This window comes from Schistocerca nitens, chromosome 3 (genome assembly GCF_023898315.1).
Source record: "Schistocerca nitens isolate TAMUIC-IGC-003100 chromosome 3, iqSchNite1.1, whole genome shotgun sequence".
NCBI classification, from domain to species: domain Eukaryota; kingdom Metazoa; phylum Arthropoda; class Insecta; order Orthoptera; family Acrididae; genus Schistocerca; species Schistocerca nitens.
Genome location: NC_064616.1, coordinates 141,820,499 through 141,964,677, shown reverse-complemented (window position 1 = coordinate 141,964,677; position 144,179 = coordinate 141,820,499). Strand labels below are relative to the sequence as shown.

The 144,179-nt window shown below is 42.5% G+C and overlaps 1 protein-coding gene across 1 annotated transcript; it reads right to left on the bottom strand.

Moving 5' to 3' along the window:
• Nucleotides 1-25,583: 25,583 nt before the first annotated feature.
• On the bottom strand, nucleotides 25,584-105,737 carry LOC126248085 (uncharacterized). Its single transcript, XM_049948744.1, has 3 exons — nucleotides 105,525-105,737; nucleotides 40,515-40,647; nucleotides 25,584-26,143 (listed from the first exon to the last, which is right to left on the bottom strand). The coding sequence occupies exons 1-3, from the start codon at nucleotides 105,703-105,705 to the stop codon at nucleotides 25,969-25,971; spliced, it is 489 nt and encodes a 162-aa protein (XP_049804701.1). The 5' UTR covers nucleotides 105,706-105,737; the 3' UTR covers nucleotides 25,584-25,968.
• Nucleotides 105,738-144,179: the final 38,442 nt, after the last annotated feature.

Sequence of the window (144,179 nt, the reverse complement as noted above, 5' to 3'; positions counted from 1 at the left end):
TTGCCATTGCTGAGATTTCACATGCTGTCAATAATTTAGCGTTCGGCTAACCACACGAACTGATCACGTTTCCGTGGCGCTTGCGACTGATTGTGAATTCAAGACACACCACGAGAATTTCAGGAAAAACAGTTTCAGATAATTCTTCCACTCATTTATTTATTTTTAATTTATTCACCACACATACAGTTAGTAGGAGAATAAGGACAATGTTATTTCAATATACATTGGAAATCATTCGTGTCTTAATCTTTTACGGACATGGGTAGATAAAGGCAAAATAAAATGAAAACAATATCGGGTTGCACACACGAGGCACAAAATGGTGCAACGGCGACGCTAGCCACTGTGTCCCACTTCCGTTAGACTCTCAAAAAGACATGTACCGTACCTCGAAAACGTTGACACTCGTTTTCTCAGAAATAGTCGAGTACCTACGGATAAGCCGAGACACGTGTTAGCTTATTTTGGCTCCTCTTCCACTGATTGAAGTTTCTGCGAAATCTGGTTCTGGCATTTGTGATCCACTCTTAAGCGTCAGATATGCTGATCGTAGCCTGCTGAATGTGTCTTCCAAGCGTTCCACACGCTCTTGCTTATCTTTCGAGAATTCGATGATATTGTCCAAATATATCCTGCAAGTTTTCTGCTTTAAACCAAAGACTACACCAAATGACTTGTGGAATGTGACTGGCGTGTTTTCCTTTTATACTGGTAAAGTTCCCATGGGTCCACGATTGGGTTCTTTGGTCTGTCTAATGAAACTACATCTAGCAGGAGATATCCGCTTCTTAAATCCATTGTCTTAAAGTCGTGACACTGTCCAAGACGTTTCCGTAAGTTTAGGGATTGGATATGCATCAGTCACGGTTTTCGCGTCCAGGTAGCGGTAATTTCAACAGGATCTGTACTTATAGTACCGCCGGATGACTTTTTCGGCATGTCGACAACATTTTTACGCCATGGGCTTTAACTGTATTATCCCTTCCAGAAACTGCTGATCTGTAAATACACTCCTGGAAATGGAAAAAAGAACACATTGACACCGGTGTGTCAGACCCACCATACTTGCTCCGGACACTGCGAGAGGGCTGTACAAGCAATGATCGCACGCACGGCACAGCGGACACACCAGGAACCGCGGTGTTGGCCGTCGAATGGCGCTAGCTGCGCAGCATTTGTGCACCGCCGCCGTCAGTGTCAGCCAGTTTGCCGTGGCATACGGAGCTCCATCGCAGTCTTTAACACTGGTAGCATGCCGCGACAGCGTGGACGTGAACCGTATGTGCAGTTGACGGACTTTGAGCGAGGGCGTATAGTAGGCATGCGGGAGGCCGGGTGGACGTACCGCCGAATTGCTCAACACGTGGGGCGTGAGGTCTCCACAGTGCATCGATGTTATCGCCAGTGGTCGGCGGAAGGTGCACGTGCCCGTCGACCTGGGACCGGACCGCAGCGACGCACGGATGCACGCCAAGACCGTAGGATCCTACGCAGTGCCGTAGGGGACCGCACCGCCACTTCCCAGCAAATTAGGGACACTGTTGCTCCTGGGGTATCGGCGAGGACCATTCGCAACCGTCTCCATGAAGCTGGGCTACGGTCCCGCACACCGTTAGGCCGTCTTCCGCTCACGCCCCAACATCGTGCAGCCCGCCTCCAGTGGTGTCGCGACAGGCGTGAATGGAGGGACGAATGGAGACGTGTCGTCTTCAGCGATGAGAGTCGCTTCTGCCTTGGTGCCAATGATGGTCGTATGCGTGTTTGGCGCCGTGCAGGTGAGCTCCACAATCAGGACTGCATACGACCGAGGCACACAGGGCCAACACCCAGCATCATGGTGTGGGGAGCGATCTCCTACACTGGCCGTACACCACTGGTGATCGTCGAGGGGACACTGAATAGTGCACGGTACATCCAAACCGTCATCGAACCCATCGTTCTACCATTCCTAGACCGGCAAGGGAACTTGCTGTTCCAACAGGACAATGCACGTCCGCATGTATCCCGTGCCACCCAACGTGCTCTAGAAGGTGTAAGTCAACTACCCTGGCCAGCAAGATCTCCGGATCTGTCCCCCATTGAGCATGTTTGGGACTGGATGAAGCGTCGTCTCACGCGGTCTGCACGTCCAGCACGAACGCTGGTCCAACTGAGGCGCCAGGTGGAAATGGCATGGCAAGCCGTTCCACATGACTACATCCAGCATCTCTACGATCGTCTCCATGGGAGAATAGCAGCCTGCATTGCTGCGAAAGGTGGATATACACTGTACTAGTGCCGACATTGTGCATGCTCTGTTGCCTGTGTCTATGTGCCTGTGGTTCTGTCAGTGTGATCATGTGATGTATCTGACCCCAGGAATGCGTCAATAAAGTTTCCCCTTCCTGGGACAATGAATTCACGGTGTTCTTATTTCAATTTCCGGGAGTGTACCTCCATTATGACTTGGAGATTCTTCTCTATGTGGTATCAGTTCTGTAAATCAACACATTATTACCTGCGTGTATACAGTGCTGCCTAACAAGTGGTAAATAAATACATAAACCGTAGCAGCAACACTTGAACTGCTTGAAAATCACTGCCTCTTAAGCGACCCAGTATTTCACGTAACACTGTTGCAGTGATAGTTTGCTTTCGGCTCTTATCAGCAAAAGACATATCAATATATTCTTTATATAATTCCTCTAATGTACCATACAAAGCCCTTCGAAAGACTAATTCCATGTTGATGTTGTCCAACCTTATTTCAACCACAATTGATATCACTTCCACATGCTTCTGTGCGCTAAACAGTACACTTTGTCTAATTCTTCATATTGCATTTGTGGCTCTACGACGTACGATGCTCCACGTGGTGTATCGGCATCAACGTAGCCGCTGGTATTTTATCATGGGAACCAATCATTAGTGTATGTGTTCACATTTTAGTCGACAACACCTTCATGAGGGGTGGGTGTTGTGACAATGTTTCACTTGCCGTTATATCCCCCAATGGACATACAGTCCCACTGAGTTCTACCGTACACTGCCAAAGATCGATTTTTGCATGATGTTTGTAGAGAAAATCTAGCCCAGGAATTGCTGAAGATCTTTCACCCATCTACTGTAATACTTCCATATGTTCATTATAATTTGTGGTTCCGATCCTAAAAACGAGCAACGACTCTATATTATCACCACCCACTCCACGCTATTTGTGACGTGGGACCCCAGTCTCCTGCCTAAGAGGTCCAGACTGACAACTGACAAGTGCAAAACTGTGACTAGCAGATATTTATGTTCCTGGCCTCTCACAAAGCTTGACAAGCAATAGTCCCTCTGTGCATTTATTTGTGTGGTGTTGCGTCCTATTGGAAATGCTTGACGACGCTTGAAGCACTCCCGTTTGCGTTTAACGGATGCTTCTGCTGACGTTTTCCCTGCCTTCGCTTCCCTCAATCCTGTGCTCCTGTCCATCTTCGCCACACTTACTGCATTCAGATTACTGACACAGTTTCCATACCTGTCCTTTACGCCCACATCTATCACACTTTTGCACAAAAAAACCATGTCTGTACGTAATCTGGTAGGAATGTCGATTTCCTCTAATTGCACAGCCGAGCCCCAGAATATTCCACCCTTAACCTACGTGACATCTTGGCAGGGATACCATGCAGAGAAACATTCAGATCCCTGTTGTCACCTTCCCGCAGAAAGACTTTTCTCTTCTGCGTTTTGCATCAGCTGGCATGTCTGGGCGTTAATCCTCTGGATATATGAAGATGGTATCTGTTCTTTCGGACACGTCCGAAAGCACAGATACCATGGGTGACCATGCAGCTCTCTTAGAATGAAATGATAATTAAATCTAGACCCTAAGCTGTCGGCAGGCGTTGATATACATAGCTGAAAATGTGTGCCCCGACTGGGACTTGAACCGGGGATCTCCTGCTTACGTGGCAGACGCTCTATCCTTCTGAGCCACCGAGGGCACGCTCCCTTGCACGCTCCCCATGAGACCCACATTTCCAATTTAAAGTCAACACACTACATTCGTAGTGTCCCTGCCCATTACACTCATTACTCGTGGCAGACAATCTCACCGAGTCCCGTAAGAGTTCGGGCAATGCGTGTGAATCCAGCACAGAAGAAGGTCAATGGCGAGTTAGCCTTAACTATATGATGATGGTATCTCTTCATTCGGACATGTCCGAACTCTTAGGGTCTTGATTTAATTATATTTTAATCCTCTCGATCCTATCTGAAGAGGTTTCCACTGATTCCTTATGGTTGTTCGTTTAGGTACTCAATTTTTCCCGGAAGAACAGTTTGTTGTTTTGCTTCTTATAACGTTGTAGTAAACCGTCATTTCACTACTGTAATGTTTCTGCCTTACTGAGAACTTCTTGGTACAAAACGTATGTCATTCTTTCGCCTATCAATAGTAAATTAGCCACGTCTAGAATAATCTCGTCTGACCAACCACTCATCGCAGCGACAGCGTCAACACCATCAATGGACGAAATTACGTTCTCCGTTGATTTGGCAAAAAAAGGCGTTAATAAGGAAGCTGCCGCTGTATCGAGATGAAGATGGGAGGGTACACACACTACTACGTTGGCTTAATCTGACTGTGACTGCAATTGCTCGACCTGCCTACATAGTTCCCCGTTTCCTGATGCTGCTGGGAATTCAGCTCTGCCAGTACCTGTACCTGCTCCGTCCATCTACATCTACGTTTATACTCCGCAAGCCACCCAAAGGTGTGTGGCGGAGGGCACTTTACATGCCACTGTCGTTACCTCCCTTTCCTGTTCCAGTTGCGTATGGTTCGCGGGAAGAACGACTGCCAGAAAGCCTCCGTGCGCGCTCGAATTTCTCTAATTTTACATTCGTGATCTCCTCGGGAGGTATAAGTAGGGGGAAGCAATATATTCGATACATCATCCAGAAACGCACCCTCTCGAAACTTGGACAGCAAGCTACACCGAGATGCAGAGCGCCTCTCTTGCAGAGTCTGCCACTTGAGTTTGCTAAACGTCTCCGTAACGCTATCATGCTTACCAAATAATCCTGTGACGAAACGCGCCGCTATTCTTCTCTATCTCCTCTGTCAACCCGACCTGGTACGGATCCCACACTGATGAGCAATACTCAAGTATAGGTCGAATGAGTGTTTTGTAAGCCACCTCCTTTGTTGATGGACTACATTTTCTAAGGACTCTCCCAATGAATCTCAACCTGGCACCCGCCTTACCAACAATTAATTTTATATGATCATTCCACTTCAAATCGTTCCGCACGTATACTCCCAGACGTTTTATAGAAGTAACTGCTACCAGTGTTTGTTCCGCTATCATATAATCATACAAGAAAGGATCCTTCTTTCTATGTATTCACAATACATTACATTTGTCTACGTTAAGGGTCCGTTGCCACTCCCTGCACCAAGTGCCTATCCGCTGCAGATCTTCCTGCATTTCTCTGCAATTTTCTAATGCTGCAACTTCTCTGTATACTACAGCATCATCCGTGATAAGCCGCATGGAACTTCCGACACTATCTATTACGTCATTTATATATATAGTGTGAAAAGTAGTGGTCCCATAACACTCCCCTGTGGCACGCCAGAGGCTACTTTAACGTCTGTAGACGTCTCACCATTGAGAACAACATGCTGTGTTCTGTTTGCTAAAAACTCTTCAATCCAGCCGCACAGCTGGTCTGATATTCCGTAGGCTATTACTTTATCAGGCGACAGTGCGGAACTGTATCGAACGCCTTCCGGAAGTCAAGAAAAATGGCATCTACCTGGGAGCCTGTATCTAATATTTTCTGGGTCTCATGAACACATAAAGCGAGTTGGGTCTCACACGATCGCTGTTTCCGGAATCCATGTTGATTCCTACAGAGTAGATTTTGGATTTCCAGAAATGACATGATACGCGAGCAAAAAACATGTTCTAAAATTCTACAACAGATCGATGTCAGAGATATGGGTCTATAGTTTTGCGCATCTGTTCGACGACCCTTCTTGAATACTGTGACTACCTGTGCTCCAAACGCAAACTATCTCATCCAGAGTAGCAGAACGCGCAATCTACCACTGCCGTTTATAACAACAAAAAGTAAAAACAGAAACTGCACTTCCACCACATAAACAAAAATTATGTACAAATCCTTTCGACGCATCATTTCCCAGTGGGATTCAGGACAATCCCATGCCAAATGCCCATGCCCTGACAGGTTACCAAACTTGCATCAAACGAGTGTTAAGTAATTTCCTCTAACATTCCATTTAAACAATGACGAATCCATAATCTGTTGTGGTTTCACAAATGACACCTTAAGGGTGCCTCTGCGACTTGACAAGGCTGAAACAGATACACATATACACTAAGATGCCCATCAACATAGAAAAACTTCACACCACACCACATTGTGCTGGTACTGCTAGACGACGATCGATACTGTAGATGTAGCTCCACTATCACTGAAGTCCTGCGTCGACAACCAATTCTGACTCTAATGTTGCGACCCAGAGAGCTGCAGTCGCAACATGTGCATCAGGCCAGGCATTGGGTGAGGGTGAGTGGTACAGTTTACACCTAAGGGAGTCAGTGACACAGTGGAATCTGAAATAGTATTTATTTCTCGTGTTGAGTTTAGAGAGTTATAAAGTGTCTTCAGGGTAATGGGTGGCCTGGGCATAAGTGCATGCTGCAAAGAAGTGCAGATGCATCGTCAGTATGACGTGACGTCGCCCCGTACGTCAGTGGGTCATGGCCGGATGTTGTACTGGCGGCAGCATGGGGATGAGAAGGCGTCGCCTGCACACACACGTCCTGCGGTAGTGCTGCTCCCACCTCAGTGCTCTCGTAGACAGCTTGTCGTACACTCAGGTGAGGACAGCCAAGTGTGGTCCAGGATGTCAGCTGTCGTTAAGACTATTCCCTGGTCCTCCACGATGGGTCGACTAAGACCGCAGCAGATGTTCATGAGTCAAACAGGGGGATACATGAACGCGTCACCCCTGAATGGTGCGGAGATGACAGCTTGAAGATCATCCGCAATGACCCATAGTGTAGGAATACTGGCCAAACTTCAGTATTCTCCTCATCCACGACGTCCCAGTAGGCAGCGACGACAGACCGCATGTGGTATGAATCAGATTGGCTTTGTCTCTATATTGAAGTCAGTAAGCAGGTACCAGACAGAAAATCATTGATCAGCTTGTTGTGGTTTCACTGAAACTCTATAGACCACCATTCTCTCTGGTTCTAGTGACAAGGACAGAATGTCAACATGACAATGTCTTTTAAGCTCCGAAAGCCTCGTATTTAAAGAACTGGTTGTATGAACGCATTTGGCCTGGTTTATCAGTCCCTTCAGCACTCCTTGTCTCGCTGTGGTATTTCAGTAAGTATTCTAGGTCACCGAAATCAGGTCTTTCTAGCTACTTCTGACATTGCAGTGGAGCTCTGACACTGAAGTTAGGAAGTGGTGCATAAAACTATCATGTTATGTAGCACTGCGCCTTACGTTACTGCTCTCCTCGCTCGGAGGTTATGTGGCAATGCTCTCTTCATACCCCGAAGTCCTTTACATTGACAGGACATCTTTTTGACATTCACACTGGCACAAAAACCCAGAGCTAGACTTCTTCAAAAGTTTTGAAAATGAACAATAAAATTATTCTGCCTGCACAACAGTAGCTCAACTGCATTCCTAATTTTGTATTCGTTACTAGACCTTTCCCTGCATTTTACCTATTTGGTGTTGCTTTGAAAACCCAGCACTCACCTGACCAGATGTATTGTTTAACCCGTAACTAATTCCCACTACTTCTAGGTTTAACGTTTCCATTTCCCATTCTGAATGTTTATAACTTACCAGCCTGACTAAGAGATGTAAAAGTCCATGCTATTACCCACGGAATGCCAATTTTCTTTTTCTGTGGTGATGGCCTCCTCCTGACTGGGCTTGTCTGGAGATGCAAACAAGGACTTTTCCCTCCGGAATATTTTATCCATGATGAATCCATGATTTAACAATAGGTTAGAACTTGCCCTAGGGAAAAGTAACAGCTGTAGTTTTCCCATGCTTTCAGCTGTCCACAGCAGATTCACAGTAACTGCATAGCAATAATATTTTGGCTGGTATTAGAAGGCCAGGTTAGTGAATCATACATAATGTTGCCCCTGCACCTACTGAAAAAGCTGCTGCCACTCTTCGGGATCCATGGGTTAATCTGATCTCTCCACAGATACCCCTCTATTGTGGCTTAACTTACGATACAGCTATATGTATCACTGAGGCACAAAAGCCACCGCGCGTTGGCAAGGTCTGTAGCTCACGGTTATCCAAGTACAGGAACAGAATTATGTAACCAATTTCACCATGACGTTGTGCAAACACGAAAATGCTAGATGTAAGCTAAATACACCATTCAGCTGGACTCTGCATATGCAGTGACCCTATTTCCTTCATTTGGGAGACAACTGCTTTCACCTACAATAATCGTGATATGTTTAATGTGTAACCTTGCTGAATCAAAACAAAGTCATTATTAACTGTTGCTCTGTGACACTTTCGCTTAATAGGGAGTCATTATACTTAATTTCTATCAGGAGTTAAGTTTAACACCCACAAAATAAAAAAGCAGATACAGTGAACTTTCCCTTCTAATATGTATTACATTAACAATATTCTCTTCCTCAGTACAAATGATGGTGACATTTCATGTAACATAAAAATTCTACAGTAATAAATTACTTCATTTCCTTTCTTGGGCATAAAACCAGAATTAAATTTCGTATATTTCTAACACTAAATACAGGGTGAGTTACTAACTATTGCCGCCTAGAATAACTCAGAAAATCTGATAGTAGCTGAAAAGTTTGTGGGACAACTGTTGCATGGGACAACGGGGGCCATAATATGACGTTGATTTTTTGTTGCTAGCTGAGGTCCCGGCAGACGAACGAAGGTAAGCTTTGTTTTTTTAAGTGGGATGCTATAGTTTGGTATTTATTTCTGATAGCAGCTATCGAGACGAATCCAATGATGTGTAACAGTAAGGTCTTTGAAGGTCAACGAAGGTCAAAACGTTGGCATGAATGTCCATTTACGGAAGTTCTACGAAGTAATGACCATTGGTATCAATACAGTGCTGCAATCTTATCATGGATTGAGTGGTATTACTTATCACTTCGGCACTTATCGAAGCACATGCTCTGACAATTCTCTCTCATTTTTATTATCTTTTCTGTTTCAGATAGAAAGTGTGATTAAACATCTTGCCAAATAAAAAATTCTGGATGGCCAACTAAGAGATATTACAAATCTAAACCGATGTCCTCCTGCTGATATGACAAATACATTCCTCAACAGTATATAATATATCAGTGAATCAGTAACCTCTGAAATGTTCCATGTCTATGTATTACAATTTTTTTCATGGTAAACAACACATAAATTTTAAAATCCCACATTATCCTAACATAAAAGATTTGACAAGAATTGTGTATGGTACAGTGTATTATTACCCCAAGTATAATTACTAGGTCATCATTGATTCTAGTCACAACCTGTTTCCAAAATAATATGCAAAATAGATCATACAGGTAAACTTGTTTGAATAAAAGAATAATCTTTAATTGTAATACAGAAGACTTGAAACTACATTTTTATTCATGGAAAACGAGAACACAGAATTATAACACTGAGGTTTTTAAACAAACATTTATTGATAAAAAACTGTTTTGCAACCAACAGACAAAATTCATTTCCAACAATGTCACAGAAAGGAATTCTACTACTATTATTGGAAGCCATACTTGAAATACTGCATAATAATGCGCTGAGAAATCACTAGAATAACACACTCAGACATTTAAAAATGTTCTGGAACTGGAAACTTTCATTGTAGGCAGATGCTGTTACACATAGTGCTAAAGATGTAGAAAGTAATATGATTTTTCTGTTGACAAAACCAGGTTTCTTCTAACACCATACTGCAGTGGTGGAGAGACAAGCAGATAGTGCCAGTATGTTTATTTGATATTACAGATCATCTAAGATTGTAATACTGTACGACCACAGTCCTGAAATACTGGCTTCATACTTTTTATGACATTTCCAGAATCTACAAGGAACACAATAGTGTTATGAGTAAAATATTGCACAAAAGCAGTTTCTGACATCATCTACAAGGAAAACAAACTTATTTGCATTCCACTTCGTCCCCTTCCTTGCTCAACCTGTCAGGACAGTAATAAACAAACTTTTCCAAAGTGAGCATATAGTACATTATTCTAATTAAAATGTTTCACATCTAAATGTATGTACATGATTAAACCTTTACTAGAGCCTAATGTACGCTCATTTATCATACTACATCATAATATGGAAAGATGAAGCCCGAGTAGATAACAGATGACAGTGAAAATACGGAAGAAGGCTTTCAGGTGCACAGTGCAATTGTCTGTGATACAACACTGCAGAAAGAAATGTAAGGAGCTGTCCCCTCATGACATGAGTATGAAGCCATTTGGTGTTAAAAATAAATTACACCAATTTGTGAAAAACAATCAGATAGCAGTCTCTCCATTTTCTTGTAGTTTCACTATCTTGATGGGCCTAAATCAGTTGGAACAGATTTTGTAAATCCTTGAACTATTTTATGCAAATTAAAATAAGATACACAGAAAAGACAATCACACTCAGAAAATGAACTGAACAGGTATTTAGTCATGTACTGTCCATACTTACGCAGTAAATAATATCTTCTGGGCTTTAGCCATTAAAATATCTACTATTCTAAGTATTATGTATATAATTATTAATTAGCGGATATAGAGTGTGTACAGCGTTCACGACGACTTTTTATACAGAAACGTTTCTGCATTTTGTCCTTTGACTGGTTCGAGTAAAATGGAATACTCAGCAAGCTGCCAAAGATCACTGTTGTAAATGGCATAGTGAAATGGGTACAAGTGGATCAAGTTCCACTTCTTTCTAGTAATACATATACTTCTTTAGCTTGTTTCTGTAAGAATGTTAATACTGTTAGATCAGTAAGATCCTACTTACTATCTATTTGCAAAGGCACTGATGCCGTGAACTGGTTTCCAGCCGGGCACAGTGGAACTCCAACTACAAACAAATTTTGCATCACCCAAGTTCCCAGAACTCCTGTAGAAAGACGTTGACTGTGAATATTGTATCACAGACACAGTCCCTTTGACTGCTCAGAGATGTCGCTAAACTTGCCTAAAGATGTAAACAACCATGTATGAGCAGCGCCTATTAGACGGAGGGTGTCCGGCAGCCGATCAATTCCAGTCATCCACCAGGAGGGAGGTACATGGCTCATGTTGTCTATAGTTCACCCACGCCTAGGCGGTTAATACCGCCGTTTGATCGCGTCCGCATTGTTATTTTGTGTCATGAAGGGCTCACAACAGGGGAAGTGTCCAAGCGTCTTGGGGAGAACCAAACCGATGTTGTTCGGACATGGAGGAGACACAGAGGGATTGGAACTGTCGATGACATGCCTCGCTCAGGCCGCCGAAGGGCTACTACTGCAGTGGATGACCGCTACCTGCGGATTATGGCTCGGAGGAACCCTGACAGCAACGTCACCATGTTGAATAATGCTTTTTGTGCATGACACCATGTTACGACTCAAACTGTGCGCAATAGGCTGCATGATGCGCAACTTCATTCCCGACGTCCATGGCGAGGTCCATCTTTGCCGCCACAACACCATGCAGCGCTATACGGATGGGCCCAACAACAGGCCGAATGGACCGCTCAGGATTGGCATCACGTTCTCTTCACCGATGAGTGTCGCACATGCCTTAAACCAGACAATCGTCGATGACGTGTCTGGAGGCAACCCGGTCAGGCTGAACACCTTAGACACACCGTCCTGAGAGTGCAGAAATATGTAGGTTCCGTGCTGTTTTGCTGTGGCATGATGTGGGGCCGACGTACGCCGGTGGTAATCATGGAAGGCGCCGTATCGGCTGTACGATACGTGGATGTCATCCTCCGACCGATAGTGCAACCATATCAGCAGCATATTGGCGAGGCATTCGCCTTCGTGGACAACAATTCGCGCTCCCATCGTGCACATCTTTTGAATGACTTCCTTCAGGTTAACGACATCGCTCATCTAGAGTGGCCAGCATGTTCTCCAGACATGAACCCTATCGAACATGCATGGGATAGATTGAAAAGGGCTGTTTATAGACAATGTGACCCACCAAGCACTCTGAGAGATCTACACCGAATCGCCGTTGAGGAGTGGGACAATGTGGACCAACAGTGCCTTGATGAACTTGTGGATAGTATGCCACAACTAATACAGGAGGACGTGCTACTCGGTATTAGAGGTACCGGTGTGTACAGCAATCTGGACCACCACCTCTGAAGGTCTCGCTGTATGGTGGTACAACATACAATGTGTGGTTTTCATGAGAAATAAAAAGGGTGGAAATGATTTTTATATTGATCTCCATTCAAATTTTCTGTACAGGTTTCAAAAATCTGGGAACCGAGGTGATGCAAAACTTTTTTTGATGTGTGTATATTGCTGTTCATAATATATTACCGCAATGCCTGAAGCTGTGTAACTTCTGGTATACATTGTCGGTAAAAATGCAACTATGATTGAAGCATTCATTCCAGAGTACACCCGTGTCCCACTGGCGCGTACATATTCCTGTTGAACAACTGCAGCCATTTGAACGAGGTATCATTGTAGGCCTCGACTGTTTGCTGTGCGTCAGTGTATCGGTGATGTGTCACTGCTTTCAGTAGTGGTCAGTGCAACGTTTCCAGATCCGTAAACCGTGTTCTGTACGACCACGTAGAATAGACACACACCAAGATCGATGCATTGTTCGAGCAGCAATGGCCGACCGAACATCATCCAGGGAAGAAATTCGGGCACATTTCCATATTCTATGTCACCGAGTACCACTGGGAACTGTCTACTTGCAGCAGAATTCAGATCACGTGTGCCTCTGATCAGGCAACTGACATCACCACACCTCAAAGTTGGTTACTCTGGTGTCATGGAAGAGGTGACTGGTGGAAGGAATTACGATCTGTCGTCTTCAGTGACGACCAGGTTGGGTGTATATGAGAGTGATGGGCGTACATGTCCATGACGTAGACTTGGTGAGTAGCCTAATCTGGAGTGCATTCGGCCACCACACACAGCTCCCACACCCCATGATTCATGGTCTGGGGAGCCATCAGTTACAGTTCACAGACACATTTGATGTTTCTGCAGGGTAAAGTAATCAATGCCCGTTACACAGCACAGGTGCTACTGCCATTTTTTCGAGAGGAGGGTGACGTTTTATCTGCAGATCACATATGGCTGCTGCAACGTAGTGTGATCTTCGAGGTGTACAACAACTGCCCTAGCCAAAAAGATCACGAGATCTCTAGCCTATTGACTACATCTGGGACGTGATGAGGTGGAAACTTAGTCGTCCTCCAGAAGCTGCAAGAATCATTGCCGAACTGCAACAAAGGATACAAGATGCTTGGGACACACTATTGCATGATCCTTTACAATCGTTTGCATGCAAGAATACACTCCGGCGTTACTGCCAGAGTAGGATACACTGTGTACTGATGGGATTCTTTCGACACCCTTACCTGTGACATGTGTTTCATTTGATGAGTTTGTCATCATACATTCCTGCAGTTATAAATTAATAATTGCTAACTTTAGTGTCAAATTTGGAACGTAAAAGGAAGGTTATTCAGTTATTGGTAAATGTGAAATAGGTAAAAGAAACGACACAGATGGGAGATGGGTTCAGTTTGCAGAATTTACATTAACATCTATTATGAATACGCTCGTCAATAAGCAAGCTAGTCACAATTCGACTTTGAGGGGCCCTAAGATTAATTTGGAAAATGAAATAAACTTCATTCTTAGCAAGAGATCTAAAATCGTTAGATATCTCTGTGCTGAACAGGTTAAATAAAATCAGTGGTCATCGATTAATAAGTGCAAGATTAAAACTAAATGCAAAACATGAAAGATTAAATCTAATTAACGGAAAAAATGTTTATTTAAAAAAATTAGAAGAGTAGATACAGGAATTTCAAGAAAGAATTACAAGTCTCAAAACCAGTCAAAGAAGCTGACAAATAAAAAGATAAATCTGATGGACAAAAGAAGAAATACGAAAGCAGAAGCAATGTAAGGAAATATGGAATGTGCATAACTACGGAATGCTATGGAAAAGATGGAAAAGAGCATGAAAGAAGACCTGAAGAAAGAAGTATAAAGAAGATGTGATAAAAGTCAGTCTTGAAAATCAATCTAGTTTAAAGGCGAAGGCGAAGATTATGGTTCAAAAGAATCAGCTTATAGTGTTAGACACAGATCAAGTCCAAGTTATAGACAAGAAAGAAATACTCAAATATATTTTGAATTTTTATAGTAACCTGTACAGTAAAGTCAATGACGATATCTTAATCCTAGATGAATTAGTAGCTTCTGATTCCCAAATCCCAGAAATAATCCCCCTCGGAAGTAAATCTGCTTGAGCTCTCAATGGATATTTTTAAGCTGATGGACGAGGAAGCTATAAAGCTTTTACCTAAGACATTTTCAGGTTGTTTGCACAGTGAAAAATTAGCAAGAGACTGGAACAGAGCCAAAATAATACATGATAAAAGTAGTGCTAAAGACGTAAAGAACTATTGCTCTATCACCCTTCTGTCTCTAAAGTACAAAATTGTTACTAGAATTTTCACTACAACATTGAGCACTACGCTTTACCTGGCTCTAACCACTGTACAGGCTAGGTTCCGCAAAGGATTCAGTGCAATTCGTCATATCCTCACTCTAAACGAAACAATTGGTAGAACAAATAAGTACTATCTACCTCTTTGCCTTGGCTTTATAGATTTAGAAAAGGCATTCAGTTCCATCAGTCACCCAGCTGTGATTGACGCTCTAACAAAACAAGGAGTAGAACAGGTCCATATTAAAATCTTCTATAACAGATACAAAGCCCCATAGAGATTGCAAGTGTTGTTGAAGAAACAAGATGACTATGTATGTCTAAACTTATTTACAGTTGTCCTAGAAAACGCAACGTCTATATTTAATTGGAAAACGTACTGAGAAAGAGATTAAATAAACAAAGAGCTGTTCTGTTTGCAAACAATATATAAAAACTTCAATACTGGTTAGCGAATCTGCATTAGTTTGCTGTGAAGTCTGTCCAAATATGAAATGTGATACGAGCAACATCATAATGAATAAACTGAGACCGGAGGGCAATATCTGTAAAAGGTACACAACTGCAGACGCTCGCAGAATACATGTATCAGGGTCAATTTGTAAGATACTCTTCAGTTTTCTGACGCCTAAAATGTCGATTGAGCTGAGGAGAACATTTTCGACTGATGTATACTGCCAGTAGTAACTTATGGCTGTGAGACTTGGACATAAAATGAATTCATTTTTAGAAAATAAATAGTAAACCAAAGACGAATGCAAAGATCGATATTGGGCAGCATAAGGAAAGACAGACAGAAAGAAAGAAAGAACGAAGGAAAGAAAGAAAACACACAGTAGATATCAGATGGGCAACAAATGTCAGCGACATACGGGAGGAGTATACTTTGAAATAGCGGTGGGATGGTCATGTAGCGCTAAGAAAGACGATATGTGGTCAAAACAATTGCTAGATTGGAGCCCACTTTACCAAGAAAGACCAAGCGGAAAACTACGGGACAGATGGGACAGAGACTTAAGGCACACAGCCGGATTGAATTGGAAAGGGGGAGCTCAAGATCGGCAGAAATAAAAGAACCTGCTGGCATCCCGTATATGTTGCCCGTCGACTCAAATAGAACACATCTCGAAGTGATCGAATTGGCTGACAATGATAATGATAATTATGATACTCCTAAAGCAAGTAACTAACTTTCATATCACGTGTCAATAGAATGCAAGTTCTCACACAATACATCATCCATTTTATTAAATTTGTATACAACATTGTTGTTTTACACAATTTTAATTATATTGTTTTAGAAATAACATATTAAAAAAATAGGGAAGTGGCAAACACCATGCAGTTGCCTAACCATGTCCTTGATTCCATTTGATACAGTAGGTACACGGGTATTTTTAATTAAAATGTTGTGTTGGCAGGTCAACAAAGTATTGCAACAGTTTTATTCGGATCCTTCAGAAACCGAAATACCTCATGATCATTGTTAATATGTTGGTGTGGTATTCACGAGGAAACGGGCTGCAGTCCCAACGTTGTCACCTGAATTCGGATTCTGAAATTGTCAGTCAGTATGGATATACAACTGATCTTCTACGTAATCTATCAGCATTATAGAAATTGACCTTATGTTCTATCTTTTTCACCATTACCTGTGATGAACAGGGAAACTATTTCGTTGTAAACACAGAAGAAAGTTACATTGAGTCTGATCTCCTAATGGATGTTTATCAACTGAATAACATTCATTGTAACATATGTATAGGACACTGTAACACATATGCGCCAAAGAGACTGTCATATAACGCGAACTATAAATCACTGTTTCCGGACACTAGGAATAAAGCTGAAGAAACCAAAGCAAACTTAAGTTAGTACATTTCAAAAAGTACATGGGGCAAACTCCTGGCCCTATTTCTCGTCATAAACAAATAGGAAATTTATGGAGGATTAACATAGGAAGAGTAAGTTACAGTATCTGTAGTGTCTTTGCTTGACAACTCAAGACACTGGAGGAAATAGTGAGATAAATGTTACATTCCTTGTACTTGCTCACAAAAGAATAATTCTGAAGGAAACGCACGTTACAGAGCCCTGTTTTGTGTTCATGGATTCCTACAGCTACTTGAAGACTTTAATTTCAATGCAAACGTAGTGGTGAAGCATATCTGCAGGAGGTTATTATGAATTTAAGTAGACAGATGCACGAAAACTGTGCTATAGGTAAAGGGAATTTTTAAATTAAACATATGAGTGTATGGTACAGTTTCCTTGCTGAAGCCTTTCATCGCATAGTAGTTTCTTCCTGTTTTTATTTACACAATAGGAATAATGTGTTGTACACATTGACTCCACAAATTATATTGTAAGTTCGAAGAACATAAGGATGTGCGCGCACAAGATCCTTGTTCAGTGATTGCATGACAGGTTATATGTCAGCCAACTAAAAACATACTTTAAAACGTAATTACAGGTGTTACTGTTCAACTGTTCTGAGAACACAATATGTAATAACTGCTTGGAGACAAAAATATCTATCTATCATGAAACTTAATTCTTCCATCAGAAGATGTTAACATTTATAAATGTTGAGGGAAATGTGTTCGTCGCCAAGATGACTATGTTGAGAAATACATACGAGTATGTAGATACACATAATAAAAATTTAGAATGTTAATAAAGTTCATTTTGAAAACATTATTGGAGGTATCAGCGATCCAATTACAATCTTTGAAAATGATTATAACAGTCTAGATCGCAAGGCACATCAATTCAAAGGTGACCCGTCTCGATGATTATGTAATCTTCAGATCTAGTCATTCTGATGGACAATGGCTGTGGATGGAGTAGGAACCGCGGAATGACGACAGTCAGCTGCTCTGTTGACTACCGTCACTCAGCTCCATACATCGCCATTGTCCATAAAAATGGCTAAGTCTGAAGATAATCATGTAATGATCAAACCCGGTCACGTTTGAATAAATGCGCATTGCGATCTAAACTGTTACTATTACTTTCAAAGTTAATAATTTTTTTCTTTCAAAATATTAAGCGTTTTCACATAAAAAATTCGGAGACATTACTTTTTAGCGCGCCCTAGTAATTGCGTGTAGTGATGATGCCAGGTAGCAGCTTGAAAATTTGGCTGATATGAATGAAAATGAATGTAGAGACGGGGGCTGCAAAAGCGAAAATAGCAGGTAACAAGGAAATTGAAAAGGAATTTAGTTGAGGAACTGACATTTCCAGAAATACATATCGTGCAAATTGTTGAAGTACACTTCTACGTGACTCAAACAGTGAAACGGGTAAGTATTATAGTTATAGATTTGTCAGTACACTTTCTTATAAAACAGTAAATAATCTCAAACTATACAAAGTCGATTAGTTTTCTACACCAAAAAAATGTTTTACATTTGAAGCATAAATCAAATTACTATGACTAAAGCCTGAAGACTGAAAAAAATCACCTCGCACAATTGTAACTTCTTTTATGTATGCCGTTAGGGAACACGGTGTGGCATTCCATCCAAATCAAAATACTAAGTCTGCAGTAGCTTGGCATCTTCTCCAAACTGGTCATAAAGTTGACTGCATTGTATCTGAAAGGTGATGTATACCAGAAAAAGACACACAGGCTATAGATTCCGAAAATCATTTAACTATATAAGCATCTCATGTCACACTTCAGTTCACTTTGAATGAAAAGACTGTAAAAATTCGGCGGCACAACAACAACAACACACCACACATTCTACAGATGTCATCCTGCTCTTTTACTTTCTTCTCTTCTAGGCCTCTCTCTCTCTCTCTTTCTCTACTCCTGTATGTTTCACTACTCTGTGAAGTTATTCTGCCAATGAGTACCCAGTACCCATTACGTATTATAGTGATCACGAACACATTACTATATAATCCTCCCAGCAGAATGGTCATTGTTCTATACTGTACATACGTTTCTGACAATTAATACTCAATATCTGGGTATTAAAGGTCTAGTGGCAAGCAATATGAGATAAAATGTAACCACAGAAAACAATTAAGTATAATCATTTGTAAATTTGTTTTGAATATGGAATGAATTGGATCTCGTGTATTTTGTTTTGTCATCTTTGAACACGGACAGTCACTTACATTCTAGTTTTCCTGGTATTTATTGTGCCATGTTTCCTATCTATGCTTATATAACAGCATGCCTGCAGAGTAAATGAGGAAGATACTACATCGCTAAGTCACTTGCAAGGAAGCAGTACCGTTAAGAGTACATGAGGAGTTTAAAATATTCGCTGTCAGTTATGTCATTTTTTAGTATTTATCCATTTAAACTACTATAATCTTTATTTACATCATTCCACCGTGTTTTCATCGTAATGACGCTCTCTGACTGATTATATTACGCCCAGAAGATGAATCTGTCCTTCCAGATTAATAATACAATTTAGACATTGCACAAATTTCAACTTTATGTTTAGTTAGATATCAAAGTCAAAAGTTCTCAGTCTCGTTTAGTAAGGTATGCCTATAATGTCTGAGAAGTTGAGATACGTTTTGTGAAACATCTACTTTAAAATTCTGAAAAACATAAAACTCGAAACATTTGAAGATAGATGTCATATATCGATAAAACTATTTACAAAACCACAATAATCAGAAACTGTATAGTCTTATAAAATGAGAAAGAGAGTGGAATTTTTTTGATATTATACGAACATGTTAAAGGTTTGAGGTCTGGAATCACTGTCATTCATATTTTAAAATGAGAATGTAGACGTGCACAATTTCCCTAAATTTCTGTGTGATCGTTGACATGGTTGCCCCATGGAGGTGTGATAGGATCGCTGTTATTCTCTGTATACGTAAATGATTTGGCGAACTGGATGGGCAGCAATTTGGAGTTGTTTCCTGATGCTGTGGTGTACGGTAAGGTGTGTAAGGTGAGTGACTGTAGGAGGATACAAGATGACTTAGACCACATTTCTAGTTGGTGGGATGAATGGCAGCGGGCTCTAAATGTAGGAAAATGTATGTTAATGCGGTTGAGTAGGAAAAACAAACCCGAAATGTTCGAATACATAATAAGTAGTGTAGTGTTTGACACAGTCAGGTCATTTAAATACATGGACGTAACGCTGCACAGGGATATGAAATGCAACGAGCATGTGAGGATTATGGTAGGAGAAGTATGTTCGACGTAGGTATATTGGGAGAATTCTAGGAAAGTGTGGTCCATCTGTGAAGGAGGCTGCTTATAGGACGCTAGTGCGGCCTATTCTTGAGTACAGCTCGAGTATTTGGGATCTGTACCATATCTGATTAAAGGACGACATCGAAGCAATTCAGAAGCGGGCTGCTAGATTTGTTATTCGGAGGTCCGAACACCCCGCAATTCTTACGAAGATGCTTCCGGAACTCAAATGGTAAATCTCTGAAGGAAGGCGACAATCTTTTCGAGGAAAATTATTGAGAAAATTTAGAGAACCGGCATTTGAAGCTGACTGCAGAACTATTCTGTTGCCTCCAACATACATTACACGTAAAGTCACGAAAATAAGATACGAGAAATCAGGGCTCATAAGGATATATATAGACAGTCGTTTATACCTCGTTCTGTTTGCGCGTGGAACAGGAAACGCAATGACTAGTACTGGTACGGGGTACCCTCCGCCACGTGCTGTGACGTGGATTGCGGAATGTCGATGTAGATGAAGGTTCCTTAAGCATGAGAGTAACAACAATAATAAAAATCGGTTCCTTATGAATATATTCTGTCTTCAGTTACACTGATACTGTAGTACATGTTAGGATTTCAGTAACATGGGTAAGGACTAGTGCATTCTCGTGCTTGTGTTCTTCCCAGGGCTATAAAATTCCTCAGAATTGTCTCCTCAAGACTTGCAATTTTCTATGCTAATCTGTCGACCTGAACTACATGGATTCCGACCATAAATGTGAAAGGGTAGAGTACCGCCCGACATTGAAAATAGGCACAACATTCTTCGTTATTCTTGTCAGAACAACATATTTTTTGTAATAATAACTCAATTACACTTAATACACCGAAGCCGGATACCAGTGTAGGAAAGAATGACAATTTATTTATTTAATTGATCACATGTGCACTCCGACAAAATAAATCCCTACATCCAATTTGGTGAGATCTGTGAAATGAATGAATGTATGGTCGTCTGCTAACCGCAGATAGTGAATGTGCTATACATGCTCATCTTTGAGACGGTCCTTTGGTCACCTTTGGTGAAACCAAAGAGATGAAATTTACCTGAGCTTTGAGCGCCTGAAATGTGGCTGACCAATACGGTAGCAAGGTGCTCCCCCACCTTTGACGGAGGTGCGAGCTGACCTGAAGAACGGCCATGTTTTCAGCACTCGGGCGCTGGATCTTATGTTGGTAAGACCTGTCTTAGGTGTGCTCTGTAAATACAAAAGAGTGGAGAGAATGGTATGCATGTGGAATACTTAAGAGTAGTTTGGAATAATAATTTCTCTATTTCAGGAACTTTTGTGGGGAGAATTAAATGTCAGGCAGGTAATATTAAGGGGATCGTAGTAATCTTCGGAAGTGACCAACGGTCACAATGAAACCACGTGTAGCAATAAGTTGAAATACTTCAGAGTGCATAAGTTAAGCTGAATTACTGGCATGTGTACTATAAGTTGGAAATATTTAAGAAATGGCGTGTGCAGGACTTGAAATTAGAGACGAGTACTTCCACGTGGTGAGTACTGTGTGAGTCTCAATCTGTGTATGAGACAAAGGATAAGGAGAAGTACTAGTCCATAGTATCAGTTGAGGACTAGCGTGTGTGATGAATACGTTCTTAATATTACTTTGCGTGTTATGCTTCCGTGTGACGCTTGATTCAAACTATAATACTCTGAGAGTGGAGCAAGGTGAGTCAGCCGTCTATCCAGCAACGCCACTTGGCTTGCATTGCACAGGAAGACGTGCATATATCCTCCAGAGTTCATAGTGGGAAAGAAAATTTACGAAGTGGGGCAGTGTCGTGTGAAACTGGGATGAATACTAATTGAAGTGGGAAAGCTGAAAGTGATGTAATTATAACGTTGTGACTATTCCTTGTGTTGTATTCCATGTTGCCAGTGTGGTGCATTTCATGTAATTTAAGTATGTGTGGTTTGCATGGGAGAGTAGCAAGATAGGTTCAGAGGCAGTGGGTTATGCATGTTCCTTTTTGTACCGCTCGGCCTGGAGGAAATTTTCGTGATGATGGGTGTGAGAGTCGAAGTGTGAGATATAGCAAAAGATCCACCATCCTATCTAGAAAGTGCACTGTAGTGTTAGATCGGAGTTTCTCATGTGCAGTTGTTGTAGAAAATGTAATGGCGTGTTTAGGTTATAGAATTTATCGGAATAAAAAAAATATAGTGAAAAGAAAAAGATTTGTGGCCTTTTCCTTCGAATAGTATGTTGTCATGATATCCAGAATTTATAATGTGTGCGCCATTCATATTCAGTGCGATGGCCACGTGTTGATCAAAGCCGTTGGTTAAGAAAGAAAATGTGGTATTGCCAGTGCGTAGTGAACAGTCAGAGTTGTGTAAATTACTAATAGTCAGATGTGCGTTATCCGTTTCCGTTGAGTAATATTCAAACAGGAGAATAATTTGTAACTTAATTGTGAGTACTAGAGCTCATGTTACTCGATAAATACGAATGAATCCACTCGCTTGGCAGACCACTCATCTTGCAGGCCTGACTGCTTGATGCCACAGTATGAGCAACGCATGTGGATGCCTCTCAAATGTTGTTTTTCTGAAAGACACAGCATATTCTTCTGCCACAAACGCACATTCCACCCCCTCGTACGCAAATAGTTAGATTTAGGCAAATTGAATGCGCAACAGCTTTCTGCTTATAGAGCAATAATGATTTAAAATTTTAATATTTTTAAGTATTTGCTGATTTTATTGAACACATGGAATATAAACATAATATCCATTATCACAATAAAAAGTGATCACATAAATCGGATTGTGTGAGCCTTCGCAGGTTGCATTAGCACTAGAAATTTGGATCCAAGTATTGTGTGTTAATTACCCTAAATACTTTTCCACTAGGCTATAAAACAGACAAAATTAATGGAAACATTAATATAGACTGAAATAAGTTGCCCCCAAGGGATTTATTTAAGGGATGCTAAAGAGCACGGATACGTTTAATGTGTAACTTCTGCACAGTACGAAACGCAGAGCTGTCTATATCGTTATTGTGCCAGCTATTATGCTAGAGATCACTCTGTTTCATGTCACTGACTTATAATTTTAAAACTGTATTTCCCAGATCAAGCCAAAAGTGATGTGAAATAGCTTCACTGCTTAAATACAAGATGAACGTTGGGTGATATGAAGTCACTAATCACTGACCGCCTGTTTATTAATATCTGCGATACTCTCTTAACTGTTTAACGGATTAACAAAAATTTCTCTCGGTTCTAATCATAATGTGATAGGTGAATGTTTACAGCCTAGTTAGAAGGAAAATAGAATAAATCCGAGGCTTTCTGATTTCTACCGTTTATCGCATTTCTAACAAAGAAGCAAAGGGAAACAAAAATTAAATGATGAACCAAACTATACAGTGTTGTATCCATAAGCAATGAATCTATTTCATGTTCGTTGCACATATCAAGTACAACGTTAATCGTAGCTACTCCTTATCATAGTTGACATCAAGTCCACGTAAGTGCTCATAACGTTATTTCGACAACTATACTCAACGTTAGTAAAATTACTTAAGAATCCTTGTTGATAAGTTCACATGGAGTACTGTTGTGTTGCACTGAAGTGACGGGGCTGTGTATTGGAGACTATTACAATTCAAATTGGACTGTAGAAAACGAAAAAGAAATTGCAACTGCTAGCTTCGGATGTTAACTGCTACAGAAGTCGATCATCGAAAGGATAAGCATCACGGTGTTTCCTTTTTACAGAGAAACATTGGAAACCACGTAAACGTTATTTCGTAGCTTGAAAGCTATTACGATAAACTATACGAAGATTACCAACCTGAATCAGTCATCGATCTGAATCGATTTCCTGGAGGTGGCATGTCTTTGTTTTTCTCAACCCTACGAACCATTTCACCTGTCTTATAATAATGAACCCGCATTTGCCTTACAACCATAATATTACACTACTAACAGTTTTTCAGATTCATCAATGTTTGACATAGGATGAAGTTACATTAAATTAAACATATACCTAGTTCATCGATAATTATGATTAGACTTTGGAATCGAAATTTGGCATTTAACCAACAGACATATCATCCTGTCAGAAAGAGAGCTATGCACAACGGTGATAGCCAGAGCTGAAATAATATCAGACAGTAAGCATCAAGGTGCTGAAATAAACCAAAAAACATATGTTGAAACGAAACAGCTATGTGACAAATGAAGGCTTTCAGCCAAACGCGAAACGTACACCCAGTCAATCAACAACACGATCAGTACCTTGCGTTTCTTCCTATGTACAGCGAATTATGAAAAATGGGATTAATTTTAAACAGGAATTGGATTGAAACAGTTTTTCGAGCGCGGAAGAAAATCTAACATATGATCTGCCCTGTGAAGGATTATTATATTTTTATATTCCGAGGATTTTTAACTGCATGTGTGGATGTGAGATTAGCTACGTGGGACTGTCAGTTCGAAATAATTACCAATGCTGCACCGAACATCAGCGGAAGACGAATGACAGATATCTGGGAAACCTAGTGGCAGGCAAAAATAAAGTTATCCATATAGAACAAGACATTTTCGTGTAGACTCTGATTCTGGGACGCGCTTCAAATTACTAGGATTCAGTGATCAAGATAATCAGGGAAATTAAGTGCATTAATAGCTTTTAATAGACGTACAGACTACGCCCTACACAGTGCAAAGAAGCCAGCATTTGATGCAGACACACTACATAAGTTTTTGATCCATATTTGTCGTGGCAAGAATCAGCGGTTGCTGAGACACCTCACGTCATCTATACCTCTGAATTCCCGCCATCTCAGTGACAGTCAGTCGCTCCTCCGACAAAGGAAATGTGTGACACCATAGAATGTTTGAACTTTTATGGCAGTTTACGAGCCAAGTTCAGCTAGAGTAATTTACACAATAATTCTATCCGTAAATAGTTCATTCTTATAGTGATGAAATAATTTCCGTTACAGCTTAATTCACTTTTTCACAGTATCGTACACCAAAATGACGGATAAATACCAAAGAATTTTTTTTTTGAAAACAACGCCGTAGAGCTGTAGTCGTGTGAAACATTGGCTTTATTGGAGGAGCATGTGGTCAGCACCTTGTGCTTCAAATAATTAATGACGGATTTCAAAAGTGAAATCACTGTTTCTGACCAGACTGAACAGGCCACGCTACAGTCCTCTCACTAAGGAAAAATAACTGAGCTCGATTTTCGTTCCTCTGTGTGTAGCCCAGACATGCTGAGCGCTCAGCCACAGAGGGGGAAAACTCCCGGCTTAGCAGTTTAAAGTAGTACTGAAAGACACAGAGCTTCCCATAAAATGTGCTCAGCGATCTACGGCTTCCTGTTAGAAATTGCACCGTAAACAAGTCAAGATTGCCAAAAAGCGACCTGTGTTGATGTTACTATGTTATTCAAACGGTCAGATGCGAAAAGAGTTATCAAGCAAACTCTGTTGGCAACTTATGTCCAAAAACTTGGTAACACCCTCTTTAGAGAATTACACATCACCGGGATACTCTAACATGTTTCGATATCTGGAAGTTCAATAAGTTGGAAATTAATTTAGTGTACTCCAGATTCATTAGTTCGTCATTACACTTGTATTTCATGTGAAATAATTGTGAACATAATCGTCACAGGTCTTCAGTTTCATTAAATTTGTTACAGATGAGGAACATTAGTATCCATTTCCACTACTGCACAGGCCTTATAACTATTCACTGTGTATAGATAAAATGAGCTATACTGTCTTAGTGGCTTCCTCGAAAATCGTCAGTATAAAAGTAAGAAAACATGGAACACGAAAGCACATCACAGCTCGTAATAGAGTTATCTTTTGGCCACGCTTGTGCACTATTCTGAATTGTACCACTAGTACGTCTTACGTGAAGTGGCAGCAGTTTGGCGGCACTAGCCAGAAGCCTTCTCGGTGCACAAAACTAAAAGGTGCGGGGAGCAGCGACTACCGCTTGGCGCGAGCGCTCTTGATCATTTGGAGCGCAGTGAGCCCAGGGAACGGGCAGTTGGGGTAGAAGTTGTGGCAGCCCGCGCCGTCCACCCCCGCGATCAGCTGCCCCATGTGCGCCGCGAAGTGGTATCGCGACGTCACCTCGGCCGTCACGCTGATGCTCGTGTCGCTGAAACACAGAACACATCAGGAACTCACCCTCACTATCATAGCTAAAATCACTAAGGGCTAGATAAGCAAAGCCTAATTCTTCACATCATAAAGTTCGAGATTAGATCTCCAGTCCGTCTATGTCTACATACGTAATCCACAAGCCACCTTGCGGTGCATGGCGGAGAGTATTGTGACAGTTTCTCTACTGTAAGTTAGCACAACAGATTTTCAGTCATGGGCTATGTATTTAACACAGATTTAATATAATTTGTACTTCACTGATTCTTTTTACATATTTCTACCCAAATTCCAAATTATAGCATAAACCTAATTGTACAAGAGTTCAATGTTACATCTAGAAACACTGGCGGAAAAAAGTCGCAATACCAAAAAAAATAATTCATGTAATGAAATTTTGGGAATATAGTTGCCTCGGTAACATATTAAACAGGTCACCATTGCAAGACCAGATGATAATGTTCAAAAAATGTTCAAATGTGTGTGAAATCTTATGGGACTTAACTGCTAAGGTCATCAGTCCCTAAGCTTACACACTACTTAACGTAAATTATCCTAAGGATAAACACACACACCCATGCCCGAGGGAGGACTCGAACCTCCGCCGGGACCAGCCGCACAGTCCAAGACTGCAGCGTCTGAGACAGCTCAGCTAATCCCGCGCGGAGATGATAATGTAAGAGTGGGATGAGCCATTGCAAAAGTGAAACGCTGGTACATTGGTTCAAATGGCTCTGAGCACTATGGGAATTAACATTTGAGGTCATCAGTCCCCTAGAACTCAGAACTACTTTAACCTAACTAACCTAAGGACATCACACACATCCATGCCCGAGGCAGGATTCGAACCTGCGACCGTAGCGGTCGCGCGGTTCCAGACTGTAGCGCCTAGAAGCACTCGGCCACTTCGGCCGGCTGTGGGGTAGACTTCCATGCTTGTTGCACTTGGTCGGTCATATAGGGACGGTTAATGCTGTTTGTGGATGACGCTAGAGTCGTCGTACGATGAAGACTCATATGTGTTCGATTGGAGACAGATCAGGTGAACGAGCGGGCCAAGGCAACATTTTGACACTCAGTAGAGCATATTGTGTTACAACAGCGGTATGTGGATGAGTGTTATCCGGTTGGGGAGAAACTTCGTGGAATGCTGTTCTTGAATAGCTGCACAATTGCTCGTAATACCAGATTGACGTACAAATTTTGAGACAGGGTGCGTGGAATAGCCACGAGAGAGCTCCTACAGTAGTCATACGAAATCGTACCCGGACAACAATTCCAGGTGTCCAGGTCCAGTGGGTCTAGCACACAGACAGGTTGGTTGCAGGCCCCCAACTGGCCTCCTCCTAACCAACACACGACCATTACTGACACCGAGACGGAACCAGCTTCCATCAGAAAACACAACAGACCTCCAGTCTGCTCTTTGAGCTCTTGCTTGACACCACTGTAGTCGCAAATGGTGGTGGTTTGGGTTAAGTGGAATGCTCATTACAGGTTGTCTGGCTCGGAGCTGCCCTTGAAGTAACCGATTTTTAACAGTTAGTATGTCTCACAGAGGTATCAATTGCCACTCAAATTGCTGCCGCAGGAGCAGTACGACGCGCCAGAGCCGAACACCGAACATGATGGTCTTCCCTCTCGGTAATGCCAGGTGGCCGTCCGGAGCCCGTTCTTCTTGCAATCATCCAGCCAAGTCTTCCTGCAATATCGCAGAAGGAAAATCGTGCTCCTCGTAGCCCTGTTACATGATCTCGTTCAAACTCAGTGAGATGTTGATAATGGCGTCTTTATCGCCTTAAAGGAATTTTTGACCAACATCAACTCACAAAGATAAGTAGCGCTCACGACTGCTACAGCGTGTATTTCAAGCAAACCTGATTTGCATCCTGATAGTGGCACCACTAGCGCCATTCTTACGCGACTAGAGCGAAACTGAAACAGACGTCGTAAACTTTGGTTTTTGTTACACAACTCCTTCTTGGTGTTCCCATTTCTTTTCTGTCAGTGTGTAAGTTTACTATATTTCCTGCACATGCAAACGTAAATTCCATACACGTTTAATGGGAAGTGCTTTGGTTCAAATGGCTCTGAGCACTATGGGACTTAACGTCTGAGGTCATCAGTCCCCTAGAACTTAGAACTACTTAAACCTAACTAACCAAAGGACATCACACACATCCATACCCGAGACAGGATTCGAACCTGCGACCGTAGCGGTCGCGCGGTTCCAGACTGTAGCGCCTAGAACCGCTCGGCCACTCCAGCCGGCAAGTGCTTTGGTCCAGTGGGTAAAAACTGACCTCTGTAATATTATCGAGATGAAAGAGAGTTGCCGATGGGAGTTAGAAATGGGACGAAAGACGGAGAGGACATGGCAGTTTGCTAGTGGAGTAACAATTGCAGTTTCTGAAAGGGAAGTAGTTTCTACGTAGCAGCGGTAGGAAGGAATAGTGTCGAGAGCACAGTCGAACCATTGAGACAGAGGAAGCGCTTGTTCGAAGTTCGATGACGAGCAGAATGAAGAAATTGCCAGAGATGTGTGACTGCGTTATTATTGTAATGAATTAATAAACATTAAGACTGAACGTAGAGGTTTTTAAGTTTCGACGTAAAGGTGGGGCTAACGAGGGAGAAGGCGGAAAGGTGAAGACAGAAGAAACGAGAGCGACTAGCAGCAGACAGAAGATTCATCAAGAAGATCGATACAGAAGCCGACAGAAGAACGAAGAATTCAAGATGTCGGACGTACGAGAATTATGTGGGTCCTCATCAAAGAAGCTAGAGTATAGGAAACAATAAAAGTGATTGAATCTGGGAAAATAATGGCCATTTCTTTTCACCAAGAGGAGGAGAGACATGGTGAATTATAGCGACAGCTGACAATACAAAATAAAGTGTGTCTTAAGTAATCTTTTGTGCTATTTAAACGTATTGGTAATGATATATCAGCAAGACAGTGTGGAGAAGCCATAGTATGAGTCGTTACAATTCCTCAGGTAATTTATTCAATTACGAAATTGTCGGTAGCCACACTGTCAGCTTCCGAGGTCAGTGGACACACCTGCAGCAGCCGAGATTAACAGCCATCGCTACAATCTCAGTTGGGGAATAAAGCAAGCAGTACACATCTGGTAACACGGTTTTCATATCAAACAGACGGGTGTGTGCACGTGAACTCTGCAACATAACACTGAGAGTATTTTAATATCAGTAACAACCAGGCGCATTACAAAATCTGGCAGTTAAGATTCTACTCGCAGCTGGGAAATTTGCATCGCTATATAGTCCTTGTAAGAGAGCCTTGTTGACTTGAAGTGTTAAAACATTTGAAAAAAATTCTGTTATCTGACAACATAACTTTGTTTAGGGACGTGCACGATTGTAGCCCAACATTGATACATTAATATAATACCACACTTCGCATACACAGGGTTATTCTAAATGATGGACCCATTTTCAAAAAATCGTATGTATTCAAGTACAAATCCAAAATGAAAAAGCTTTATACCAATGAAAAGAGGAAGTTTCAAAGTTTTTGACGGGAAGTGACGGTTTCAGAAGCGGCCGGTAGAGTTGGTGCCGCAATAGGGCCGTCATTCCGTTTCACTGTCAGTTGTGACTGAGACGGCGACTGTCAAGCACAAGGTTTTGCTGCGTTCTTTAGCTCGTGAAATGTGAGTCGCAAACTGCAGTGCAGCGGGTATTTAGTATCAAAGTCGATATTTAACCACCAACTCGTAAAAGCTTTAGCCGTTGGTTTAAGCAATTTAAACAGACTTGGAGTATGGGCAAAGGAAAATTAGCACAGACCGACCGTGTGTGTCAGAGGATAGTGTCCGACGGATTCTAGCAAGATCTATGCGCAGTCTCAGTAAGTCTACCAATAGAGCCAGTTGAGAACTTGAAATACCCCAACCAACTTTATGGAAAGTTCTGAGACGGTGTTTGCTGTACAAGCCCTAGCGATTACAACTGGTACAGGCTCTCAAGCCCTGACAAAAACTTGTGGTTATGTGCTAGTAAAGATGGAAGATGGCGCATTTCTACAGTGTGTAATTTTTAACGATGAAGCGACGTTCCACCTTAGTAGAAAAGGTAACAGACACAGTGTTCGCACATGGGATTTGGAAAATCCACATTCACCATTGAAACACGAAAGAGACTCACCGAAGATCAACGTGTTCTGTGCCGTATCCCGTACAAAGGTTTATGGACCACTTTTCTTTACGGAAAGAACTGTAACGGGAATCACGTACCTACATCTACATCTAAATGGTTACTCTGCAATTCACACATAAGTTCCTGGCAGAGAGTTCATCGAACCATTTTCCTACTACTTCTCTACCATTCCACTCTCGAATGGCGTGTGGGTAAAAGGTACACCTAAATCTTTCCGTTGCAGCTCTGATTTCTCGTATTTTATTATGATGATAATTTCTCCCTACGTAGGTGGGTGTCAACAAAATATTTTCGCATTCGGAAGAGAAAATTGATGGTTGAAATTTCGTAAATAGATCTCGTTGCAAATAGAAACCGCCTTTGTTTCCGTGACTGCCACCCCAACTCGCGTATCATATCAGTGACACACTCACCCCTATTGCGCGATAACACGAAACGAGCTGCCCTTCTTTGCACTTTTTCGATGTCCTCCGTCAATCCTCCCTAGTAATGATCCCATATCGAGCAGCAATATTCCAGCAGAGAACGGACAAGTATAATGTTGGCTGTCTCTTTAGTGGGTTTGTCGCATCTTCTAAGTATTCTGCCAACAAAGCGCAGTTTTTGTTTCGCCTTCCCCACAATATTATCTATGTGGTCTTTCCAATTTAAGTTGTTCGTAATTGTAATTCCCAGGTATTTAGTCAAATTGACAGCCCTTAGATTTGTGCGATTTATCGTATACCCAAAATTTATCAGATTTCTTTTAGTACCAATGTGGATCACCTCGCACTTTTCTTTGTTCAATGCCAATTGCCACTTTTCGCAACATACAGAAATTCTCTCTAGATCATTTTGTAATTGGAAATAGTCTGACGGTTTAACTGCACCGTAAATTGCAGCATCATGTGCAAACAATCTAAGGGGGCTGCTCAGATTATCACCTAGATCATTTATGGTTCAAATGGCTCTGAGCACATCTGAGATCATCAGTCCCCTAGAACTTAGAACTACTTAAACCTGACTAACCTAAGGACATCACACACATCCATGCCGAGGCAGGATTCTAACCTGCGACCGTAGCAGTCGCGCGGTTCCGGGCTGAAGCGCCTAGAACCGCTCGGCCACCGCGGCCGGCTAGATCATTTACGTAAATCAGGAACAGCACAGGGCCTATGACACTACCTTACGGAACGCCAGATATCACTTCTGTTCTACTCGATGATTTAGCGTATATCACTACGAACTGTGACCTCTCTGAGAGGATACCACGAATCCAGTCAGACAACTGAGACGATACTCCATATGCACGCAATTTGATTAATAGTCACTTGTGAGGAGCGGTATCAAAAGCCTCCAGGAAATCTAGGAATATGGAATCGATCTGAGATCCCTTGTCGACAGCACTCATTACGGGACATGTAGGAACAATGGCTGTTCCCTCAAGATGTGGAAGATTCCTAGTACTTCATTTTCCAACAGAATGGAACTCCGCGCCATGGGCACCGTGATGTACGTGGCTTTTTGAATTACTCCCTTCCTCACCACTGGGTCGGACGCAAGGGACTTGAGGACCTGGCTCTGCACTTCTGACCACCGAGATCTCCTGATCTCACGCCCTGCGACTGTTTCTTATGGGGTTATGTGAAGGAAGCTGTTGACGTCCCGCCTCTACCAACCACTCTCACTCTGAACGATCACTGCTGCTAGGCACTCAGTAACAGCAGTTATGCTTTCGCGTGTGTGGGGCGAGTTTGTCAACCGCGTCGAAGTTTGCCGTGTAGCCAACGGTGGCAACATAGAACATTCATACGAGGGGCGTTCAGAAAGTAAGCTTCGATCGGTCGCGAAATGAAAACGACTATGAAAATCCGATAAAGCTTTGCACAGATGTGTTGGGTAGTGTCTCTAGTATAACCCGTCAGCATCACGTCGCTCTTCTCATTTCTGAGCTCGCAGTGAGTGCGTAAAGATGTCTAGAAAATAGTGTCTGCCGCCAAGTACGAGGGCCTGGTGGGAAATTTCGCCTGAAGCTATGCAGCTAACATTACATAACTGTCGTGCTGTTTCTTCTTCAGGACAATTCTCAGCCGCATTCTGCAGGGGCAATGAAGATGCTCCTGCATCGTTTTCAAATGGAAATGTGAGATTACCCACAATACAGTCCGCAATTGTCTCCCCCTGAGTTTCATCTCTGGTCACATGAACCGCTGTCTTTGAAGACAACATTTTGACACAGACAACGAGGTGTAGGCCAGCGTGGAGAATTGGCGGAAAGCACTGGCGGCTGCCTTCTATGATGAGGCTATTGAAAAGTTGGTACAACGCTATGACAAAAGTCTAAGTCAGAACGGCGACTACGTAGAGAAGTAGCTGAAAGGTGTAGCTAATTGTTACAAGTAAAACATTTCTGATGTTCACTGTGGTTTCAATTTGGCAATCAATCGGAGCTTACTTTCTGAACAGGCCTCGTAACATTTATCACACTTCCAATTATTAAATAATTATTAAAAACTAATTACTTACAAATTATTTAAAATTATTAAATTAATTAAATTGATGTTAAACATTACGAAAAAATTCCTCTTTTAATTGGTACAAAGCTTGTTCATTTTGAAGTTTTGAAAATAGTTCCATCATTTAGAATAACCGCGCGAAATTACGTACAAATCAGTAGTAAAGCTATTTCTCATACAGTTTCTGTTCATTGTGATTAATTACGCACCGACTGTTTAATATAATCTGAAAGGAGTCACAGTAGATCAAACATTTATAACTTCGGCGAAGGGTAATCTGCATTACTGACATTAATTCTCTGAAGCTTTGCATGAGACGACACGCAATCAACTTTACCTGTTTAAATATTAATAACTATTGTAATGTTACAATTGTCTGTGCCTGTGTGCGTGCGTATACGTAGGTTTTGCAAGTCTAGACGTGAGATGTTTCCACTTGTCAGTTCAAGTGTAGGTATTGGTTCTGATTTATTTCGATAAAACAGTAGCAATTGTTGAGGTAGTTGTTCATATGTTGGTTAATAACAGTGGCAATTAGTTTATCATTCATACAGTCATAGTGAAAAACAGTACTTCAGTGTCAGTAAGGCATCATCTCATAACATCTCATCAATCAGACTTAATTAAATGTATTAGTACCTTGTCTCAGTATTAGTTACACCTTTTCCTGTTCCACTCGCAAAGGTAGCGAGGGAAAATCGACCATCTGTGTGGTTCCATGGGAGAAATGATTTCTCTTTCCGGTGATCGTGGCCTTTACGCGAGATGTATAGTGCTAGCAGTAGGTACTTTCTCCAATCTGTCACAAATATCGGCTCTCAAAACATTGTCAGTAGTGTTTCTTAAATGAGCTTTTCTTGCCTCCATGGATTCCAGTTGGAGTTAGCGGAGCATTTCGGTATTTTTCGCTTGTCGATCGATCGAATCTATTGGTAACAAATCTACCAGTATGCCCCTGAACTGCTTCGATGTCTTTTCTTTAATCCGACATGGTGGTGATCACGAACACTTGATCAGTGCCCAAGAACGGGTCGCACTTGTGAGCATATGCGATCTCTTTTATAAATGAATGGAGTTTCGTAGAATTCTCCCAATAAATTGAATTTGATCGTTCGACTCCCCTACAACCTACCTTATACGCTCGTTCCATTTCAAGTCACTTTGTCATGCTTAGATATTTAATAGGAGTCACTGTCAAGCAGCACACCAATTATACTATATTCGAATAGAACAGGATTGTTTTTCATACTGTTGTTGTTGTTGTGGTCTTCAGTCCTGAGACTGTTTTGATGCAGCTCTCCATGCTACTCTATCCTGTGCAAGCTTCTTCATCTGCCAGTACCTACTGCAACCTACATCCTTCTGAATCTGCTTAGTGTATTGATCTCTTGGTCTCCCTCTACGATTTTTACCCTCCACGCTGCCCTGCAATGCTAAATTTGTGATCCCTTGATGCCTCAAAACATGTCCTACCAACCGATCCCTTCTTCTAGTCAAGTTGTGCCACAAACTTCTCTTCTCCCCAATCCTATTCAATACCTCCTCATTAGTTACGTGATCTACCCACCTTATCCTCAGCATTCTTCTGTAGCACCACATTTCGAAAGCTTCTATTCTCTTCTTGTCCAAACTGGTTATCGTCCATGTTTCACTTCCATACATGGCTACACTCCATACAAATAATTTCAGAAACGACTTCCTGACACTTAAATCTATACTCGATTTTAACAAATTTCTCTTCTTCAGAAACGCTTTCCTTGCCATTGCCAGTCTACATTTTATATCCTCTCTACTTCGACCATCATCAGTTATTTTACTCCCTAAATAGCAAAACTCCTTTACTACTTTAAGTGTCTCATTTCCTAATCTAATCCCCTCAGCATCACCAGATTTAATTTGACTACATTCCATTATCCTCGTTTTGTTTTTGTTGATGTTCATCTTATATCCTCCTTTCAAGACAATGTCCATTCCGTTCAACTGCTCTTCCAAGTCCTTTGCTGTCTCTGACAGAATTACAATGTCATCGGCGAACCTCAAAGTTTTTACTTCTTCTCCATGAATTTTAATACCAACTCCGAATTTTTCTTTTGTTTCCTTTACTGCTTGCTCAATATACAGATTGAATAACATCGGAGAGAGGCTACAACCCTGTCTCACTCCTTTCCCAACCACTGCTTCCCTTTCATGCCCCTCGACTCTTATAACTGCCATCTGGTTTCTGTACAAATTGTAAATAGCCTTTCGCTCCCTGTATTTTACCCCTGCCACCTTCAGAATTTGAAAGAGAGTATTCCAGTTAAAGTTGTCAAAAGCTTTCTCTAAGTCTACAAATGCTAGAAACGTAGGTTTGCCTTTTCTTAATCTTTCTTCTAAGGTAAGGCGTAAGGTTAGTATTGCCTCACGTGTTCCAACATTTCTACGGAATCCAAACTGATCTTCCCCGAGGTCCGCTTCAACCAGTTTTTCCATTCGTCTGTAAAGAATTCGCGTTAGCATTTTGCAGCTGTGACTTATTAAACTGATAGTTCGGTAATTTTCACATCTGTCAACACCTGCTTTCTTTGGTATTGGAATTATTATATTCTTCTTGAAGTCTGTGGGTATTTCGCCTGTCTCATACATCTTGCTCACCAGATGGTAGAGTTTTGTCATGACTGGCTCTCCCAAGGCCATCAGTAGTTCTAATGGAATGTTGTCTACGCCCGGGGCCTTGTTTCGACTCAGGTCTTTCAGTGCTCTGTCTGCCAAACTCTTCACGCAGTATCTTATCTCCCATTTCATCTTCATCTACATCCTCTTCCATTTCCATAATACTGTCCTCAAGTACATCGCCCTTGTATAAACCCTCTATATACTCCTTCCACCTTTCTGCCTTCCCTTCTTTGCTTAGAAGTGGGTTGCCATCTGAGCTCTTGATATTCATACAAGTGGTTCTCTTCTCTCCAAAGGTCTCTTTAATTTTCCTGTAGGCAGTATCTATCTTACCCCTAGTGAGACAAGCCTCTACATCCTTACATTTGTCCTCTAGCCATCCCTGCTTAGCCATTTTGCACTTTCTGTCGATCTCATTTTTGAGACGTTTATATTCCCTTTTGCCTGCTTCATTTACTGCATTTTTATATTTTCTCCTTTCATAAATTAAATTCAATATTTCTTCTGTTACCCAAGGATTTCTATTAGCCCTCGTCTTTTTACCTACTTGATCCTCTGCTGCCTTCACTACTTCATCCCTCAGAGCTACCCATTCTTCTTCTACTGTATTTCTTTCCCCCATTCCTGTCAATTGTTCCCTTATGCTCTCCCTGAAACTCTCTACAACCTCTGGTTCTTTCAGTTTATCCAGGTCCCATCTCCTTAAATTCCCACCTTTTTGCAGTTTCTTCAGTTTCAATCTGCAGTTCATAACCAATAGATTGTGGTCAGAATCCACATCTGCCCCTGGAAATGTCTTACAATTTAAAACCTGGTTCCTAAATCTCTGTCTTATCATTATATAATCTATCTGACACCTATTAGTATCTCCAGGATTCTTCCAGGTATACAACCTTCTTTTATGATTCTTGAACCTAGTGTTAGCTATGATTAAGTTATGCTCTGTGCAAAATTCTACAAGGCGGCTTCCTCTTTCATTTCTTCCCCCCCCAATCCATATTCACCTACTATGTTTCCTTCTCTCCCTTTTCCTACTGACGAATTCCAGTCACCCATGACTATTAAATTTTCGTCTCCCTTCACTACCTGAATAATTTCTTATCTCGTCATACATTTCATCAATTTCTTCATCATCTGCAGAGCTAGTTGGCATATAAACTTGTACTACTGTAGTAGGCATGGGCTTTGTGTCTATCTTGGCCACAATAATGCGTTCACTATGCTGTTTGTAGTAGCTAACCCGCACTCCTATTTTTTTATTCATTATTAAACCTACTCCTGCATTACCCCTATTTGATTTTGTATTTATAACCCCGTAATCACCTGACCCAAAGTCTTGTTCCTCCTGCCACCGAACTTCACTAATTCCCACTATATCTAACTTTAACCTATCCACTTCCCTTTTTAAATTTTCTAACCTACCTGCCTGATTAAGGGATCTGACATTCCACGCTCCGATCCGTAGAATGCCAGTTTTCTTTCTCCCGATAACGACGTCCTCTTGAGTAGTCCCCGCCCGGAGATCCGAATGGGGGATTATTTTACCTCCGGAATATTTTACCCAAGAGGACGCCATCATCATTTAATCATACAGTAAAGCTGCATGTCCTCGGGAAAAATTACGGCTGTAGTTTCCCCTTGCTTTCAGCCGTTCGCAGTACCAGCACAGCAAGGCCGTTTTGGTTAATGTTACAAGGCCAGATCAGTCAATCATCCAGACTGTTGCCCCTGCAACTACTGAAAAGGCTGCTGCCCCTCTTCAGGAACCACATGTTTGTCTGGCCTCTCAACAGATACCCCTCCGTTGTGGTTGCACCTACGGTACGGCCATCTGTATCGCTGAGGCACGCAAGCCTCCCCACCAACGGCAAGGTCCATGGTTCATGGGGGAAGTTTTTCATACTAATCTTCATTAACTTACATTTTCCCACATTTAAAACATGCTGCTGTTCATCCTAGGACGTTTTCTGATTAATCCAACATTTTGTTTATGTGAGAGCGGCCGCACCGTGTTTCGTATTGCACTTTGAACCACAGATATACTTATAACGGACTGGTACCCAGTTCACAGGTCAGAGGAAGACAATGCAAATCATCTCCAATAGGGCTTTCCCCAAGAAAATACCGTGGTGCTCAAACGACGCTTTAGGTCGATGAACTATTTACTAACATTAAGTAATCCATATTTAATTTCCTGTAAGCTCGTGGCAATTTTTCCAGTTTCGTGTAACTCGTCAACGGATATACGTGCTCACCAGAACATTGCTTACTCTTCCATGCTATGATATGCTATGACTTAGATTTTCTACATACATCTCCCTCGTTCAGAGCGTAAAGTAGGAAAGATAAATAGCCGTAAGGAATTTATCATAAAGATAAACAAAAGACAGTCATCAGACAATAAGGCTTGTGTGAACACCACAATACTTGGCTAATGGCAATGCAAAACATTTTCAGAGGTGAAAGTTACTTTAAATACGAAAAGAAAAGTAGTAACCATAGGACCAATGCACAGAATGTTTAGTTTCGCAAACATTGATATAATGCCCGTCGAATACTACAGTGGGCAGTTATAATATTTTCACCAGACGTTGATTAATAGTGTGCCTTCGTAGTTGCTCACGGGTCTAAACAGTCGTTATCAGATCTATTGAAACGATTATAATTGAGTATAAGTGTGACAGAAACTGACGAGATAAATACATAAACAATGCAATACAAACTCAACAGATCTGAAGGCGGTTGCCCTTGCCGAACCGACTATCAGAAAATGTAAATTTTAGAATTAAATAAAGAATAACAGAAGTTTGAAGTGGTTGTGTAACAAAATTCTGAGCAAAGAAGCTTTGAACATTTATGAATGAAAAGCAACTGTGGGATGGTAATTACCCTCTTATTGATGGCATTATGGACATACCCAGAACCAAAGACAGTACAAAGATAAACTCATCTCTTGTGAAGAAGTGTAAACTAAAAGTTTTACTAGGTTAGAGAGTTTCATACATCTTATTCTCTCAATAATACTTCACTGTTCTAATAATCAGATTAGTTGTTACTTATATGTACCGTTAATGTCTCTCGCCTATGTCCACTTAACTAGCGGTTACACATGAAGTTGTTGGAAGTAGTGGAAATTATTTTCTTTTTTTGCAAATGAGTCACGACTACGCAAAATAAACATTTTTTGCCTTCCTTTACGTCCGGTATTCTTTCATGAGTAACGAGTAAGTGTTTGTCTGTTGCATCTTGCCCTTTTTTTCTCGAAGAAAACATTACCATAACCTATTGGTACAAATAAGATTAAAAATACCTAAAGGAATTATGGCACCAAATTTACAAGACCGTGATGGTATGAGATAAACACGGATTTCCGATGACGAAGGAGGAAACGAACGGTTTTAAGTATTCCAGAGATAAATTTTCAAAGTGCAGTGGAGAAAGTACTGAAATTAATTTAAAATGTGTACAGTACAATTGGTAGATTCAAAATATTTTCCTCAAACAGCCCCCCCCCCCCCCCAAAAAAAAAAAGCTGACTGCGGTAATCACGTTGAGTTTTAGTCAGCTTTTACCGCTCTCTTCCTTCTCATACGTCTGAAGATGTTCCTTGCGTATCTTACGGGCTCCTGCAACTGTTGCAGCAATTAGGGTAAATAATGAGGTAATCGATGCCTTGGCGATGACGAATAAGTTCTGTAATGAGCTTTAATGGTAAGTTATCTAGTGTACTGCGCCATTTTCAGCTTCGAGAAAGATTCATTTTGGAGTTTTCGCCTTTGTAGTGTGAAATTGTTTTGTGGGACCTAGTCCTAGGCTACATGTAGGCCATCAATGCTTCCCGAGCTGGGTTTGCAGAGTAGATAGGAAGGCAAAAAATGTTTATTTTGCGTAGACGTAAGTGACTCATTTGCGAAAAAAGAAAATAATTTCCACTACTTCCAACAACTTCATGTGAAACCGCTAGTTAAGTGGACATAGGCGAGAGACATTAAGGGTACATATAAGTAACAACTAATCTGATTATTAGAACAGTGAAATATTATTGAGAGAATAAGATGTATGAAACACTCTAACCTAGTAAAACATTTAGTTTACAATGTTCGAAGATTGAACTTCTTATTCGGGGCATGAGACTAGTCTAGATGGAAGACATTTGGAACTGAAAGGAACATATCCGTGTCCCGGACTGTAGTGTATTAGACAATATGGTGTGTAACAGGGGTAATCTTTCCATAAAAGCACATGTACGTAAACACTTAATAGACATTTATGTGGGCGAGCTGGGAAAGATACTTGTAATTTCTATAAAAAAGTGGTACTGAATTTCAGTCTAACACTTAAAGAACAAAGTTGAGTTTCTGGTGATTTTCGGTAGAAATAAAATGTGCGAAATGGTACAGCTATAGCTTCACGTCAGTCATTTAATCTTTGGAATTTCTCTGGTTAATCTAACACACAGTCGTGTGGTATTATTTGTTGTGAGATTCCGAGGGACAGTTCCTACACCCAATTGGAAAATTTTTCTTTCTTCGCGCACGGTACATTCTTTCCTTCCCTAAATGCGTTTTTGTTTGTATATAAATAATTGTAGTATAGGTCATCAGTTGACTTGAGTCTGGAGTCCTATTTGTATGATTGATAATTATAAGACAGTGTGGGGAGAGTTTTAACGCTGGTCCTCGCAGAAAGCGTACTATTCTCCTATTACACTACATAGCCACCATATACGACGTCATTATTTACTAACGCATCACTATCTGCCTGATACGTTTGAATGAAAATTATCTTCTCTCTCATCACAAGATTTTCAATTATAGTGATAAAAGGAAATGGTCTCATATGAAGCTTTATTTTGATTTTTCAGTGAAACAAGCATGTAAACATTACATTTACCGTGAATGAACAGTGTCACAGTAGTCGTAATGTAACATAACTTACACAAAGAAATGATGTCTTAGAAAACTGTGTTAATACTCTACAGTATTTACTTGCATGAAATGTGTATGCTTTCAGCTAATACAGCTTCACTGTACTTACCGGATAAGATTTAAGAGGGCTTTCTCGGACTCGGTTAATTTCTCCTTGGACGGCATGGCATTCATTTCACATATCAGCTTCGGAAGACACGAGTTTTTGATCGTTGACAGCAGTTTGGCGCGTGTAGAGCTTGCTGTGGGCATAAATTTGCGAACAAATAAAGTATTTGTGCTTGCATCAAGCAGAACCTTAGACTATAGACAAAGCCTCAGCACATAGTCATTAGTGGCACCTGCACGTTAGAAGCAATTATTGTAGCCATAATTCTATATTAGTTTCGTTCAAAATTATACTTAAATCTCATTTAAGTAGCCCATTACTAAAAAGTAGTTTCTGTCGCAGATAGCTGGTGTAGTCTGTGGTGAAACATTGTGAGTTAACTGTTATTAGCAAGTGACTCAGATTAAAAAAAGAAGGAAAAATGTATGATAAACATACTTCTGTACGTAAACTTCTGGTCAGAATGAAACTTAACAACAACTATGATACAAATAGTTCGAAATCCATTAACTGCACGATATGCCATAAAGATGTATCAAAGTGGCACAAAATTAGACATGAATATATAAGAAATTATTAGAGACGATGTTTCAGTTAAAATATAAAGAATTGAAACGGTCGTTACAGTAAAGGATCGAAAAGGAAAGGAAGATTGTTCGAGATTTATGCTCGGAACATAAGGTTACTCACTAATTGCCCGAGGCTGATGAAAATGGAGTGTGATTACATATTACGACGACGAAAAATGCTGCTAATCCAAGTTTCTCCATAACTGAGGCAAAGGACTCGCATTATCATTTCTATGGCATCACTAAATTCCTTCATGCAAAGAAAGACGCCACTGCCGATTTCCGGCCAAATGCTAGTCCAGTCCGTGTTTTTTCCACGGAAAGAAAATTCACTGGTATAACGACTTTATTATGTGATCATTAACATATCTTGGTAGACTATATCACGCATATGGAAGCCCGGAAAAATTGCCAAAGCTTAAGTTTGCTGTTGGCTACTTTGGTAACGCTTTTCACGGTTGTGTTATAATTAAAAGAGCAACCAGTAACGACACTCAGCCGGCCGGGGTGGCTGAGCGGTTCTAGGCGCTACAGTCTGGAACCGCGCGACCGCTACGGTCGCGGGTTCGAATCCTGCCTCGGGCATTGATGTGTGTGGTGTCCTTAGGTTAGTTAGGTTTAAGTAGTTCTAAGTTCTAGGGGACTGATGACCTCAGAAGTTAAGTACCATAGTGCTCAGAGCCATTTAGTAACACCACTCACCTCTGCATCGAAATAACCGATGACTAGTAAGTTTCGCTGCTTGAACAGGTGGAAAGCCACTGGTGGGGCTCAAGGGTTTTCCCAAAATCTGAGTCCAGCAATAGTTTAGCACTGTATACGTTACATTACGAAGCTACCAGAAACAAACGATATGTAACACTTGAAAGACGGGAGCAATCTTTCTTCATTGAAGAAGACCTTCGGACAGACATGATGCTAGCCGACACAAGCGCTTCGAAAAAACTACCAAAAACACTGAAGAATGAAAACGAAGAGAGAGCTCTAGAACTTTATAGCCACCGCAGTCGATGGTCTACTTCCGGCTGAGCAGAGGAACACTCGGACCAGTTCGCACTCAACGATCAAGAGGCAACATCGTCTTAGGTGCAGATGAAGTTTAGTTGGATGGAAGAAAAAGTGAAGGAATTCTTTTTTCGAGTCATTAAATGAATGAAATGACAACTATTGTCAATCTATACTATCTTTTATAAACAGCACGTACGTCCGTTACACACATTAGTTTTCATTCTGATGCATTATTTCATGTGTCGCACAATATCTGTTTTGATCAAATATTTGAGCAGAGCAAAAACAAGACTCCCAAGTAATTACATAATGTACTATTTTTGCCCGATCAGTGGGATCTGGACAGATGGGTTCTGAAGTGGACTATCATGAGGTCTAGCTTTACAAACATTTAATTTGCTTCTAAATAATCATGGTAAGTAAAGAAAACTTAGTGATTTGAGGGAAAACTTGAACATTTCATTAACAGTTGCTGATAGCTATGCTTTCTCTTTATCTATATACTCTTAATAATGATAAAAAACGATGGATATTCACATATATATTTCATGTTTTCTGAGCATAACTTGAACATCAAACTGAAAATTTGAAAGAAGAAAAACCGTCAAATGTTTTATGAACAGACTTACATATTAGTAAGAAATAAAATCGATTAGAAAAACATCTTACATGCCTTTGAATGACGCTCTAAATCACGTACAGTAAATGAGATGTCAATTGAGAATTCAAAGTTCAGTGCTTAACTCAGAGTTTTAGAGCGTACTAGGGGATATTTGTCTCGTGGATTACGTATATCGCGCTCTCTGCTGTAGTGTGCACTTGACATACTCGTATTTCTATTATCTATTCCCCAAAGTGTAGTAAAATTACAACAATTTGTCAGTCTCGCGAAGTTGGCAATAGAGAATCTTTCAGATATCAAGAGGGAGAATGCATGTGATGCAGGATGTTATGTATTTCTTACAAGTGCTTTTGACGTCACTGATCTTGTTCATTCACTATTCCCGATACAAAATAAATGAAATATGGAATAAAACTGGAACTGTAAAGCAGAGCAGCTGAAATCGAACTGAGGAATCTACTTAGTACTCTTTCTACGTCACTAATATGTAAGTTTTCCAGCTGCTATGATTCATTTTTTTGTTCTTAAATATTAAAATATTTGATTTTGTGTCGCAATGTCAAACAAATTTTTGTTTCATGTTCGAACAGAAATTTTCAAGGGTGCTAGGAAATATTTTCCTGGTGAATATTGCGCACAATTCTCAACGCTGCTGTGTAGCTATGACATATTCCTGCAACATGTAGCTATAAATGCGAAAACTTCAACAGTTTTATAGCCTGAAAAAATTTTCACTCGAGAACCAAACAAATATTAGAAAAACGGCCGCCTGTGGTAAAAAAAGTAGTGCATCTTTGCCCACTGCAGTCTGACAACATTATTCTTGCTCATTAACGTTTATCAATAGGCGATGGTTAACTGAAAAAGATGGAATGAAATTGGAACCTTCGATCTGATAGCAATTAGAATCGTTTGCCGAATTTCATTCAGTTGTCTTCTTACGCCATAACGGATGAACATCTCAGCTCCTAACTATCTGCATAGCAATAGCAACTGCTGGTAAATTATTTAACCACTACACTTTGCATGGCAACACTATCTCAACTGGTGAAATATTTTTATTGTTTGACTTCACATAGTAATAGTATGCCAAGGACACACAACAACAGACCGCACCTTCTACATAACCCACCAGACAAATAGCCTCTTGCACCCTTACAAACTTTAAGTTAAAAGTTGTATTTCAAATTCTCACTCGGCGCCGCATTTGTTGCACATGCTGTCGAGCAGTCAAAAGCGCGTCAACTCTTTCTCTGGTCTATTTTATTTCTCACTGTTACACAAATACTTTCGGAAAAAAATGTACCGCTTTTTTAAATTAAAATTAACGCCCGTCGACAGTGATGAAATTTCGCTTGATTTAACGTAGATTCCACTGAGACATGTACTGATATCCTCTGCTTGTTCTATCTGTTGCTTTCTTGGCAATTTAATTATGGCTGGTGCTACGATTAATAGAGTCAAAACTGATGGACAGCTATCGCAATGGGTATGAGACATAGAAAAACCTGGAAAGGATGCTTAGCGTAGCTGGGACGTAATACCGCACGCACCATGTGTTTGGACCAAATATGTATTATCTCAAGAGCATTTTAATGCTCACAGTCGAACCTCTGTTTTAGGCTCTGTCCGGTGTGATCGTGCATTGTTGCTACTAAACTCAAGCTACTTGATTGCTCCGCACCACAAGAAATGTTTCTCCTTTTCGTTGAATTCGAGCTCTTCTTCATTTTTCCTCTCTCCGCTTCGATGATGATGATGATGATGATGATGATGAAGATGTTTGTTTCGTGGGGCGCTCAACTGCGCAGTTATCAACGCCAACTCAAATTTCCAACCTCATATATGACCCCACCGAGAATCGAACTCCGGACGCCGGCCGCTGTGACCGAGCGCTTCTAGGCGCTCCAGCCCGGAACCGCGCTGCTGCTACGGTCGCAGGTTCGCATCGTGCCTCGGGCATGGATGTGTGTGATGTCCTTAGATTAGTTAGGCTTAAGTAGTTGTACGTCTAGGGCACTGATGACCTCAGATGTTAAATCCCATAGTACTTAGAGCCATTTGAACCATTTTTGAACCCGGGACCCTGGGCTCGGGAAGCGAGAACCCGACCGTGAGACCACGAGCTGCGGACTCTCCGCTTCGACACAACGTACATTTCATCATATTATTTCTCATCTACTCAGATCACTCATTGGACTTTAACAGTTGATAACGAGGAAACACCAGGAGGAGTGTCATAACCAAGACGAGATAGATAAAAATTCTATTCTGTGTTGACTGTCCTACATATTTCATAGCTTTTCGTACGTGTTACAGTTAACTTGTAAAATGTGTATCCATTATTTACTACTTGCAAACAACTTACACATGTTGAAAATAGCCGGCCGGGGTGGCCGAGCGGTTCTAGGCCCTACAGTCTGGAACCGTGCGACCGCTACGGTCGCAGGTTCGAATCCTGCCTCGGGCATGGATGTGTGTGATGTCCTTAGGTTAGTTAGGTTTAGTAGTTCTAAGTTCTAGGGGACTGATGACCTCAGAAGTTAAGTCTCATAGTGCTCAGAGCCATTTTGTTGAAAATATAATGCACAGGAGTAATTACTGCTGTGGAAAGTAATCAAGCGGTCTATGTTATCATTGTAACTACTGTTTGTTTTATTTCCCGAGAGTTTCACAGTTGATGAACAAAATATGGTACTTCAGGAAATAACGTTAAGTGATATGTGGCGCATATGACGAGAAGATCTAATTTATTTTCCTACTATACGAATGACAGGGAAAACGATTATAGAAGAAACAAGAATGATTAGTTTTTTATGTCACGTGGGATATTAAAGGAGACGAAAGGCACAGAATTCGTTATCAAAAAGCTGTGTAGAATGATGCCAGTGGCTTAATATGTCTCCCTTATCTCTGAATAAACATAAGTGCTTCCGTAGTTTGTCGTGAAAGGCACATGCTTGTTTGATCCTGGCCAGGCAGCCTGTTTGAGGAATATCACTTCTATTTGTGCTGGCGCGGCGGGCAGAGTCACAAGGATGGTGGTGAAGGCCACTCGACGCCTGGTGCCGTTTCCAAACCGGTTTCTACGGGCGGGGCTCTGCATGTAGCCCGCAGCAGAAAACTCCTCAATAAAATGACGCTGCTGCGGTGAGCCAAGCTGCAAATTTACTCTCTAGAATGCCACTGCTTAACAGGACTGGCACCACGCGAGATTTGTCCGACTGTTCACGTCGCCCACGCATAGTCGAGATTTAAGTGACACCTGAAGATTACAACATACAATTAAGATGAGGATAAAAAGAACTGACGTAAGTAGCCTTTCAGGGATCCCATATGGAGGAGAAGGAAACCAAAACAGGCTAGTAACCAAAGCGGAACTCACTTTGGTTGGTTGTCATAACTTCCTCAACACAGCCTACTATTAACTACCAGCGCTGGGGCCACCTGGGATTATGCCAAGTCTTGTAACATTTCGCACTGTACTTTGCTTTCTTTGAAGAACAGATTTTATTCATTCTGCAGGAGACACCGCGTCTTCTTTTCGGTTGCCCATCTCGGTTTAGGCCGTTAGTAGATATACTGAGTCGGCTGAAGCGCACTGTCATCGATGACGTCATGTGTTTTCCCCACACCCAACCCGCCTGATAAAAACCGATTGCACTATGTATAATATTGCGGGAGTTCAAATTTTGACGGGAAATTCAAAAATAGCAAAATTGTGGTTCTGTTTTTCCTATTGAAGTAGGGCTTTTGTCTTAAGCATAACTTGGCGAGAAATTCAAAACGGTGCATTAGCATACTGGTTGACTTTGAACACTGACACAGGGAATCTCACGATTAGAATACTGGGACAGGCTCTGTGACGTCAGAACACAAGGTGGTTATGCAAGAAGGCTGACCTGAATAAAATGTGGCCGACAGAAGATGGCCAAGCTGGTATTATGTTTTAGTTTTAACATGAAATCACAATAAAGACTTGGAATACTGGTGCATCTGTCTATGAGGTCCGAATACAAGATGGCAATGCAAGACGGCCGACCTGGAATACTTGTGGAGGAAATCCAAGATTTTGAATCCTGAGACAGGCTCTGTGAGGTCATAAATCCAAGTTCTAAAATGCTGGCACTGTACAGAATTACGCGCTGTAATAATTCATACAGACGTGTGGGTCGCTTTCACTTTCGACTGGTACCATATCAGCATTTGCACTAATAGATTCAATAGACTTAAACAGTAGACAAAACAAGGAATTCCGTTCACAATTGCAGGATTCTCAGCCAGCTGCACCATAGAGACCCAAACAATCTTTTGACGGGTGGCAGTGTAACTAACACCGATTTTCGCTGTGGACACGCCTTGGTGTGATGCAAATTTGATGTCTGTGTTGAAGAAATGTTCAACTCCAACCATCCTTAACAGAATGTGATCTAATGTCTGGGCTGGCACCGTATTTTAAGTGATCGCTCACATAAATTGTAAGTGTTTTACTTTTTACTTAGCACATCTAAGATTTCCAGCAGATTTCTGTTCAATAATCACCTGTAGCGTCCAGACTACCCATCAATAATGAAGTTTCTGCTACAAATCTTTAGCATGTTATTCACATGTGATATTCCAACAAAGGAAACGACACAGCAGAAAACACTATTTCTATGATGTAGCCCTGTAGGTTCTAACTTGCAAGGTCCTAAGTTTAGCATCCATTACGTCTTCGATGACGCCAGAGTCCAAAATGGCTGTCCAGGTAATGTGAATTCAGTCCAAAATATTTGTTCCAAATCCTGTGGCACTGGGGTTGTCCACCCCCGCCATTCATCCTTAGTGGAGGCTTACTAGCCACAAAACGAACACACCAATTGTAGTCTGTACCCCATATTGAAAGACCGATCATCTTCATCATAAAGCGTCATCAGAGATCTACCTACTCTACACAGAAGAAACTGACTTGCACAATGGACTGTAAGTATTAAACCATTCCTCTCTCTCCAAGTTTATTACTTGTGTGTGTGTTTCATAATCTTCATTTATTTCTCCTCCATTTCAAGAGCTCCCTGATGCAGACGTTGCAGTGTCTGATACATTAGTGGAGCAGCAGCAGGAGCTATCAAGCCAGCATGCAGTTCCCAACACACTGTAGTGGAAATCAATTACATCTGAGTAGCAGCAGAAATGAAATCATCATGCAGACAAGCTCCCTGATGCAGCTCCCGACCTGCTGGGGTGGAAATCATGTCAACATGCAGAAATTTTTCCAATCTTCCAGTTTTCACTATCACCATCGTCCGAACCACATGCCAAGCGTCAAACAGTGTCTAATGGTGCTATGAAAATGGTATTATTCGCTGCGACGTAGAAGTTCAATGCTAGTGACAGTAAACGCGTAGTTGTAGGCATCTCCTCAGATCATTAGTTACGCGTAGTGATAGTTTTTGAGATTCCATGATTTACTGACATGAATTTAGTGCTTTCAGACTGTGAACGATATCAGGAATTCAACCAAAATAACTGCTACGTTGAATGCTCAAACACCTGCAGTGTTACCAGATTACCAAACAATATGTGTAGGGGACTATACAACAGCAGTGAAAATATACAACAACGAGAATACCACACTGTGCTTTCAGTTTCAAGAATCTACGTTCAGAAACTTGATGTTTAGACTACTATTTCAGCCATCCAGAGTGTAGTGTGTGAGGGTAGCAAATGTTTCCCATGTGTATATCGATATTTTAGAAATGTCTGGCATGCGCTTACAGAGCTTATACATCGGAACACTTCAGAGGAAACCTTCGCTACGAATTTCGTTGCTGTGCTTCAGTCCGCAGTATGTACGATGCATCATCACTACCTGACGTTGCTAGAGAATCACGTGGATATTTATTTTTATACCTGTATCCTACTATTTTAAACCACATTTAAAAAAATTGAAAATAAATGAGTATTTATCACTCTGTACCATGTTTCATTTCATTAATAAACTTCAAACATGATAAACAGAATATATAGTTAATACACTGCCGGAAAAAATAGCACATCCTTTTACAGGTTTACAATCCACTTAAGACACATCGTGGAACAGTGCATATGGACTGCACGAAATGATTACATTTACAGATCAATAGCACAAACGGTTCTAAGTTACCAAGTATCGACCCATGCTGAAACATCCATATTAGTACGTGGTGTAGCGTCCACGGGCGGAAATGCAGGCGCTGACTCTGGCATCTAGTCCGTCGTATAGATGGCGAATACTGTCCTGGGATATGTTAATCCAAGACTGCTCGACATGGTTACGTGGTTTTGTAAGAATTGCAGGTTGACCAGTCTCACAAGTCACTTCTCGCAGCATCATATCACACACGTCCTCGACTGGAGACAAGTCCATAGAACGTGCTGGCCAGGGAAGTTGTTGCACGGCTTGCAGACTACATTGAGTTTCACGGACAATGTGTGGTAGAAACACATCGTCTCTCTGTTGCCAGAACAGGTATAACAACATTCTGCACTTACCGACCGCTGGTTTGCACCCCCTCCAAAAATACCAAAGGTGAACGAGGGTTGTAGCTTATCGCATCCCAGACCCTAAGGCCTGGGGTGGGGCCATTGAGCCTTGGACGCATACCTCTACGAGACAACGCCCACTAGGTCTACGCCGCACGGCAAACGACCATCACTTGCATGCATGCCGTAACTGCTCTCACTGCTGAAGACCACGACTGGGCCATTCCATTTTCCAATGACCCTCTGAAGACACCAATTGAGCCGTGCAAGTCGATGCTGTGGCGTGAGGTTGACGGGCTAGAGGTGTGCATACCCGTAGGTCTACTGCTATTAACCAGTTCGCAGCAGTTCGTGTTGACACTTCTGGCTCACAAGCACTCTAATCTGTGCTGTGGCAGCTATAAGATCTGCCACTGTTGCCCATACAATACGACGATCCGGGCGGGCGTCTGTGCTGCGTCGACGTCCTGAACCTCGTCTATGGGTGTGAGAATGTTCACGTGACCGCTGATACCAGCATCGGTGCCCAACTGACGCAGCACCTCCAACTTGTGCGACAATTCTCCGAGAGGACCATCCTGCCACTCAGAAGGTCACAATTTGGCCCCTTTCAAACTCGCACAGTTGGCTGTAGGAAGCACGAGTGCGTCTCAGTGGCACAATTGCCTGCTTGCTTCACACGTTTGCACCACAGTGAGCCTTCTAGCACTGGGCATTCTCTATTACAGGATAGACATACATAGCGCTCTGGTAAGTATGCCAATACACTACCTGTTGGCGGACGACGCAGAAACTATTATCAATACGTCTACTATTCCTCAGGTGGCATATGCCGTCATCGGATCAAAATCTACATCGTCTTTCCAGATGTACTTTCTTTCCGGCAGTGTATGACTGAAGTGCAAATGACAAAAAAAATGTTTACATATTCAGTAATCTAAACAAAGAGGCAGTCCAGAGTTATCTTGCAAGGAGGAAGTGGAAACATTTACCTATGGGCAGAAACATGCAGAAGAACTGTAGCTCAAGTTTTAAGTATTTCTCCATCCTCGGTATACATAGTAGAGCAGTTCTTGATTGTATCTACTTTACAGTCCAGTTATTGCTATATCGTAGAGACTTAGCGCATTTTGCAAGAGACGAAACTTGTCAGTTCATCTGTTGCAGTGTCATAAAGAGATTCAACAGTTGTTGCAACAATGTTAGAGAGAAGTGAGGATAAAAGTTTCTGATTTTACAAGATGACCATCTACCCGTTTCAGAATGGTCTGCGCTTCGACAATGCCTTCCCGGGGCTACCCGGCTTTCAGTTCTTCTCAGGGAATGTCAACTAGATCCCTGCAAGTGACAACACCTTTGCTGTAGTTCAAGGTGTTGTGTAATTGAGTTTCTATCGCACATTCCCCTACTCACTGAGCTTTCTGAATGCCCTTTACTTGTTGGGAGCTAGATGTTTCAAGCAAAAGAGCGCCATTGTGCAAGCGCTTAACAGATTTTAAGGTGCCGGCAATGTCTTCTAAGCCTTTCTGTATGTAAAATGGCGAAAGTTTCTCTAACCATCCTCTGTTCTTTTAACTATAAGAAACACAGTCTGCGAAACACCATACATTCTGTTACTACTGGCTGAATCAAGACTGGCTATACGAGCCATATTGATTGACTGGGTATTGGTAACTTCCAGCGGTCCACCCTTACTGCTGGGTTGGGAAAATAAAATTTCGGAGGATCCCTCTCGGTCCCACGATCAGCTAGGGAAATGAGGGTCCACTCAGACAGAGCCTCCCGTTCCTGAGTAAACTTTATACAGCTGAGGTGCGACAGGTTCCCCAGAGGTTGCCTGCTAACGACTGTTTCATCTCAACAGCCAAACATCTGATCAGCGCCAGCGGGTAGCACTCCTTGAGTTTGCGGTTTTTTTTTTTTTTTTTTTTTTTTTTTTTATAGAGGTTTATTCCAACCTCTCGATCCGAACGGTCAAGTCAAGATCCCCGTTCACGAGACACATAATGTTCCACCGCCGTGCCGTACGGTGGTCGCTGTAGCATGCCCAGAGCTTACAGTGACAGGGGACTGGCGGCGCTTACCAGCCACGGCTCAGGAGCAGCGAGGTCGCCAAGCCCGTACTCAGCAAATGAATGCTGAGCCCCTGAGGGGAAGACGAGTGTAGTGTACTGAACAGTGAAGATCAGCAAGCCAAATTAAGTGCGGTTGAGAAAATGGCTGAGGCCTATCAACAAGTTTTTACTGTAAGTCATAGTGATTGATACCTCTTGAACTCTTCATTTCTTGTGTTACATTTCCATCTATTTTGCTGCACAACATAGCGTTTTCAATTTTCCATAATGACAATCACAGTTCATCTGCACTGATAGCAAGTTTCTAAATTGTATTACGAATAGCAAGATTCGGCAAACCGTTTTCCGAAGGGGAGTTTGTAAAAGCCTTTCCCATTGATGTTGTAGAGCTTCTGTCTCCAACTAATGTTAGCAGCTTTCAAGAGAACGACCTTTCCAAACAAACAATGGCACGAAGTGTGGGTATAATGGCACGCGACGTGCACAGGCAGTTAATCAATAAGGATAAAGACTTTGTTACTTTCTCTATTGCGTGAGATGGAACAATAGCTCTTCCAGATCCAGCTCAGGTAGTGATATACGTACGAGGTGTCGATAACGCTCTGTGTGTAACACAGGACGTAGTGCCTTTGAAGATGACTACGACAGGTATAGACTTATTCCAAGCCGTCGAGCAAGCGATTGATAGTGTCGTTATGGATTGGAATCGGTTAATCTCAGTGACCACGGATGGAGCAACAGCGATGCGAGGCCAACAGAGAGGATTCATAACAATGATGTCCAAAAAGGTGGGACGCACAGAACAAACGCTGTATGGAATTCACTGCATTCTGCATCGAGAGGCGCTGTGTGCAAAATCAGTGACGTTAGAAATGTCATGTAAATTGTTGTGCGTACTGTAAGCTATCTGAAAACACATGGGCTAACGCGTCATCAGTTTCGGCACTTGCTGGAGGAATTAGGAGAGGAGAACGGCGACATTTTTTACTACGTCGAGCTACGCCGGTTCGGTGGAGGTAAAATTCTGAAACGATTTTTTGATTTACGTTTGCCCGAAGTACATTTCATACATGAGAAGGGAGAGGGTGAAACGAAATTAGAAGATCCTTGCTGGATATCAGACCTTGCGTTTCTCGTTGACATTACGTCTCACATAAACAGCCTGAGCGTCAGTTTCCAAAGTAAAAATTATTTGATTTCTCTTTGGGAGAGCCAAAGGACAAGTTCTTTGCAGTACGAAGTACATAATATTTCTACGAAAACTTCCCACAGCATGAATCTCCATGCCTGCATCACGTAGGTGCGATAGTTATGGCCACGTTTGGATCTACTGCGTGCGATAGAGTTTTCTCCACAATGAAAAAGAATAAATCAAGGTTTCGATCGAGTATTAGTGACGAAAATCTTCGCAACTGCCTACATTTTTAAGTGTGCCGTGCTTTTGTGTCCGTCATTAACTTTATCCTTTCTCATCACCAATGATAAAAATGTTTCAGATTTCTTTCTTTTTCTAATTTAAAACTGTTATTTACTACCTGCGCCTCACTCTGCTGTGTGTTACATAGTCAACATTGTTATCTGAAAAATTTGGTATTGAACTTGTTATTTAAGGTGTACTTACATGCTTAAAAATTAGTCATTCACTATTGAGAGAGATAGTGTTTTAAGTACGTGGACAACGTTATGGTCTAATACAGAAAAAGAAAATCCGAGATACAGCAGATGGTTAAAATAATGAGCAGCATGCATTCACAAGTTATGCGTCAAAGCAGAATATGAACATGAAAATACCATACATTTTCTAGAATTTTGCGTTATAAGAAGTGGTGAACACAAAATTGTTGTCTTCCGCAAGCCAATAACAACCTCAGACAACGTATGATGACGCATCACAACGTACATTTCAATATGAAGACGCCTTCAGTACTGCCCTCAATAGATATAAAATTTATCGATTTCGGTTCTGAGAAACAGAAAGATATTCAGATCCCTATGCAGATGGCTGTTGCTAGAATGAAGATGAAAGCAGCGCAGTCGCAGATGCGCAGATAAAGAAGAGTGGAACACAGTTATGTTAAGCTGCCCTAGAAAGGCTAGGTATCCAATAAGATAGCCATAATCTCGAGAAATATAGATGTGAAGATTGTGTTTTCCCCATGAGATTAATTAAGTGCCATTTTAAGGAATGCTGTGAGGAGAAAAAATAAGGATCCTTTTCAATAAACAGGTGTGTATAGTGTAGAACTGAAGGTACTGATAATTGAGTATTGGCCTAACAGGAAGGAGATTCAGAAACATATACGATATAAAGAGCACACAGAGTGTAGTAAAGGTGAAAAATGCACTATGGTATGCCTCTCGAAAACCTATGTCACTGCAGTGAAGGCGTGCAGATTGGTTTAAAAGTACGGCACAGGGTAGGAAAAGGTGACTGGCGCTGCAGTCCGGAACCGCGGGACTGCTACGGTCGCAGGTTCGAATCCTGCATCGGGCATGGGTGTATGTGATGTCCTTAGGTTAGTTAGGTTTAAGTAGTTCTAAGTTCTAGGGGACTTATGACCTAAGATGTTGAGTCCCATAGTGCTCAGAGTCATTTGAACCATTTTTTTGTAGGAAAAGGTGAATTAGATGATGGAACTGGGAAGACGAAAATCTTTGCTGCCAAAAAGGAGGAACCGGAATAACTACACAATTAACAGTACGAGTACCAAATGAATTGGCTTTTATTCCGCATTTCAAAGCTTACTAAAGAAGCAGGAGTATATAGGCCTTAGGATTCAGTTCGCAAATATGAGCCACAAAAAGATCACATAAGTAACTAGCGAGACAACCTCTGAATTTTTTTGTGAAATATCTGAGAAAAACTGATAGATTCGTCACTAATTTAAGCGGTTTACCAAATAGATTTTGGAAGTGGCTTTATCTTTGATCTGAACATTATTAATAACCTTAGATTTAGTCTTTTGGTAGGATACTTTATAACGCATGCTTGCCATTCGAAGCCGACCGTCAGTAAACTGAATCGCGCAAGCGAGACTGCGTAGTACGCAGTGCAGCCAAGATCTGTCGCCGCAACTGCCCTGAGTGGGAGTAGGCACTGGTCGGGAGACAGCCGAGCAGCACGGCGTTCGGTGTACGGGCCAGAAGGAACGCAGCATTCTTCACCATACACTTACAAGTTTATAGGAAAGTGCATCAATAACATATGTAAGCCAGAAAACATTATATACATATGGAGATAAAAATGAAACCTGTGGACAGGATGATGCCGGCCGGGGTGGCCGAGCGGTTCTGGGCGCTACAGTCTGGAACCGCGTGACCGCTACGGTCGCAGGTTCGAATCCTGCCTCGGGCATGGATGTGTGTGATGTCCTTAGGTTAGTTAGGTTTAAGTAGTTCTAAGTTCTAGGGGTCTGATGACCTCAGAAGTTAAGTCCCATAGTGCTCAGAGCCATTTGAACCATTTTTGTCGACAGGATGCGTTTGAGAACATCCTGTAAAAGCCCCGCTAGTCCTGTCTGATAAATTTTACTGGAGACGATGTCCCAACGGGGAACTTTCGACTCTTCGTTTTATTTGCGTGAAATGCCGATATCTTATGTCGCAGACACACATCCGCAGTTACTCTTTACCGCAGGATACTTTCTACTGCACTGTTGCCAAATGGTACGCGAAATCGTTAAACAGCAAATTTATTACTAGTCTCGTGTACTAAAAACACGGGAGGCAGGGCTATAATACTCTTCTTTCCAAGTGTCACAGTCGTCTCAGTAGAAAGCGATAGCTGCAGGCGTCTGGCATGCGTAACGATCAGCTGAGAGAGGCAGTTTCATTGTGGCGGCGTTTCACAACAGGCGCACGCAAAGTCGGACGTGGCCGGCAGACCGTCACGTCCAGCTGTGCTAGGAAAGTAAGACAAGGCCGCCGAAAGTAACGGCCTCCGCCTCAAGCTGGCTGGCGCGCTGGCGAGATTCGAACATATCTGCCTCTTCACTACGTTCCTACAGCGGAGGGAACGACGGTATTTTCTTTTGGAGGGAGGCTCTCAGGGATGTGAAATTTTACTGGATGTAGTGTCTCAACAGCAAACTTTTGACGATAGGAATACTACCGTTGTCCCTGAGAAGACTGGAGAAATTCTGAAGTAATCTAAGGCCACGGTAATCTTTTTCACGCATTAGCTTAGCGTCTAATTTACGTAAGAAATTATGGCCTCTTCAAAATTACTTTATAGGATTCACACTTGGGTATGAAAATCTGGAGGCATCGAACTGAGTTGCACGTCTGATTTGATCCGTCGTAAATGGTTTGTGAAAGCCTGTGACTGTGAAAACAACTGGTTCGATTATAAATAATTTTTCTACTACCAGTCACAATTTTCTTTTATTTAAATTTTACACGACGCCTTTCGGGAAATTATTCTCATTTTCTAGTGCATTTTTCTCTGTGTACCGTGCCATTTTTACGTACTGTTGTTTAAGTGTCAGGTTCTGGTTTCTTCTGTTGACTTTACTGCAATACATAAAAAATCCTCAATTTTTAGTTGATTATCGATCTTTATATGAAGTGAGTGGCGAAATTTTAAGGATAAGTTCTTCCAAAGAATAGGAGAACAAACAATAACTTGCTGTTTCAAATTTCACCACTAACTACGTATAAATGTCGATAATCAACTAAAAACTGTTTTTTTTTTAAATGTTGCATTGAAGTTAACGGAACAAAGCAGAACGTAACACATCAAAGCATTATGCAAAAATAGCATAGCAGACAGAGAAGAGCGCGCTGGAAAATGGGAATCATTTCCTGAAACCTGCCGTGCGAAATAGAAATAGAAGAAAATTGTGATTAGTGGCAGAGAAGTTATTTCTAAATAAACCAATTGAGTTGCACGTCCTACACACAACACACTCGTAATCTTGCAGTTCATTCAACTCGCAAACTATTCGATGTACAAATATTGAACTGGCATAACTGTCTACTGTAAGAGCTGCAGCACGTTCTTATTTTATTTGTGGTACCAGTTTTTTAAGCCAAAAGCTTAAGAAACAAAGTTATACAAATTTTCTAAATGACGGAAACTTTTGGTTCTTGTTCCAAACCAGAACTATGTCGGAGATCTCGAACTCGACACAATTTGAGTTAATTGTGACCTATGATGCAGCACTCTCACCTGAAAACCTCAGCGCCTGCCCATCAGGTTAATTCGAGAAACAGAATTAGGTTTAAATTAACCAGTCATTACATCCTTTGGTGAAACTTTCCAATTATGTGTAAAAAACAAAAAATTTCGTCCTGTTAACGGTGGTGAGGGAACTATCGGTTTAGGAGATAGAGAAATAGTGATACAAAATACTCAGCCTCAGTATTTGAAACAATACGAGGGATTTCTTTTGTGTGATTAATATTGAAGTGAGATTAACTTCATTCAGGCTTGGTTATTGATAAGGGTCTTCTTTTTAATCGTCAAAATTTACAATGATTTATTATTTTAGCTCTGCATGTACTTAAACTGTATACACCAAACATCCAGCTGAATACATCTGTGCTCCTTTTTTGTGGTGAAAACGGAGAAAAACTCTATCGAAATTACTCTCGTAGCTATCACAAATAACTGAAGTGGCTCTCACTGCCATTATTTAATGACGTTGTCTATACCTGTAACTAAATTTTTAAATAGTTTCATTCTCCCATGGTTTTTCGATGACGCACTGCTATAATTGAGGGCATTCTTTCAGTTCTCAGAAATGACTTTCCTAACAGCTTCGCTGTAGAGCGCCACGACTGCAGAGAGCGTATAGAAAACTATTCGGAAAGTGAGGAACGATCGGTCGCGAAATGGAAACCACTGTGAAAACGAGGCTTTTCACAGACGTTTTGGGTAGTGTCTCTAGTATGCCAGTCGATCGCAATGTGCGCGAGTAAAGGTGCCTAGAACAACAATGCCTTTCGCCAAGTATGAGGGCCTGCTGAGAGGATTCGCCTTAATGAATGCAGCCCACCTAACACAACTGCCACCCATTTCCTTCTTCATGGCGATTCTCAGCCGCACTCTGCAGGGGCAGTGAAGACGCTCCTGCTGCCTTTTCGATGGGAAGTGTTCGACCACCCACAACACAGCCCTAACCAGCTCTTCCTGAGTATCATCTCCATTCACATGAAACGCTGGATACGAAGACAACACTTGGGCGCAGACTACGCGCAATAGACCAGCGTAGAGAATTATCGGAAAGTACAGGCGGCTGCCTTCTATGACGGTGGTGTTGGAAATTTGGTATAACTCTCTGACAATGCCTAAGTAGGAGCGGCGAGTATGTAGAGAAGTTACTGGAAGGTGTAGCTAATTGTGCAAAGAAAACCGTTTTGATTTTCACTGTGCTTTCCATTTCGCGACTGATCGTTCCTTACCTTCCGACCAAACCTAGTATTATTATTATTGGCCGTCAAAGACCATTTTCTGTTCAGGTTTAGTGCCCATGGGTCAATAACGTGAACCAGCAAGGTGTTATGCTATTAGTGTAATGAATACTGTGTCAGTAGTTACTGTTCTAGGGTAGAACAAAGTGTATTTTCATAGGCGCATGTTGTATCGAATTTCGTAGCTGTAATTTTGATCTTATTCTACTAAAGAAAATGCAAATTTTGCATCACCCGAATTAATTGCATTTTTTATGTTTTTTCGTTCATAATTCTCTTGTTCAATACTCGTTCGACCATAGGAATCCGCTGCGTACAGCCAGCTGAATAATGGAACTAACAATAACCCTACTACCTAAGTGTCATTCAACACAGCGTCTACAATCGTGAACGGAAGTACTCTGTTCATCTCTCAACATACGTCGGAGGATCATTTTAAGCCTGGACGATGCACGCGTTGTCACTTTGCGACAAGAAGGTTCAAAAATGGTTCAAATGGCTCTGAGCACTATGGGACTCAACTTCTCAGGTCATAAGTCCCCTAGAACTTAGAACTACTTAAACCTAACTAACCTAAGGACATCACACACATCCATGCCCGAGGCAGGATTCGAACCTGCGACCGTAGCGGTCTCGCGGTTCCAGACTGTGGCGCCTAGAACCGCACGGCCACTCTGGCCGGCGCGACAAGAAGGGTTCTCAGAAAAGGAAGAAGCGTGCCAAATTAAGTACACCACAGCGACATCTATCGAACAATCGACTCCTATCGCGAGACACACAACAGTGAAGATCCGCCTCATAGTGTTTTCTCATTATCAAAAATTGCAGTTGACTGACCTGTAAGAATTGTGGCCCGTAAGTAGCACTAGGACAATGCAACGCCTTACTGGAGGCAGACTGGACGGCTGTGCCCATGCAAACAGCACGCAACCGTCTTCACATACTCAAACTAACCTCTAGTCTTCCTTTGCAGACAACAGGACTAACACCCCAAGCCCGAAGAATGTGGGAGCGCCTGAAATGAAACCTGTGAAATCTATATCAATGTCATCAGGTTATCATCATCGACGAATCCAAAATTTATGTCTAACAGTGTTAAGGAGCCTAGGTATCAAATCATAGCTTAGGTATGCATGCAATCCTACGTACTCAACAGGCTCGTGGGCCCAGTATACTCTGTGCCGGCATGATGTACGGATGTCGGACGTTTCACTCTTTGCTGTCGAGGGTAATCTGCGGGCTGTGCAATATTTGGACTCTATTCTCCTGCCCACTGCTCACCTTTACGGTCTATACTTCGGCGACGTCTTTGTGTTTGAAGATAATAATACGCGAGCACACCGCGCCCAATTTGTGAACATCTTCCCCCAGAAAGCATGACGCAACCGAACAGAATGGCCTACTCTGAATGCTAACATGAATCAGATTGAGAATTGTTGGGAGTATTTGAAAGCTGTATTGCGTCGTCACAGAGAGTCCCACTCGCATTCATGATCTCAGGTGGAATGTCGTCGAAGGACGGGACAGACTAACAGCTACCTGTCAGCCAGGTTGTGTATAGCACGCTAGTGACAGTTCAGGCATGTTACAATTCACCGAGTAGAGGAACATGGAACTGACTGTTACACAGATGCACTTTCTGATTACGCAGATGTTCACTTTCAAACGGGCGACATTTTTTGATAGTTATTTTTTGTCTCATACGGCCTATTATTTCATTCATTGCTTCTCTTGAATCTGAGACCAAACACGTTTGCAAATATGCAGGAAATGTAAAACGCTTGTTGAGTTGTTTATATACTCTTACGGTGCAATTACGTATAAACTTGTGAGCAAATTGTTTCGTTGCAAACGTATTTATTCGGGCTGTTGATCCCAGTCGGCAAGTTCTAGGGTTCACTGCAACGTCTGCAAGGTCGCCTCTTTCTCAGGACAGGGTAACAACGCAGTGGCGCGTCACCGAGAGGAAGCACACGTTAGCGCCAAATCCGTCTCCTTCACCTCGCTACGAGTCTGTGGTTCATAATGGCAGACGGCCTCGCTGTTGCTCACAAAGCAATGCCTTCTCACTATTGACATTTGGCTGCGCAAATAGTATACTGCCATTCAGAACCCTATACGTGTCTGCTCTGTATGTATGTGACAACTTAACTACAGATTCCACATTTTACTGCACCACGTTAAAATAATTATTTCATGTCTCCATATCATGGAAGACAAAATTTAAGAGAAAAGCACTAACATCTAACAACTGGTAGCACTTAACTGCCCTACGTTATTAATTCTGCAATACTTACTGACACCATTATATTTTCAGAAGCTGCGTTAACCCCGCTACTTGAGGAGATACAACGTCAGCTTTTAGGAACGAATTCAATTTTTCCGTGGAATTATCCGTCCACTGGAGGGCCTGCTATTTGCTTCTGCTGTCGCGTGCCTTCTCTGACACCAGGACGTCATCTCAGTTTGGAAGCACATCATTGGTTCGTAAATCTTGTACGTTGTATATTCTGTTCTATACGGAATCATACATTAACTTGTTTATATGTTGCGTTTCTAAGTTTGGCCCACTTCCTTTCCTTGCAATCTGAGATTCTACGCCTCTCAGAAATTGTTGTAAGTGAAACAGAGCGATTTCCTTCAGAAGTATTAATCACCATCTTCATTAATCGTCAGCTCTCTCTATTTTCATTACGATGCAAACAATTAGTGCCGCACACTTACGCAACATTCTTTCACATTTCATCTGAGCACTTCATTCTTCCTTATAAATTCGAAGTGTAACTCAGTTACAACTTTAATTTTTTTGAGTGATCAGTCTTGTGACTGGTTTGACGCGGCCCGCCACGAATTACTCTCCCGTGCCAACTTCTTCATTTCACAGTAGCACTTGCTACCTACGTCCTCATTTACCTGCAGGATGTATTCCAGTCGCTCTTTTCCTCTACAGTTTTTATCCTGTTCTAACAAGCGACTCCAGACTTCTGATCTCACACCCTCAGATGGTTTTCAGGTTTCACTAACCCTCTGGGAGGTACCATCCAAAACTCAAAACCACGACTCAATGGCCCATCACTGCTTGACGATGCACGAGCACCGATACTTTTGAGCAACGATTCGTGCGCTATGCTAAAATTCCTATTGACACAAAATTCTCTCCTCGTTATAGAGTAGTTCACATCTCAGATATTTGAGGCAGTAATACAAATGTCCTTGATATATTCCCACATTTGAGCCAGAAAGCTATCCTCAACAGATGCTGCCTCACATCGGGTGCATTCGACAAGTCCCTGGTTTAGTTCAAATGTGCAAAGTTCCTGTTTACGCCAGAAGAAATTAGTGTAAGTTGCCGTAGGTAGCTGAGGTTTAAGAAAATAAAGAAGCCCTGGTTTGCGCAGATCTCAGTAGCCAACGTTTTTTATCTTCACTAAAGCAGTCTTTTTGAAAGAGTAAACCGCCTTTTGACTGCATATTATTATATTTATCTTTTGTACTATTCAGATTTTGGCTTTTACGCCATTATCAAGTACAATTCTGAAAGTTGTTAGACAATTATAAAGGCATATCTCTTGACGCAGTTCAAAGCAAGTAAACAAGGCTAACACATGGCTTAAGCTTTGAAAGTAACTTCTTATAGCCTTGTTTACCTGCTTCGGACTGCCTTAACAGATATGACTTAATAATAGTCTAACAGCTTTTAGCATTGTACTAGCAGATGGTATGAAAACCGAAATCTGGATTCTACAGAAAATAGATATAGTAACACATAGTCAAATGGTAGTTTAATATTTTGAAAAGTATTGCATGACTGTGGTTCAAAATCACCAAAAACTTTTTACTGTTTAGTCACTACCAGCTGTCAGTGACCTCTGCCAGTTCTGCACAAGCTACGGCGCTTGGCTCATATAGTCCAGTCGAATTTTTTTTGACAGATTTTCTGTATGTTTTCGGGGGTGCTGAATCCAAATTTTCCAAGTCTCACCAAAATAGGTAAAAATGGCAAAAACGGAAAAAATGAATTTTTTTTGGAATTTTCCGTTATAACTCGGAAAGGACGCAATTGTAGGCAACATTGACCATTTATGAAAATGAAGAAGTTAAAATTTCCCACAAAATAGATCTCAATGACGTTTTTAGTCAGACCAATTGTATGGTACGTAGTCCGTGTTGAACTTAGGGTGGTTTAAAAGCTGAGCACATGGGCAATCTCAGCACCTTCGCCGCGCGCCTGTGTTTTGCTGCAGATCCGTTGCCGAATTCCATCCTCCAATAGTGTTGCCATGTTATTGGAGTGTTTGGTAGATGACACTTGTTCTGGTAGAGTGGTTAGATGTTCGTGAGATGGCCATGACCTCCTCCGCCTGGTGGGGTGTATATGTTTCATCGAGTTTTTGGCACCGTGCAACTTCAGAGGCTGTGGTACATGTAGAATGGGACACCGGCACCTTTTGCTGTTATGGTGAGACGACATCTAACGCGCCGATATGGCCAAAGATGGACTGGGCGAAGAGGACCTTTACCGTGCCCTCCAGTCACCTGATCTGAACGTTATGAATATCTGTGTTTGGTCGCATCTTAAACATGTAGTGAACGCCACCCCAGTTAACACGCTTGAAGAAGTGGAACAGAGACTTCTCAGTGCTTGTCAAAATTTTCGAAATATTCCAGTCGTGTTTGTAAGGATTCCAAGCTCATTTCGGTGAATGGTACAGGCTAGCATCCAGGTGCTAGGATGACTCTTTGAACACCTCGTTTAACTAGGAGTACAGTCATGTAACTGTTGTCGTATTCATTCAAAACATCTGTATTTCTATCAAAGTATGTCTTATAACTTTTCTTAATATCGTACACAATTGTTACCTTTTCCTAACTGGGGTGTTTACACAGAAACAAGTCACTGGTGGGTGGTAACCACAAAGTCACAATTATGTCCCAAACAGTTTGCTTTCGGAGTTATGTTTCTCTGACTTCTTTGCTTGTAGTGTCGTATACTTTCATCTGTATGCCTTTAGTCTATTAACTATGATACACCCTGCATGCAGCACATCCGTTTCGTCTACTTATGAATTAGAATTTGCAACAACACTAGCGATTTACAACACGCAAATGTATTGTAACAACCGAAGGTATTAGAAGGAAAATGAATAGGTCTACATCTGCACTCTGCAAGTCACCTTGCGGTATGTGGCGCAGGGTGTTTTGTGTACTACTGCCAGATTTCCGTATTCCTGTTCCAGTCATGAATGGTTCGCAGGATGCTGGTTAGCCTCCATGTGGGCTCTAATATCTCTAATTTTATCTTAATTATATTTTCGCGAGATATATGTAGGAGGAAGCAGTAATTTGTTGACACTTCTAGGAACGTACTATCTTGGAACTTCAACAGTAAACCACACCGTGATGCAGAACCCTCTTTTCCAGCACATGCCACTGGAATTGGCTGAATATTTTCGGGACGCTTACACGCTCACTAAATGAACCCCTAACGAAACGTGCTTACCTTCTTTGATCTTCTCTATTTCCTTTATCAATCCTATCGGGTAAGAATCTCATACAGACGACGAATATTCAAGTATTGGTTGAACGCCGGCCGCGGTGGTGTCGCGGTTCTAGGCGCACAGTCAGGAACCGTGCGACTGCTACGGTCGCAGGTTCGAATCCTGCCTCGGGCATGGATGTGTGTGATGTCCTTAGGTTAGTTAGGTTTAAGTAGTTCTAAGTTCTAGGGGACTGATGACCACAGCAGTTGAGTCCCATAGTGCTCAGAGCCATTTTTTGGTTGAACGAAGGTTGTGTCATCTGCCTCTTTTGTTGACAGACTAGATTTTCTGAGGATAGTTCCAATGAATCTCAACTGGGCATCAGCCTTTCCTACGATTGGTTTAAATCGCTCAGTACGCATACGCAGATATTTTATGGAAGTAACTGTTTCAGGGACTGTTCTGCATTTGTGAAACCATACAATAATAGGTCTTACTATGCATACGCAATACATTCCATTTGTTTGTATTGATGATAAATTGTCACAGATGTTCTGGAATTGTGAGAGAGAAAAGTTCCAGAATCTTCTAATCAGAGATACTTTCAACTGCACAATTGTATATTTACTGCCACCTGGTTTCAGTTACAAGAACCATTCTCCCAGGAGGAAATACTATGTATATCAATGGATCAAGAATACATTTTCGTCAAATATGACACAACCATATGTAGAGCATACATAATTGTCATAAGAGTGTGTCAGAACATATTCCATATGAACGTACTATGTTGTAACTGTGCTAATGCACAGCTCGTTTATATGGATTATGATTCAGACAGACTGTGATGACAGTTACGTATACTGATAAAATGGCTCTAAGCACTATGGAACTTAACATCTGATGTCATCAGTCTCCTAGACTTAGAAACTACTTAAACTTAACTAACCTAAGGACATCACACACATCCATGCCTGAGGCAGGATTCGAACCTGCGACCGTACCAGGCGCGGTTCCAGACTGAAGCGCCTAGAACCACTCGGCCACAGCGGCCGGCACATAAACTGAGGTAACAAAAGTTAAGAGGTAGCGACATGCACTTATAAGATGGCGTTAGTATCGCGAACATAAGGTATAAAACGGCAGTGCACTGGCGATGCCGTCATTTGTACACAAGTGGTTCATTTGAAAAGGTTTCCGACGTGATTATGACTGCACTACAGTAATTAACAGGCTTTGAACGCGGAAAGGTAGCTGGAGGTACACGCATGGGACATTTCGTTTCTGAAATCGTTAGAGAATACAATATTCTGAGATCGACAGTGTCAAGAGTGTGCTGAGAATACAAAATTTCAGGTATTACCTCTCACCACTGACAACGAAGCAGTCAACGGCCTTCACTTAACGACCGAGATCAGCGGCCTTTTCGATTAGTTGTCAGCGCTAAGAGACACGCAGCACTCCATGAAATAACCTTAGAAATCAACGTGTAACGTACGACGAACGCAAGGACAGTGCGGCGACATTTGGAATTAATGGGCTATGGCAGCAAACGACCTACACGCGTACCTTTGGTAACATCACGACATCGCCTACATCGCCTCTCATGGGATCGTGACCGGAAAACCGTGGCCAGGCAAGTATCGATTTCTGCTGGTAAGAACAGATGGTACGCTTTGTGTGTGGCACAGACCCCAGATGCCGTGGACCAAGTTCTAAACAAGGCATTGTTCAAGCTGGTGGTGGCTCCATAATGGTTTGGGCTGTGTTTACCTGGAATGGACTGGGTTCTCTGGTCCAACCGAACCGATCATTGGCTGGACATGGTTATGATCAGTACTTGGTGACCATTTGCAGCCATTCGTGGACGTCATGTTGCCAAACAACGATGGAGTTTTTATGTATGACAATGCGACATATCACCGGGCCGCAAGTGTTCGCGATTGGTTTGAATAACATTCTGGTCGGTTCGATCGCATTATTTGGCGACACCGACTTCCCAACATGAATCATATAGAACATTTATAGGACGTAACCGAGAGATCAATTCGAGCACAAAATCGTGCACTGGCAGCACTATGCCGGGCAAAAGGAGGTCCGACACGTTGTTAGGAGGATCCCATGACTTTTTTCACATCAGTGTATGTTCTACATTTGGTTGCGCGTATTTGACAAAAAAGCGTTTTTGATCTATTGATATATACTGTTTTTCTCCTGTCTAGATGGTCGCTATAATTGAAATCGGTAGAGAATAAATATACAATTGTACAACTGCTGGTGCAAATATGATTTCTTCAAAATACTTAACAGCCCTAGACAGCCACGTAAGAAAATTTTTATATTTAAGGATTCTGCTATTTCCAGAAAACCGAAGTTAAGAGTATATTATTCGTTTCTGTGAGCAGTTGTGACATATGGGCAGAAATGCGGACGATGAAAGAAGCGGGTGACAATAACCTTAAGGCATTTGAAAGAAAAATTCTGTGAAAAATTAATGGGCTTGTGAGTAGCAGAGGATTGGAGAATAAGACAAAGTCATGAAATACAACGGCTTATACAAAATAAATACATAATAATAATTATTATGGATCAAAGAATACTCATTTTAGAATATATGGAGAGAATGACATATGGCAGGATGCCCAAACGAATAATGAAAGGTAGAATGTATTCCACCAGAAAGAAGGGCCGACCAAGAGCTACGTGGCTGGACAATGTGCTGACTTACATTACCAAGATGGATAGAGAGAAGCAAAGAACAGAGTCGTATGGAAGAGACAGATTGTTGAGGAGATCAATGCCCATCAAGCGCTGCAGTGCCGAAGAAGAAGAAGAAGAAGTAGTGTACATATAAAACAGTGTCCAATAATGTCATGCGAAAACAGTCCTAAGTACGTTTAATGAAAGGGAATCCTTAGAGTCAAATAGGAAACTCTTCACTTTCAATGTCAAAGGAAAAAGGTTGGATTATAGTTTTCTTTCCCATCAACGACGATGTCATTAGACGCAAGCACAAGTTCGAATTGGGGAAGTATGGGGATGGAAATATGCTGTGCCACTTCAAAGGAACCATTCCGGCATTAACCATACATGATGATGTCAAGTCAGTGTGAATCTAAATCTGGATGATTGGAGGGGGATTTGAACCAACGTCCTCCTGGAAACAAGTTTGGGGTTTTACCGCTGCGCCACCTCGCTCTGTCGGTCGAGAAGGAAGTCAATTCTATTGTGTGTATTTTAGAAATTCATAAGCAATGATGATGTGACTTGAGATGTGGACAATCACCGAAGGTTGGTGAGCCCTCCCCCCCCCCCCACCCTGAGGAGGGGCCCCAGCATACCTGGCGGGAGAAAAAAAATGGTTCAAATGGCTCTGAGCATTATGGGACTTAACATCTATGGTCATCAGTCCCCTAGAACTTAGAACTACTTAAACCTAACTAACCTAAGGACATCACACAACACCCAGTCATCACGAGGCAGAGAAAATCCCTGACCCCGCCGGAAATCGAACCCGGGAACCCGGGCGTGGGAAGCGAGAACGCTACCGCACGACCACGGGCTGCGGACCTGGCGGGAGACAATCCATAATAAGGTAAATGGCTAAGGCAAATAAGACGACGTTGCGCAAAGAACCTTGAGGTACCCCGTTCTCTTGAATAGAAGTATCCAACAGAGCTGAGCCGACACGTACTTTAATAATATGGTCTTTTAAAAATTCCCTGATAAAAAGGAGCAGGCGAGCCCGGAAGCCCAACTCTTACATAATACAGAGGATGCCAGTCCTCCAGCAGGTGTCATACACTTTCTTGAAATCAAAAAACATGGTCACAGTCTGGCACTTCCGCAAAAAATTGTTCATAATATGAGTTGACAAGATGACGAGATAATCAACTGCAGAGAGGTGCCTACGGAATCCACAATGGGCGTTAGGGAGGAGATTCCGAGACACGAGCCAGTACACCAGGTGAGCATTAATCATATGTTGTGTCAGCTGGCAGATTCTACTGATTAGGGAGATCGCGCGGTAGCTGGAAGGAATTGCTAGGGTCCCCTCCTCAGGGGGGGGGGGGTCACCCACCTTAGGTAATTATCCACATCTCAGGTCACATCTTCCGGATTCCAGAGAGATCAATCGGCATAGAGAAAGGTACCAGCTAAGGCAGTCACCACTACCTGGGCGTCGTCGCCGGCCGTTGTGGCCGAGCGGTTCTAGGCGCTTCAATCTGGAACCGCGCGACTGCTGCGGTCGCAGGTTCGAATCCCGCCACGGGCATGGATGTGTCTGTTGTCCTTAGGTTAGTTAGGTTTAAGTAAATCTCAGTTCTAAAGGACTGATGACCTCAGGTGTTAAGTCCCATAGTGCTCAGAGCCTTTTGAACCATTTTTTTGGGCGTGGTCTTTACCAGAGAGTACATATGAGGCCTACTTGTCGATCTGGGTCCGGAAATTACGTGTTACCCGGTCACCTTTATTTAGTCAAACACGTGGTCTGGTTCTCAGGGAAGCACAGAGATTATGAAGAAGAACAAATGGATAAAGAGAGACCTTAAACGCCAAAGCGGAGGAAGGGTAAGGAAAGGAAGGGCGGGGAAAGAGAAAAGAGAGGACAGGACAAATCCATGCACAGTTTTACCAACAACATTGGTTTAGCCAAGAGGGAAAAAGAAAAGCAGCAGGATAGGGAAGCAGCACGGAAGTAGCGCTGCAAAGGATGGGGCCCCGTGGCAGCCAAGCGCGTACTCACCAACGAGTGGTGAGACCCCTGGGAGTTGGACAATGAGTAGCAACTGTGTACCAGTGTCGGTGCTGGCGGACAGAGAAAGGTTTAAATCCTCCTCTCCCTGGTCCCAGACTGCGCGGGTAAACAGAATCGGGACTGGATTTTCACATCATAAAAACAGCAGATACTGATAAAACCAAAGCTAACATCACAAATTGAGACGTTGCTAAACACAAGGTGTCAGCTAGAAATTTCGCGTCCTATTTAGCGAAAGAAAACACTGACGGAAAAGGTAGTGTAAAATTGCAGGTAGAGATGACTGGATTGTTTGCTTGGTGTCAGATACGGTCTTTCAGAATGTGGCGTCGGTCAGCATAGCTGAAATTACCAGCGTGTCAGGCTGCGACGCATATGTACACTTCTGAGCATTATGTTTTGGGGAGGCATAACTGTCAACAACTTTAAACCACTAGTGTTCAATGAAGACATTTCGAACCGTGTCGGACAGAGCCAAAGTAACACCCTATCCATTTTGTTGTCGTTATTACATTTCCAGGGGCATGTGCTCTTCGAGTAGGGTAGTGAATGTGCACATGTTGGCACCACGCGCCATATCGTTAGTCATGGGTCGGAGCTGACATTCAGTATCTGTAGGTTCAGCTGGATCAATTTCTCGCCTTAGCCACGCACTCTTCGAGTTGTTAATCAACTCTTGCCTTTTCATTATCAGTACTGTTCTCCCCCTCCTCCAAATTGTGGATGTATGGAATAAAATGAGTCAGTGTATAGTCTGGTCTAGTCTGCATTAGCAGCAACGCGTCTTGATTAACTGGGGACAACAGACGGAAATACCATGGAACAATCTCTCATGATAACACTCGACATGTCTGTGATCGTCTATGCACTAACGCAGAACTGTTTATAGTTAGAGGTGACTATGTAGGATACTGTCATTACTGACCAAGACAAACAGTACCTCGGTGTACGACGCTTTGATTACAACCGAACGCCAAACAACCTATGTAATATGTGAATATATCTTAATTCATGTGGGAACATTGCTGCGAGCGTGCGAGGGATTCATTTGCAGTTTTGCGGAAGTTAAACTGAATTTTACGAAAATATTTCAATCTTTCACTGACAACTGGTCTTACTTGAAATCAAATGCGGAATTTAAGATCCGTGTTTCTGAGAATATGTAACCTAAATCAGACGCCATGTGACATTGCCCCGCCTCTAACGCGTCACTGTTCATTTATTAGCCTCTGTTTCAGATCTGGCCTTTCGAACGGGTGCCTTTTGAATTTATACGTGAGTCACTAGTGGTTAATTTGTTATTTTACATGGACTTCCCTTATTAAATCCTTAAGGGATTCTTACAACAACAGATACTTTCGTGGTTATGCTGCTACTTAGTGTGTATCATGTTGGGCAATAAAGAGTTTGCAAGTCAGCCAGAAAATGAGGTACAGTGAAATATCTCCAAAGGTTGATGCAAGGGTCAGCAAGTCTTCAGGAGGCATCTGTTTCACTGCTGAGATGTGTTATCCACCAGTAACTGGGACCAGTCCTCAGGAGCTGCAGGAAGCACCTAATCACCGTGAAACTTACAGTTGTTTAGTCGTGACAACGAGACTCTTATCAGCAAGTGAAGAAGCCAGGATACGCTCATGACAAGAGATCGTTATCACTAACTGTCCCACTGTCAGAATAAATTATAGTAATTTACTTTTGAAGGAACTATACACAGGATAAGTAAGAGCAAATTATCTCTACGATACTCCTGGACACAACTAATTCAATAACATATACAATCGCAACTGACAAATCAAGAGAGATTCTGCACTATCTTTAAGACAAAAAAAAATAAATACTGTATTGAGACTCATAGAAAACAGATGACATCCTCTTTTACGCGAAGCTGAAGCGAGTTGGGCAATAATTAAGGTATTGCACTCGTATTAGGTCAGATAAATCCCTCGTCATGTCAATTAGGTTAAATTTTCTGTAGTTTTATAAATCACAAAAACACATCTGGCAAATGGTTCTTTTGGAAACGCCACACTCGATTGATTTCTCTATTCTTGTTAAACTGAAGATGTTTTACGTTTCTAATGACCACACCGATGGCAAGATAAATTCTAAAATTCCTGTTGTTTCTTTACTAGACGGCTTTAAAGGCGAAAGTCAAACCACTGAGTAGGTATCGCAGGGACGCGCTAACAAGCAGCCAATGAGAGACGTGAACAGATAGCGAATCACAGTTCGCTGTGAATTCTTGACACAACAATGTGAAGAACTGTTATCATTACCTGTCAAGGAAGTGACATTCCATCGCTATACGGCTGGTTGGTAAACGGAAATCTGACTATAAGAAAGCTTTATGGGTGGCCTCCGCAAAGTTGATGTCCTCATTGTCAGAAGGGTACTTGTTCCGCCACTTATCGCAGCAACCGCGTTGATTACATCTAAACTGGCACTTGAGAACTGTGTCACCATCAAGGCTCGAAACCGGATTTCCTGCTTTTTACGAACAGCCAGATAACTAGTAGCTAATTCAAGCATGTTTACTGGACAAAAAAAATTTTGCATTGGCAATCAATGGCTCATTTATTCACGGATTTTTTACTGAATTTTCATACACAACATATCCTTATTACATGGGATAAAAGACCTACCGTCCCCATACCTTACAGTGGTACTATTCTCATGATGGGAGATTATTTGCACGCAATAATTCTGAAGTTGGGAGAGAACAATCGAGTGACAACTGTTATGGAGCGGAGCACATATAGGCTATAATGATACAGCAACTTAATTATCAGGTGCTGTAGTTTACTACGAAATGAAGCTAGGGCAGATGTCGGACAGGAAAGCGGCTAGCCAGTATTGTCGGTTGTTTGAATATACTCAAGAGCTCTTTGTAATTGGGCAGGTGGGATGCGGTCCGTCGAACTTCACAGACGGGAGGGCGCCATGCGAAGCTGTTGTCTGCCTGGGGGTAGACGTCAACGATCCAGCCAACCTTGCTCCGCTAAAAAATTCTGGAGTCTGCCACAAAGTGCAGCCAACTAATCATAGCCAATCATTTAAATTGTGTTTGCCCTCTCTTCTGTAAAAACAATTACTAAATTCAAGACAAAAAGGCAAAGAGGGTTACTTTCAAACCAAATTGTCTGGAAAGAAAAATTACTTCTTTATAACTGTAGGTATCACAAAATGACGTTAAAAGCTAAAGTAGCTTGAAGTGATATACCGGCTCCTGATTGTTTGACTCAAGCATTTGTTGGACACATCAGTATAGAGACGATACCACTCTAAAAGGACACCTCGTCCTAGGTGCTCTTGAGTGGTGGAAGCGCAAGACTTCATCGACACGCCTGAGCTGGCGGATGGGGTTGACTATAGTGGTGCACAACATTAATGATATGATGGGGATTATCTACCTTCCTCCACTATTCGTTTTTCGCTAACCACGAACCATTCGTGGCCTACCCATTTTAGTGTAAATAATTATCACAAGATGTAAAAAGTGCTTCTGAAAAGTAGATTAGTAATAGGTTTGTTTATAAATAAATAAATAAATCTTCTGCTACCAGTCACAATTTTCTTTATTTTACTATTCACACGACGCGTTTCGAGAGATAATTCCCATTTTCAAGTGCGTTTTTATGATGTGTGTTAAGCCATTTCTTTTGATGTTGTCAGTGTGTGCGAGTCTGCTTCATTTTGTTGACTTTTACTGTAATACATAAGAAACGCGATTTTTAGTAGGGTATCAATTCTTTCTGTGAGGTTAGTGGCTAAAGTTTGAGAACAATTTGTGCTTACAATTTTCTAATGGTCCATTTGTGTAGAGAGTCACACACACTTAACATCACACACAACTTGTACATTTTACACATCGAAAATATCTTATATAAACAAAACAGTTACAAAGATCTTCTTATAGGTAGTTCACAGAGATAACATTATAGGTCTTCCACAGATGATGATATGCTTTTGTACAGAGGATAATTTATCTTTACAATTTGGCTCATGAATTACTTATACTGATTTTACAATTGTGTTTATTTCTATGTTTTACTATTCTTATTTAAGTATATTATCGCACTTGAAAATGGGAATTATTTCTCGAAACGCGTCGTGTGAAGAGTAAAATAAAGAAAATCGTGACTGGTAGCAGAAGATTTATTTATTTATAAACAAACCTATTGTATCTACAGTCGCTGGCTTTCAAAAACCATTTATAATGGATCAAATCAGTAGATTAGTAATTTAATGTCGTTGGTTGTGAGACAATTGTAATAAACAGCAGTCTCATCCTGACTTAGCTTTGTCCATTCTGGGTTGGGAACCGGTGGCAATCTTGCCATTGCATATGCTGTACGCTGAGTGTTGAGTGGATCCGTTAGAGCACTGCATCCGCGCGGTACATCTGCGTCAGTAGCGCCCGTGTACATCACTCGTTATGCACTCACACGTGGAACCAGGAGGCTGGCGGTTTACTCACTCGGTACCACGTGGTGCTCACTCACGGAGTGACGAGCAACAGTCGCATGTCATTGCCACGTGGGGCCCGCCTGTGTGGCCGAGCGGTTCTATGAGCATCAGTCTGGAACCGCGCTGCTGCTACGGTCGCAGGTTCGAATCCTGCCTCGGGCATGGATGTGTATGATGTCCTTAGGTTGGTTATGTTTAAGTAGTTCTAAGTTCTAGGGGACTGATAACCTCAGATGTTAAGTCCCATAGTGCTCAGAGTCATTTGAACCACAGCCACGCCGGTAAGGAAACACAGATTCTACATGTACAGCTTCGACACATCGTAGCAGCATTAATAGGCGCGGCAAGCGTTAAAATGTATTTCGAATTAGAAAATCGTTTTATCCCTCGATCTTCCATGTTTTCTATGATGAAAATGTGTGCTAAATACCTGAAATTCATCAAGTGTTACCACAGTAGAAAGAAGAAAAGTGATAACCGAATATTGAATGTTGTTCTAGTTGTGGAACTGTACATTTCCATGAAATAATAGCTGATTAATTAACGCTCGCTTTCAGCTGCTAAAATCGCACTGACATTTAGATATACAGGGTGTCCCAAAATAATGTATACATTGTTCAAATCTGAATTTCTCTTTAATTAGAGCAGATAGAAATAACTTTTTGTAGGTAGTAGTTCAGAAGCTTGACAATGCTTCCATTTGCTGCAGAATTGTAAATAAACATGGTGTTATCGTTTTAAGAACGGAAGCGAGTGCTAAAGTGTTGCTGGAAAAAAGGGAATGTCGATGAGATTTGACGACGTTGAAGGGTCGAATTAAGAATATCTCCACCTTCACAGTTAACAATTAAAACACTCCGAGACTTTTTGTAGTCGATGCTCTGATGCGTGATGTGGAGAGAGGCGTAGCGGAAGAAAGAGTTGTTCAACAAACAACAAAAGGATTGATGCAGTGTTCAGGAGCACACACAGTCCCCGAAAAAGAATGCGAGGCATGCTCGTGTGAGACTGCGCTCTGAAAACCACTGGTTCACAGCCTTTCGCGGAATGAGAGATGGAAGCATCTACATCTACATACATACTCCGCAGTCCACCATATGGTGCGTGGCGGAGGGTACCTCGTACCACAACTAGCATCTTCTCTCCCTGTTTCACTCCCAAACAGAACGAGGGAAAAATGACTGCCTATATGCCTCTGTGCGAGCCCTAATCTCTCTTATCTTAACTTTGTGGTCTTTCCACGAAATATAAGTTGGTGGCAGTAAAATTGTACTGCAGTCAGCCTCAAATGCTGAGTCAGCCTCAAAATTCATATACTTCTCCTTGCCCTGAACGAAAATGACCCCGATAGTCGAACTGATTTTTGTAATTGGTTAATCAACATGTGTGAAGAAGAGAATGTTTCTAAAATCTAATTCTTCGGTCGGATGAAGCGACTTTTAAACTTAACGGAACAATTAAAAGTCGTAATTGTGTGTACTCCGCTAATGAAACACATGTTAATCTGCCAGAAGTATCTGTTTGGTGTACTTTGTCGTCTTGAGAGCTAATGGTGTCATACTTCTTCGAAGGGGCCGTCGCAGGTGATTCTTACCAGAAATATTGCTCTTGATAACTCCAGGCTTCACCGACATTTTTGACGTGAAGATTATTACTTTCTCGTGATGGGCGGAATCACACTTTCAACATGATGTGACGGAAGTTGTGAGTCGAATTTTCCCTTCAAAATGGGTAGGACGAAGAGGAAGTGTTATGGAGTATCGGTCTCGATCACAGCATTTTAACCCTTTTGGCTTCTATCTTCGGGATACTGTCAACAACACAGTACACGCCGCAAAACCACAAACACTGTATGGTCATAAAGAGCAAATTGAGCAAGCCTGTGATGCTAATCGATTAGAAACTATACAATTGGTGTATCGCTGTATTCCAAGTCGTTGTCGACGATGCGTTGCTGTAGAAGATGATCACTTCAAGTGGGCCCCATAAGTTACGCCTTAATGTAGACAACACCAAAAACTTTTCACTTCTATTTTTTGAAATCAAAGAGGTATTCAGCTCGAGAGAGTGTATACATTATTATGAGACACCCTGTACCTTGGACAGAACAAATTAAAAAGATTTCTGTCGAGGAGTGTGACAACAGACTATAATTGCCTCCGGTCCAGATTGTATACCAGTCAGGTTCCTCTCAGAGTATGCTGATACAATAGCTCCATATTTAGGAATTATATACAAACGCCCGCTCACAGAAAGATCCGTACCTAAAGACTGCAAAACTCCTCAAGTCACACCAATACCCAAAAAGAGAAGTAGGAATAATCCGCTGAATTACAGGCCCATATCACTAACTTCAATCTGCAGTAGCGTTTTGGAACATATACTGTATTCGAACATTATGAAGTACCTCGAAGAAAACGATTTATTGACACATAGTCAGTTCGGATTCAGAAAATATCGTTCCTGCGAAACACAACTAGCTCTTTATACTCATGAAGTAATGACTGCTATCGACAAGTGATGTCAAATTGATCCCATATTTTTAGATTTCCAAACGCTTTCGACAGCGTTCCTCACAAGCGTCTGCTGAGCAAGCTGCGTGTCTAAGGAATATCGCCTCAGGTGTGCGACTGGATTCGTAATTTCCTGTCAGAAAGGTCTCAGTTCGTAGTAATAGACGGAAAGTCATCGAGTAAAATAGAAGTGATATCCGGCGTTCCCCAAGGAAGTCTTATAGGCCTTCTATTGTTCGTGATCTATATAACAGCGTAGGAGACAAACTGAGTAGCCGTCTTAGATTGTTTGCAAATGTTGCTCCATGTATAGTCATCAGATGACCAAAACGAATTGCAAAATGGTTTAGATAAAATATGTGTATGTTGCGAAAAGTGGCAATTGTCCCTGAATAAAGAAAAGTGTGAAGTCATTCACACGAGTACTAAAAGAAATCCGCTAAATTTCGATTATACGTAGCTCACGTAGATGTAGATGTTCGTTTAAAGTTAGCGAAAAAACATCAGATACACCGTAGGCTTTCGGGAATAAATCGAGCAAATGAAGTACCAGTACTCATTACATTTGATAATATGAACAGAATGAGAAAGGAAGCGTAGGGTGTATCGGTGGATAGAGATTGGTATTATTATAAGTAGATTATTCAGACAAAATTATTCACCAATAAATTATCTGTAAATTATAGAACGAATAACATATAATGCCCACGTACTTTCTTTGTTTACTTGTTGTCCAAAATTAGTATTTATTCCCTTGCCTCAGTGAATTTTCTGTTTCATAAATAACTTACTTGCATTAATGGTTTGACCAGAAATGTGCCTTTGTGGCTCTGCGGCTTCAACTCCAGATTACAAAAGTTAGGTTAGAGGTTCGATACCTGGTTTCTCCTGCGATTTTCTCTGTTATTATCGCTTCTTTCGCCCATAACAATGACAGTAATGCCAAGTCAGGTTGCACTGCATTTCGGAGTACGTGTTGAAATATAGATCCCCTTCTAACTCGCTGTATAAGTCTGTTCAGAGATGGGAGGAAGTCAAGGGCACACCACCATGCCTAGTAAAGCTCTGCAGCGCTTAAAACTATCCTTCAAATTGAGCACAGCTTTACTTGATCTGCAGCGTAACAAATGAAAACATAAACATGCTTATAGGCGAACGGCTTCAGCAATTTGGACTACAACGCACAAGGCAGCCGCAATGTTGAGCAGCAAATTTAGTCAGCTAGCTGACGGTCAGTCATGACCGTTCAGCAGAGCAAGATGGATATGGAATATGTTATGCCTTTTTCTCTCATAACAAACGTTCTTTACAATAATTATAAAAATTACTTTTCCGTCGTTTTACTTGCCTTATGCACTGCCGGTTATATGTTCACTTACACAGAAGTTACAGCAAACGAAAAATATAGTGACTGATCTATTTTTAAGCAGTCAGTTTTGCATGAGAATTTCGGTAGTAAAAATTTACGAATATCGAAGGAAAGCCCCATATAAAAAGAGGAAGTTCGGATGCTATGCGTCATAGTCGGAGATGAGGCATTTGGTTTATCTGAAAATTTAATGCGTCCTTATGGAGGAAGGGATTTAACAAACAATAAACGAGCCATTGAAAACCTACTGTCTCGGACTACGCGGTTTATAAATGCACTTTAGGGATTCTGGAAAATAAATGGAGAACGGAGAATTTTTCACCGCCCAATGGACGTTCGAGAAGAATTTACAAGTGCCATAACAAAAGCATGCTGTGTTTTACAAAACAATGTGCCACAAAGACATGACTATAAATTTGAAGACATATTGTACGTCACTCCAGAATTGGAGATTGCCACAGGTCCGACAAGCTGCCGAATGTCATTACGAAATTTGTTTCAAGATGCAAACAAGGTCTGCCTGCTTCGACAAGTGCACGGGGACTTTAAGGCAGCCTCATGCGATCTCCACGAGACAGCCAGCTCACAACTGGCAACGCGGAGCCAGCTGTATGCAGCAGAGGCCCAGTGCGTGGGCTACAATGCAAGTCATTTTCTTAATGAATGTCGCAGGCGGCATGCCTAATGCTTAACAGACGTTACCACTGACTCGGTCCCCATCAATTGTCTCTGTACCTGCCAATACTTTTCCCCTTCCACTACTAACATTGTGCAAGAACTCTAGATAAGTAGTCAACGATGAGAACACAGTTCACAATCGGATTTGCGTATCTGAGTAACATAATTTGGCACAGAGCGAGGTGGAGCAGTCGTTAGCACACTGTACTTACATTCGGGAGGATGACAGTTCAAACCCGCGTCCGGCCATTCAGATTTAGGTTTCTCTTGATTTCCCTAAATCTCTCTAGACAAATGACGAAATGGTGCCTTTGAAAGGGCACGGGCTATTTCCGTTCCCATCCTTGACACCACCCAAGCATCTGCTCCGTTGCTAATGACCTCGATGTCGGCGGTAAGTTAAACACAATCTTCCTTCAAAAATGGTTCAAATGGCTCTGAGCACTATGGGACTCAACTGCTGTGGTCATCAGTCCCCTAGAACTTAGAACTACTTAAACCTAACTAACCTAACGACATCACACACACCCACGCCCGAGGCAGGATTCGAACCTGCGACCGTAGCAGCAGCGCGGCTCCGGACTGGAGCGCCTAGAACCGCCCGGCCACCGCGGTCGGCAATCTTCCTTCCTTCTGTTTTAATATAATTACGCAAATCGTGGTTGTAGTGCTACAAAATGAGTGAACCAAGTAAGAATTCTGTGATTCCTAGCTATTAACATCACCAGACTTTTAATCTAAAGTCTCGTAATACGATACTGGAATGCTGCTGGACATCCAAAGTGTTTCAGATTAGCACTGAATAAGCTTGCCGTTAGAATATGGAATATTTTTATCAACCGACATCCGTCTTAGCTCTGGAGCTAAGCGAAGCGCATCGCGCATGCGCACACAGCAAATTCGCAACCTATGTGCAAGCGAATACAGGTGCGTGAAAACCGCATGGCTGCGGAGAAGCCCTCATTTAGCCATTGTACATGAGCTCATGCGGCTGTCATTAGCATCGACAACCTCCAGCAAAGTTCTGCAGGTTACGGCATCAATACCTACAACAACGATTTTTAAAACTCATAATCTCTCCAGCAACTTATATCATCAGACAATGATATTTCCAGTCAAGCAAGAAGGTACTATTGAATAACGAAAATGCTGAGGCTCCTACTCAATAACATCGGGAAATTCATTGTAGAGCCCTGATTCCGGAAAAAAATTCCCTTTGTCAATATGTCAATAGTGAAGTGATGGAGACACACTTTAGGCTGTATGAAAGCAATTTTTTCTTTTTTCTTACGAGATCTCGCGTTTCAAGAAAATATATTGAAAAATAATTTTCCCCTAAAGAAGAAAGGAAACAATTCCCCCATCGTAGCTAAGCTATTTCTCTCTTTTATCATTTCTTCCAGCAGTGTTTGTTCAGCTTGTACGAGATTAGAGGCAAAGAAGAAAGGTAATCATAGATTTGAAGTTGTAAAGGAGAGTCGTGAGTCGGGCCATTACAGAGGTCGACCAATTGTGAAAAGCGGGAGTCTAGGCTGATGTCTCGTTCTGGCAGCCGTATGCACAGGGACTTGACAAAAAATTGATGCACAGAGAGAAATGCATCCTTGAACGTAAATGCAAATGATAGTTAAGCCTGCAGTTTCCGCTGCTGTCTTTCAATACGAACGGAACCTGTGCAATGTCCTCTATATGTTTAAGTGTCAGTCTTGATCAGAACAGTGTTCTGTGTACTTGTGAGTGCATAATGTCGGAAAGGTTGTTCGTGCTCTTTTGGTGGGTGCTTCCGTAACAAAGGCCAATGACCTTTCCACAGTGGTAAAACCGGTTCCCGTCAAATCAATGAAGTTAAGCGCTGTCGGGCTGGGCTTGCTTTTGGATGGGTGACCATCCACTCTGCTGAGCGCTGCTGGCAAGCAGGGTACACTCAGCCCTTGTGAGGCAAACTGAGTAGCTACTTGATTGAGAAGTAGCCTTCATAGACTGTTCGGGAGGAGGAGTTTTCAGTAACGAAGGGAGCACAAGGGCTTCGAAGATTTATACTGCGTACACATAAAACTGTAAAACATCATTCGCTAATCCGCAACGCAGTAGAAAGTGTGTGCTGAGTGATCGTAACAGTCGGTCACTGAAGAGGATTGTGATGAAAAAGAAGAGACCGACATCTGCAAGAGTCACCGTAGAGCTGACTCTCCCTTTCGCGAACTCTGTCAGCACCAAAACATGGAGGGAACTGTGGGGCGAGCTGAAATTCCAAAACAAGCTCAACAGTGATGCAAATGCCTGTGACAGGGAAACATGACGCCGAAGCCATAAAAACATGTTCTATGGAACATTCGAAGAAATTCATTTGGTCAGAAGAGGCTTGCTTCACATTATTTCCATCATCTGGTTGAGTTTACGTCCCAAGAGTGAAACACGGGGTTCGGTGATGATTTGGGCAGCCACATCGTGATATTCAATGGGCCCCACGGTTACTGTGAAAGGTCGTATTAATGATTAAGTGAACAGTTTGGCTGCTCTTGTACATAAGATGTTACAGTGTGTTTTCCAGTGATGATTCTGTGTTCCAAGACGCCAGGGCCTTGTTCACACAGGTCGCATTATACAGAACTGGTTTTCTTAGCACGAGGATGAACTGCCACACTTGCTCTGACCGCCATAGTCAAATGGTTCAAATGGCTCTGAGCACTATGGGACTTAACAGCTGTGGTCATCAGTCCCCTAGAACTTAGAACTACTTAAACCTAACTAACCTAAGGACATCACACACATCCATGCCCAAGGCAGGATTCGAACCTGCGACCGTAGCAGTCTCGCGGTTCCGGACTGAGCGCCTAGAACCGCGCGGCCACCAAGGCCGGCCCACCATAGTCATCAGATCTCAATACTATGGACCATTTGGGGTCTGCTTTGGAGAAATAGGTGCCAGATCGCTATCCACCTCCATCAGCGTTATCTGATCTTGTCATTATTTTGCTGGAAGTATGGTATAAGATGCCCTTTAAAACCGTATAGGACCTGTATTTGTCCTTTCATTGGTGACTGGTGAGTTGATTGGAATCCAAACGATTGTACTATACGTTATTAGGCATTGTAATGTGTTTTGATCTTTGTGTTTTCATATTTTTGTTTCAGGTAAATGAAGTTCCTGTTTACTAATAACTATCTGCCAGAGTTTTCAAAAAGATTCGAAGGGATGGAGTTTAACGTGTCGTCCAAGTGTAGAAAAATTCAGAAGAGTAGTTCAGCTGAACAGCGATGGTGGATCAAACCATTCCAGACCTTGTTGAAGGAACTAGCGCAGTAATAATCTGAAGTGATTCGGAGAAACCACCGTAAACGAAAATAGAACTGCGGAGTAACCACTGAAACGCTGAAAATCCTGCTGAATACTAGATATTTATTAAACGTTGTGGCATCTCGTTAGCGGGCAAATTTTCCAATCCTACTGCGTGCCATAACGTACGTAACAGAGACCTGCCATGCCAATACTCCTACTGTTTACCACTTCTGCCCAGCTTACTGTAAAGATCAAGTTAGGAAGACTGTAAGCATATTACGGCGATTCACCGCTTCTGGGCACAGAAGCCAGTTTGTATTATGTATCACGTGCTAACGACAGTGGCATATTGTGCGTCAAGAGACGAATACCATCTCTTGTACTAATCTATATAGTAAATGGAAACATTACTTTTATCAGAAGTAGAATGTACGTGCAGAAATGAGACTTAATAACTGCCACTTTCCTTTACCAAAAAATGGCTCTGAACACTATGGGACTTAACTACTGAGGTCATCAGTTCCCTAGAACTTAGAACTACTTAAACCTAACTAACCTAAGGACATCACACACATCCATGCCCGAGGCAGGATTCGAACCTGCGACCGTAGCGGTCTCACGGTTCCATACTGTAGCGCCTAGAAACGCACGGCCTTTCCTTTACACTTCGAGTGTTATGTCACTCCACAAAGAGTGTTTCTGGTCACAGTGAAAGGAGTAAGTGAAGACGGTGTAGTTGGTTTTTGATGAACCGATCGTAGCGTACAGTAAACTTTTTTGAAACAGAATCCAGAATACTTACAGAATCGGTTATATCCTGAGGGTGAATATACAGTCTTAAAGTTGCATCACTTCATTCTGTAAAAATTTTCCTTCAAAATATGTAAGCAAATCATTTCAGGTTGTTGTTTTCTGGAGTATGTCATTATTACCAGATGCTTCTCTTAGAAAAATGAGAAAGTTGTTTCGGCACTGAAATGACAAAAGGAGCACTTGACAGCTAATGTTCCTGCATCAAAATTAAGTAACGCATCCCTCCTCATTATCCGTCGGAGCTCGTGTTTGGATTTCACAGTCGATCGTAAGATATCGGAGTGCAAATCAAGAACAATTGCTTTGAAATTGCAAGACTGGCGTATGTCTGGTAAATGTTTACGTCATACACACACACACACTTTGTTCATTACGTTAGGTAAGAAATATCAGATCGTGTGCTCATCACGCGTTTTATGCAGTAACCGTGTTAAATTACAGTTTACAAGATGGGTACCATCGAATATAGTAAATAAAACGTAAAATATACAAGTTATATGAACCTATAGCTACAATTTTATAAGGAAAACAAAGTAGGTTGCAATGAAAATTCTGTTGTGAAATTCTTTTGTGGATATGAATGTGATCACTGGGATTGTTGTTTGGGAGTGTGTGGCTGGTTGATTGGGTGGCAAGTAGCTTAAGCTGTTTTTCAGATTCTGGAACAACCCGTAGTCGTTAAGTGGCACCTATCTTAAATAATGGGTAACACGTGCACCACAGAAATGGGAAAAAATTAGTATCTTGCAATGATGAAACATTTCGACTTTTAAGCTAAGACTATGACCAGGCTGAGAGAAACTCACTGGCATTCTGCTCCAGCTCTCAATACTGTATACACCTGAATAACTGTGCCTAAACACTGCATGTTAAGTGCTGTAGGTACTGCATTTTTCAGACACCCAATTCAGGATCTTCCTGATGAAATGATTGTTACAAATCAAGGCATAGTCACAGAAGCTCTATGAAGGAATATTCTAGAGCGTGTTGAGATGGTATGGATACACGGATTCATCACATTCTGAATGAAGCCCTGCATATGAAGAAACAATATGCGTTATGGTTACCACGTTTGTGTATCTAAATCATCACAGATGATTCTGAAACAGTCATTTGGTAATAAGCATAGTCCACTCGAATTTTGGTGTCAATGCGTGAATACGAATGTAACATGGATCAACCACTGCACGCCGAGGGTAAATCGCAGTCAGGAAAGACGTTCGTTGAAGATCGTTGTACTGAAAAACCTGTAGTACCTCAGGGCTATGTTTCAATGAAAAAATATAGATTATTTTAGCAACTGAACCATTCTGAGAGATTGAATCTATCTTATCCATGACGGAACGAGACGAAATCTTTGCATTCCTCGGGTAAAACTGGTGCAACATTTCAGTTCAGAGCTTATTAGTCAGTAGGCCTACTCTGTTTAGTTGCCTACATCTTTTCACGTTAAGATTCTTTTACAAATAATATTCCTGAGATAATGAAAGCAATTATGGAGATAGTTCAGGGGATTCGTTTGGAAAAGCGTAGTGATTAAAAGATAAGAGTTTCAGTGCTGGTCATGAAACAGATTGGGTTCACTACAGCGAAAATCTTGTAATACCATTTTATTTAGCCTAAACAAAGAACGAAGATTGAGATTTACGTCTCGACGACGACGATATCATTAGAGAAGAGGCAAAAGTCAGCTTGGGCAAGGGAACTGACGTGGCCTTTCAGAGAAACCATCCCGGCATTCGTATTAAGCGATTTAGTGAAATTGCAGAAAATCTAGATCTGGGTCTCAGACGAGGATTTGAACCATCGTCCTCCCGAATACGAGTCCAGTATCTTACCACTGTTTTTTTTTTAAATTTAAAACACAAGAATAAAAATCAGTAAAATGTTGTGTAATACATCCTTTAGTTACGTCGAGGGGACTGATGACCATAGATGTTAAGTCCCATAGTGCTCAGAGCCATTTAGTTGCGTCGATATCCTTTTCTTGAAACCGAGTAGTTCACGTTAATATGCAATGACGGTCATTCGTGTGGAAAACTGGGTGCCTAACAGTCTGTAGACCTTGACAGTATACAATAGGGACTCCAGACTTCACTACCTGAGCGTTCAGGCAGGTAGTGCTAATCACTACCGAACAGTGCGCTACAGTTGTGCAAACGTTTAACACATTCGAGGTCTAAAAACCTATAACAAGAGTTGCGCAACTGAGAGGCGGGCTTCAAGATGATTCTTTGCGACAGTTCGTAAACACATGACCGCAGAAACAATGGGACAACAGAAAGAGTGAGGACCTACTAAAAACAACACAGGCTGCTAGCACGTTACACAACGGTGTTAGAAAATTGTCATTTATATTTGACAGCTCCTTACGTTTTTATATTTAGTGATTAAGATTCGTCCTGAAAGCCCGTAGCGTTTCTTCGGACTCGTGGTCCTCAAAACTTTGACAAAGGCGAGGAAAAGAAATTGAGTACAGACATATCGAATGAAAAACGACATTTATGAAATTTGATTGATTAAAAACAAGGGATGACCAGTTGGGAACACATGCTATGATATTTTCCACCATATACCCAGAATTTCATCGAAATACAGTTCTTGGAAACAAAAGGAAATCACCAGAAGACCAGAAGCATCTTCTGACGTCGAGAGGATTTGTATGAGCGTAGCACGTATGGGCACAATGCGACAGCTTGAGAAAGCAGAATGGGCCGGTCTGTGGAAACAGAGGACGTCAGACGTTACAATACCCTTGCGCAGCAAGTCTTATAGTGTTATCGTTTCATTGGCTGAACAATACAAAGGATAATGACATTTAGTATGTTATACCTCTCGATTGCAACTTTGCCATTTGACATTCTGGCGGATAGAGCATGACGACTACCCAACAAAATGAAATGTTACAACTCGCCGGCCGGAGTGGCCGAGCGGTTCTAGGCGCTACTGTCTGGAGCCGCGCGACCGCTACGGTCGCAGGTTCGAATCCTCCATGGATGTGTGTGATGGCCTTAGGTTAGTTAGGTTTAAGTTGTTCTAAGTTCTAGGGGAGTGATGACAGAAGTTAGCCGGCCGAAGTGGCCGAGCGGTTCTGGGCGCTACAGTCTGGAGCCGCGCGACCGCTACGGTCGCAGGTTCGAATCCTGCCTCGGGCATGGATGTGTGTGATGTCCTTAGGTTAGTTAGGTTTAATTAGTTCTAAGTTCTAGGGGACTGATGACCACAGCAGTTAAGTCCCATAGTGCTCAGAGCCATTTGAACCTCAGAAGTTAAGTCACACAGTGCTCAGAGCCATTTTGTTACCTTTCTACATCCTTCGGGTATTTTCACTGCTCCTGTACAGTGATGTAATTATGCCCTTGAACTTGTCTTCAGGAAGAGTTGAGTTTTAATCATCGTCCAGCAAACCTGGTTTAAGATTTAGGTCGTTATTCGATTACATCTGCGGCATATATCTCAACAGATCCCGGTCGCTTCGTGCATAAACTGAAGTTTTGATTCGTGCCAAACAGTTACTAAATACACGTTCAGTTCTCACCTACCTATGTACCGTAATGAGAAAAACAGCAGTATCTGTAGTCCAGAAGTAATCAGTTCGAACAACCGCTATTTCTTGCAAATACCGTCGAGCATCAAGTAGGAAGTTCTGATAAATCGCTTTATACTATCATTTCATTATGTACTCCCATTTTATTATAAAACCAAACGATCGAATAACAGGCTGTCGGTTTATTTTGAAAAGAAGAAAAGTAACGTTTTAATTTTTAAGTGTTGTTGTCCCTCCTCGTTGGCATCCTGTAATCAAATCTGAAGAATCGTGGGATGTAACAAAGGAAAAACACACAATATTTTTCGAGGGAACCTTAGAGGGAACATTAAAAATAGCTTCGCACTGAAATTCCATTGCTCATCATCGCTTTACATCTAATGTCACATTTTCCTCGGAATGCCATGTAGCGAGACTGGTTGTCCGCGAAACATCATGTACTCTTTTGATCATCAACTGGCTGTAAACCCGAGAAGATTCTGAATGAACGGTTAATGCGCCAAGGAAACCATAAATTCTGCCTCGTAGGAATAATTATTTCTTTTAATTTTCTTCAATATGTAGAAAATGATTTAAATTCTTTTCTCATTTGAAATCACTATGTGTATTTGGTGAAACATTGTAATAATTTAGACTGGCATATACTTTTCATGACAATTTTTTCAAAATTCAGTTTTGTACTACCTAGATTTGATATCATTAGTACATTTTCTAGTGCACCAACATTATATTTATTTGTTATCTAGATCATAGGAAAATATGAATTATGTGGAACTTTGACAAAGGAATTTATTGGAATTTTCTTTTGAAGGTTTCTTCAGAGGACGAATAAAGTGACGAAGAATCCTATATCAAAAATACTGTAATGTAGAAAGCAAGAGAAACGTGACTAGTCGATGAAAATTTAATTTAAACATAAAAAAAATTGGCGGTAACCTAGACTGCTCATGCACTGCTTCCTGGACTCAGGTAAGTGCGCTGGCCCCAGATCGAATCCGCCCGGCTCTCTAATGACGAGGGCCGGTCTGCTGGCCAGCCTGGATGTCCTTTTTAGGCGGTTTTCCACATCTCTCTAGGTGAATACCGGGCTGGTCCCCACGTTCCACCTCAGTTACATGACTCGCAGACATTTGTACATGCTCGCACTGTTTCATGGCTTACACTAGACACAGACAGCTGAGGTACACTAATTCCGTCCAGGAGGTTTGGAGTGGCGACAGGAAGGGCATTCGGCCACCCTCCGCCAAATCCATAGTAACACGGCCGGCCCCGCATTGAAGTGGGACAAATGGCCAAAGAAAAGATAAAAATAATTGGTGGTTAATCAAATGTCTACATGTACATGATTACTCTACAATTCACTATTAACCGCCTGGCAGAGGGTTCATCGAACCACCTTTAAGCTATATCTGTTCCGTTCCGCTCTCGAACAGCATGCAGGAAAAATGAACATTGAAATCTTCTGAGAACAAAAATACAAATAGCCACAGTTCCGGTGGCGCCTCCTTATGTGCTAACATTAGAAAGTGCATTCCCTGTTAAGCGAATTCAGATGTTACTTCTGCCTTATTTTACTTCATTCACTTCAGTGTGGAACGACTTCTTGTAAGATTGTTTTAATCTGTGCTACGACTGAGCCGGCACAGTATCGTGTACAGGTATCATCAGGAAATGTTTGCCATGTTAAAAGTACGCCTACAGTGACAGATAGCGCGCATGCCGTGCAGAACTGCCTGTACTCGATATGAGCATTCATGGGGGCATTCTCTACACTGCTTGACATTTAACGAGAGAGGTGCGCGTCTCCACGCATGCTAAACGTATTTGAAACTGTTCATAAGTGAGTATCAGTGGAAGCGTTTCCTTGCGAGATATCCTGGTGAGGCTCACAGATAACTAACTAAATGATGTGAGTAACTTTACTGAATTGTCATTGTTGATGAGTACCCGTGGTACTTATGAAGGTGACTGGAGTTCCACGATCTGGTTTCATGACTAGCTAGTCTGCAATTTTGTAGACATACGCCAGTGTTGAAAACTGTAGGGTCGTCCTAAATAGATCTGGGGTGTAGATAAAGTATCGAGAGACCAGCAAAATGGTTGGTGCAGTCTTGGGCTTCAACACTGGGGGTCTCCATACGCTTAGGTGAGGTTCGCTAGGAGTGTTGTAGTCTTATTTGTCTGCGCTGTGATGTTCAGGTAACTAAACTCGACAATTCTCCATAAAGTCAGAATCAGTTTATTAGTTTAATAACCCCCTATCCTGACCCATGACATAGGAGAAGGAGAGAGGCTGTCGTTTTTGGAGTATTTAGGGAAGGCTCACAGTCGAATATGCTATCGTGATAGGTACTTATCACTGCGTTCATAGCACACGAATAGCGTTTGCGGCCGTGACAACCACCAGCAACTAAGCACAACAGACGAAAATGTAGCCACACCCAGAAGATATGACACTAATACAGTGTAACACTCCCCCTACACCCCCCCCCCCACTCCAGCCTTAACACATGTAATATGTACTTGAACCTATACACTGATGATTGGGTCCCATAGATTTACCAGATTACTGGGACGTTAACTGCTAAGTTTCACCCGATGATCCAGATAGTCCTAGGAATTTTCTATGGCATTAAAACTGGACGATTTAATGAGACAGTCGAGGTAGGACGGGATGCCTGAAGTACGTACAGGAACGTATGCGTTGAGACCTTTCAACACGGCTGTTAACTTAGAGGATCCGAGTGTCCACATGAGTGTCTACATGAAAATGTAGAAGGTTCAAATGTCTCTGAGCACTATGCGACTTAACTTCTGAGGTCATCAGTCACCTAGAACTTACAACTAATTAAACCTAACTCACCTAAGGACATCACACACATCCATACCCGAGGCAGGATTCGAACCTGCGACCGTAGCGGTCTCTCGGGTCCAGACTGTAGCGCCTAGAACCGCACGGCCACTCCGGCCGGCCTAATGTAGAAGGGAGGGCAACACTTGGCCCCTCGAAGGTATCGAAATAAGCAACCTGATGGACGTTCACGGTAAGATGAAAGACTGTTGCCCACGTCGTGCTACGTAAAACACCCCGAAAACATCACATAACCACCTTCGATCAGAAGTGAGCCTTCCACAGACTGTAAGTTAAAGGCCTCACCGGGTCGTCTGTGCACTTGGCGCATTGCTTAATTGGAAAATAGGAAAAGTGCTAACCGTCGGACTGTTCTCCAGATACTATAGAGTTTAGGACTTGTTTGGTCCACTGAAGACGTACAGGTTTAAGAGCCATTTTGAGACATTGCCTTTCGCGAGGTACTCGACTGCTATTGTCCAGTGCATGCAGTTTTCTTCGTTACGTTCCCTAGAAAATTCGTTGAGGAGGACCAGTTTTCAGAAACAGCATCAGTTCCTATGGGTTTTGAAACCGATTGTCACTCACAAGGTGTGACACAGTCTCTGGCCCCTGTCGGTCGGAATCTATCTCATGAGCATTGCTTTTACTTCGTGTTACATGGCTTCTGGTGCTATACCGCGTATTATTGAGCATCGTCGGTGTGGTTGTGAGCACATCGGAACGCGATGGCTCCTTCCTGTCGTTTTGCCACGTCTCCATACTGGCACATTTTGTGTCGCTGATCCCATACAATCGACTGCCACGACTTCCGTCAGCTGTGGATAGTCACATTACGGGCTGCTGTCGGTTTTACACCATTTGCAGTGCTCCAGTGTACACTTTTAACGGGGTCACTAATATTCAGGCTGGTGATGGTGTAGCTTGTGGCCACAGCATCATGGATCGCTGGAAACTCTGCTGTACTTTGCACATAAGCCAGATAAACTAATACATATGTGGTTGTGTGTAACACCAATTCGACTATGCGTGATGAGTAGTGGTCAAACAAACTGCCAGCTTTCCTCTTGTAATCGGAGGGAGTTTGGAAAACGAGTTCTCGATAAGCACTGGAGGAAACGGCTCGCAACGTACAGCCAGAGCTACCGCCTCGTCTGAAGTGTCTCAAGGTGACGGCGTGGCTGCCTGCGACAGCACAATGGCGGCGGAAAACGAAAGCGTTGCGTCACGAGCGAAAGCCTGCCTTGGAGCTCGGCGCGCCCTAATCCAGCAGCTGCTGCGCATACCACCGCTTCGAATGAAGCCTCGAGGCTCAGCTTTTAGCGGCACTGAAGGTCAGCCAGTGCCCTATACACCGGCCAGATAGAAGACAAAACGCCTGTCAGGTACCATACTAGCTGTAAGCCACGAAAAGACAGAAAATAAATGGCGTGTTTTCGTGTTTAGGGCAGAGTTGTCGATTCCATTTTACATTTCATTCGCAATATTTCGCCAGCGACCCAGTGTTTTTCATGTGCTACGTTGTTATGTTGTTACGTATTACACTCTGTCCAGGCAGTGATAACAATAACTCCCAGCAGATGAAGAGAACGAAAGGGTCGGTCATCGAATTATTGCGAATAAATGCATTCAAAAACTAGGCCGTACACCCGAAAGTACAGCATTAACCAGTCACGCCGAGAAAACGTGAAAGAGCGTGACACTATATATACAGAAAAGACTATTAATGAATTCGAATGCTCCCAGAAAACAAATTCCTGTTTCAGGAGAACCACAATTATCACTACCAAAATTGCCTCAATAAATATAAAAATACCTTGAAAGAGAACTGAAATCGATTCCACTTCAATACTTGGACATCTTCCTCCGGTCAAGTAAATACCGCCTTATAAAAATAAAAAGTTTATCCGTCGGTTGGCTGACATCTCCTCCTTTTAACAAGGGTGTAATCAGCTTCATGTCGAAAAATGTGTTGATTTCTTTCATCACCGTTGCTCAGCTTCGAAAAAAGTCTGTAAGCAAAATTTTATCTGCTAGTACGAACTGGACGTCAGTCAAAATAATTATGAAATATGACATTTTTCGCTTGGTCTTCGCTCTTGAAATTGCATGGTGTACAGCCCCCGAACTTATTGCTGCGCTACGGCAACGTCACCCAGCGATGCTAGTGCTGATTCGCTGTTGAAAGCGATCGAACGATAACTAACTATGCCTACAGAATTACAACTGTTTTATCTCTAACTTCCTTAGGGCATTGTTATGGGAAACTAGCCTATAATCACGAAATTTTCAACACGTCTGCATTAATTTTATTTCTTCTGCTGCGAGAATGTGAGGTACCGATACAGTGCACCAAACATACATTTCCTTGTGCTAAATGAACATTAATTAATTATGATAATTTACAGTCCTCTCAGTAGCAGACAGACGTCAACGTTTTTAAAGGAAACGGGGCCACGATTTGAAATCAGTTCTGTCTAATGTCAGCGTATTTTGAAGAGTGCTCTGCATATTTAATCACATTTTGAAAGCGTGGAGGGGAGTTAATACATGTGCTTGTGATTGCAGCTTATGATTTTTTCTCATGTCGGAAGACTAAAAGTGTAGTGATCTGTCCATAATAACTTACCCTGTTAATGTTCTGCTAAATGCAGTCCACTGATAAAAAAATTCTCTCTCAGCCAGCTGAAGTACATCCGTCATACCAGTACATACTTGTCAGTCTGAGCTCGAAAAAATGTGGCTGATAATGATTCAGAATTTTTCAGATCTAAACAGCAATCGACAAGGAGAAGGGAATTGTTTTCATGAAATGGAAGAAATTTTGACGATTACAAAATGTAAAATTTTCATTCTCCATTTTTCCAACCTTTGATGTGTGTACTACAAAAAAACGCTCTTTTCACACGAATCACAAAGTTTCCGGTCGATTCATGAACACAGATAACAATGAACCATCCATATCGATCATGGATATTATTGTGTGTGGATGTGTAGGTGCAGACATGTACCCTGCAGTCATCTTTGTGTGTTTTTCCGCCTTTGAATATGAAAGTTGTTGTAGTCTGCATTTCGTTCTCAAATTTAGGCTTATCTGCTGTGTACCCGCAAGATTAATTAAAATCAACAATAATGGTCTTTGCATCTGTAGCAACCACCGTAGTTCATCCATCACACCACCACTTTATCTTTGTCAAATGCGGTAATTTTTGTTTCAGATTTCTCTTTCGGAGATAATAATACATTAAAAGTGGCAATATCACTGACTAATTCTTCAGGCATATAGCTATATTTAGTTCTTCGCCGCCAGTGGACTTGCAGTCTGTAACATTGAGAGCTTCAGTTCTTCCTATGCGCATGTGTACACTATTTAAACGTCCGTCTTTAAGTTTAGCCACCATTTAGTACATGAAAATCTCTACTCGTTTTCTGCTGATGGCTTCAGCTGGCATATCTAGTAGATCTCCATAGCACACAGAAAGAAATACGTACGGTTTCTACAACCTGGACAGCGAAATTGATCGCAGATGATACCTCTTGGAATTGAAAATTTGGTTATAGGATACGATTCCAAATATTTACCAAAAAGTAAATTAACAGTTACCAGAAAGTGCGACGAACAAATTGAATTTCAGCTTTCGTTTTTAACGAAGCCTTGAACCAAGATTCCTTCTGAAAGGGCACTGCCCGGCTGGCCGCATTTTTCCAACTAAGCGCCGTAACATCAGCTAGCGATATCTGGGGATATCCATCTCTTGATCACAGACCCCAGTTCTCGCGATTTTTCTTGGGTACCTTGCAGTGCGTATTAGTAGCTGATGTTTGGCTTGTGTATTTTAGTGGCATTCTCCCGGTGACAAAAAAATTACTTCAGATTTAGACGCGACAAGTCTGACCATTATCTTGTTATGATTATTTTTAAACATTCTTTATTTTTCTGTAACTTTCCTTATACATTCACACTGAATGCTGAGGTGATGTTTATTAACTTCTTCATATGCGCTCATGAGTAAACTGGCCAATGCTTCTATCCAGAGTTTTCCATGAATTCTCAATTAAATATAGATCCGAATGTTTTGAAGCTATTTCAGCAATTTCAGAGTAATTATACAGTAGCCACAAGGGGTTATATCCACCTCCTGTTTCGGATTGCAATTTATTGTAATATGTATATTGACCTGTCATTGAGTATTTCTGCACTTCCTATGAAAATTCTTTTGTAACTGTTATTAGTCACAGAATCGTCACCAAGGGCTGAAAAGCACATCTCCAGTCCGATTATATTTTCCTCACCGTTCGTTATTGTGGGCTGAATGGTTTTCTTTTGCAGGCATTTGTCGACGTTGCTCCACACATTTACATTGCCATCGGATCTGCAGACATTAAATTTACCTTCGTCCACACCTCAAATATTTTACACCCATCCATCGCTCTTTATGAACGCCGCTTCCTTCGGAATCTAATCTTTTCTTGCTATTGACCTCACAAATACATTGCTTCTTTGCTAGTGGACCATTGTATACTTTACCACACAACAATCTATTAATTTACGCTTCTACTTTACGTGTGCTAAGGCGAGGGTTTTTCGTTGATTAATCCACGAGGAGAGACTACTTCTTGCTACTAAGCTTTCTACACGGATACTTTGTAGCAATGAGTCGATTCTACCTTGACTTCTATATTGGATTTGATGTTTTAATATCAGTAGTTGTGATTCAGAAATTCTTAAACTGGAAATTGTGTATTACAACACTTGGCTTCATCATAGGGCCATATACTATTTTCCATATTCGTTTCCACCTTCACACCACCAAAAAAAAAGAAAAATACTGAAACATTGACACCTCAGAAGGCCTAATGTTAAAGAAAGACGCTGTATACTGGTGCACAGTTTATGACGGTTTCAACTAACAGCATTTAGAAGAACAATGATATATGTGTACTCGACTTCTTAATGACTACATTCAATAAATGATTTATAAGCGAACATTTTTAAGCCGCAGACTATCAGTGGAGACCACTAAGAATATACAGGGTGAAAAAAGAGAGAGAGACAGAGAGAGACTTTAAGGAGAGTTTCCTTACACCAAAACAAGAAAATAATGTTTAGCAGCCGGCCGCGGTGGTCGATTGGTTCTAGGCGCTTCAGTCCGGAACCGCGCGACTGCTACGGTCGCAGGTTCGAATCCTGCCTCGGGCATGGATGTGTGTCATGTCCTTAGGTTAGTTAGGTTTAAGTAGTTCTAAGTTCTAGGGGACTGATGACCTCAGATGTTATGTCCCATAGTGCTCAGAGCCATTTGAATCATTTGAATGTTTAGTAAACAAGGGCTAAGGGCTCTAGAGCACACATCTTATGAGATATGAGCACTTGTTCAGTAGAAGATATGTGTTTCACACGAGCGAAGATGAACAAGTGCTCTTAAGGTATATATTTTGGAGCCCATGTTTATTAAAGATATTTTACTTATTTCTGCATAAGGAACCTGTCCATAAAGTTTGTTGTTTTCTTTTTTTGGGGGGGGGGGGCGCACTATACGTCCAAGAAACGCAGGTTTAATATTCATACATTGCTGACAGTGTTGTCGGTATTTTCGGCCGATAGGAGTTTCACTGTTTGCTAGTGTTTTTAGCAGCACGAGTGGATTACGTCTAAGGTTAACCCATTATTAATAGTGGCTTACTGGTATCGAGAACGCTACCTTAGGGTACAGGTACCCACAGTTACATTCTCCATGGGATTTTTCCCTGCCATTGCTTGCGTCGTTTCCGATTTATTATGACCTGCGACGTAAGTTCACCCTAATTATGGAGGGTAATATCTACTCTTATTTATTTTATTTTCAGACTTTCCTTTTTCATGATGGAACTGCTACCTGTGAAACTCAATACCTTGTCTGAATAAATGTGCGTGACAGTTCCTCTTCTAGCTAGCATTTGACTGTAGCTTCATTACATTATGCGTGTGGTCGTTGATAGTACGTACGCATCCACGCTAGATATCTTCGTGTATCCTTCGAGGAATGCTGTTTACGTTTAAAAACCCTTGTGTTGGATCATCTTTCCTACAAAGCCTTCCCACACGGACATGGTATATAGGTGTGCTTCTGATGCTGTTGGATTCCCGTTTTGCTTTTCTTATTTCAAGTAGTTCGATTTTCTTCATGGGTTTGTATGTCTTCCTTGCACTTTGCTTGCACTTTTCACGGATGACGCTGTGTACAGAGCAGTCGCAATGCTAGAATATTATAATGAAGTTGAGGAGACCTGCAGGGGATGGACACTTGGTGCACAGACTAACACTTGACGCTCAACATAAACAAATGAACCGTAATGCGAATTCACAGTAAGAAAAACTCTCTACTGTATGATTAACACATTACAGAACAGACACTGGAAGCTGTGTCTTCCACGGAATATCTAAGAATACGTGCGCCTGCTTAGCTGGGTGGTAACGTGCTCGCCTCCCATGCAAGCGGGCCCGGGTTCAATTCCCGCCCGGGTTGGAGATTTTCTCCGCTCGTGGACTGGGTGTTGCGCTGTCCTCATCATCGTTGTATCCTCATCCCCGACGCGCAAGTCACACAGTGTGGCGTCGAATGAAATAAGAGTTGCACTTGGCGGCCGAACTACCCCGAATAGGCGCCTCCCGGCCAACGATGCCATACGCTCATTTGCATTCTTCTTCTAGGAATATTTGTACGGAGCGTCGAACGATCACATAAAATTAATCACGGGTAAGGCAGACGCCAGACATATTCAATGGGAGGATCCTCAAGAAATGTAGTCCATCAACAATAGAGGTAGCTTTCAAAACATTCGTTCGACCAATACTTGAATATTGTTCGCAAATCTGGGATCCGTACCAGGTAGGAGTGATAGAGGAGATACAGAAGATCCAAAGAACAGCAAGACGTTTCGTTACAGGTTCAGTTAGTAAGCACGAAATCGTCACGGAGATGTTCAGCCAACACCGTTGTCAGTCGCTGCAAGAGACGAGCTCTGCATCATGGTATGGTCTGCTGTTAGAGTTCCGAGAGCGTACGTATACAAGAGAGTCGGTCAGTATTTTGTTCCCTCCAACGTATATTTCGGAAAAGACCACGAAGATATAATTAGAGAGATCTGAGCCCACACAGATGCTTACCAGCAATTGTTCTTACCGAAAATCCTTCGTGACGAACCGGGAATGGGGAAGTGACACTGGTGCACGAAGGACCATCCTCCAAAGACCGGAAGGTGGCTTGCAGAGTGTAGATGTAGATGTATATGACTAATGCTATATAACTTAACTCTGGGGGCGTGCGGCAAAAAAGCCGCTGACAGCATTTCGACCCATGAAAAGTGGATTCGTGAGGACACACGTTTCGTGACACAGATGAAGCGTTTAAATACCCAGTGTAAGGCAGGAAAGCAGTTAAATAACCTTGACTCATTCATAACGCGCATAAACTTTAGAAGTATCTGTGACCCGTATCTCCATACAATTAAAAAGTTTGTGCTTCAGCGGGGTGGAGGCGAAACAGAAGTCTTAGTAATATTACTAACTTACAAATAGCACAAAATAAAAGAACAAGGCGGTTGTCGGTGAAAGACAATTCTAGAGGCTGCTCTACAACCCTGAATATAGGCCAGTGATGCTCTCAGCGTAATTGCTTATTTAGGACGTAGAGACGGCAGTTGAATACTAAGTGCAAGGCCGTACATACGGTAAAAAATAAATGTAACAAGAGAGGGGAAGTAAACAGGTGTCCAGTCAGACAGTCAGATGGTATTAAGGGAATCTCTGGCAAGTTCTTGAGATCGTGTACTTTCTCTGTGAATAGGTAGAAAAACTATACGCCGCGATACCAGTGGATTCGATGAAGTCGCATCTCGATAATAGAGTACGTTCCATTTGGTGGGATTAGGTCTCAAAGAAGAGGAGGTTATGTTGCATTTAGTTGCTGATCGATGCACTGACAAGGAACCCCTTCAGTGCGAGGTCACAAAAGGGCAGTGATGTTTACAGCATTCAACGGCCACATATTGTCTACCATACAACTACAATATTGGATGCTAATGGCAACAAGTGTCGGGACTGGACGTATCCAGTGGTCAGCGCAGTATGAGGTGACGGAGCGTAGTTGAACTGCTTAGTCGACGAGTACGAGTAACTCACACTAGTGCTAGTAATTGGTGTTAACACAAAAGAGAGAAAGAACAACGACAAACAAAGCAAACATTGCATTATATTTGCAACAACAGTTGCCGAAGTCAACATTTCGTCAGAAAGGAAGCCCAGGGATTTCGTAAAGTGAAAAAGAACTGGCAGATGAACTATTAACGTTTCCGCAAGATGAGTCAGTGGAATGTGCAGTGTAGTATACGCTCGACTGTGCGGACAATGTACATGAGGAGTACAATGATGACGATACGTGCTTAACAAGTGAAAGTGATACTGAAACATGCAGCTCATCATCCTCCGTCACCAGTGAAACGCAGTAAAACACAATTGCTGTCCTAGCAGCGGGTACTAAACAGAATTACATACGTGGAAAATCATCCGGCGCATAGTAAAAACGCAATTACGAACAGATTTCAGGTAAGTCCTCAGCAATACAACCGTGTAGTGCACAAGAAAAACTAAGGATATTCGAAGGGGGCAAGGAGCACTTGTTGCAGAAAGTGGTGTTTTTGCATTTCAAGGATGCTCGGTATAATTTACAGGATGTGTATCACCTACTACGTTATGCACATTACAATTCGCGTGACATAAATTACAGAGATTTGAAGGGAAGCAGTGGATGGTTGCACAACTTCAAACAGTGCTACAGAACTGGAAGAGGTCACATAACGAAATTTCAAACAAAGCGTCAACTCGACAACGCGCAGCAAACCGCGGACTAGGCCCGAAAATTTGTAGATGAAATAAACAAACTTATGCCATAGTTCAGCAAGGAGTTTGTTATCAACTCCGACCAATCGGAATTTGAAGATGAAATGGATATGAACAGAGCCTTTGAAATTAGAGGTACTAAGAGTGTTGTATCAAGATCAACTAACATCAGTGCTTTAACGCATCCATATACAATTATTCCGACTTTCAATCAGGATGGTAAAATGGCTGGAAAGTTATTTATGATGCTGCGAAAAGCTGGAGATACTGTGCCTACTACGATTCTTTCTCGTGTGGTGATCCTGCAAGGGCAGTAGGGAATATTTACGCCACAGCAAGGGAAAGTGGGCAAATGGGCTTAAGAAAACTACAACTACGGTATGACCTCTGCCAATAGGTGATCAAAATAACATATTTTTGCTTGATTTCTGGTCTTCGTATAAAAATCATACACCTTTAGTCAAACTATCCCTCACGAAAAGTTTGTGATATTGCAATCACTTAACAAATTCGGCCTTTGGATTTTTCTTTCCTCTGTGTCTATAAAACATATTATGACACTATTTGCAGCAACGCCTTAAAGGATAGCCAGTTTCACGATATAGGATGTCAAATTAAACGCCCTTCAGCCGTCAATTTTCAACCTTATTTTATTGGGAAACCACTTTTACTACGCCATCTTCAGGCCCCTGACCGATTGGTGGTTGAAGTGGTCACTGCAACAAATATCTAATAATACCATTATTGCTGGCTCCTGTTTTGATCACAAGCGAGGTAGATTATTCTTACACGTCTGTCAGAGGACTGAAGATGGAGTAGTAAAACGCTGAAACTGGTTGCCCAATAAAATAAGGTTGAAAATTGACGGCTCCAAGGCGTTCAATTTGAGATCCTCTATCGAACAGCCGAGTCCTGCAACCATCGCTAAAATGATGGACATACAGAGTTTCATGACAAAGTCTGCGACAGATTGTTTCACATTCGGTTGCAAGCCACTACATCCCATCAGTTTTCATCACACCGCGACACCAACATGATTCTGAATGTATTCTTTAAGAATGAATACCTCGCTGAACGTCCTGCATGATTTGTAACTCCTAAGCAGTTCGTCTTCGATCTTGGTGGAGCGAACCTTCGTGGTCATTGTGGCGCATCGCTTTTCATTCGGTGTTCATGGCGCAATTAATGGTTTCTTTTGAACATTTGTTGAATCTCGACAATGTCAATTTTGCTAAGTGTAATACATCCATCCCATACAAGGTTGATCTCTGCACCTCCCTTACACTCAGTTTCTGTCGCCCTCCTGAATCCCATCGGCAGCTAATATTTTTCTTCTCATAACTGTTAACACAAAACTTTCAAATGAGCCTTACTAAAGACTGAATTTGTGACCTCGCACTTAAAGGGATCCTTGTGAATGTCAAGGCCATATTGTGGACTGCACAGCTGTTGCTGAAGTGAGGAATTAAGAAGTGGCTAATGTTCCATCTACTGAATGAAGTTAAAGTTTTTGGCTCCTTCGGTATTTTGTATGAGAATTAAGGTACGTGGGTTTCAAGCAATACTTTTCGTTTCCAAACTCATACGTAGTAATAGTAAGACAGGACTACACTCCAACTGAAACTATACCTGCTAGCCTTTACAGTTATCCAAACAATATACACTGACGAGCCAGAACATTATGAACACCTACTTAAAAGTGTGTTCGTTCACATCTGTAACGCAATTCAGCAGTGATACTGCGTGTCATGCATTCGTCAAGTACTCGATAGGTTTCCAGAGGTTTTTGGCACCAGATGCCTACGCACAGCTCACATACCTCCTGAAATTCACGGGCGGTTGGTTTGTGGGCGCCGAGCAGGCGCCCCAATAGCGACCCATCTGGGTTTCATCGTATTCAGATAAGGTGAATTTGATGCCCAAGACATCAACGTCAGTTCACTAACAAGATCCTCAAACTATTGCCGCACGATTCTGGCCTTGTGAGACGGACAGTTGTCGTACAGGAAAATGCCATCACTGTTGGGGAAGACATTGAGCATAGGGGGATACAGGTGGTACCTGATAGGGTTCACGTAGTCCACTGCAGTCATGATGCCTTCGACTACTACCGAAGATCATGGAAGTCCAGGTGAATGTCCCTGATAACATAAAACTTTTCCCACCGGCCTTCGTCCGTGACGCGCTGAATGTTTCGAGCAGCCGTTTGTCTGGATGACAGAGTATGTGGACACGACCATCGACCTGGTTTAACAATGAACGGATTTCATCTGACCATGTACATGATTTGATTGATCCGCGGTACAGTCTCGATGATCTCCTACCCACTGTAATCACAACTGACGTTGTTGTTGGGTCAATATGGGAACACACGTAGGGATCCTCTGCTGCCGAACACCATGTTCAACACTGTGCTCTGAACGGTGCGTTCCAAAACGCTTGTGCCCGCGCCTTCACAGTACAGCGTCGTAGAATCTGCCACAGATCAGCGTCTATCCTGCATTAGAGAGGGGGCAAGCCTGCGGTCCATATGTTCTGTGATGAGGTATGGACGTTCAACTTCTTGTCGCCTACTCCTGGTTTCAGCATTCTTCAACCACTTTCCATAGATGCTCACGACAGTAGCACGTGGACAGACAACATTCTTCGCCTTTTCCGAGATACTCTCCCCAGGCGCAGGGCCACAACAATCTGGCTTTTGTCAAAGTCGCTTAAGCCTGTGGATTTCAGAATTTGCGCAACTTGCCGTCTCTAGAATGATTCCCCATTCGTCTCTGCTCCTCGCATATACTTCTCTTACCGCGTCACGTCCCCTCAGCGTCATCGGGAGCATACAACCTGGCAGTGGGCAGTGGTCATAATGTTTTTGTTTATCAGAGTATTTACGCAATTCACGTAACATGTAGCAGGGCTGGAGAGGTCGGCCTCAACAAATCTTTCTCAACGGAACTACGGTAGATTCATGCATTCTTGCCTCTGTTAGTTAGCATTGCTAAATTACATCCTCGTCTACACGTTACGGAACACTAAACAGTTTAAGAAGTTCAGCATCTCAAACTCAGAACGAAACGTCTTTTGATAAATATGACCGTAACTGTTGCTAACAAAGAGTGGAGCTTCCGCCTTTCACTATACTGTGTTACAGTAATTTGGAGGCGTACTAAAAGACTAGACTAATGACAGTCCTCGTCCTAGACTGCGGTACAGTATAAAGTGGTGCACATATATGACTTCGAAGGAAGCACTGGGGGCGAACTCGCCGACAAATATCGATACGAAATACTTCCAGAATCGCCGCTCATGTATGGATGTGTTCTTTGGAAAAACATTGGCAATATTCCATTGACACTAAACATATTCAACAGATACGTCAACTTCCGATCTGAATCAAAACATGTTCAAATGCGTCTGAAATCTTATGGGACTTAACTGCTAAGGTCATCAGTCCCTAAGCTTACACACTACTTAACCTAAATTATCCTAAAGACAAACACACACACCCATACCCAAGGAAGGACTCGAACCTCCGCCGGGACCAGTCGCACAGTCCATGACTGCAGCGCCTTAGACCGCTCCGCTAATCCTCCGATCTGAATAAATTTTATGCTGTTACAGCGCTTGCCCTTAGAATACATGAAATTAGTACAAATAAAGTATATTAGATTGAGGGATTTGGCTTGTATCGTGCACAGATTTCTCAGAATTATCCCTTATAGTTCGACTAGTGTGACTAGTGTGGTTCAAATGGCTCTGAGCACTATGGGACTTAACTTCTGAGGTCATCAGTCCCCTAGAACTTAGAACTACTTAAACCTAATTAACCTAAGGACACCACACACACCCATGCCCGAGGCAGGAATCGAACCTGCGACCTTAGCGGTCTCGCGGTTCCAGACTGTAGCGCCTAGAATCGCTCGGCCACTCTGGCCGGCTGTGTCATAGTGAAGTAAACATACAGGGTGAGGCAGCTAATTTATAACACCCCTTGTATCTCCCCAACAGTAATAGATACAAAGATGCCGTTTGGATAGTGAATTGCAGGGACAGTGGCTACTTGATTACATCACATTTCATATTTGTGCTATTTTCTATTGCAGAGATATGAGGTCATCTTTGGTTTTTTTTAATGGAACCCTATGTTAAATTTTAGCGTAACATGATGGGCTTAAAAGACCGTTTCAAATAAGTGTATATCATAATATTTAGGCGAATAGTTTTTGAGACACAGATATGTTCTCGTATCGTGTTCGTCCTTCGAAGCGGCGTTGTCCAATGAGACCTTTCCTGTTGTGTCGAGTACATGGTGAACGTCGCGAGTCCGTCCTTACACAAACACGCCCATTTACCCGACAATAGTAATACATACTGCGATATTTTGCGCAAAAATTAACTGCTGATGTCACGCAAATATTATTAAGTTATATGACAACTGTGATACCAAAATTGTAGGCAACATACAATGTTAAAATACTAAAAGATGTTAATAAATTTGAAGTAACTGAAATATAAATGTAAATGAGGAGGCCGTTATTGGTCACAATTATTTCGTACGTATTTGTTATTTACTTGAAACTATTTACTATTGATCACAATACGAAACAAATACAAAGAGGCAAAATACATACTGTACACGATACAAAACTTTACTGAAGCATGTGCTCAAAATGCTTCCCCTCTGCTATAAGTGCACATTTGTAGTCGCCGTTCGAATGACTTGTGAACGGCTGCCAGGGTGTCACGTGAGATATCAGCGCACGCTTCGATGATACGTTGCTTCCTATCGTCTGACGTAGTTGGTATTTGAGCATACACTTTATGTTTGATTGCTGTCCACAGAAAAAAATCAAGAGGGGTCAAATCAGGAGACCGGGCTCTGTAGCCACACGGGAAGAGTGAGTAGGATAGCCGTCATGATGGAACCACATACACTGACGCGTAGTTAGTGGTACCTCTTCCAGCAAAATGGGCTGAACGTTTCGCAGGAACTGTGCATAGTTATTGCCATTTAGTGTACCCGGCATGTCGTACGGCCCCACAATGGCATTTCCGACGACGCCGTACCACACGTTAACACTCCACGGTTGCTGATGCTGTACCTGTCGAAGCCAATGAGGGTTGTCTACTGACCAGTAATGCATATTATGCAAATTCACATTACCGTGGTTAGTGAAAGTCGCTTCATCGTTAAAAGTACCCGTTGAAAAAACGTTGGATCATCTTGTACGCGCTGAAGAGCAAACCGGCAAAATTCCAGGCGCCGTTCGAAATCCACACCGGAGACTGCTTGATGTAATAAGAGGTGAAACTGGTGAAATCTAGGCCGCTGCAATAAAACACTTCTCTGACTTATATCACATTCCGAGGCGGTACGTCGCGACGAAATAGTAGGATCGTTCTACGCCAATGCTAGAACGCCCTCTTCATGTACCTCGCCAGTTGCAGTTTTCTGCCTTGTCCTCTGTATGGCGTTCCATGATACCGATTCAAGTAGTTACTTGCAAATACGTGCAAGAAGTTGGTGCGTAGCACGATCACGATCAGGATATAGCTCTTCATATCGCTTTATTGTTCTAATAGCATTTCTTCTGCTTTTCATCACACACTAGTAGCATATCTAACTTTTTTTCGTTGGTGTACATGTCTGCTCAAAGAAACTGTGACAGAAATGCGATGTCTAATTACCCCAGCAGCACGTTTATAGCCTTCTCTCCAGCTACCTCGTGCGTCACCTTGCGGCGTTATCGAGAAGCAGGAAAACAACACCTTCCCTGTTAAGTTCCTCAGTGGTCAACAGGAAAGGTCGCATTGGACAATGCCGCTTCGAAGGACGAATACGAAACGGGTACATATCTGTGTCTCAAAAACTGTTCGCCAAAATATTATGATATACACATATTTGAAACCGTCTTTTCTAACCCATCATCTTACGCTAAAATTTAACTTAGGGTTTCATTTAAAAAAACCAAAGATGGCCTCATATCTCTGTAATAAAAATAGCACAAACAGAAATGTGATGTATTCAAGTAGCCCTTGTCCCTGAAATTCACTTTCCAAACGGCATCTTTTATCTATTACTGTTGGGGAGATACAAGGGGTGTTATGACTTAGCTGCCTCACCCTGTATAACAGAAAATTTTATTTCCTTAAAGTTGAATGAAACCATTGGCACGCGATATTTTTTTTATTTTTTTATTCTGATGATTCCTAGATTCTGTGCTCATACCTTAAATTTAAAGGGACACTGAACGTGGAGCTTAGGTACCAGACAACGAACGTGTAATTAATATATATCAGTGGTGAATGTTGCTAGAAGTGTGCCCACAATTTCCTTTAAAGGTTTACTGACGAAATTTTTACTCCATGAAGCTTGACCAGAACAAAATTTCTATAATTGTCTACTACATGTGTTACTACTACCAGTATATATTCCATGGCTATTGTGGAAGCTAATAATTAATTTATGGTGAACAGTTGCAAACTACAGAGCGCAGGTATTCCGTCAAAATATAATGTCTGTGTGGATTAAACAAATACGCAAAGCAACAGCTGATATTCAATTTAAAATTTAGGTGGCCAAGAAATATATCACCCAAATTTTTGGAGCGCTACATCGAGCGCGGCTAATACAGGTAGTGATACTTTCCTTATAGCTTCCAAAACGACAACGCATTTATCCACTTTAATATGGAAAAGTTCTCAACACAACTGTCTTATTTCGTTTACTAAAACCAATTACACGTGTTAGAAACTCAGATGTTGAAATTATATGGTTCAAATGGCTCTGAGCACTATGGGACTTAACTTCTGAGGTCATCAGTCCCCTAGAACTTAGAACTACTTAAACCTAACTAACCTAAGGACATCACACACATCAATGCCCGAGACAGGATTCGAACCTGCGACCGTAGCGGTCGCGCGGTTCCAGACTGTAGCGCCTAGAACCTCTCGGCCACTCCGGCCGGCTTTGAAATTATAGAGATTACTTCATTTGGAAGAAATAAGTGTTGTTACACTTGAACACTTAGTTTGTGAACAGAAGGTTCTTGCTCCATTGTATGATAGAATAAAATCACACATATGATTTAAGTAGCTGACTGTGGGTATGCTGAAAGTGCTATTCTAATTTAATGTGAGAACAATAAATGAATGTTTCTTGAATTGTTACATTATGGCATACGGTTATACACACCGCTAAACTCAGAGTTTCTTCTGTGTTCTATGTACCAAACAGAATCTAAACCGATTTTCGATACCGCAGTTAGTACCATCCAAGGTTTTCGTTCGTTAAGTAGGTCTGTTGGTGAAAGATTGGTTAGTGAATACGCAGCAAGCCAAGCAGACCACTCTGTCTGCTGAGACAGATGCCGACCTTCCATTGCCTGATCCTGTTCAACAACATCGTCAAGGTCGGCCATTCCACTCCCGGGGAATAGCAATAAGGCGGCCATGTTCTTACTGAAATCGAAACTTCACTTTGTTTTGCACATGTCTCGTATATCGTGGCCACAAAAAAGAGAAAAAAAAATCACTGGGCAGTGAGATCTATCTGACACTTCACTACCGTCTGTAACTCTGCGTGTCTCCGATATAAACTGTGTATAAACGTATATTACGTGCAGCTTTATATTGCATGTCTTAGATAACTTCGTACAATTTTGTCCTGAATTTGAGTGTAAAGTGAAACTAAGAGAAAAAGAGAAAGACCTTGTAACTTGAAACAGTCATATTCTTGCATCATCACAAAAAAAGTTTCTGTTTAGTTTTGATATTTTTGAGAGTTATTTGGATTTAATTACAAAACTATTGTAATATTTCGTATAGACTGGTGACGCATCAACAAATATATTTTCCCAGTTTGAAATTCAGAAGCACCTGAGAGAGAATTCAGTACAATACCCCCTAACTAATTAGTTTTATTTAAGAGACGTATTTCAAGTGTCACTAGATGACTGAAGCAGCGAACATCGGTTAATTAAAACAGCGAATGCGTTACGATTGCATTTGGCAGTCACATTTTGAAATAAATTATAATTTCGGTACTTTACTTAGTTACTTTCGAGTCTTGTCTTTGAGTATTCGTGAAGTTTGGAAGGTCGATCTGAAGAAAATTTTTCTCCAGGCTGTATTTACTGATGACAAATACAAAATGGCCTCGATTTCCACAAATGACTAATTTTCAGTAATTCAATGCGGTGAGAAGATGTTAAGTATGTCGTCACTACTCTCATTTCGCTGTCTAGAAGGCGAAAATGGTTACCTGTAATACATTTGTCTATGGTGAAACTGAATTATACAAATTTATTTCAGAAACATTTTGAAGTCATATGAGATTAATAAACGCTACGGGCCGGTCTTCAGTGTCTTTAAAGTACATACTGTGAAAGCTAACAGTAGTGTTTCACTTCGCTGTTTAGCATTAAATCGATTCATTGGCTAGTACCATTGCTTGACATTGGAAGAGCATAACAAAGGCGTTATCTCTACTGCAATAAAGATCTGAAAAAATTAACGACACCTGGAATTTACTCGTCGTGTGAAGTGGCAATGCAATTGACTTCTTGTAGTGCCATCCCCACTTAAAGTTTAGGTAAACTAGTACAACTGAATGCTAAGAACGGAAAAGGTTCGCATCTGAGAGCGTTTTTAGGAACGATTTACTTTTTCCTCTCAGAAAGAGCAATAATAAAACAAGAATGTGGCTTTTGCTGTTAAGCAAATTATAACGAGAGCAAAATATTTGTTGGCGGACGGTTCTGATACTTTATTTAGGCTACTGACTCTTGTATGTCGGGCAGAAATAATGGACTGCTGAACATTTCTCGATACACAGGTAGATGCGAAAAGTAGGGAAGAGCAGCTAAATTAGTTTCCGTGCGTCCTCGGTATCGTAAGGTCGCAACAGAGAATAAGAAAAATTTTTATTACTTTCCTTTAAAGTATGATCAGTAATAGCTTTGACCACTTAGAGACGGCTGTAAAGGCGAAGTTTCCAACGCCAAAATAATTTACTAAGAGTATTAATAACGAAGCGAGATTTTCGGTCCTTAGGATTTGAAAAAGTCTCGGACGAGTCAGCTTTTCTCGACATATTTACCTGATCCCCGACGTCAACGACGGAGGAATAATGCGATTGTTCGGGAAAGTGGTTTGCTGATATTGTGACAGCTGACGAGCTGTACTCACGATAAAGTTCCCAGGACTCGTGTTCTGCGGCAAGCGCCGTTTCGGCAGGCTTGGTGTCGAAGGCGGGCACGGCGGGGGATCCGAGCACGGTGAGCAGCTGCGCCAGCAGCGTCGAGTAGTCCGCCGTCAGCAGCAGGAAGAGCGCGACGAGCACGACGACGCGCAGCACGCCGGCCTCCATGGCTGAGCGCTGGACAGCGACTACCCGGCGCGGTGAAAGCCGCCGGCCGCGTCTCGCGCCGCCGCCGCCCCGCACCCGCCTCTCGCGCTCTGCTGCTTAAGCCGTCGCGCTAACCACTGCTGCTGTACCACTTCCCTTTCGACCCATCACCTGCCACGGGATGCCCCAAGATTTGCGTTTCTCATTAAAACGTAGCTAACTACAGACAGATTTCACTTTTGCCATCATTCTCAAAAATTTTAGAAAAAGTAATGTACAGGCAGCTTCTCATCCATCTGACCACAAATAACATATTATCAAGAACACAGTTTGGATTTCTGAAGGGTTCTGATATCGAAAAGGCTATTTACACCTACAGTGAAAATGTACTTAATTCATTAAATAACAAGTTACAAGCAGCAGGTATTTTCTATGATTTGTCAAAGGCATTCGATTGTGTAAACCACAACATCCTTTCAAATAAATTAGAATTCTATGGTGTTAGGGGCAGTGCTGCAATATGGTTCAAGTCATACCTAGCTAACAGGAAACAAAGTGTGTCAGTGCAAGGGACTAGTGAATTAAGTCATCTGTCATCATCAGAATAGAATTACATGTGGTGTCCCACAAGGATCCATCTTAGGGCCATTGCTTTTTCTTGTGCACATTAAAGATCTCTCATCAGTTACACTGCCAGAAGCAGAGTTCGTTTTGTTTGCAGATGACACAAGTATTGCAATAAATAGTATGTCGAGTGTAGTTCTAGAAAGATCTGCTAATGATATTTTCATGGATTATAGTAAATGGTTTAAAGCCAACTCACTGACATTAAACTTCGAAAAGACTCACTATATGCAATTCAGAACCTGTAAGAGGTTTCCACCCAGCATATGCATAAAGTACGAAGAAGAGCAGATAGAAGAGGTTGACAGTCTTAAATTCCTGGGATTACAACTTGATAATAAATTCAGTTGGAGGAGCACACCACAGAACTGCAAAAACGCCTTAACAAATCTGTATTTGCAATTCGAGTGTTAGCAGACTTAGGCGACATAGAAGTGAAAAAGCTTGCATACTTTGCCTACTTTCATTCCATAATGTCATATGGTATAATATTTTGGGGTAACTCTTCAAGTCAAACAAAAGTTTTCAGAGTCCAAAAGCGTGTAATACGTATTATTTGTGGAGTAAGCTCACGGACGTCTTGTAGAAACCTCTTCAAAGAACTGGGTATACTAACTACTGCCCCTCAGTATATTTACTCCTTAATGAAATTTGTCCTAAATAATATATCTCTTTTCCCAACAAACAGCTCAGTTCATACATACAATACCAGGAACAAAAATGATCTGCACAAGGACTCAAAAGCACTTACTTCAGTTCAAAAAGGGGTCCACTACTCAGGAACACTCATCTTCAATAATTTGCCAGCAAACATAAAAAATTTAGTTACAAATAAAGATCAGTTTAAAAGGAGCCTGAAAGACTTACTAGTGGCCAACTCCTTCTACTACATTGACGAATTTTTTAATAGAAACAAATGATGTATTGTATATATTCATACTATTAGTATTGTTATTTCAGCTTAAAAAAATTGACATGTTCCACATCCACGAGGATCTCCTCAACACGGATCTATGGAACGAAAAACTAATCTAATCGAATCTAATCTAATGCCCTTCAGACCGAAGAGTGGTTTGACAATGCTCTCCGCGCCAGTCTGTCTTGTGCAGGCCGCTTCATCTCTGAATAACTACTCAAATAACGGTCATTAAAATATACAGGGTGACAATTATGGAGCTATATGAAATAAAATTGTTACAACTTCTGAACGGTTGTACAAACTGCACGGCTGGTAGCGGGGCATGACGGGAATTCGTGTGCGCATGCATGGTTCGGTTTAGCAACGAAGCCCACTTTCATTTGGTTGGACTCGTCAGTAATCGAAATTGGTGCATTTGGGTGACTGAGAATCCGGATTTCGCAGTAGAGAAGTCTCTTACCCTCAACGAGTGACTGTGTGTTGTGCAATGTCCAGTCACGGAATAATCGGTGCGATATTTCTTGATGGCATGGTGGCTACCGAACGGTATGTGCTGGTTTTGGAAGATGATTTCGTCCCCATTATCCAAAGTGACCATGATTTTGACAAGATACAGCCGGCCGGAGTGGCCGAGCGGTTCTAGGCGCTACAGTCTGGAACCGCGAGACCGTTACGATCGCAGGTTCGAATCCTGCCTCGGGCATGGATGTGTGTGATGTCCTTAGGTTAGTTAGGTTTAAGTAGTTCTAAGTGTACGGGACTGATGACCTCAGAAGTTAAGTCCCATAGTGCTCGGAGCCATTTGATTTTGACAAGATACGGTTCATGTAAGACGGAGCTTGACCCCATCGAAGCAAGAGAGTGTTTGGTGTCCTGGAGGAGCACTCTGTGGACCGCATTCTGGCTCTGGGGTTCCCTGGAAGCCATTGCCATTGCCCTCCATTGGCCGCCATATTCGCCGGATTTGAACACATGTGACTCCTTTTGTTAGCGCTATATTAAAGACAAGACGTACAGCAAGAACCCCAAAACATTGCTGAGTTGAAAACAGCTGTTCAGGACGTAATCGACGGCATCGTTGTTTCGACACTTCAGTGGGTCACGCAGAATTTCACTATTCGTCTGCGCCACGTTATCGCCCATGATTGCAAGCATATCGAACATCCCTGTGGTGAATATCCGTACTGATGTTTATGTGTTAAATAAAGTATGTGCACGCCGAGTTTTGGAGCTAATTTAATTTTTTTTCATGTAGTTCAGTAATTATCACCCAGTACTTACTGGTTGGTCGGTTGACCGGTTTGTTGATTGCGGTTAAGTGACTAAACAGCGAGATAATCAATCCTTGGGCCAAAAGAGAGGTCAAATAGCGTTAGTGATGACTGTTACAACTTTTAATCGGTTATGATAATATGTAGGAGTCCTAAACATAGAAATATCTACGATGTTTACAGCCCTACACTTCTCTGCGTTACCGAACTGCCTGTTCGATGATGCACAAGGTGTGTCCTGTCGACCGATCTGTTCTCTTAGTCAAGTCGTGTCACAGTTTTTTCCCCCGATTCGATGTAGTACCTCCACATTACTTATTCAATCTGCCAATCTAATCTTCACCATTCCTATGGACCATCGAAACTGAAAAGCTTCAGCCGTCATCAGTTATTTTGCCGCCGAAATAGCAAAAGTAATCTACTAGTTTTAGTGTCTTAGTTCCCAACCTAGTCCCTCGCCTGACTTAATTGGCTACATTTGAATATCCTTGTTTTACTTTTGTTCCAAAATGGTTCAAATGGCTCTGAGCACTATGGGACTTCACTTCTGAGGTCATCAGTCCCCTAGAACTTAGAACTACTTAAACCTAACTAAGGACATCACACACATCCATGATGGAGGCAGGATTCGAACCTGCGACCGTAGTGGTCGCGCGGTTCCAGACTGTAGCTCCTAGAACCGCTCGGCCACCTCGGCCGGCTTTTACTTTTGTTGACGCTTCTCTTATAACCTCTTTTCAAGACACTGCCCTTTCCCTTCAGCTGTTCTTTCAACTCCACTACAGTGTCATCGACAAATTTGAAAGATTTTATTTCTTCTCCCTGCACATTAATCCCTTCTCAGATTCCTCCTTGGTTTTCTGTATTGCTTCCGTAATGTTCAGATTCAATAACATAGGCGATAGGCTATAACACTGTCTCACTCACTTCTCCACCACAGCTTCCCTTCCATGTGCTTCTGCTCTTGTAAGTACGACTTGATCTCAACACAAGTTATAAATAGCCTTTCGTTCCCTGCAATGAATCCCTGTTATCTTCAAAATTTCTGAAAGTGTAGTTCAATCAACATTGTAAAAAGCTTTCTCTGAATATACTAATGCTACAAATGAAGGTTTGCCTTTCTTCGAGGCATCTTCTAAGATAAATCGCAAGGGAAGTATAGCCTCTCGTGTGCCTACATTTCTCAGGAACCAAAACTGATCTTCTCTGACGCCAGCTTCTATTAGTTTTCTCCATTCCTCTGGAAATAATTCGTCTCAGTATTTTGTAATCACACCTGTCAGAACTGCTTAAGAAGGTAGAATGAGGCAGCTGGTACCCCACTTTTCAGTCAGTCTTTTAACAGCAGCGTATCTCCTTTTTTGGGCTCTAATAGGAGCATTTTTTCGCTGGTTACATACTTCTTGAAGTCTGAGGGTGTTTCGCCTCACTCATATATCTGTCAGAATACCATCCCAAATTGAATTATTATATCAACTGCCAAAACGTCCACCGGGTCTGATATGGTACCGGCAATGTAGCTACTGCAACTCGTGTTTCACATTTCCAGCCACTATTATTTTTCCAGTATTAAGCTGGTTAACCAGGTCTGGTCTGTCGATAGATGCACTGACAACCTGGCACTTACACGAGGATAAACAACCTTCATGTAAAGTTATGGTTCAAATTGTTCAAATGGCTCTGAGCACTATGGGACTTAACATCTGAGGCCATCAGTCCCCTAGACTTAGGACTGCTTAAACATAACTAATCCAAGGACGTCGCACACATCCGTGCCCGAGGCGGAATTCGAACCTGCGACCGTAGCAGCAGCGCGGTTCGGAACTGAAGCGCCTAGAACCGCTCGGCTACAGCTGCCGGCCTTGCATTCCTGCAAGTTTCGCAACATATTACTTCCTTCCACCTATATCTCTCCAAATGACCACATTGAGGAAATCAGAGAAATGAAAACTAATACTGGGTTTAGCTATAAACGTCCTTCACACACTACGCTGGTAAAGCGATTATCTGTGTGAGCAACAGAAATTAGAGGCAACACAATCGACAACATTGTGCTGAATAAGGCAATCAAGTACCCCATTGCATAGTTTTACAGCGGAGTATTTGCCATTTTACCACCTCTCAGATAGAGTTGGGTGTCACAGTTTTTACCTCCGGTCGTTTTGACAGAGCAAGGTGGCTCTGAGCACTATGGGACTTAACATCTGAGGCCATCAGTCCCCTAGACTTAGGACTGCTTAAACCTAACTAATCTAAGGACGTCGCACACATCCGTGCCCGAGGCGGAATTCGAACCTGCGACCGTAGCAGCAGCGCGGTTCGGAACTGAAGCGCCTAGAACCGCTCGGCTACAGCTGCCGGCCTTGCATTCCTGCAAGCCTCGCAACATATTACTTCCTTCCACCTATATCTCTCCAAATGACCACATTGAGGAAATCAGAGAAATGAAAACTAATACTGGGTTTAGCTATAAACGTCCTTCACACACTACGTTAGCTAACACTGAGAAAAGTTGTTGGTCGGGGAGGGGGGGGGGGGACGAGGGTGATTGTGGTACCACATACTGTATAGTGGTTTGCAGAACATACATGTAGCTGTAGATACAAAGTTACGGTAGACATTAGCATGGACCTCTAGCACCCCTCCTCTTCCCTCCCACTTTTCAATCACTGTGCACTTGTAGTTGACAAATATACTTATTACTCATATCTGGTTCGGTTCCTGATATCACATGCTTCTCGCTCAGTGTCTTAAATGCGGATGACTAGATATGCCAAATGCCACTCACATGATGGAGCCATCTGCTCAATGAACGGGGGTTATCCTGTCTTAAGCACACAGCTAGGATCTGATCTCCCAACTGGAGAAAACTCAAACAAGATCCAACATCCAAGGTCCATTTATCTCACATCACGCAAACCATTGGAAATTATTGATGTAATCATAATTATATAATGTGGTACTTAAATGGAAAGGGACATTGTAAAATTTCGGAATGCGTTGCTGCGATTTGAGAGAGAGCCGTTGGAAATCAAAGATCTTGTATTATGTTGCAGTTTCCTTACAAGAATAGTAATGACTACTCCGACACATCAGTTAGATGCTGTCCATATTACAATGAGCTGGTAAAGCGATTATCTGTGTGAGCAACACAAATTAGAGGCAACACAATCGACAACATTGTGCTGAATAAAGCAATTAAGTACCCCATTGCATAGTTTTACAGCGGAGTATTTGCCATTTTACCACCTCTCAGATAGAGTTGGGTGTCACAGTTTTTACCTCCGGTCGTTTTGACAGAGCAAGGTGGCGCAGTAGTTAGCACACTGGACTCGTTTTTGGGACGACAGCTCAAATCTCCCTCTTACCATCCAGAATAAATTTTCCGTGAGGTCCCTAAATCTCTTGAGGCAAATTCCGGGACTGTTCTTTTGGATAGGACGCGGTCGATTTCCTTCCCCATCCTTCCGTGATCCGAGCTTGTGCTTCGTCTCTAATGACCTAATGTCAATAGGGCGTTAAACTCTAATCTTCCTTCTTTACTTCCGCTCGTTTTGTGACATGTCCATATCACACTGTGGAATGGTTGGGGGAGCCGAAATTTAACTTTCGTCCATAAACGTTTTATCTAATTTACAATGGTTTCGTAATAAAAGAAAATCACAAAAATAAACAAATTAAACTTTTATGTAGGGGAAGTGTTGCAACTTGGCCAATATGTGAAACCAATAACACGGTATAAATAAAACATAGAAACATAATCCAGAGAAAGCATTTATATGCGAACCCAGAACACTTAAAAATGTTCTAAACGAATTTTCAGTTCGATAAAGCACGAGTAATACCATAAAATAGGATAACTACCCAATAGGCAATACAATACGAACTGCGATAAAAGCTGCTGTCGATGGATTCTGTGAGCTTCGTAGAACTTGATTACCGGTCTTATCGGAAACTGTTCGTCGTATGTGAGGATCTGGAGAGGATAGCTGGGAACAGCAGCATGGCCCGCGACATGATCGCAGACATCCTTTGTTGGATAAAGTCGAGAGAGGGTAGTTAGCTATTCACCGGGTAAGGAACCAACATGAGCGTCAAGGATATTATGCTTGTAGTCCTGTACTCTCAAAATCCCATTTCGCTATATAGCTAAAAACACGCAGACACTGTTTCATCCTGAGACATCTCATTCAGAGATGTTTCATGCATTCTGCCTTCTCGCCAAATGAAAAATCATGTGTGTTGTTAGTTTACAAGCTAAAACGGGAATCATTCGTGAAGAGATTGCACCTGTGTTGATCTAGAGTCCAGTGACAATTGAAAATGCCGTCATCTACTTCGAAAGGCGACAGATACCGTTGTGGATGGTAGTCTCACATATATATCACGTCCATCAAGACTTCTACGCATCGTACTCAACTATACCATCGTAACGGTAGCTGTAGCATAGCCTGAACATAGATCAAAGGATGTTTTTGTGGTGTCACCGCCGGACACCACACTTGCTAGGTGGTAGCATTTAAATCGGCCGCGGTCCGTTAGTATACGTCGGACCCGCGTGTCGCCACTGTCAGTGATTGCAGACCGAGCGCCACCACACGGCAGGTCTAGAGAGACGTCCTGGCACTCGCCCCAGTTGTACAGCCGACTTTGCTAGCGATGCTACACTGACAAATACGCTCTCATTTGCCGAGACGATAGTTAGCATAGCCTTCAGCTACGTCATTTGCTACGACCTAGCAAGGCGCCATTACCAATATATATTGAGCTTCTTATTACTGTACCGTCAGACCGATGTACTCCAATTATGGATTAAAGTTAAGTATTACAGCAACTGCGTCCGTTTTTCTAAGTTCTCATTTCTCTGACCTGTTCCAGACCTCACGCCAGTCTGCGTGTAATTAAACGCGTGCGTTTCGGCCTCCTCTAGCAATACGGTGTTGGCTCTTCTGCCGACACAGCAGTTTTAATCTGTTTCTTCGAATACATAATGGATATCGTCTACGACTACATGTACATCTACATGGATACTCCACAAATCACACTTAAATGTCTGGCAGAGGTTTCTCCGAACCACCTTCATTATAATTCACTGTTATTCCAATCTCGAAGAGCACGCGGAAAAAACGAACACCTACTTCCTTCTGTGCGAGCTCTGATTACCCTTATTTTATTATGATGATCGCTTCTCTCTATGTAGGTCTTCGTCAGTAAATATTTTCACATTTGGAGGAGAAGGTTGGTAATTGAAATTTCGTGAGAGGATTCCGCCGCTACGAAAAACGACTTTGTTTTAATGATGTCCACCCAAGACCTATATCATGTCAGTGACACTCTCTCACCTATTTCGAGATAATACAAAACGTGCTGCTCTTCTTTGAACTTTGTCGATGTTCTCTGTTAATCCGATCTGGTAAGGATCCCAAACCGTGCAGCAGTACTTCAAAAGAGGACGGACAAATGTAGTGTACGCAGTCTCTTCAGTAGACCTGTTGCACTTCTAAGTGTTCTACCAATAAAACGCAGTTTTTAATTCACCTTCCCCAAAACATTTTCTATGTGTTCTTTCCAATTTAAGTTGTTCTTAATTGTATTTCCTAGGTATTTAGTTCAATTTACGGCCTTTAGATTTGATAGATTTATCGTGTAACCGAAATTTAACCGATTCCTTTTAGCGCTCGTGTGAATGAGCTCATACTTTTCATTATTTTGGGTCAATTGCCGATTTTCGCACCATACGGATATCTTTTCGAAATCATTTTGCTATTTCTTTCGATCTTCTGACGACTTTACAAGGCGATTGATGACACCATCATCTACAAACAACCGAAGATGGCTGCTCACATTGTCGCCTAAATCGTTTATATACATAAGAAACATTAGAGGCTACATAACACTAACTTAAGGAACGCCAGAAATCACTTCTGTTTGACTCGATGACTTTACTTCAATTACTACAAACTGTAACCTCTCTGCAGGAAATCACAAATCCAGTCGTATAACTGAAACGATATTCCATAAGCACACAATTTGATTACATGCTGCTAGTGAAGTACGTGTCAAAAGCCCTCTGAAATTCTAGAAATACGGAATCAACTTGAAATCCCTTGTCGATAGCACTTAACACTGTGTGAGTAAAGAGCTAATTGTGTTTCAAAAGAACGATGTTCTCTAGACCCGTGTTAGCAATGACTGAATAGACCGTCCCCTTCGAGATAATTCATAATGTTCGAACACAATATATGCTCCAAAATTCTGCTGCATATCGACCTTAATGATATGGGCCTGTAATTTGGTGGATTACTCCTATTGCCTTTCTTGAATACTGGTGTGACCTGTGCAACTTTCCAGTGCTTGGGTACGGATGTTTCGTCGAGCGAACGGTTGTATATGATTGTGAAGTATGGAAATAACACACCAACATACTCTGAAAGCAACCTAATTGGTATACAATCTGGACCGGAAGACTTGTTTTCATTAAGTAATTGAAGTTGCTTCACTACCCCGAGGATATCCACTTCTAAGTTACTCATGTTGGCAGCTGTTCTTGATTCGAATTTCGGAAAATTTATTCGTCTTCTTTGGTGAAGGAATTTCGGAAGGCTGTGTTTAACAATTCTGCTTTTGACATCACTGCAGTCGATAGCAATTCCATTGCTATCGCGCAAAGAAGAGATTCATTGCGTCGTGCCTCTCGCATACTTTATACACTCCTGGAAATTGAAATAAGAACACCGTGAATTCATTGTCCCAGGAAGGGGAAACTTTATTGACACATTCCTGGGGTCAGATACATCACATGATCACACTGACAGAACCACAGGCACATAGACACAGGCAACAGAGCATGCACAATGTCGGCACTAGTACAGTGTATATCCACCTTTCGCAGCAATGCAGGCTGCTATTCTCCCATGGAGACGATCGTAGAGATGCTGGATGTAGTCCTGTGGAACGGCTTGCCATGCCATTTCCACCTGGCGCCTCAGTTAGACCAGCGTTCGTGCTGGACGTGCAGACCGCGTGAGACGACGCTTCATCCAGTCCCAAACATGCTCAATGGGGGACAGATCCGGAGATCTTGCTGGCCAGGGTAGTTGACTTACACCTTCTAGAGCACGTTGGGTGGCACGGGATACATGCGGACGTGCATTGTCCTGTTGGAACAGCAAGTTCCCTTGCCGGTCTAGGAATGGTAGAACGATGGGTTCGATGACGGTTTGGATGTACCGTGCACTATTCAGTGTCCCCTCGACGATCACCAGTGGTGTACGGCCAGTGTAGGAGATCGCTCCCCACACCATGATGCCGGGTGTTGGCCCTGTGTGCCTCGGTCGTATGCAGTCCTGATTGTGGCGCTCACCTGCACGGCGCCAAACACGCATACGACCATCATTGGCACCAAGGCAGAAGCGACTCTCATCGCTGAAGACGACACGTCTCCATTCGTCCCTCCATTCACGCCTGTCGCGACACCACTGGAGGCGGGCTGCACGATGTTGGGGCGTGAGCGGAAGACGGCCAAACGGTGTGCGGGACCGTAGCCCAGCTTCATGGAGACGGTTGCGAATGGTCCTCGCCGATACCCCAGGAGCAACAGTGTCCCTAATTTGCTGGGAAGTGGCGGTGCGGTCCCCTACGGCACTGCGTAGGATCCTACGGTCTTGGCGCATCCGTGCGTCGCTGCGGTCCGGTCCCAGGTCGACGGGCACGTGCACCTTCCGCCGACCACTGGCGACAACATCGATGTACTGTGGAGACCTCACGCCCCACGTGTTGAGCAATTCGGCGGTACGTCCACCCGGCCTCCCGCATGCCCACTATACGCCCTCGCTCAAAGTCCGTCAACTGCACATACGGTTCACGTCCACGCTGTCGCGGCATGCTACCAGTGTTAAAGACTGCGATGGAGCTCCGTATGCCACGGCAAACTGGCTGACACTGACGGCGGCGGTGCACAAATGCTGCGCAGCTAGCGCCATTCGACGGCCAACACCGCGGTTCCTGGTGTGTCCGCTGTGCCGTGCGTGTGATCATTGCTTGTACAGCCCTCTCGCAGTGTCCGGAGGAAGTATGGTGGGTCTGACACACCGGTGTCAATGTGTTCTTTTTTCCATTTCCAGGAGTGTATATTACCAGAAACTCTTTGGATTTTCTGCTAGGTTTCGAGACAAAGTTTCATTGTGGAAACTATTAGAAGCATCTCGCATTGAAGTCAGGGCTAAATTTCGAGCTTCTGTAAAAGATCGCCAGTCTTTGAGATTTTGCGTTTGTTTAAATTTGGCATGCTTTTTTCGTTATTTCTGCAACAGTGTTCTCATCCGTGTTGTGTACCATGTGGGCTCAGCTCCGTCGTCTGTTAATTTATTTCGAATAAATCTCTGAATTGCTGTCGACACTATTTCTTTGAATTCAAGCCACATCTGGTCTACACTTACATTTTTAATTTGGAAAGTGTGGACAGTGTCTGTCAAGAAGGCGTCAAGTGAATTTTTATCTGATTCTTTGAATAGGTATATTTTTCGTTTATTTTTGGAGGATGTGGGGGTTACAATATGAAATCTCGCTACGGCAGCCCTGTGTTCACTAATCGCTGTATCCGTTTTGATGCTCGTTATTAGCTCAGGACTATTTGTTGCCAAGAGGTCAAGTGTATTTTCACAGCCGTTTACTATTCGCGTGGGCTCATGAACTAACTGTTCGAAATAATTTTCTGAGACTGCGTTTAGCACAATTTCGGATGATGTTTCATGCTTACCGCCGGATTTAAAGAAGTATTTTCGCCAACGTAAGTCACCACCAGCTATAACTGTATGAGTCGGTTACGTGTTTGAAATTAAACTCAAATTTTCTTTGAACCTTTCAGCAATTTTATCATCATCGTAACAAATTGTATCTCATTATCGGCTTTGGACGGAACATCTGGATGTCGAACATGTGGCCAGAAAGTTTCCATAAACTATTAACAGCAGAAGGGCTAGCATTTAGCCGTCTGGACACCACTGCATCTGCCTCTAACCTGCAGTGACACCCTCCACGCTCCCCCCTCCCCCTCCTCTCGTTCCACCCTCCAACACCACTGCATTTCGTCGGTCAAATGATGATTAGAAGTTAGTAGTCCACGTTGGCCATCTTTGTTCTCCTTTCCTAATTCCCACAGCTTAATCTTTCACTGAATTTTCAGCCACGTTATTGATGCTGTGAGCCAGTGACGAATGGTGATTGGTGGGTTACAGGGTCCTTATTTTGCAAGTGGTGGGTATGTGGAGTAATTAAATTGGAGCAACACTGAAATTTCACGTACATTGCCCTACATTTTTCCGACTTGTAAGATGTATCTGTATTTTTTTCAAAAGACGTATAGAAATCAATATGATACGCACTACTTCGAACATAACTGACTTTGGTTGACCCTTCACCTTGTGTGAATCACTTGATCCACATAAAGCAACTTGAGACGTATTTTAGATTTACTGCTTCTTACTTGGGGGGAAAAATATTATTTGTTAACTTCCCGTCCATAACGAGGTTGTTAGAGACGGAGCTTTGGATATGGGAAGGATAGAGAAGGAAATCGGCCGTATTCTTTCAAAGTAATCATATCGGCCTTTGTCTTACGCGATTTAGGAACATCACGGTATACCCCAATCTGGATGGCTGGATAGGCATTTGAGCCGTCGAGTGGGAAAGAGGAACGGATTCCACCTAAATTTATCTGGATAGATTGAGAAAGTCATCTAGACGACAAACTGGATCAAGCTCTGTATATATTACAGCATAGTGTTTCCTCCTTATTGAAAATAACAGTTTATTCATGCTACACCTTCTGGGGCAGTTGTGTTTGTATCTCTCACCACGGAAAAACAAAATGAAAGGTGACTTTAATTTTTGTTCATTCGTCAATCATTTGGAAGTCCTAATAATTATTACGCTTTGTAAACAGTAGTTTGTTAACTGCGTTATGTGATTTTCACTTGTTCTTGTATGTAGACAAAAAATATCAGCCTTACTACGGATCAACTAATTATTACATCTAATGACAATTGTGACTATAATATCAAATTATTGAGAACTAGTCTGTTGTAAAAGAGGCCATCTGCAAAGGAAATGCAGTAATACCTTCAAGAGAGAATGCGTGAACTGAGGTCTGAGAAGAGCACACGCAGCAGTTTACGTTCTGATGTGAGAGGTGACGCAACAAGCAACCATGCGTTGCGAGTATCGACGTCATTAACATACGCATGGGAAGAAGCTGTCCCTATTCATCAGCACATGCAACGTAAATCACTTTCATTTCGCCGATGTCATGTACGTTTGTGACATTGAATTGCCCCACGCGAAGATGTTTGAGTAAATAAGTAGGAGTTTGACTTTTTAAAATACAAATTCGACGCGGCAAGCAAACGGCGAATGTTATTTCAATTAAACGTCTACCTGGGACGGCATCAAGGACAGAGAATGCTTCGTGGAAGAGAACTTTATTCTTGTTGATTACAACGCATATGTCAAAATATTCACTCTTCTTCTAAAGTTTTTGATAGTTTGTTCCCAAACATATTTAACTAAAAATTTAATTGACATAGCATTTAGAACACGAAAAAAATTATTGATCTGGCGTCTGAGGAACATTCTTAAATGAGCTACATACGTTTGTATCACTTTCGTGGTCTCAGATATTCTCACAAGCGATCTCCAGAATCAACTATGACGTATGATTCGTCACAATGGTCCTGAGTGACAGTGAAAGCAAATGAACCGTAACTATATAGCTAAAATGTACAGTTCGATCAGAGCTTTCTACAATTGTAGCGATTACTAGATCTGCCATAAGAAATCGAACGTGTGTAACAGATAGTTGTCATCTCCTTGAAAAAATATCTCCGAATTTGATTTCCACTGTGGATCAGAGTTAGGTGCTGAAAAAATTAACTTCTTACCTGCACCGCTATATCCATACCTCCATCTCATCATTTGCATTATCTCAGCAAAGAATGAGTCAAGTAATGCCATCAAAAGATCCAGAAAATATAGATCCAGAAAGATATAATTAGTTACAGAGCACGTAGAGAGATCATAAACACAGAATCTAAAGAATTTTGAAACTGACTTGTAATACGTTTATATATCTTACCACCGTATAATGTGGTACAGGAACAGTATGAACTGAGGATCGTACCAGAAAAGTATGCTAAGTCGATGGCCCGGCTGTCACGTTTCTGCTCAGCCTCTGACAAGTAGCCAGGGAAATAACAGCGGCACTCAGCCCTGCTTGTTGTGTGGTACGCTGGGATGTGAATGAGCAAGCACACTGTATAAGCTCCGTAGCTTGCACACCGTTACCCGCGCCGGCCGAGCTTAGTCCAACCTTGTGCCGCTTTCACTTTCGGCTGAGACAGGCTGTTGCATTCTGCCAGTCATGTGGTCTGTTCCAGCGTCACCACAGCAGACGGTCAGGACGCTAAAGTTGTTTCGAGCGACGTCCTGATTACAGAACGCTGTCTCAATTTTAAAAGCTGTGCTTCATTTACCACAAAAGCCGTTTTTGTAATATGTATCCAACCACTTATGTTTCATCTGGTCAATGTGAAACCGTTTGCATGTTTTCATATACATCTGTATTATGTAGATTATGTGAAGCAACAGGAACAGTGCACTTATCATTAAAAGTATAGTAAATGCACCGAAACAGAAATTACGTCATCATTCCACGTCGCTATGTGACACACAGATAATTTATGTTGTGAAAATGATTCTACTTGTGGCTCGTTAATATTGCAATTGCAGGCCGCTGTGGCCGAGCGGTTCTAGGCACTTAAGTCCAGAACCGCGCTGCTGCTACGGTCGTAGGTTCGAATGCTGCCTCGGGCATGGATGTGTGTCAGTGATGTACTTATGTTGGTTAGGTTTAAGTAGTTCTAAGTCTAGGGGACTGATGACCTCAGACGTTAAGTCCCATAGTGCTTAGAGCCATTTGAACCATTTTTTTTAATAGTGCAACCGATACTATCAAAGTTTTCATGTCTCGAAAGATATAGTTCTGCAGTTTTTTGCACTGGTAGCCACTCTTCAGCGTTCATGGCAGTAGGCCCGTATCTAGCTTACGCTTCAGTCGATATGCGTGGATTTTTCTATTAGGACATATAATCTGAAATTATTGTGCTATGTGTAAAACTACTGAGGTTAAAACTATTTCCTTGTATATAATGATTTTCGCTTCGTAGCCCAGCAGCTATTAACTCATTGTTGTCATGCAAAGACAAAAACGAACACACTCACTCCAAACCCCCCCCTTCCAACCCCAACACTCGTGTTTATGTACATGAGGGGGGGGGGCGATTAAGCGGGAATGCTAGACTGTGCTGATAGGTCTTCGGCTATACGTCAGAAGACAAAATACACACATCACAAAAAGTTTTGCATCACCTTGGTTCCGAGAGTTCAGGAACCTGTACAGAAAATTGGAATAGAGATCAACATAAACATCATTTCCACCCTTTTTTTTGCTCATGAAAACTACACACTGCATATTGTACCATCAAACAGCGAGAACTTCAGAGGTGGTGGCCCAGATTGCTATATACACCGGTACCTCTAATACCCAGTAGCACGTCCTCTTGTATTGACACATGCCTGTATGATTCGTGGCATACTGTCCACAAGTTCATCAAGTTACTGTGGGTCCTGATTGTCCCACTCCTCAACGGCGATTCGGCATACGTCCATCAGAGTGGTTGGTGGATCACGTCGTCCGTAAACAGCCCTTTTCAATCTAAAAATGGCTCTGAGCACTATGGGACTCAACTGCTGAGGTCATTAGTCCCCTAGAACTTAGAACTAGTTAAACCTAACTAACCTAAGGACATCACAAACATCCATGCCCGAGGCAGGATTCGAACCTGCGACCGTAGCGGTCTTGCGGTTCCAGACTGCAGCGCCCTTAACCGCACGGCCACTTCGGCCGGCCCTTTTCAATCTATCCCAGGCATGTTCGATAGGGTTCATGTCTGGAGAACATGCTGGCCACTCTAGTCGAGCGATGTCATTATCCTGAAGGAAGTCATTTACAACACGTGCACGATGGGGGCGCGAATTGTCGTCCATGAAGACGAATGCCTCCCCAATATGCTGCCGATATGGTCGGAGGATGACATTCACGTATCGTACAGCCGTTACGGCGCCACGTCAGCCCGGAATAATGCCACCACAAAACAGCAGGGAACCTCCACCTCGCCGCACTCGCTGGACAGTGTGTCTAACGCGATCAGCCTGATCGGGTTGCCTCCAAACACGTTTCCGATGATTGTCTGGTTGAAGGCACATGCGACACTCATCGGTGAACAGAACGTGATGCCAATCCTGAGCGGTCCATTCGGCATGTTGTTGGGCCCATCTGTACCGTGCTGCATGGTGTCGTTGTTGCAATGATGGACATCGTTATGGACGTCGTTAGTGAAGTTGCGCATCATGCAGCCTATTACGCACAGTTTGATTCGTAACACGACGTCATATGGCTGCACGAAAAGCATTATTCAACATGGTGGCGTTGCTGTCAGGGTTCCTCCGAGCCATAATCCGTAGGTATCGGTCATCCACTGCAGTAGTAGCCCTTGGGCGGCCTGAGCGAGGTATGTCACCAACAGTTCCTGTCTCTCTGTGTCTCCTCCATGCCCGAACAACATCGCTTTGGTTCATTCTGAGACGCCTGGACACTTCCCTTGTTGAGAGCCCTTCCTGGCACAAAGTAACAATGCGGACGCGATCGAACCGCAGCATTGACCATCTAGGCGTGTTTGAACTACAGACAACACGAGCCGTGTACCCCCTTCCCGGTGGAATAACTGGAACCGATCGTCTGTCAGACCCCCTCCGTCTAATAGGCGCTGCTCATGCATGGTTGTTTACATCTTTAGGCTGGTTTAGTGACATCTTTGCACAGTGGAAGGGACTGGGTCTGTGATACAATATCCACAGTCAACGCCTATCTTCATGTGTTCTGGTAACCGGGATGATGCAAAACTTTTTTTGATGTGTGTAAGTTTAAAAAGGGAAGTAGTTTCAACATCAGATGTGTCATAGACTTCGTAGCCATATTTGACAAGAAGTTACATATCTGTTGGTACTGTAGTGTTCACTCCGAAGTCTGGTTTGATGCAGTTCTACGTGCTTGTCTATCCAGGGCATGTCTCTTCATTTCCACTGGACTACTGAAACTTACATCCGTTCGAAAGCGCTAACAATATTCAAGTCTTGGTCTCTCTCTGCACTTTTTATTGTCGATTAGCAAATCAACTATTCCTTAATGCCTTAGTTGTGTCCTATCAACCTATCTCTTTTTTAATAAAGTCGTACCATTAAACTGTTTACTCTGCGATTTAATTTGGTATATCTTCATTCGTTATCCGATTCATTCGTCTGATCTGCAGCGTATTTAACATAAAATATGTATACTTCGTCCGTCACCTAAGAGCTGACTGTCTCTGTCGATGTTTTATTAATTCTGTAACAAGGTCCATCGACATACGCCGCATCGAACTTAACGACCTGCCTCCAGGTTCCGATTTGCTCTTAAGATACGAAGAATGGAAATGCAGAGTTTAACATCCCACTGACGATGACGACACTTTAGCTGGAGTATAAACACAGGACGGGTGAGAATGGGACAGGAAGTCACCCGTGTCCTTATCGTTGGCACCTTCCTCGTATACACCTCAAATATTTTAGGACACCACATAAAATCTAACGAAGATATGAACTCGTCCCCTCAGATGTAAGTCGAGTAGGTACTTTAACGGCTGCACTGTCTGCGTCAGTTCTCTCAAAATATCAATATTATTTCAAAGGCTCAGGAAAAAGAAACGAGAAAGGTCTGTGAATACAATCAAGGCAAATATCGTTCCACTTAGCCTTCAATTCAACAGTTTTAACCACCAAACTTACGAGTCTGAAAGGATTTGTACATACAAAATGGTTCAAATGTATCTGAGCACTATGGGACTTAACATCTGAGGTCAACAGTCCCCTAGAACTTAGAACTACTTAATCCTAATTAACCTAAGGACATCAGACACATACACGCCCGAGGCAGGATTCGAACCTGCGAGCGTAGCAGTCGCGCGGTTCCAGATTGAAGCGCCTAGAACCGCTCGTTGTACATACAGAAGTGATGGAAACAAAATTTCTTGTAATGGTGTTATACAGACAGCTCGAAATTTGAACTGTGCGTAGGTCTTAAATCAGGTGCAAAAATGTACAGAACATATAATTTCCAGATACATATTCATAATATACATTGACATCTTTAATAGAAACATCAAATTTTAATCTGTGTATGTCAGCCTCACTTTCAGGAAAAATGAAAAAGGATCATTCTTGCCGTTATTTGCATATTTATTGGCAATTTCGATTTAGTGGCAGGTAGTTACACAAATAAGAAATAGATCACTTCTGTTCCGTAGATCACTGATGGATCCATAACAGAATCCACTATTGCACTTCCTTGCCCAAGTGAAACCAAAGTCCACGCATGTGTTTCTTCAGGTTACCAAAGATGTGAAAATCACATGGTGAAAGATCCGGGTTGTTTGGAGGATGTTGCAGTGTTCCCAACCAAATCGCTGAAGCATAGACTTCGTTTGATTGGCAGTGTTGGGGTGGGTGTTATCGTGCAACAGGATGATTTCGTCCGGCAGGATTCCTGGGTGTTTTGGCTTTATGGCGCGTCGCAGTTTGTGCAAAGTGTCTTGATAGTGCTGCGATTGCGGTTCCATGCTCGAGGAACTCGACGAGCCGAGGGTCGCTGTCGTCGAAGAAGATCATGATGACCTTATCGGAACTTACGCGAACAGCTTTGGATTTCTTTGGCGACGGAGGTGTGAGGATATTCCGTTGCTGGCTTTGCCGTTTGCTCTCGGGCTGTCGGACGGAATCATCCCGCTTCACGATACTGCCCACCCCCACACTGCCAATCGGACGAAGGCTATGCTTCAGCAATTAGGCTGTGGAACACTGTAACACGCTCCAGACAGCTCGGATGTTTCACCATGGGATCTGCACTTCTTTGGCGACCTGAAGAAAGGCATGCGTGGACGTCTGTTCCAATCGGACGAAGGAGTGCAAGAGTGGGTACGGTTGTGGATCCGTCAACGGCCTACCGCGTTCTACTAAACAGGAATTGATCGCCTCGTCTCCCGGTATAAATGTCTTAACGCCTGTGGTGATTACTTTTGAATGAAACCATTTGATGGTCTCGTTGTGGTGGATGTTCGGTTTTCGTTTGACTGCTCCTTATATTACAAGCACTCGTCAGGAACAGGACTTGCTTCGCGTCGGCACAATACATAATCTCCACTTTATTAAAAGATTTATCATCTGTTTCCAGATACTAACCTTCCCAGACCGTGAGAGCATATATGTGGTATTGGAGGTTCGTGGTTCGATCTAGTGGCAAATGCTGAACCTATGCAACCTACACAAACGTGTACTACAAGTACTGAATTGGTAAAAACGGTTAACTAATTTTACAAAGAAAACTTCGAGTTCCATATATGTGTACCTACGGGAGTGCAGAGGTTAATCTAGGTCAGTTCCCTGGACAAATATTTAAATTAGACATAATTAAATTTTGTTGTGCGTCGTAATGAAATTCAAATGAAGCGTTTTCACTTAAATAGTCAGCCACAAAGGGCAGCTTTTTCTACGCTCACTGATTCCAACATGAATTCACCAGTGACCCCTTTTATAGCGCCTGGAAGATATCAGTATCAGGACACACAATGGTCTTCCCCTTGCAACTCTGCCCGTACTCTTAGCCGTGACATTGATTTGATGCAGGAGTCTTGACGACTGGCAAAAGATAATAGAGATTCGTGCGTCTGTAAAAAGATCGAAGCCTGAAGCACTCAACAGCTACCACCGTCATACCTGAGCGGTGCCGGCTCGGATCGATCGATCGATCGTGATAGTCGTGCGGGATCTTTGGCGGTTAGCCGCGCCAGGTGCTTTGACCGGCACATAGGTAGACAGTTGGAAACTGTTAGCGGAGGCGGAAACAGCAGCTGTGGGCGCGAGCACGCAGGTGGAAATCTGTACGAGGACAGTGTTTTGGCCAGTTGTGGGGCGATGGTGCAATCTGGACATCTGCCTGAGTCTAAGTTTGGAAGTTTGTGGTAAGTTCCTATGGGATAAAGCTGTTGAGGTATTCGGTCCCTAGGCTTACGTACTACTTAATCCAACTTAAACTAACTTACGCGAAGGACAACACACACAGCCATGCCCGAGGGAGAACTCGAACCTCCGACGGGGTGAGCCGCGCGAACCGGGGCAAGGCGCCCTAGACCGCACGGCTACCCCCCGCGGCCACTGGAGCCGAGCTTATGGAAATCTTGAGTCCCTCTTCGCTACTGATTTATTAGATATTTTGATAAGTTTCCTACTGTAAACTGTGTGCTTGCTCTTTTAACATCCTGGTACTCTGACCAGGTTCCTCTCAACCGTACTGCCGTATTTGCTGTCTGTCAAGGTTCATTCCGAAGGAAGTGAGGCTTATTTCAGTGGTGAAGCTTACTTTAATAAGAGTTGCCCCTATCATTGCAATTATTATGAGCAACTATTTGTAAAACAATTTTGGGGATCGAAATTTTGCCTTGTCTGGCATTTACAGACAGAAAGTAATAATAGCTATCCTTTTCAGTACAATTTTTATGGACAGGCATGTGGTAAAATAATTTTGGGGTACTGAAGCCTTGTCTCGTCACCTACTACTGTAATTCTGATGCTACCCAGTTGAGGATAATATAGGCCACTGTAATTCTGAGTTGCACGTACTGATAGTATGTTTATCAACTTACGTTGTCATTGGGCAGATGTTTTGATCAATTTCCGCCCATCCCGTCCGTTGGATAATCACCACCTGTGGTGGGGTTTGAATTGTATTCAAATAACTACGTTTATTCTAAACTTACGTCACCAAAGGGCGTAACGCATGTGTTGCGTATCTACTACCAGTTTGTGGTGAATTTTATTGGCACTGTTTAAATTTGGTATCCAAATTGAACTGAAGGAATTTTGAAGTCTATAAGAGAAGGAAGTTTTTGTCATTGTTAAAGTTTTATAACTGAAAGGGCATGTTTTGTTAATTTGAGAAAATATTTCGTCTTACGAGTTTTGTAAAAGGTGATAAAAGATTTTGTGTTAACGTTCTATTGAATAAAATAATACTGCTGTTGCCAACTGCGAAGGCTTTTCCTTGTTGTCTGGCCCAGTCCTACCATTCAGCAGCGTATTAGGCTGGTTAAAGCGCGTGCAAGACCATCGAAGTGGTAGGAAAATGTGTCGTTTTGTATGGGAGGTATGGCAAATTACTTAAATTTTGTAGCACCATTTAGTTGAATCTGTAATTAGTTTGTGTTTCTGTATGTGCGTTTGTCTGGGTGGAGAAACTAATGTTAATTTGTGTTTCAGGGTAGCAGCACTGGTTTAATGGAGCCCTGAGTTTGGCCTGTCTCAAAAAGGACCAGCTTAGCTACGAACTCTGTATTCGTGGAAAATCGGGAGATGGAAGCATCGCTGGCCTGTCCGCGCGGTTGCGCGCTGTTTTGCACTGTCCACTGCTCCACTGCACTTGACAGCTAAAACAAAACGGCGATGTAGGTCCTGCCCCGCTTTATATGTCTGCTCGGCGACTCTCTCCGGTGTGCGGGGGAATACTTTTTGTAAGACAGCAATGCCACTCGTACACAGGTACTCCGCGTTGAGGCAGAAATCAATCACTGGGTCAATAGACTGCACGATCTGAGGAAAGTAGGGTGCATGCCAGGACAAAGAGCTAACAGTGAGCAAATGCCAACAAAAAAAAATTGTGGAAAGAGTTTGCTAGAACCTTGTCAGGAATATACCTATATAGACAGCAGGCCCAGCGTATGAAAATTTAAAGAAAGAACACATCGTGATTGCAGTCTTCAAAACTGGATGGAAGCGTTTGCTCAAACTTCCACCCAACCCACCTTCAATTTGGAACAACTTCCCTACCGTATCTGGAATCATTATCGACAGCAGAACTTAGTACTACCGGAGACATTCACTATCAATGAACTGGAAGCGACCTTGGGGAGCTCTAGCAACGTCACCACAGATACGACGACATTCACTTCCGTATTTTAGCTTATTACCTAACGATGTGAAACAACTTCGGGCGTCTGTCACACTCCATTCAGCCATAATTGAGGACTGTGTACGTTACCAAATTATATCTTTATCTTTCACAAATGAAATACACAACAAAGCACCATTACACCCTCGACCGTTTACGTAAAAAAGCTTAATTGCCCTACAAGTGTCGAAAACACTGTGGAAGCAATTGTTCACCCCATCATGCTGGGTGCTTTTCATTGGACAATGAGAGCTTCCATAACGTGTAAGTTATTAGTGAGAGTTTATTACTGCCTGAAACCTACGTGGCATGCTCCGTATAAGTCTACGGAGGTCAACTTGTGGTATCTGTTTCCATTCTTCAATGAAAGCCCATGAGAGTTTTTGGAGAGCCTGTGGCGAAACACGACGATCACGAACACGTCTGTCAAGCAATGTCCACATACAGGGTGTTTCAAAAATGACCGGTGTATTTGAAACGGCAATAAAAACTAAACGAGCAGCGATAGAAATACACCGTTTGTTGCAATATGCTTGGGACAACAGTACATTTTCAGGCAGACAAACTTTCGAAATTACAGTAGTTACAATTTTCAACAACAGATGGCGCTGCGGTCTGGGAAACTCTATAGTACGATATTTTCCACATATCCACCATGCGTAGCAATAATATGGCGTAGTCTCTGAATGAAATTACCCGAAACCTTTGACAACGTGTCTGGCGGAATGGCTTCACATGCAGATGAGATGTACTGCTTCAGCTGTTCAATTGTTTCTGGATTCTGGCAGTACACCTGGCCTTTCAAGTGTCCCCACAGAAAGAAGTCACAGGGGTTCATGTCTGGCGAATAGGCAGGCCAATCCACGCCGCCTCCTGTATGTTTCGGATAGCCCAAAGCAATCACACGATCATCGAAATATTCATTCAGGAAATTAAAGACGTCGGCCGTGCGATTTGGCCGGGCACCATCTTGCATAAACCACGAGGTGTTCGCAGTGTCGTCTAAGGCAGTTTGTACCGCCACAAATTCACGAAGAATGTCCAGATAGCGTGATGCAGTAATCGTTTCGGATCTGAAAAATGGGCCAATGATTCCTTTGGAAGAAATGGCGGCCCAGACCAGTACATTTTGAGGATGCAGGGACGATGGGACTGCAACATGGGGCTTTTCGGTTCCCCATACGCGCCAGTTCTGTTTATTGACGAAGCCGTCCAGGTAAAAATAAGCTTCGTCAGTAAACCAAATGCTGCCCACATGCATATCGCCGTCATCAATCCTGTGCACTATATCGTTAGCGAATGTCTCTCGTGCAGCAATGGTAGCGGCGCTGAGGGGTTGCCGCGTTTGAATTTTGTATGGATAGAGGTGTAAACTCTGGCGCATGAGACGATACGTGGACGTTGGCGTCATTTGGACCGCAGCTGCAACACGGCGAACGGAAACCCGAGGCCGCTGTTGGATCACCTGCTGCACTAGCTGTGCGTTGCCCTCTGTGGTTGCCGTACGCGGTCGCCCTACCTTTCCAGCACGTTCATCCGTCACGTTCCCAGTCCGTTGAAATTTTTCAAACAGATCCTTTATTGTATCGCTTTTCGGTCCTTTGGTTACATTAAACCTCCGTTGAAAACTTCGTTTTGTTGCAACAACACTGTGTTCTAGGCGGTGGAATTCCAACACCAGAAAAATCCTCTGTTCTAAGGAATAAACCATGTTGTCTACAGCACACTTGCACGTTGTGAACAGCACACGCTTACAGCAGAAAGACGACGTACAGAATGGCGCACCCACAGACTGCGTTGTCTTCTATATCTTTCACATCACTTGCAGCGCCATCTGTTGTTGAAAATTGTAACTACTGTAATTTCGAAAGTTTGTCCGCCTGAAAATGTACTGTTGTCCCAAGCATATTGCAACAAACGGTGTATTTCTATCGCTGCTCGTTTAGTTTTTATTGCCGTTTCAAATATACCGGTCATTTTTGAAACACCCTGTATGTAGGATGGGGTTTTGGTCGGTATTCACCGTAGACCATTACGTCATTTTAATGTCCAGGCTTCGAAAGACATCCCTGCTGACGCCCGCCACATGGGCGCTGACACTAGAAGGAATTCAGGGCCACCACCGCATGCAGCAGCCACCATATGGTCCACTGGGATCTGTTCGAGGTACCGCCTGGCGATAAGGCGACCACAGGTAACGACAAGATCCGTATAGCTGTCAACACTGAAGCCTACCGGCAACATCAGAGAACATTTACATATACATCTTTACGCTGCAAACCACCGCAAAGTGCTTGGCAGAAGGAACTCCCCACTGTACCAGTAGGGTTTCTTTCCGTTCCATTGACGTATGGAGCGCTGGAAGAATGTTTGCTTCAATGCCTCTGTGCTTGCTGTAATTATTCTAATCTTGTCCTCGCGATCCCTGTATGAGGGATACGTAGGGGGTTGTAGTATATTCCTAGAGTCGCCACTTATAGCCGGTCCTTGAAACTCTTAATAGCTTACGTCTATCTTCAAGAGTGTGCCAGTTGAGTTAATTCAGCATCTCTGTGACACTCTCCCACGGGTCAGACAAACCTGTGACCATTCGTGCTGCCCTTCTCTGTATACAATCAGTATCTCCTGTTAGTCGTATTTGGTATGGGTCCCACACACTTCAGCAATATACCCGAAATGGTCGCAGGAGTGATTTGTAAGGAATCTCATTTGTAGACTGATTGAATTCTCTAGTATTCTGCCAATAAACAGAAGTCACCACGTGCTTCACCCACGACTGAGAATATGTTATCATTTGATTTCATATCCGTACAGTGTTCCACCCACGTGTTTGTATGTCACCCAGGTATTTGCATATGTTGGCTAATTCCAGCAGTGACTCATTGATATCATAATCATACGATACTATGTATATTTTTCTTGTGAAGTGCACAGTTTTACATTTCTGAACAGTCAAAGATGGTTACCAGCCTTTGCACCACATTGAAATCTTACCAAGATCTGACTGACAATTTATGCAGTTTTTGTCATACATTACTTCGTTATAGATAACTGCATCATGTGCCAGAAGTCTCAGGTTGCTATTAATATTGACCGCAAGGTCATTAATAGACAACATGAACAGCAAGTTAGTTCTATACCTTACGATGACTGATTGTACTTTTGGCAATGAGTGTAGGTGGATTAATGAATCAAGTGCATTTTGGAAGTCAATAAATACTGCAGATACCTCACTTCCCTGATCCAAAGTTTTCAGTATGTCATGTGAGAAAAATGTGAGTTTAGTTTAACATTATCGATGTTTTCGGAATCCATGCTGGTTGGCATGCAGCAGGTCGTTCTGTTTAAGATACCTCATTATGTCTGAACTCTGAACATGTTCTAAGACTCTACTACAAATAGATGTCAAGTATTTTGGACAGTAGTTTTCTTGATCACTTCCACTAACCTTCTTGTAGACGGATGTGACCTGCGGTTTCTTCCAACAACTGAACACGGTTTTTTGTTCGAGTTATCTACGATAGATTACAGTTAGAAGAAGGGCTGTCCCAGTCGCAACTTCAGTATAGAATCTTACTGGTCTTCATGTAGGGCTGCAATGCCTCGACGACCTTATGCAACCCACCCCTTGCACTGACCTGTCTCCACATAGCGTGTCCACAACCTACGGTGACACATAGAGAAGCACTGGCACCTGCAACATTCGACCGAAGGTCCACCATTTTTTGATCAAACGGACCGCCCTTGCAACTTGCAGTGCAGTAAGAAGTCACATTGCACATGGCTGGTCGAATGCAACGTCCACTAACGTCCACAAATGACATCTCTCAGCTGTGTACATCACTAGAAAACACAGAGATGCCAGTAAGAACTTGACACCCGTCCTGACTTCCTTCTGAAGTGCACCTGACACTGTACACAGCCAATAGGTAGCGAATGATCTTAATTGTTGCGTACATTGAAAGCGAAGATCTCAAGCCATGCTAAAAGATCACAGGTAACGCCTGCATCAAAACAGATTTAACATACCAGTTTTTGATGCATGTGTTCCCCTAATTCTATTTAACAGTGTATCTTTAAATCTGGGATGCACAGCAACCTTCTTCTATCATATCGTCGCATTTCATAGCACTTCAATCTATTGTTGATGGTGTTAGGACAGCAACCAGCCACAAATTTACTTTCAGTTCCTTTATTCAAAGGAAACCGTTACCGGTTTCGAATCGTTGTGATTCATCCTCAGACGGTTTACACGCTTTCTTTATGACATTTGGTGTGTTTTTACAGATTAATTGTTCTAAAATATAAATAAAACATATGTTTGTAAGCTCTTTGTATGTATCAAAACATGTGGTGCGTGGTTGAAATGATCTAAGCGACAAATCTAAAGTGTACAGTGAGAACTATTTACGTGTGCAACAACGAGGATGCAGTGGGAATGCATTCACATTTGTTGGACGAATGTTATGAAAACAAACACTCGAAACCGACGTTTCACGTAAGTCACATGCAAAGAAAATCTGTAACGCAACCATCTGTGTGTGGCGTGTTTATAATTATGTTTTATTTATATTTTAGGGCAATTAATCTGCAAAACACACCAAATGTCATAAAGAAAGCGTGTAAACCGTCTGAGGATGAATCACAACGATACGAAACCGGTAGCGGTTTCCTTTGAATAAAGGGATTGAAAGTAAATTTGTGGCTGGTTGCTGTCCTAACACCATCAACATTTGTCTTCAAACAACAGCCACTGCCTCCATAATGTCATCATTTGACAAAATTGCACTCCAATCTATTATCTCAGAAATTTACACTTAAACAGAGAAGTAATGACACCACATTGACTCCTTCAGAGATTTCAGGTATTGCGTGGTTTTATAGTGGTGTCATAGATCGATACTATCCTCACCGTCGCCTCACACTTGGCAACGAAAACGCACGTTTCCGAGAGACGCCGTCAGCGGTCACGCGGACAGCCTGCGGATCCAATGATGCGCGCCTGCTGCGCCACGCCTTCTGCGGCTCCCCTCTGCAGCCGCGATATAGGATGGCTGGCGCCAGCTACACGGCCTAGTCTCAGCCGCAGTCTTCGACAGTCTTCAGTGTTAGATTTCGACAGTTTGCTCGTGCATTAGCAGGGAGAGCCTCGAACTGCACGACGCTCCTCAGGTGCTTCATGTAACTGGGCGCTGATAACCTCAGCGTTGAGCGCCCGTCAGCTGCAAACACGCACTTCATGTAACTGTTGGACTTCATGGCTGTTTCTTCTTTTGTGAAGTTTATTCGCAACGCTTGGAGAAAGTTACAACTTAATTAAAACTTCTGTTTGCTGTATTTACGTGTTCGCTAACATTTTCTGCTCCTGTCCGGCTTCCCTACGACAACGGTTACTGCACCACTCTGAACCCCACCTCCTCTTACCGTTGTATACGGAGTAGTACAAAACACTTATCAGTGCCATGAATAAGCCGCTGAAAAAAATGCCACTATTAGCATATGCCTTTAGTGAGTTACAGTATATCATCACTCTTTCATTGAATATTGTGATGCCACCAGTGTCAAGATATGAGTATGACACACTGTCTTATATAAATCCAGCATGGTTATTGTTCTCCTCTCTCAAGGTAGAACGAAATATCTTTCATTATATCATGACAGCATGGTTGACAATGGAATATGGATCCGGGCGGATACCAACTGTCTTGAGGAACAGAATTTGCATACCTGTGAGCCACTAATGTAACCGGAGCTATATACAAGCGTCCTTCCGAATTGAGAAGGCTTATAGATGAAAATCTAGCAGTAATAAAGGCACTTACGTACACAGTGCACAACAGAAACGATATTCTGATCATAACAAATGGTTCAAATGGCTCTGAGCACTATGGGACTTAACATCAGCGGTCATCAGTCCCCTAGAACTTAGAACTACTTAAACCTAACTAACCTAACGACATCAAAGATATCCATGCCCGAGGCAGGATTCGAACCTGCGACCGTAGCGGTCACGCGGTTCCAGACTGAAGCGCCCATAACAGCACGGCCAAATCGGCCGGCTGATCATAACAGTGTCGCAGAACGACCTCAGTAAACTAGAAACTTGAAAACGATCTCATTACGTTCTTGCTGTACAGGAATCTAATCAATATATCAGCGAATCTGGCAAAATAAAGAAGTGCAACTGCCCGGAGTCAAAAGGGATTGCGGAATCATACCAACTTCAAAACGTAATATCACAACAAGTGTACCCTGGTAGTACGATAGACTCTGAGGCTGTAGAAAAAAATGAAAAAAATCGATAATAGGAAAACTCTCGGATGCAAAGACAACTGTGCGTTGCAAGGATTCGACCATTTAACCTTGAGGCAACAAGAATTTTCGTCATTAAACTTCGAAAAGGCAGTATTTGTAATTCAGAACTTGTGAAAGTCCGTCCCCCCCCCCACCCCCCCACCCCCCAGCATATTTCTTTAATATGATGGCAAATAAAGAGGCCGACGATGTTACATTCGTGAGATTACAACGTGATAATAATTTCAGTTGGGAGAAGCATACCATAGAACTTCTGAGACGCCTAAAAACGTCTTTATCAGCAATTTACATGTTGTCAGACGCCGTTGATGTGAAAATAAAAACGTAGCATAAATTGCTTGCTTTTATTTCTTTATGTCATACAGTATGATATTTGGAGACTAGTAATTAAGCCAGGTTTAAGTTTCCCGAGTTCAAAAGCATGTAATACGAACTATTAATGTTATGTATTCAATAGCAAGATCCTGCAGAGGCTATTGAAGGAAAAGGGAATACCAGCTTCTGCTTCCCAGAATATTAATAATTGGAATCTTTCATAAGTAATATATGTCCATCTCAGACCAACAGCTCAGATCTAGGAATCAATAACAGAAATAAGAATAATCTTCATAAATATTTAAAAACACTAGCTTAGGTCCAGAAAACTGTTCATTTCTCAGAAAAACACTTTTTTCAATAACTTTCCAGCAGCCTAAACAAGTTTAGCTATGACATAAGTACAGTTTAGGAGAAACTTAAGGGATACATCGGTGGTCAGCTTCTACTACTCCACTTGCAATTTGGTTAGTAGAACTACAAATTGATGCATTTATTATCATTAATGCCAAGTAACGTGAATGTTACGTAAAACATAAGCTGTCATACATTGACGACATAATGACCCGTACGTTGTTCCGCTTAAGACTATTTGGAGCCTTCAAGGGCACTCCAAGGTAGGAAATGGTTCAAATCGCTCTGAGCACTATGGGACTTACCTGCTGTGGTCATCAGTGCCCTAGAACTTAGAACTACTTAAACCTAACTAACCTAAGGACATCACACACATCCATGACCGAGGCAGGATTCAAACCTGCGACCGTAGTGGTCGCGCGGTTCCGGACTGTAGCGCCTAGAACCGCTCGGAGACTCTGGCCGGCGGGTAGGAAATCAGGGACACAATACTGAGAGCAGGCAAAAGTGGTAGCATTAAGGTTACCAGAGATAAATAATAACACTAGAGCCGTGTAAATTGCAGACGCCCTGGGCAGCTGTCCCAGGGGAGAAGTTTCACTTCAGAGAATTGACTGGTAACTCCATCCACCACCTAGACGCTGTCGTAAGGCCTCACTGTAGAAGACGGCTACGAAAGTGCAAGTCTTAGCAGAAACATCAAGCTTAATACATGCTCCTGAGAACTGCAACGTCAGTGGATTTACACAGGTTAGAGCGCTAGTACAGCAATCCCTACCCACAGAACGGTGACGCAAAACACTGTTGTTGCTGACCATAACAGGAGTGGCAGTGACGTTTAGCTTTCATCTAATCGCTGTTGATACCAAACTTGAGTTTTTTAACGTAAAATCCAGAAGCATCCCTACCTACCTAGTACGTTGTCCTCGATGGTGGGTGTTCATCGGAGGTGACGGTATCATCTGGAGTGCCCCAGGGAAGTGTGGTAGGTCCGCTGTTGTTTTCTATCTACATAAATGATCTTTTGGATAGGGTGGATAGCAATGTGCGGCTGTTTACTGATGATGCTGTGGTGTACGGGAAGGTGTCGTCGTTGAGTGACTGTAGGGGGATACAAGATGACTTGGACAGGATTTGTGATTGGTGTAAAGAATGGCAGCTAACTCTAAATATAGATAAATCTAAATTAATGCAGATGAATAGGAAAAAGAATCCTGTAATGTTTGAATACTCCATTAGTAGTGTAACGCTTGACACAGTCAAGTCGATTAAATATTTGGGCGTAACACTGTAGAGCGATATGAAGTGGGACAAGCGTGAAATGGCAGTTGTGGGGAAGGCGGATGGTCGTCTTCGGTTCATTGGTAGAATTTTGGGAAGATGTGGTTCATCTGTAAAGGAGACCACTTATAGAACGCTGGTGTGACCTATTATTGAGTACTGCTCGTGCGTTTGGGATCCCTATCAGGTCGGATTGAGGGAGGACATAGAAGCAATTCAGATGCGGGCTCCTAGATTTGTTACTGGTAGGTTTGATCATCACGCGAGTGTTACGGAAATGCTTCAGGAACTCGGGTGGGAGTCTCTAGAGGAAAGGAGGCATTCTTTTCATAAATCGCTACTGAGGAAATTTTGAGAACCAACATTTGAGGCTGAATGCAGTACAATTTTACTGCCGCCAACTTACATTTCGCGGAAAGACCACAAAGCTAAGATAATAGAGATTAGGGCTCGTACAGAGGCATATAGGCAGTCATTTTTCCCTCGTTCTGTTTGGGTGTGGAACAGGGAGAGAAGATGCTAGTTGTGGTACGAGGTACCCTCCGCCACGCACCGTATGGTGGATTGCGGAGTATGTATGTAAATGTAGATGTACGAGTAGGGGAAGAGTCTAAATGTGGTTGGCCAGAGGCGCGCAGCAGGTGCAGACCGCCTCGCCAGATTGGTCGAAGCTTGTTATGTGCCGATGTATTGGTGGGTCGACTATAGAAAGGGAGAAATTGTACGCCGCCACGATTCTTTAAAAACCCATGTTTTTCTTTTCAGAGGAGCTCTCAGTCAGATCACTGGCGCGCTGATTCCGTGCCGCTCGTGGCCAGCCTCGGTAAGCTCCGACACGTCTCTTTTTCTCGCTTGGAGTGTGCTCTCAAGTTTTTACTTAACGTGCTGCTAGTGTTTGCTATATCTGTTAGCATCTGCAGACACTGACTTCCGTTGTGTAAACAGTTGACTCCTTTGCTATTTCTAATGTTTAGAATTAGCCTTCAGAGTAGTATTTAGTCTGATCACAAATAAAAAGTGTTAACCAGACCCCTGAATTACGTGAGTCTCCTGCTGCAAGCATCCTGTCGAGTCCGAGAAATTCGCGTCTCGTAGATGGGCTCTGTACAGTGTTTGGCACTGATCCAAGTCATCAACCTGCTCTTACTGGGAATTTGTTTTCTGCATTTGCACCTCACCGCTCGGAAACTGCAAACTGACCACAAGTCCACTAATTTTCCTCCATTCTGTGTTAGTACCCAGCAGAACTTGTGGACTTCTTCAGTGGAGTAATGTGGCTGTGTAAGTAAGTGTTATAAAATTATCTTCTGCGCTTCAGTGTACGTACTCTACTGGCCATTAAAATTGCTACACCAAGAAGGAATGGAGATGATAAACGGGTATTCATTGGACAAATATATTATACTAGAACTGACATGTGATTACATTTTCACGCAATCTGGGTGCATAGATCCTGAGAAATCAGTACCCAGAACAACCACCTCTGGCCGTAATAACGGCCTTGATACGCCTGGGCATTGAGTCAAACAGAGCTTGGATGGCGTGTACAGGTACAGCTGCCCATACAGCTTCAACACGATACCACAGTTCATCAAGAGTAGTGGCTGGCGTATTGTAACGAGCCAGTTGCTCGGCCACCATTGACCAGAGGTGTTCAATTGATGAGAGATCTGGAGAATGTGCTGACCAGGGCAGCAGTCGCAGCAGGGTAGAGCCACGGGTCGTAACACATCTGAAATGTAACGTCCACCGTTCAAAGTGCCGTCAATGCGAACAAGAGGTGACCGAGACGTGTAACCAATGGCACCCCATACCATCTCGCCGGGTGATACGCCAGTATGATGATGACGAATACACGCTTCCAATGTGCGTTCACCGCGATGTCGCCAAACACGGATGCGACCATCACGATGCTGTAAACAGAACCTGGATTCATCCGAAAAAATGACGTTTTGCCATTCGTGCACCCTGGTTCGTCGTTGAGTACACCATCGCAGGCGCTCCTGTCTGTGACGCAGCGTCAAGGGTAACCGCAGCCATGGTCTCCGAGCTGATAGTCCATGCTGCTGCAAACGTCGTCGAACTGTTCGTGCAAATGGTTGTTATCTTGCAAATGTCCCCATCTGTTGACTCAGGGATCGAGACGTGACTGCACGATCCGTTACAGCCATGTGGATAAGTTGACTGTCATCTCGACTGGTAGTGATACGAGGCCGTTGGGATCCAGCACAGCGTTGCATATTAGCCTCCTGAACCCTCCGATTCCATATTCTGCTAACAGTGATTGGATCTCGACCAACGCGATCAGCAATGTCGCCATACGATAAACCGCAATCGCGATAGGCTACAATCCGATCTTTATCAAAGTCGGAAACGTGATGATACGCATTTCTCCTCCTTACACGAGGAATCACAACAACATTTCACCAGGCAACAACGGTCAACTGCTGTTAGTGTATGAGAAATCGGTTGGAAACTTTCCTCATGTCAGCATGTTGTAGGTTTCGCACCGGTGCCAACCTTGTGTGAATGCTCTGAAAAGCTAAGCAATTGCCTATCACAGCATTTTCTTCCTGTCGTTAAGTTTGGCGTCTGTAGCACGTCAGCTTCGTGGTGTAGCAATTTTAATGGCCGGTAGTGCACATTTACATCTTTGCAGGTTCGATACTAATATGTAAATAAAAGTTACTGCAGATTTTACTCACTTCACTTCCTTGAAGGGCATTTCACAATAGATTTTTGGAACAAACGTCAGCAAATTTCTTCTTTTGTAAGTATGTGTTATGCATCTTTGGTTTTATGACATGTTCTACATTCTCGAGGACCTCCTTGCTATGAATCTATGCTACCAACAGTCTGTACGTCTATCTGTCTATCTATACATCTGTCCACACTTACAACACACTCCTAGTATTGGACTACCTTTCAACGAGACGCCAAACACCATTCGTTAAAGCCGAACATTAGGTCCAGATGCAATTACTCAGCCTGACCGTTTGGTGCTGTGTGACATCATCTTCTACTGGTCTCTAGTGCAATCTTTCCCAATGGAGGATAATGATACTCGATGTTCAGCACTTCTGTATAACCACTGTATCTTAGAAATACTCAGAGGCACCTACCGAAAGGAGCTGCCGGGGCACATACTACCTCTTTGTACCTCCGTCAGCTGTGTATCACATCTTGCTTTCAGTTTTCCTTTTTTTTAATTTTTTAAAACTTCTTCACTGTTTTAAAATTTCCATGAACCGTAGTGAATGTTGCATACAACTTTACATTAACATATTTCTGAATGATAATTCTCTTTCTTCTCTCTCGCCGAGCAAGGTGGCGCGACGATACGACACGGGTCTCATATTTGGAAAGACAGACGTTCAAATCGCCACCCGCATGCAGACTTAGGTTTATCGTAATTTCGCTAAATCGCTTAAAGCGAAAGCCGGTTGGTTCCTCTGAAATGGCAAGACCGATTTCTTTCCCTATCCTTCTCTAATCTGAGCTTGCACCGTCTCTAATGAACTTCTCGTCGATGGCACATTGAACTCTCTTCTACCTTCATTTTCCTCTCATTTTTCTATGTAAATGCGAGTAATTTCTGACGTAGCAAGTTACTCACCTAGAAAACACGAATGTCTCTAAGAGAACTCCTGATGTATCGTCTTAACTGTTCAGGTTTCATTGTTTGATGTCTAATAAAAAATGGTTCAAATGGCTCTGAGCACTATGGGACTCAACTGCTGAGGTCATTAGTCCCCTGGAACTTAGAACTAGTTAAACCTAACTATCCTAAGGACATCACAAACATCCATGCCCGAGGCAGGATTCGAACCTGCGACCGTAGCGGCCTTGCGGTTCCAGACTGCAGCGCCTTTAACCGCACGGCCACTTCGGCCGGCTGATGTCTAATACTTCATGTAATGTGCCAATAGTCATACATAAGAACTGTGACCTGCACACGTCATTTACGTCGTCACACGGAGTCAATGCACGTGTCACAGCTCTATATCGCTTTGTGCGTATGCAGATCGTATTATCTCTTTTCCCACTCACACAACCAATGGCATACAGGTCAGTGTTCCACTTCTAGAAAATGAACTGCATTGTATTCGTTCAGCTACCAGTGCCGTGATAGTTAAATAGTGCCATTTGTGTCGAATTCACTTGTACCGACAAAGCGAATCTGTCCAAGGGCGTCTGCTTAAAAGTGGCTTCTGGGTTGTACAAAAAAGGAATTACTATTAGATTCAGCGTCTGACTGTTGATAATACAAGTCACTCACATTTGACTACTAGGCACTCTGCGAAAAATAGGCCCGAAACTATACCAACCGTCTAAAATGTCTCGCGCAGCTGCAGCAAAGTGATGTAGTTGTTCACCACATGAGAGAATTAGCGAACGCGATGTAAGAACGCAATATCGGAAGTCTCACTGCCACACCCCGCACTGCATGGCGGCACGATTGCACGATAGTTCGTCAACTACATTTGTAACTTCCGATACTCAACTTAATGGCAGTACTTAGTGGTAAATTGCATGGAACAGATATGAAATTTATGTTAACAAACCTTTGGAACACACGACTCGATGAAACGATGTAAGCTGTTTTGCTTCAGAAGTGAAAATTAGTAGGCTCTGCACTACTGCCAAAAGCGTACGTTATTCCTCAGGCAGCAAGCTCCTCACGTGAGCAACACATCCCGGGGTCCTCAGTCTATTACAAATGCTGAAAAGAGTCACTTGTTCCCTCGCTTTTTAGCTGAAATTACAAGAATATCGGAAGTATGGACAGGGAAAACACACAGGATCATTCACCGACGCGTCCACGTGAACAAGAGATTCAAACTCAGTCGAAACAGTTGAAAAACGGCTGCTATAATTCCTTGGTGGCCACGATCAATTTACTGTCACCGGTAGCTACAACCCAGAACTAATTATATACTCCAGGCAGAAGATATCACGATTTTTCGCTTGTACTAACCAACATTATCCACCACCACAGGTGAGTGTTCAGGGCGGCTGACTACCATGCGGAGGACCCGGTTTCGATTCCCGGTACTGCCAAGGATTATTCCTCGTTCGAAGGACTGGAATGGGATTCACTTAGCGTTGTGAGGCCGGCTGAGGAGTTATTTGACCACCAACACTACAAAATCTGCCGCCATTACTTTGTAATAGGGAAGCATTGTGATGACTGTCTTTGTTTTTCGTTTTGGCGTTTCACTTTGCCGTGCTTACTGGTTATTACTCTAAAACTGTAAGAAAATGGATTCAATGACGCTATTGGCAGAAGATAACGCCGCTGGCGATCGGGTCCGATAGATCTGAACGCGGAACTAGCCAAACATGTCACGCCACGTCACCCGTTACCGAACTGCAGCTATCAATTCCACTGCGACACCGCTTATATTCGCGACTTCATGTCTGAAAATAAATACAGGGATGGAAGGTTTGACTGAAATGTTTCACTGACAGCAACGTCGTTGTAGAAGTAACTCTGGCTCAACGGGAAATCAACGGATGCCTTATCAAAGTAACCATCCTGACACACTACTGTAATAATTTTCAGAAAGTAAAGTTTTCCTTTGTGTATCCAGGTGTAGCGCCAATCATTTGCTGCACTGCTATTTAAACCCCAGCGAAAAGCCGGGGGAATATATGTTCAACACCGGCTCCCTGCCACTATACCGCTTTGGTTACAGAAGAAGCTTTATCTTCACACAAATCGAAAGCAGTGCTGACAATGGAGAAGCAGAGGTCAAGGAATTTATCCATTTTATTGGCATCAGGCTCTGTTTAGCAGTAGTTCAACTTATGCACTGCAGCTGTTAAAACACATTTTCCATCTTTGGACGTGAGCATTTGTTAATACAGTGTGAATATTTTTGTATTGTCTAAGTTATTGCATTCTGCCTGGACGAATTCGATCATTTAAAGAATTTATCGAAGTTGACTATTGCCGGCCGGAGTGGCCGAGCGGTTCTAGGCGCTTCAGTCTGGAACCGCAGGTTCGAATCCTGCCTCGGGCATGGATGTGTGTGATGTCCTTAGGTTAGTTAGGGGACTGATGACCTCAGAAGTTAAGTCCCATAGTGCTCAGAGCTATTTGACCTTTTTTTTTTACTATCCAAGCTCAAAGGAAATGGATTTTTACATCGGCTGAAGAATTTGTAACATCATTACGAACCAAGATTTATTTTATTAAATATTTTTCAGTATCGTATTCTACCGGTTTTAAAACGAGTAGACTGACATAAGAGTTTCCATTGCTTCTCGCTACAACAGACGGTAAGCGTGTGAAGTGCGAGGTTGAAATCTATGGTGTCACCGTCCGCAGCTCGTGGTCATGCGGTAGCGTTCTCGCTTCCCACGCCCGGGTTCCCGGGTTCGATTCCCGACGGGTCAGGGATTTTCTCTACCTCGTGATGACTGGGTGTTGTGTGATGTCCGTAGGTTGGTTAGGTTTACGTAGTTCTAAGTTCTAATGGACTGATGACCACAGATGTTAAGTCCCATAGTTCTCGGAGCCATTTGAACCATTTTTTGTGGTGTCACCGCCTGACACCACACTTGCTAGGTGGTAGCCTTTAAATCGACCGCGGTCCGTTAGTACACGTCGGACCCGCGTGTCGCCACTATCAGTGATTGCAGACCGAGCGCCGCCACACGGCAGGTCTAGTCTAGAGAGACTCCCTAGCACTCGCCCCAGTTGTACAGCCGACTTTCCTAGCGATGGTTGACTGACTACTGACGCTCTCATTTGCAGAGACGACAGTTTAGCATAGACTTCAGCTACGTCATTTGCTACGACCTAGTAAGGCGCCATATTCAGTTACTATGTCTCCTGAACAGATAATATTGTGACTCATATACCGTTAAGAGCGACGTTCATCATTAATTGATTAAAGTTAAGTATCAACTAATTACGTCTGCTTTCTGAATTCTAATTCCTTGTCATGTTCCAGACCTCACGTCAGTATAGTGCTTCCCTCCTCACGCAAGCCTGCGTGAGCTAAAACGCGTGCATTTCGGCCTCCTCTCGTAACACGGTGTTGGCTCCTCCGCCAACACTACAAAATCTGCCGCCATTACTTTGTAATAGGGAAGCATTGTGATGACTGTCTTTGTTTTTCGTTTTGGCGTTTCACTTTGCCATGCTTACCGGTTATTAATCTAAAACTGTAAGAAAATGAAACGCCTACAGCCTCCTTTATGATAAAGTTTATTGTGTAGCTACCAGTTTCGGCGCTTCAGAGCGCTATCTTAGTTGATGCTGAAGGGGCTATCACGATCCATATATACGATGTAGATCCAACATAACTGGTGTACGCAGACTATCTGTAACTATGATGTCTGGTTGGAGAGATGACATCGCAGTCACAAGCAGTCTGCGTAAAGCATCGTGTATATGGAGCGTGGTAGACCCTTCACCTCCAACAAAGGCCTGAAGATGACGCATTTAAGGTCCGAAATTGGTAGCTACACAGTAAACAAGATCATAAGGACGGCTGTAGGCGTTTCATTTTTTTACAGTAATGAACGGCCGTGGTTCCCCCCCCCCCAGACCTCCAGGCAAAAGGATGGATATACAAAAATTATTCTAAAAGTTTCGCTCTAAGCAATGCCACTTTAAAATTGCTCTCATTTTCTCAAGCTCACTCGAATGACGCTAAAAATGCTTACATTCATAAAAACCATGTAATTATTTGTATGTATATATTTATACTCCACAGATGACACTACGGTGCATGGTGGAGAGTACTTCGGGTATCACCGTCTTTTGATTTTTTATATTCCTCCTTATTAGCTCTAATTTTTGTGATTTTTCGCTGTGATCGTTTCGCGACAGTTATTTGGGAGGAAGTAGTTAGTTTCCCGACTCTTCATGGAACGTACTCTATCGGAATTTCGACAGTAATCCTCTCCCTGACGCACAACACCTGCCTCTGGAGTATGTTGAGCATTGCCGTAACGCTCGCCCCGACTACGCGATCTCGTGACGAAGCGCACCGCCCTTCTCTGGATGTTCCCTACCTCTTCTGTTGACTAGACCTGGTAAGTGTCACAGACAGATGAGCAATATTCAAGAATCGGGCGAACATGTGTTTTGCAACCAAGTTCTTTCGTGGACGAGTTACATTTCCTTAAGAGTTTCCCGACGAATCTGGCATCTGTTTTCCCTGTAATATGTTTTATGTAGTCTTTCCACAACACATCAGGTTAGCCGGTTACTGATAGGTATCTTGCGACAGTTATTGTTCCCAGTGATTTG

Excerpts from the sequence above, each read along its gene's own strand:
- LOC126248085 (XM_049948744.1), bottom strand. The coding sequence starts at position 105,705 with ATGGAGGCCGGCGTGCTGCGCGTCGTCGTGCTCGTCGCGCTCTTCCTG. Across the intron at positions 40,648-105,524 it reads CGAGTCCTGGGAACTTTATC|CAAGCTCTACACGCGCCAAA; the intron begins GTGAGTACAGCT and ends TTATGCCCACAG. Across the intron at positions 26,144-40,514 it reads GCCCTCTTAAATCTTATCCG|CGACACGAGCATCAGCGTGA; the intron begins GTAAGTACAGTG and ends TCTGTGTTTCAG.